The following is a 144,179-nucleotide window of genomic DNA, read 5'->3' as shown; positions in this document are numbered from 1 at the left end:
AACAGTATCAGGAGCAGCAGTAGTAACAGTAGCAGCAGTAGTAACAGTAACAGTAGCAGTAGTAACAGTAACAGTAGCAGTAGTAACAGTAGCAGCAGCAGCAGTAGTAACAATAGCAGCAGCAGTAGTACTAACAGCAGCAGCAGTAGTAACAGTAGCAGCATTAGTAACAGCAGCAGCAGCAGTAGTAGCAGTAGTAACAGTAGCAGCAGTAGTAACAGCAGCAGCAGTAGTAACAGTAGTAACAGTAGCAGCAGTAGTAACAGCAGCAGCAGTAGTAACAGTAGCAGCAGCAGCAGTAGTAACAGTAGCAGCAGCAGTAGTAACAGTAGCAGCAGTAGTAACAGTAGTAACAGTAGCAGCAGTAGTAACAGCAGTAGCAGTAGTAACAGTAGTAACATTAGCAGCAGTAGTAACAGCAGCAGCAGTAGTACCAGTAGTAACAGTAGCAGCAGTAGTAACAGCAGCAGCAGTAGTAACCGTAGCAGCAGCAGCAGCAGTAGTAACAGTAGCAGCAGTAGTAACAGTAGCAGTAGTAACAGCAGCAGCAGTAGTAACAGTAGCAGCAGTAGTAGTACCAGTAACAGTAGCAGTAGTAACAGTAGCAGCAGTAGTAACAGTAGCAGCAGCAGTAGTAACAGTAGTAACTGTAGTCACAGCAGCAGGAGCAGCAGTAGTAACAGTAGCAGCAGCAGCAGTAGTAACAGTAGCAGCAGCAGCAGTAGTAGCAGCAGCAGCAGTGGTAACAGTAGCAGCAGTAGTAACAGTAGCAGCAGCAGCAGTAGTAACAGTCAGCGGTAGCAGCAGCAGCAGCAGTGGTAGCAGTAGCAACAGCAGTGTGCTAGCAGCAGCAGCGTTGGTAACAGCAGCAGCAGTAGTAACGGTAGTAACAGCAGCAGCAGTAGTAACAGTAGTAACAGCAGTAAAGCAGCAGTAGTAACAGTAGTAGCAGCAGCAGTAGTAACAGCAGCAGCGGTAGTAACAGGCAGCAGCAGCAGTAACAGCAGCAGCAGTAGTAACAGTAGTAACAGTAGTAACAGTAGCAGCAGTAGTAACAGCTGCGGCGGCAGCAGTAGTAACAGTAGCAGCGGCGCGGTAGTAACAGTAGTAACAGCAGCAGCAGTAGTAACAGTAGCAACGGAGCAGCAGCAGCGTAGCAGTAGCAGCAGCAGTGGTAGCAGTAGCAGCGGTAGTAACAGTAGTAACAGTAGTAACAGCAGCAGCAGTAACAGCAGCGAGCAGCAGTAGTAACAGTAGCAGCAGTAGTAACAGTAGCAGCAGTAGTAACAGTAGTAACAGTGTAACAGCAGCAGCAGTAGTAACAGTAGCAGCAGTAGTAGTAGCAGCAGTAGTAACAGTAGTAACTGTAGTAGCAGTAGTAACAGCAGCAGTAGTAACAGTAGTAACTGTAGTCACAGCAGCAGCAGTAGTAACAGTAGCAGCAGCAGTAGTACCAGTAACAGTAGCAGTAGTAACAGTAGCAGCAGTAGTAACAGTAGCAGCAGCAGTAGTAACAGTAGTAACTGTAGTCACAGCAGCAGGAGCAGCAGTAGTAACAGTAGCAGCAGCAGCGGTAGTAACAGCAGCAGCAGCAGTAGTAGCAGTAGCAGCAGTAGTAGCAGCAGTAGCAGCAGCAGCAACGCGTGTAGCAGTAGCAACAGCAGCGGTAGCTGTTGCAGCAGCAACAGCGCTAGCGTGTGCAGCAGCAACAGCAGCGAGTAGCAACAGCAGCAACGGTAGCGGTGGTAGCAGCAACAGCAGTAGTTGGCAGCAACGTTGGGTAACAGCAGCAGTGCGTAGCAGCGGTAGCAGCAGCAACAGCAGCGGTAGCAGTAACAGTGGCAGCAGTAGTAGCAGCGGTCGCTGTAGTAACAGCAGCAGCAGCAGTAACAGCAGCAGCAGTAGTAACAGCAGCAGTAGTAACAGTAGCAGCAGCAGTAACAGCAGCAGCAGTAGTAACAGTAGCAGCAGTAGTAGCAGCAGCAGTAGTAATAGTAGTAGCAGCAGTAGTAATAGTAGCAGCAGCAGTAGTAATAGTAGCAGCTGCAGTAGTAACAGCAGCAGCAGTAGTAACAGCAGCGGCAGTAGTAGCAGTAGTAACAGTAGCAGCAGTAGTAACAGCAGCAGCAGTAGTAGCAGTAGTAACAGTAGCAGCAGTAGTAACAGCAGCAGCAGTAGTAACAGTAGCAGCAGTAGTAACAGTAGCAGCAGCAGTAGTAACAGTAGCAGTAGTAACACTAGCAGCAGTAGTAACAGCAGTAGCAGTAGTAACAGCAGTAGCAGTAGTAACAGTAGTAACAGCAGCAGCAGTAGTGACAGCAGCAGCAGTAGTAACAGTAGCAGCAGTAGTAGTAGCAGCAGCAGTAGTAACAGTGGCAGCAGTAGTAACAGCAGCAGCAGCAGCAGTAACAGTAGCAGTAGTACAGTAGCAGTAGTAACAGTAACAGCAGCAGTAGTAGTAACAGCAGCAGCAGTAGCAGCAGCGGAGCAAGTTGCAGTAGCAACAGTCGTTGCGCGGCAGCAGCGGCAGCAGCAGTAGCAGCAGCAGTAACAGCAACGCAGCAGCGGTAACAGTAGCAGCAGCGGTAACAGCAGCGGCGGTAGCAACAGCAGCAGCAGTAGCAGCAGCAGCAGTAACAGTAGCAGCAGCAGCAGCAGTAGCAGCAGCAGTAGTAACAGCAGCAGCAGTAGTAACAGCAGTAGTAACAGCAGCAGTAGTAACAGTAGCAGCAGTAGTAACAGTAGCAGCAGCAGTAACAGCAGCAGCAGTAGTAACAGCAGTAGTAACAGCAGCAGTAGTAACAGTAGCAGCAGTAGTAACAGTAGCAGCAGCAGTAACAGCAGCAGCAGTAGTAACAGCAGCAGTAACAGCAGCAGTAGTAACAGTAGCAGCAGTAGTAACAGTAGCAGCAGCAGTAACAGCAGCAGCAGTAGTAACAGTAGCAGCAGCAGTAGTAACAGCAGCAGCAGTAACAGTAGCAGCAGTAACAGCAGCAGCAGTAGTAACAGCAGCAGCAGTAGTAACAGTAGCAGCAGCAGTAGTAACAGCAGCAGCAGTAACAGTAGCAGCAGTAGTAACAGCAGCAGCGGTAACAGTAGCAGCAGTAACAGTAGCAGTAGCAGTAACAGCAGCAGCGGTAGCAACAGCAGCAGTAACAGCAGCAACAGCAGCGTGAACAGTAGCGCTGGTAACAGCAGCAGCAGCAGTAACAGCTAGCAGCGGTAACAGCAGCAGTGGTAACAGCAGCGGTAGCAGTAACAGCTGTGCGCAGCAGCAGCAGCAGTGTAGCAGCAGCAACAGCGGCAGTAACAGCAGCAGTAGTAACAGCAGCAGCAGCAGCAACAGTTGCTGCGGTGTAACAGCAGCAGCAGCAACAGTAGCGCGGCAGCAGTAACAGCGCGGCAGCGGTAACGAGCAGCAACAGCAGTAGTTGCAGCAGCAAGTCGTTGCAGCGGCAGCAACAGCAGCAGTAGCAGCAGTAACAGCAGCAGCAGTAGCAGTAACAGCAGTAGCTGCTGCGGTAGCAGTAACAGCAGCGGCAGCAGCAGTAACAGTAGCAGCAGCAACGTAGCAGCAGTAACAGCAGCAGCAGCAACAGCAGTAGTAGCAGCGGCAGTGCAGCAGCAGCAGTGGTAACAGCAGCAGCGCTAGTAACAGCGTAGCAGCAGTAACAGTAGCAGCAGCAATAGTAGCAGCAGCAACAGTAGCAGTTGCAGCAGCGAGTAACAGCAGCAGCAGTGGTAGCAGCAACGTTGCAGCGGTAACAGCAGCAGTGGTAACAGTAGCAGTAGTAACAGTAACAGCAGCAGTAGTAACAGCAGCAGTAGTAGCAGTAACAGCAGCAGTAGTAACAGTAGCAGTAGTAACAGCAGCAGTAGTAACAGTAACAGCAGCAGTAGTAACAGTAGCAGTAGCAGCGGTAGTAACAGCAGCAGCAGTAGTAACAGTAACGTGTTGTAGCAGCAGCAGCAGTAGCAGTAACAGCAGCAGCAGTAGCAGCAGCAGCAGTAACAGCAACAGTAGCGGTAGCAACAGCAGCAGCAGTAACAGCAGCAGCAGCAGTAACAGCAGCAGCAGTAACAGCAAACAGTAGCAGCAGCAGCAGCAGCAGTAGTAGCAGCGGTGCAGCAGTAACAGCAGCAACAGTAGCAGCAGCAGTAGCAGCTGCTGCGTAGCAGCAGCAGTAGTAACAGCAGCAGCAGTGGTAACAGCAGCAGCAACAGTAGCAGCAGCAGCAGCAGTTGTAGCAGCAGTAACAGCAGCAGCAGTAGCAACAGCAGCAGCAGTAGTAACGAGCAGCAGTAGCAACAGCTGCTGCTAGCAGTAACAGCGTAGCAGCAGCAGTAACAGCGTTGCGCAGCAGTAGCAGCAGCGGTAGCAGCAGGCGGTAACAGCAGCAGTAGCAACAGCAGTGGTAACAGTAGCGCAGCAGTAGTAACAGCAGCAGCGGTAGTAACAGCAGCGGTGCAGCAACGTAGCAGCAGTAGTAACAGCAGCAGTAGTAACAGCAGCAGCAGTAACAGCAGCAGCAGTAGTAACAGCAGCAGTAGCAGCAGCAGTAGTAGCAGTAGCAGCAGCAGCAGTAACAGTAGCAGCAGTAGTAACAGCAGCAGTAGTAACAGCAGCGGCGGTAGTAACAGTGGCAGCAGTAGTAACGAGCAGCAGCGGTAGCAACGGGCAGCAGTAGTAACAGCAGCAGCAGCAGTAGTAACAGTAGCAGCAGCAGTAACAGCGTTGCGTAGCAGCAGCAGCAGTAGTAACAGCAGCAGTAGTAGCAGTAGCAGCAGCAGTAGCAGCAGCAGTTGCAGCGGCAGCAACAGCAGCAGCAGCAGTAGCAACAGCGTTGGCAGCGAGTAACAGTAGCAGCAGTAGCAGCAGCAGCAGTAGTAACAGCAGCAGCAGTGGTAGCAGCAGCAGCGGTAGCAGCAGTAGCAGTAGCAGCAGTAGCAGCAGCAGTAGCAGCGGTAGCAGCAGCAGCAGTAGTAACAGCAGCAGCAGTAGTAACAGCAGCAGCAGTAGTAACAGCAGCAGCAGTGGTAACAGCAGCAGCAGTAGCAGCAGTAGCAGCAGCAGCAGCAGTAACAGCAGCAGTAGTAACGGTAGCAGCAGCAGTAGTAACAGTGGCAGCAGTAACAGCAGCAGCAGCAGTGGTAACAGTAGCAGCAGCGGCAGCAGCAGTAGCAGCGCGCGTGGTAACAGCAGCAGCAGTACAGCAGCAGCAGTAACAGCAACAGTAGTAGCAGTAGCAACGCTGGTAGCAGTAGCAGCGCTGGTAGCAGCAGCAGCAGCAGTAACAGCAGCAGTGGCAGCAGCAGCGGTAGTAGCAACAGCAGTGTAGCGGCAGCAACGTTGCAGCAGCAGCAGTAGCAGCAGTAGTAACAGCAGCAGCAGCAGTAACAGCAGCAGCAGTAGTAACAGTAGCAGTAGCAGCAGCAGTAACAGCAGCAGCAGTAGTAACAGCAGTGAGCAGCAGCAGTAGTAACAGTGGCAGCAGCAGTAACAGCAGCAGCAGTAGTAACAGCAGCAGCAGTAGTAACAGCAGCAGCAGTAGTAACAGCAGCAGTAGTAACAGTAGCAGCAGTAGTAACAGCAGCAGCAGTAACAGTAGCAGCAGTAGTAACAGCAGCAGCAGTAACAGTAGCAGCAGTAACAGCAGCAGCAGTAGTAACAGCAGCAGCAGCAGCAGTAACAGCAGCAGTAGTAACAGCAGCAGCAGCAGTAACAGCAGCAGTAGTAACAGTAGCAGCAGTAGTAACAGCAGCAGCAGCAGTAACAGTAGCAGCAGTAACAGCAGCAGCAGTAGTAACAGCAGCAGCAGCAGCAGTAACAGCAGCAGTAGCAGCAGTAGCAGCAGCAGTAACAGCAGCAGCAGTAGTAACAGTAGCAGCAGCGGTAACAGCAGCAGCAGTAACAGCAGCAGCAGTAGTAACAGCAGCAGCAGCAGTTGCAGCAGCGGCAACAGTAGCAGCAGTAACAGCAGCAACAGTAGCAACAGCAGCAGCGGTAACAGCAGCAGCAGCAGTAACAGTTGCGGCGTAACAGCAGCAGCAGCAGTAACAGCAGTAGCAGCAGTAACGTAGCAGCAGTGGTAACAGCAGCAGCAACGGCAGTAACAGCAGCAGTAGTAACAGTAGCAGCAGCAGTAACAGCTGCGCAGCAGTAACAGCAGCAGCAGTAACAGCGGCTAGCAGTAGTAACGGTAGCGGCAGCAGCGTGGCGAACAGCAGCAGCAGTAACAGCAGCAGCAGTAGTAACAGTGGCAGCGAGCAGCAACAGCAGCAGCGGTAGTAACAGTAGCAGCAGTAGTAACAGTAGCAGCAGCAGCAGCAGTAGTAACAGTAGCAGCAGCAGTAGTAACAGCAGTAGTAACAGCAGTAGTAACAGCAGCAGTAGTAACAGTAGCAGCAGTAGTAACAGTAGCAGCAGCAGCAGCAGTAGAAGTAACAGCAGCAGCACTAGTAACAGCAGCAGTAGTAACAGCAGCAGCAGCAGTAGTAACAGCAGCAGTAGTAACAGTAGCAGTAGTAACAGCAGCAGCAGCAGTAGTAACAGCAGCAGTAGTAACAGTAGCAGTGGTAACAGTAGCAGTAGTAACAGTAACAGCAGCAGTAGTAACAGCAGCAGTAGTAACAGTAACAGCAGCAGTAGTAACAGTAGCAGTAGTAACAGTAGCAGTAGTAACAGTAACAGCAGCAGTAGTAACAGTAGCAGTAGTAGCAGTAGTAACAGTAGCAGTAGTAACAGTAACAGCAGCAGCAGCAGTAGTAACAGCAGCAGTAGTAACAGTAGCAGTAGTAACAGTAGCAGTAGTAACAGTAACAGCAGCAGTAGTAACAGTAGCAGTAGTAACAGTAGCAGTAGTAACAGTAGCAGTAGTAACAGTAACAGCAGCAGCAGTAGCAGCAGTAGTAGCAGCGGTAGCAGTAGCAGCGGCAGCAGCAACAGCAACGTAGTAGCAGCAGCGTTGCGCAGCAGCGCGCGTAGTAACAGCAGCAGTAGTAACAACAGCAGCAACGGCGGCGGTAATAACAGCAGCAGCAGCGGTAGTAACAGCAGCGTAGCTAGCAGCAACAGCAGTAACGGTAGCAGCAGCAACAGCAGTAGCGCAGCAGCAGCAGTAACAGTAGCAGCAGCAACGTAGCAGCAGTAGTAGTAACAGCGTTGCAGCAGCGGTAGTAACAGCAGCAGCAGCAGTAGTAGCAGCAGCAGCAGCAGTAGCAGCAGCAGCGGTTGCAGCAGCAGCAGCGGTAGCAGTAGCAGCGGTAGTAACAGCAGCAGCGGTAACGTAGCAGCAGTAGTAACGGCAGCAGTAGTAACAGCAGCAGCAGCGGTAACAGCTGCGTGCAGCAAACAGCAGTAGTAACAGCAGCAGCAGCGAGTAGCAGCAGTAGTAACAGCAGCAGCAGTAGCAACGGTAGCAGCAGCGGTAACAGCAGCAGCAACAGTAGCAGCAGTAACAGCAGCAGCAGTAGTAACAGCAGCAGCAGTAGCAACAGTAGCAGCGGCAGTAACAGCAGCAGCTGTAACAGCAGCGTAGTAGCAACAGCAGCAGTGCGGTAACAGTAGCAGCAGTAACAGCAGCAGCAGTAGTAACAGCAGCAGCAGTAGTTGCGGCAGCAACAGCAGTAGTTAGCAACAGCGGTAGCAGCAACGGTGGCAGCAGTAGCAACAGCAGCGAGTAACGGTAGCAACAGTTGCGGTAACAGCAGCAGCGGTAGCAACGTTGCTGCTGGCAACAGCAGCAGCAGTAACAGCAGCAGTAGTAACAGTAGCAGCAGCAGTAACAGCAGCGGCTGCGCGTAGCAACAGCGAGCAGCAACAGCAGTAACAGCAGCAACAGTGCGTAACAGCAGCAGCAGTAACGGTGGCAACAGTAGTAGCAGCAGCAACGTGCGTGTAACAGCAGCAGTAGTAGTAACAGCAGCAGCAGTAGTAACAGCAGCAGCAGTAGTAACAGTAGCAGCAGCAGTAGTAACAGTAGCAGCAGCAGCAGTAACAGTAGCAGCAGCAGCAGCAGTAGCAGCAGCAGCAGCAGTAGCAGCAGCAGTAGCAGCAGCAGTAGTAACAGTAGCAGCAGCAGTAGCAGTAGTAACAGTAGCAGCAGTAGTAACAGTAGCAGCAGTAGTAACAGTAGGAGCAGCAGAAGTAGAACCAGCAGTATCAATCAGTCAAATGTAATTATACTGAACACATATATAAACTCAACATGTAAAGTGTTGGTCCCATGTTTCATGAACTGAAATAAAAGATCCCAGAAATGTTCCATTCCCACAAAAAGCTCAAATGTTCTGCAAATGTGAGCATTCCTTTGCCAAGATAATCCATCCACCTGACAGGTGTGGCACATCAAGAATCTGATTAAACATAATGATCATTACACAGATGTACCTTGTGCTGGGGACAAAAGTTCACTCTGTTGCCAGAGAATTGAATGTCCATTTCTGTACCATAAGCCGCATCCACCGTCGTTCTAGAGAATTTGGCTGTACGTCCAACCGGCCTCACATTCGCAGACCATGTATTACCTGCGGTACTGCCCAGTACTTCCACATCCGGCTTCTTCACCTGCGGGATCGTCTGAGACCAGACACCAGACAGCCCTTTTGTGGGGAATTACTCGTTCTGATTGGCTGGGCCTAGCTGCCCAGTGGGTGGGCATGGCTCCCAAGTGGGTGGGCCTATGCCTTCCCAGGCCCACCCATGGCTGCGCCCCTGCCCAGTCATGTGAAATACATCGATTTTGGGCTCCCGAGTGGCCAGCAGTCTAAGGAACTGCATCTTAGTGCTAGAGCCGTCAACACAGACCCTGGTTTGATTCCAGGCTGTATTACAACCGGCAAGGGAAAGTGACAACCAGGCAGGATATAACCCCAACCACTTTGAAAAAGCACAGCCCCCACACCACTAAAGGGATATCAACAGACCTTTAACTTACTACCCTCAGGCAAGACCGAGTACAGCCCACGAAGATCACCCCACCAAACAAGGACAGGAAGGATGGAAGAGCGCGAGCAAGCCAGTGACTCAGCCCCCGTCAGAGGATCACAGTGGAGATATGGGAGCCGGCCAGGCAGAGACAGCAAGGGTGTTTGTCACACCAGTGCCTTGCCATTCGCCTTCGCACCCCTGGGCCAGACTACACTCAATCATAGGACCTACTGAAGAGATGAGTCTTCAGTAAAGACTTAAAGGTCGATAGGCAGATCATTCCATAAAAATTGAGCTCTGTAGGAGAAAGCCCTGCCTCCAGCTATTTGCTTAGAAATTCTAGGGACAATTAGGAGGCCTGCGTCTTGTGACCGTAGCGTACGTGTAGGTATGTACGGCAGGACCAAATCGGAGAGATAGGTATGAGCAAGCCCATGTAATGCTTTGTAGGTTATCAGTAAAACCTTGAAATCATCCCTATCCTTAAAACAGGAAGTCAGTGTAGAGAGGCTAGCACTGGAGTAGTATGATAAAAAATATTTTTTGTTTCTAGTCAAGATTCTAGCAACCGTGTTTAGCACTAACTGAAGTTTATTTAGTGCTTTATCCGGGTAGCCGGAGAGTAGATCATTGCAGTAGTCTAATCTAGAAGTGACAAAAGTTTCAGATTTTTGCAATGTTAAGAAGATGGAAAAAAGCTGCCCTTGAAATATTCTTGATGTCAAAAGAGAGACCAGGGGTCCTTCAGTTTTATTTGAGACGGCTGGCACATCCAACAGCAGATCTCTTTGTTTCTTGGGATCTAGAACTAGCATCTCTTTTTGTCCAAATTTAAATCTAAACATTTGCCGCCATTCACTTCCTTATGTCTGGAACACAGGCTTCCAGGGTAGGTACTTTTGTTTTCTCGAAATGTACAGCTGTGTGTCGTCCACATAGCAGTGAAAGTTGACATTGTGTTTCCCGAATGACATCACCAAGAGATCGGGATATATATATATGTTTGTCTATGGAGATTGCGTGTGCTCGATTTTATACACCTGTCAGCAACAGATGTGACTGAAATAGCCGAAACCATTGATATGACGGATTGTCCACGTACTGCTGTACATACAGTAACAGTGTATTCTATAAAACACATTCCTCTTTTTTAGTTGTGCTTTTAATCCTCTCTAATGACTTCTAAACACTTGTACTTGGGCTGTATTCAATCGGTAGTGTTGAATCTAAATTTAAAGCTAATTTCCAAATATGGCGACATATGCAGTGTTTACCGTGACTGCAGTGTCCGCTACTGCGGGAACATTGCCTTTAAATTTAAATCATGCTGTAACGCCAAACTTCAGCGCAATTGATTGAATCCAGCCCTTAGAAATGCTTGGGGGAAAAAATGCTGATTTTATAAAATTCTTAATGTCTAATATATAACCAATAGTCAATGACAAGGTTGACCCACAGCCCATCACATCAAACATCATTAAATCCTTATGGTTAAATCATTATAATGAAATCATTCTCATTAAATCATTATCATTCTCATTAAATCATTATCATTAAATTATTATCATTAAATCATTCTCATTAAATCATTCTCATTCTCATGAAATCATTATCATTAAATCGTTATCAATAAATCGTTATCATTAAATCATGATCATTCTCATTAAATCATTATCATTAAATCGTTATCATTAAATCGTTATCGTTAAATCATTATCATTAAAACAAATGTATCCAAAGAATTAAACACCAAACCTGATACAAGAGCTTGATTATTTATAAAGTTTATTGACACATTAGTGATACATTTAAATACTCTACACCATAAAGAGATTTACAACATGCTCATTTAAAATATAATATACATATAAACATTTACATTACTGCTTGAATGAAGTATATCGGTACTGAGAGGCAGTGCTTATTTAAAAAGAATAACAAAATAGACCAACTACAGCAATAAGTACAGTGACAGACATCGGCATCTAATGGAGTGTCTGTGTGTCTGTGTGTAATGGAAGACCAGTTAAAACAATTTCCTGATCAAATCCTTGGACAGTAGATGGTCTGAGAGAGCACTGCATAGTTCAGAGCAGACAGAAACGGATATGTCTTAGGGCAATTGGTCCAATGCCAGAATGGTTGGTCTATTTCAAGCCAGTGGGCCAGACTTAATTGAGGGGTTTGTGCAGAATCATCATTATTTAGCCGATAATGGAGGTCTCAAGGAAAAAATAAATACGAGGTTGATTTTTGGTCCCAGTCCGTTCCTGGTAAACATGACTGTTATTACTGTGATGCTCTGTTCGTAACGTTAGTGTGATGCTCTGTTCGTAACATTAGTGCTCTGTTCGTAACGTTACTGTGATGCTCTGTTCGTAACGTTACTGTGATGCTCTGTTCGTAACGTTAGTGTGATGTTCTGTTCGTAACGTTACTGTGATGCTCTGTTCGTAACGTTAGTGTGATGCTCTGTTCATAACGTTAGTGTGATGCTCTGTTCGTAACGTTACTGTGATGCTCTGTTCGTAACGTTACTGTGATGCTCTGTTCGTAACGTTAGTGTGATGTTCTGTTCATAACGTTAGTGTGATGCTCTGTTCATAACGTTACTGTGATGCTCTGTTCGTAAGGTTAGTGTGATGTTCTGTTCATAACGTTAGTGTGATGCTCTGTTCATAACGTTACTGTGATGCTCTGTTCGTAACGTTAGTGCTCTGTTCGTAACGTTAGTGTGATGCTCTGTTCGTAACGTTAGTGTGATGTTCTGTTCGTAACGTTAGTGTGATGCTCTGTTCGTAACGTTAGTGTGATGTTCTGTTCGTAACGTTAGTGTGATGCTCTGTTCATAACGTTAGTGTGATGCTCTGTTCGTAACGTTAGTGTGATGCTCTGTTCATAACGTTAGTGTGATGCTCTGTTCATAGCCGGTGATGGCCTATTCAAAATGGCCTCCACAGAGAAGGATAGAGACTGGCTGGACACGACCTTCGTCCCGGCTGACTTAGACAGGAACTCCTTGCTGTATCTATTAGAGCCTTTGAAACTGTAGAAGTCCTTAGAAGGTGCTTCACGGTATTTTCTAGCTGCTTCCTCCAGCAGTTCGTTACAGTAGGGGCCCCGGAGCTCGACCCCGGTCCCAGCTCTCTCCCCAGCCCCAGCTCCTACCTCTGCCCCGGCCCTCTCGCTTTCTCCAGCCCCGGCCCTAGCCTTCTCACTCAGTGTCTGCTGGATGAGTGAGTGAAAGGAGTTGAGCTTCATGGATAGCGTGTGTTTGGCGCTGTCCTTGCTCAGCTTGTTCAGGACATGTTCATGGCTGGGGTGGTGAGGGTGAGGCTGGGGGTGAGATGTACTTGGAGGGAAGGCCTGTCCGAAGCCTCTTTTCGGGGGAGAGAAGGCTGATCGTTTGCGGTGCCCCCCCTGGGACTGGGCGTGGCCGTCCTGCTGCTGGGGGTCAAAACCCTCGGGGAGGCCCACAGCGACCCTCGACCCCTCCAGCTTGGGGGCAGTGATGGCAGTGGTTGCCGTGGCGTCGTGGTCGGGCGGGAGGCTCTCTGCGGCAGCGGCCATCGTCCTGGGATCCCAGACTGCACCTGGCTTCATGTTCTGGATGGCCGTGGTATTGCGCAGGCACTGCTGGTACAGGAGGGAGGGCCCACGTGGCCACACCATGAACCCCCGCGAAGAGGTCAGCGGTGAGGTCAGAGGGTACTGGCGGTAGGTGGTCGCCACGGAGACATTGGAGGAGATGAGCTCCATGTTGCTGGGGCTGGTGGCATATTTCAGGGAGAGGTCCACACAGCTGGGTGACAGGAAGCGACAGAGTTCCTTGTTGTTGTGCTGAGGCTCCTCCGGGGCTGCCTTGTAGGACTTGTACTCTGCAGCATGCCGGACCAGACTGTTGGGGAAGAGCAGAGAGGCTGTAGCAGCCTGGGAGGTTCCTAGCAGCTCTCTCTCCTTGTACTCTCTCTCCAGCATGATCCTCTCCAGCTCTTTGTCAGCAAACGCTCTCCTCTTCCTCATCCTGTCGCTGAGAGGCGGCGGGAGGGACGGGCTGGCCCCCAGGTACGGGTCACCCTGCACTGGACGGTATCCTGAGAGGAGAGATGACATACAAATCAAATCAAATCGGTCACATACACATGGTTAGCAGCACATACACATGGTTAGCAGATGTTATTGTGAATGTAGAGAAGTGCTTGTGCTTCTAGTTCCGACAGTAGAGCAATTTTTTTTTTTTAATTTTACCTTTATTTAACCTTTATTTAACCAGGCAAGTCAGTTAAGAACAAATTCTTATTTACAATGACGGCCTAGGAACAGTGGGTTAACTGCCTTGTTCAGGGGCAGAACGACAGATTTGTACCTTGTCAGCTCGGGGATTCGATCTTTTGGTTACTAGCCCAACGCTCTAACCACGAGGCTACGCTGCCGCCCCAATGCAGCAATTGAACTATATAACAATATGATAGTACATGATAATAATATAGTACTATATTAATAATATTATACTATAATAATAATATAATACTATATGACACTATATGATATTAATTGATACTATATAATAACAATATAATACAATATGATACTATATTATAGTAATACTAAAAATAATAATAATACAATATTCGATTTCATTCTGGGTTAGACTTAATGTTATAGTAAACTGCTGTAAGTATACTTGATCTGTTTCGATATAACTGTTCATTTTATGGATGTTAAAACTGTTCAAAAGAAAGGTAACTGCTTGTAAATGATTGCAGGTTTACGGTGTGGAGTTAAACCTATTGGATATATTTATTATTTACTTTTATGGATGTATGAATCAGATTAGGTTAAATAAGCAGGTTAGATATCAGTCAGATTAGGTTAAATAAAGCAGGTTAGATATCAGACAGATTAGGTTAAATAAAGCAGGTTACATTTAAATCAAATTAGGATAAATGAAGCAGGTTAGATATCAATGAGATTATGTTAAAAAAAAAAGCAGGTTAGATATCAATGAGATTAGGTTAAATAAAGCAGGTTAGATATCAGCCAGATTAGGTTAAATAAAGCAGGTTAGATATCAGCCAGATTAGGTTAAATAAAGCAGGTTAGATATCAGACAGATTAGGTTAAATAAAGCATGATAAAACATAGAAAGTATTGAATATAAGACTAATTATGTATGTGTCTTTTCCACTTTAAAGCATTTTACAAAACATCTCAAGGAGATAAACAAATAATAACGAGAGAGAGAGAGAGAGAGAGAGAATAAACAGGAAGGGTAGGGGAGAGGAGAGGAGAGGATAGGATGAACAGAATAGGAAAGGATAGGAGAGGAGAGGATAAAACAGAATAGGATAGGAGAGGATAACATAGAATATAATAAAATAGAATAGGATATAATAGTATAGGACAAAATAGAATAGGATAGAATAGAATAGAAGATTATAGGATAGAATAGTATAGTATAGGACAAAATAGAGTAGTATAGGACTAGTATAGAATAGGATAGGACAAAATAGAATAGGAGTGAATAGAATAGAATAGGATAGAATAGAATAGGTTTGAATAGAACAGAATAGTATAGGATAGAATAGAATAGGATTGAATAGAATAGAAGAGTATAGGATAGAAGAGAATAGGTTTGAATAGAACAGAATAGTATAGGATAGAATAGAATAGGATTGAATAGAATAGAAGAGTATAGGATAGAATAGAATAGGATACAATAGTATAGGATAGAATAGTATAGGATACAATAGTATAGGATAGAATAGTATAGAATAGTATAGGATATAATAGTATAGGATAGAATAGTATAGGATACAATAGTATAGGATAGAATAGAATAGAATAGTATAGAATAGAATATTATAGGATAGAATAGAATATAAAATAATAGTATAGAATAGAATAGTATAGAATAGAATAGAATATTATAGGATAGAATAGAATAGGATAGAATAGAATAGTATAGAATATAATATTATAGGATAGAATAGAATAGAATATAATAGTATAGAATAGGATAGGATAGAATAGAATATTATAGAATAGAATAGAATAGGATAGAATAGAATAGTATAGAATAGAATATTATAGGATAGAATAGAATAGAATATGATAGTATAGAATAGGATAGAATAGAATAGAATATTATAGGATAGAATAGAATATAAAATAATAGTATAGAATAGAATAGTATAGAATATAATATAATATTATAGGATAGAATAGAATAGAATATAATAGTATAGAATAGGATAGAATAGAATAGAATATTATAGGATAGAATAGAATATAAAATAATAGTATAGAATAGAATAGTATAGAATATAATATAATATTATAGGATAGAATAGTATAGGATAGAATATTATAGGATAGAATAGGATAGAATAGTATATTATAGGATAGAATATAATAGAATAGTATAGAATATAATAGGATATAATAGAATAGGATATAATAGTATATGATAGAATAGAATAGGATATAATAGTATATGATAGAATAGGATAGGACAAAACAGAATAGTATACAATAGTTTAGTATAGGATAGACTAGACAAGACTAGAATAGACTGTTACCTTCCAGAATGCTCTTAGCCAGCATCGTTGATGGCCTGATGTGTCTCTGGTAAATTGCTCTTCTCTCTGCTGGAATTTGCTTCCCACAAATTCCCTTTTTATCCTGATAAAATTACAGAAATAAAAACATTTGAATCGTGATTTCGGAGACCTTATTCGTTTGATACCAGTCCCAAGGTTTTGAAAATATTCGATAATTTATACCAAGAGGCTACTTATAATATAAATACTGTTATTAATGTATTATTCATATCATCCTAGCATGTTACTGTGTTTGGTGAGGAAATAAATAAAATAACTCTACTAAACTAAAACTAAACATTTAAAAATATATTCTGTGTTAGACTTTGCTGCTTCTCTCTTTGTCCTGATAATTCCAATGCTTAAGACCGAAACGGGACATGATTTCAATGTAGGCCCTTTTTACAATGTTTTTTACAATGTAAAAATGACATATGTTTCTAGTCAATGAAGACAGTTGGAATCGATTTTAAATTAAAATGATTTTAAGATACAGTTTTGGCAACATTGCTTCCAAAAAGTTGCATGTGAAACCAACGAGTTTTACACCCTCTCGAATGACTGGGAAAAAACACACACACACACACACACACACACCTTAATTTAATAACATTATAATTTAGTAGAATCCAAACACACACCTCTGTAGCTTGTTGTCTCCGTAGCGCCACCTGAGCCGCCATGACCCGCTGTCTCTCCACTACCAGAAGACAGTTGGCACACTGGCAGTCCCTCCAGCGACAGAACCGCTTATGCCCCTTCAGACACGACACCACGCCGTGGTTTCTGCAGCGGGCACACTTCGGCGTCCGGCTTAGCTTCCGCTGTTCACCGGACCCCTGGCTGGTGGCGCCCGGCTTGTCATCTCCCTTGGCCCGCGGCTCGTTGTCTCCTGCGCAGGGCAGAGAAGAGCTGTAGTCCGGCTGGTCCTGGTCGTCACTTTCGGTCTCCAGACTCTCCACGTCGATCTCAAACTCTGCACCGGTGATATCCGTCATCATGTCTGTTGCCTGTCTCCCGGTGCCTCGTGCCTACCGTCTTATCTCACGCGACGGTTAGTTCACTACAGTCAATACAGTCTGAAATAAAATAATAAATCTGTCATTAAAAGCACTATGGAATGATGTTCCATATTGCGCGCCCTATGGATGACACTTTAATAAATGTCCAATAAAAATACAAATGAGTAATAAACAGAGAAATAATAACAGCATATATTCCCTCCAATCTATGAAGTGTGAAAAACGAGTAAGATAAATGGGTAAACCAGTTAGACTTTACCTCAATGCAGCCAGGTTCCTCCAGAAAAGTTCCTTGACAACATCTAATACTTATTGCAGTTTGTCTCTAGTCAGTGCGCTGTGAACTGATGAACTTGTCTGTAAAACAGCACTGACAGACACCGCTGACAATCTGTTTAATTGTTGCTCAATGTACCGCGGAACAAAGATATCCCAACGACGTGGTCTGTCACTCTGGTCCGCTCCACGGTTTTCTTCCAGGCTTGAAGCCAGAGCACCATCCCAATGAAGAATTTGGGTGCGAGTGGATTCCATCGTGATTGGCTCGTTTTTAACCCCTCGACCCTATTGGCTGTTCACGACGTTCTCTTCCTTGATGGAATTGTTGTAATGGCGTGGAGTTACAATCTAAACAAAACGAGGAAATGACTCGTCAACATATTGGAGCGCAGAAAGAGAGAGAGAGAGAGAGAGAGAGAGAGAGAGAGAGAGAGAGAGAGAGATGGAGAGAGAGAGAGCAGAGAGAGAGAGAGAGAGAGAGAGACAGAGAGAGAGAGAGAGAGAGAGAGAGAGAGAGAGAGAGAGATGGAGAGAGAGAGAGCAGAGAGAGAGAGAGAGAGAGAGAGGGAGAGAGAGAGAGCAGAGAGAGATGGAGAGATGGAGAGAGAGAGAGCAGAGAGAGAGAGAGAGAGAGAGAGACAGAGAGAGAGAGAGAGATGGAGAGAGAGAGAGCAGAGAGAGAGAGAGAGAGAGAGAGACAGAGAGAGAGAGAGAGAGAGAGAGAGAGAGAGAGAGAGATGGAGAGAGAGAGAGCAGAGAGAGAGAGAGAGAGAGACAGAGAGAGAGAGAGAGAGAGAGAGAGAGAGAGAGAGAGAGAGAGAGATGGAGAGAGAGAGAGCAGAGAGAGAGAGAGAGAGAGAGAGAGAGAGAGAGACAGAGAGAGAGAGAGAGAGAGAGAGACAGAGAGAGAGAGAGAGAGAGAGAGAGATGGAGAGAGAGAGAGCAGAGAGAGAGAGAGAGAGAGACAGAGAGAGAGAGAGAGAGAGAGAGAGAGAGAGAGAGAGAGATGGAGAGAGAGAGAGCAGAGAGAGAGAGAGAGAGAGAGACAGAGAGAGAGAGAGAGAGAGAGAGAGAGAGAGAGAGAGAGAGAGAGATGGAGAGAGAGAGAGCAGAGAGAGAGAGAGAGAGAGACAGAGAGAGAGAGAGAGAGAGAGAGAGGAGAGAGAGAGAGGGCTTGATGGTGGCGTCATGCGTAACGACAGCCTGTAGCATAGGCCTCATATTCAATGGTAAGAACTTGAAGCTCTTATCAGTTCATGAAGTGTAACAAAGTTGTCTGAGATAAGATAGGTTTCCATCCAATTGGCGCCAGATTTTCATGCGAATATTCAAAAATTCGCATAAAAATATCCATCAAATTTACTTGCTGCTGAAAGAAATGATGTGCGTGATGAGGTAGTGCACATACAAATTACTTTTGTGGATTAAATTCCCATGTACCGAATAAAGAAATACACGTTAAATGTGTTTCCATCGTATTTTCAACTCTACTGATGGTTTTGTCACCAAAAATGTTGCGTTAAATAGTGAATGTGTGTGTAGCCAACTGCTCGCAGGTAAAGTGCGGGTACATCATTACATTATTATGGACAAAAGAGCTAAATTATTTTAATTTGTCAACCTCATCACCGTGCCTTTTCACCACCCTGTGAAGTTTATCATAATGTATGTAATATGTAACCTATTATCTTAAACCGCGTGCTTTCCCGAGTCGTAGTGGGAGGACGACACGATATACTACCACCGCGTGACTCCAAGTTTATTTCAAAATCAAGGTTATTATATCAATGTTTGTCCATAAAAGCGTTTACACGCCGTTTCTCGCATAGTTCATTTTACTGACACAATAAGAGCCCACCGTGTTTAGCATATTTCGTTTTGTCTACATTTGGTCCATTTACCGAGAGATTTGCTGTTTTCATCAGGCCTGTTGTGTCATGTACTTTACTTTCATAAAACGGTGGTTATTTCAAATACAACTTTTTAGAGATGTTCTTTGCATTTTATTATGTTTTTTTAAATGGTCCTACTGTCGGTTTGGAATGATCCCAATTAGGCCCTATTAAATTGTAAATTATTCAACAGCATTTACGCTTTGTTACAATGACCGTTAGACGGTTCAGCAGACACTCTTATACAGAGCGATGCGTAATTAAGAGGAAGTCCATTGCTCAAGGGCACATCGACATCAGCGCCGGGATACAGCGCCGGGATACAGTGTGTTCAGGTGTAAATTGGTTTTCATTTGTAATATGTAACATTCCTTCCTACTTGTTTTATTTTGGATGTTTCGGCCTCTAATAATCTTATTCACACTCGCTCGTAAACACCAAAACGGAGTTTCATTTATATTGACATTTCGAGTACAACATAGGCTATGAAGAATTTACAGGTGTTTATAAAAAAAAAAAAAATACATTTGTTTTAAAATAATACTCTGAATAATTCTAAATAATAGTCCTATTACAATCAGATGCTAAATATTCCTAAAATAACTGTCGGTTACATGTTGTACGAGGAAACAACATTTAGGCAAGGCCTGTATGACAAATGTAGGCTACAAAATTAAATATATTGGTCAAAAATGATCAAAATACTTTCAGACTTTACCAATGCCTACATTGGCTTTGTTATTGCTGTTTTAATGTATAAATACATTACCACTGTGGAATAATAAGTGCTTACAAACTGGCATATTTTTACCTGATGTGGCACCATTTTATTTTATAGAATGTATTTCATCATAACACAGGGCTTTAGATATTATCCAGTTACATTACCTATCACCTCGCTACCGTTTCGACCCTGTCAATGTGAGCAGCTGGAATTAGTGAGACAAAGTGACAGAGTACATATTGGCCTGATTAGAAAGTTGACACAACAAACGAGTCTGTGAAAACACGGTGTCAGCATGCGGGACTAGAGAACACTCTCACTGCCCGCCCGCTCCGCCCGCTCCGCCCGCTCGCCCGCACCGCCCCGCCCGCACCGCCCGCCCCGCCAGACAGACCTTGAAGTTATAGTATGATACACACGCGACGACGTGAGAAGAAATCTTTACAATGTCACCCTACAGATTCATGCCTGGTGTTTCAATATAAATTGCAACTTAAATGTGACATCCTATAGGAATATATATATAAATCCATTCAAATCAAATCAAATGTTATTGGTCACATAGACATGGTTAGCAGATGTGAATGCGAGTGTAGCGAAATGCTTGTTTTTCTAGTTCCGACTATGCAGTAATATCGAACAAGTAATCTAACAAATTCACAACTACCTTAAACACACAAATACACACAAATGTAAAGGGATGAATAGAATATGTACATATAAATATATGGATGAGTGATGACCGAGCAGCATAGTCAAGATGCAGTAGATGGTATAAGATACAGTATATACATATGAGATGAGTAATGTAGGGTATGTAAACATTATTAAAGTGGTGTTATTTAAAGTGACTAGAGATACCTTTATTAAGTCAATTTATTTAAGTGGCCAGAGATTTGAGTCTGTATGTAGGCAGCAGCCTCTCTATGTAAGGGACGGCTGTTTACCAGTCTGATGGTCTAGCGGGTTAGTCCATGAGAAGGTTAGCGATCTGTTGAGGAATGGAATGTGACACCGAACAATAGGAACAGAGTTGACCGCGGGAGATACCAGGGGAGAGGGGAGATACCAGGGGAGAGGGAGATACCAGGGGAGAGGGGGGAGAGAGGGAGATACCAGGGGAGAGAGGGGAGAGAGGGAGATACCAGGGGAGAGAGGGAGATACCAGGGGAGAGGGGGAGATACCAGGGGAGAGGGGGAGATACCAGGGGAGAGAGGGAGATACCAGGGAGAGGGGGAGATACCAGGGGAGAGGGGGGAGATACCAGGGGAGAGAGGGAGATACCAGGGGAGAGGGGAGATACCAGGGGAGAGGGGGGATACCAGGGGAGAGAGGGAGATACCAGGGGAGAGGGGGAGATACCAGGGGAGAGAGGGAGATACCAGGGGAGAGAGGGAGATACCAGGGGAGAGAGGGAGATACCAGGGGAGAGAGGGAGATACCAGGGAGAGGGGGGAGAGAGGGAGATACCAGGGGAGAGAGGGGAGAGAGGGAGATACCAGGGGAGAGAGGGAGATACCAGGGGAGAGGGGGAGATACCAGGGGAGAGAGGGAGATACCAGGGGAGAGAGGGAGATACCAGGGGAGAGAGGGAGATACCAGGGGAGAGGGGGAGATACCAGGGGAGAGGGAGATACCAGGGGAGAGGGGGAGATACCAGGGGAGAGGGGGAGATACCAGGGGAGAGGGAGATACCAGGGGAGAGAGGGGAGAGAGGGAGATACCAGGGGAGAGGGGGAGATACCAGGGGAGAGGGGGAGATACCAGGGAGAGGGGGAGATACCAGGGGAGAGGGGGAGATACCAGGGGAGAGAGGGAGATACCAGGGGAGAGGGGGAGATACCAGGGGAGAGAGGGAGATACCAGGGGAGAGGGAGATACCAGGGGAGAGGGGAGATACCAGGGGAGAGGGAGATACCAGGGGAGAGGGGGATATACCAGGGGAGAGGGGGAGATACCAGGGGAGAGGGAGATAGCAGGGGAGAGGGGGAGATACCAGGGGAGAGAGGGAGATACCAGGGGAGAGAGGGGAGAGAGGGAGATACCAGGGGAGAGGGAGATACCAGGGGAGAGAGGGGAGATACCAGGGGAGAGAGGGAGATACCAGGGGAGAGAGGGGAGAGAGGGAGATACCAGGGGAGAGGGGGAGATACCAGGGAGAGGGGGAGATACCAGGGGAGAGGGAGATACCAGGGGAGAGAGGGAGATACCAGGGGAGAGGGGAGATACCAGGGGAGAGGGAGATACCAGGGGAGAGGGGGATATACCAGGGGAGAGAGGGGAGAGAGGGAGATACCAGGGGAGAGAGGGAGATACCAGGGGAGAGGGGGAGATACCAGGGGAGAGGGAGATACCAGGGGAGAGGGGAGATACCAGGGGAGAGAGGGATACCAGGGGAGAGGGGAGATACCAGGGGAGAGGTAGATACCAGGGGAGAGGGGAGATACCAGGGGAGAGAGGGAGATACCAGGGGAGAGGGAGATACCAGGGGAGAGGGGGAGATACCAGGGGAGAGGGGAGATACCAGGGGAGAGAGGGAGATACCAGGGGAGAGGGGGAGATACCAGGGGAGAGGGGGAGATACCAGGGGAGAGGGGGAGATACCAGGGGAGAGGGGGAGATACCAGGGGAGAGGGGGATACCAGGGGAGAGGGGGAGATACCAGGGGAGAGGGAGATCGATTAGACGGTGTTTCAGACGCTTCTGTTGTAGATCAGTACATCTGAGGGATTTTATTTTTAGGGACATATAAAAACTTGTTGAAGCTGTTTCCTTCAATATGGCGCCTCCAAGAAAAGAACAATTCAAGGAAACAAACGTGTTGAATTGGTCATTAAAATAGGTTGGACAAAGCTTTAGCCTTTTACTGCAGCGGGCTAAATCAGGGTCACGCGGTGTTTCTGGGTAGTCTTTAACAATTCTACTTTTAAACTAAAGTATCCACCTCACACACACACACGGTTATTGGCTTTAATAAAGAAGACACCTGGACCATGTCAGATAGAGAGTTGAAATTTATTACATTTTGAGTTTACATCCCAATATTACACTTCATAAGACTGAAATTGAACAAAACCGTTTGACATAGAAACCAGATTAAAATATGAACATTCCACCCATGAGGCCAGAGAGGGCAATTTGGTAATTTGACTGCAGGAAGGCGTTACATACTGTAGGCCTAGGCCTGTTTAGGGGTCCCCAGTAGCCTATACAGCCATATGTGAGACACTTTTTATCAATCATCCCCGCAATGAGGGCCCTTTGAAAAAGATTAGGCTGCATAAAGGTCTACATCAGAACCTGTAAGGATTTGCATTTCAAAAGGATGATCCTTTTGTGCGTTGCAAAATAATGAAACAACATAAAGATGATGATGAAAAAAATCTGTGGCAGCTTGAAGATAAAGTTCATTTTTTTCTTGTAGATGAACATTTTCTTTAGTTTTAGCAGTTTTCATTGGCTAGTCCTATAGGTTATAGGCTGCACATAAGACCTATGTATAATACGTGATCTGATTAATACAAAATGGGAAGCTTAGGCTTAAATCATTTATCTGAAAGTGCAGATGGGAAATATTGGTTAGACTTTTTTTTTTTATGAGAAAAAAACACAAAATACGAAATGTATTTTGATATATTCAAAATTAAGAGTGTGTTTTTGGGAAATGGGTAACATTTGGCCTAGACCTACATGAAAACAGAGAAGAAGAATTGGATATGAAAAGACTATTGGCCTAGCCTACTCATTTCAGTAGAACCGTTTAGCTGCCTGTTTTGACTGCAGTTGGTAACTTAACTTGTTGTCCAGTTGTTGCATTGTTGAGACCTGCCGTACCCCGAGCAGGCACACAGACCTCTCTCCCAACATGTGGTGAAGCCGTCAGCGGGCTATGCAGGTGCAGCTCGCCACTCTCTCCTCTTCTCTAATTTATTATCGGGGTTATGACCGCCTCTACCGTAGCACTACCCAGGGTGCCGTTTCCCCCGGCAGGAATGCTTTGATGTCACCGGTCACAGTGTCTTCCAAACAGATTAGATGACCCAATATGAGGTCCGATCTATGTAACCTCTTCGCTCCCAAAAAGGAAATATACTGTCTTTGGGTTTTCTCTATTAGACCAAATAAGACATATTGTATTCATGGCTTTGGTTCCGACTGTTGAAGTGGCGAGTTTATTTTTCATATCAGAGATCTTCATTGGGAAATCAAGCCGGTTATTTAACTTCATGTGTGTTGTTAGGCCTCGTAAAATTCAAAATGTTTCATATAATTCTATTAATGATATTTCTATGGTATGAATGAAATCAGGGTTCCAGTAAGAGCCTGACTATATCCCAGTTTATACATGGTTCTAACTTGCATCTTTGTCCAGATTCTGATTGTGTCCACATTTTCAGACAGGTGTAGACGATTAAAAAGACACATTGTGATCTGATTGTGATCTGATCTTCCTGCCCTCCTCCATAGGTAGTCAGACACACATTGTGTCTGGATATCTTACAAGTGTTTACAGATCTGGACAGATCTTTTATTTTTGTAAACAAAGTTTACAATTTTAATTCAGAAAATGAAAACAAATGGCATGGACAAAATGATCGTCACCCAAGAGCTAGTACTTGGTTGCAGAACCTTTGGCCAAGATAACTACTGACAAATGCTTCTTGTAGCCATCAATAGAGTACCACAGTATGAGTCATAATGCACATAAAACCTAGCGGACAAACAGGGAAATGGTTCCAATAGTTTTTCCACCACTCATTTTTCCCATAGGGGACTTTAGAAACACATAAAATAAGGGCTGTGTTTTGTGTCGGGCTTACCCTGGAATTACGTTTTGATAATGGTGTAAATCTCTGTAGGACAAAGTGACTTGTATCAATGTTTGCCTGTATTTACGCCCCTAAAGTGAAATGTTGATTAGCTGCTAATGTGGCTATCATAAAGAACTACAAATACCATGATGATCTGGACGAGACTACAGAATCAAGGTAAGAATCTCTGGATTAACTATCTAATGTTAGCTAAATGTAGTAATGAATAAACTGGCTACATTTCTTTAAATTTACAATTCTGTGAACTGTCTTGTGCAAGTTTTAAATTGACACAATACCTGTTAGAAAAGGGGTCAGTTAGAGATGACCTGTAGGATCAATACCTGTTAGAGATGACCTGTAGGATCAATACCTGTTAGAGATGACCTGTAGGATCAGTACCTGTTAGAGATGACCTGTAGGATCAATACCTGTTAGAGATGACCTGTAGGATCAATACCTGTTAGAGATGACCTGTAGGATCAATACCTGTTAGAGATGACCTGTAGGATCAATACCTGTTAGAGATGACCTGCAGGATCAATACCTGTTAGAGATGACCTGTAGGATCAATACCTGTTAGAGATGACCTGTAGGATCAATACCTGTTAGAGATGACCTGTAGGATCAGTACCTGTTAGAGATGACCTGTAGGATCAATACCTGTTAGAGATGACCTGTAGGATCAATACCTGTTAGAGATGACCTGTAGGATCAATACCTGTTAGAGATGACCTGCAGGATCAATACCTGTTAGAGATGACCTGTAGGATCAATACCTGTTAGAGATGACCTGCAGGATAAATACCTGTTAGAGATGACCTGTAGGATCAATACCTGTTAGAGATGACCTGTAGGATAAATACCTGTTAGAGATGACCTGTAGGATCAATACCTGTTAGAGATGACCTGTAGGATCAATACCTGTTAGAGATGACCTGTAGGATCAATACCTGTTAGAGATGACCTGTAGGATCAATACCTGTTAGAGATGACCTGCAGGATCAATACCTGTTAGAGATGACCTGTAGGATCAATACCTGTTAGAGATGACCTGCAGGATCAATACCTGTTAGAGATGACCTGTAGGATCAATACCTGTTAGAGATGACCTGTAGGATCAATACCTGTTAGAGATGACCTGTAGGATCAATACCTGTTAGAGATGACCTGTAGGATCAATACCTGTTAGAGATGACCTGTAGGATCAATACCTGTTAGAGATGACCTGTAGGATCAATACCTGTTAGAGATGACCTGTAGGATCAATACCTGTTAGAGATGACCTGTAGGATCAATACCTGTTAGAGATGACCTGTAGGATCAATACCTGTTAGAGATGACCTGCAGGATCAATACCTGTTAGAGATGACCTGCAGGATCAATACCTGTTAGAGATGACCTGTAGGATCAGTACCTGTTAGAGATGACCTGTAGGATCAATACCTGTTAGAGATGACCTGTAGGATCAATACCTGTTAGAGATGACCTGTAGGATCAATACCTGTTAGAGATGACCTGTAGGATCAATACCTGTTAGTAAAGGTGATGACCTGTAGGATCAATACCTGTTAGAGATGACCTGTAGGATAAATACCTGTTATAGATGACCTGTAGGATCAATACCTGTTAGAGATGACCTGCAGGATCAATACCTGTTAGAGATGACCTGTAGGATCAATACCTGTTAGAGATGACCTGTAGGATCAATACCTGTTAGTAAAGGTGATGACCTGTAGGATCAATACCTGTTAGAGATGACCTGTAGGATCAATACCTGTTAGAGATGACCTGTAGGATCAATACCTGTTAGAGATGACCTGTAGGATCAATACCTGTTAGAGATGACCTGTAGGATCAATACCTGTTAGAGATGACCTGTTGGATCAATACCTGTTAGAGATGACCTGTAGGATCAATACCTGTTAGAGATGACCTGTAGGATCAATACCTGTTAGAGATGACCTGTAGGATCAATACCTGTTAGAGATGACCTGTAGGATCAATACCTGTTAGAGATGACCTGTAGGATCAATACCTGTTAGAGATGACCTGTAGGATCAATACCTGTTAGTAAAGGTGATGACCTGTAGGATCAATACCTGTTAGAGATGACCTGTAGGATCAATACCTGTTAGAGATGACCTGTAGGATCAATACCTGTTAGAGATGACCTGTAGGATCAATACCTGTTAGAGATGACCTGTAGGATCAATACCTGTTAGAGATGACCTGTAGGATCAATACCTGTTAGAGATGACCTGTAGGATCAATACCTGTTAGAGATGACCTGTAGGATCAATACCTGTTAGAGATGACCTGTAGGATCAATACCTGTTAGAGATGACCTGTAGGATCAATACCTGTTAGAGATGACCTGTAGGATCAATACCTGTTAGAGATGACCTGTAGGATCAATACCTGTTAGAGATGACCTGTAGGATCAATACCTGTTAGAGATGACCTGTAGGATCAATACCTGTTAGCTACAGATTACTTGCAGGAGCTTGCAGGGATTTGATGGTAATAAGCATTTTCGAATCTGAGAGTAAATTGAAAGAGTAAACGAAAGGAGGGATAGATAGTCAGTTGTAATGGTATTAACACAGCTGTAAAGCTATTACCACAGCTGTAACATAATTACTACAGCTGTAAAGCTATTACCACAGCTGTAACATAATTACTACAGCTGTAAAGCTATTACCACAGCTGTAACATAATTACTACAGCTGTAAAGCTATTACCACAGCTATTTATTTTATTTATTTATTTATTTCACCTTTATTTAACCAGGTAGGCAAGTTGAGAACAAGTTCTCATTTACAACTGTGACCTGGCCAAGATAAAGCAAAGCAGTTCGACACAAACAACAACACAGAGTTATACATGGAATAAAACAACATACAATAAATGATACAGTAGAAAAATAAGACTATATACAATGTGAGCAAATGAGGTGAGATAAGGGAGGTAAAGGCAAAAAATGCCATGGTGGCAAAGTAAATAAAGTATAGCAAGTAAAACACTGGAATGGTAGATTTGTAATTTGAAGAAAGTTCAAAGTTAAAATATAAATAATATGGTGCAAAGGAGCAAAATAATAAATAAAATAAATAAATACAGTAGGGGAAGAGGTAGTAGTTTGGGCTAAATTATAGATGGGCTATGTACAGGTGCAGTGATCTGTGAGCTGCTCTGACAGCTGGTGCTTAAAGCTAGTGAGGGAGATAAGTGTTTCCAGTTTCAGAGATTTTTGTAGTTCGTTCCAGTCATTGGCAGCAGAGAACTGGAAGGAGAGACGACCAAAGGAGGAGTTGGCTTTAGGGGTGACCAGAGAGATATACCTGCTGGAACGCGTGCTACAGGTGGGTGCTGCTATGGTGACCAGTGAGCGGAGATAAGGGGGGACTTTACCTAGCAGGGTCTTGTAGATGACCTGGTGCCAATGTGTTTGGCGACTATTATGAAGCGAAGGCCAGCCAACGAGAGCATACAGGTCGCAGTGGTGGGTAGTGTATGGGGCTTTGGTGACAAAACGGATGGCACTGTGATAGACTGCATCCAGCTTGTTGAGTAGGGTATTGGAGGCTATTTTGTAAATGACATCGCCGAAGTCGAGGATTGGTAGGATGGTCAGTTTTACGAGGGTATGTTTGGCAGCATGAGTGAAGGATGCTTTGTTGCGAAATAGGAAGCCAATTCTAGATTTAACTTTGGATTGGAGATGATTGATGTGAGTCTGGAAGGAGAGTTTACAGTCTAACCAGACACCTAGGTATTTGTAGTTGTCCACAAATTCTAAGTCAGAACCGTCCAGAGAAGTGATGCTGGACGGGCGGGCAGGTGCAGGCAGCGATCGGTTGAAGAGCATGCATTTAGTTATACTAGCGTTTAAGATCAGTTGGAGGCCACGGAAGGAGAGTTGTATGGCATTGCAGCTCGTCTGGAGGTTAGTTAACACAGTGTCCAAAGAAGGGCCAGAAGTATACAGAATGGTGTCGTCTGCGTAGAGGTGGATCAGAGACTCACCAGCAGCAAGAGCGACATCATTGATGTATACAGAGAAAAGAGTTGGCCCAAGAATTGAACCCTGTGGCACCCCCATAGAGACTGCCAGAGGTCCGGACAACAGGCCATCCGATTTGACACACTGAACTCTATCAGAGAAGTAGATGGTGAACCAGGCGAGGCAGTCATTTGAGCTAGCTATAATGATATTACTACAGATGTAACGATATTACCACAGCTATAATGATATTACTACAGATATAATTGTATAACTACAGCTGTAAAGCTATTACCACAGCTGTAACATAATTACTACAGCTGTAAAGCTATTACCACAGCTATAACATAATTACTACCGCTGTAAAGCTATTACCACAGCTGTAACATAATTACTACAGCTGTAAAGCTATTACCACAGCTGTAACATAATTACTACAGCTGTAAAGCTATTACCACAGCTGTAACATAATTACTACAGATATAATTGTATAACTTCCGCTGTAAAGCTATTATCACAGCTGTAACATAATTACTACAACTGTAAAGCTATTACCACAGCTGTAACATAAATACTACAACTGTAATGATATTACTACAGCTGTAACATAATTACTACAGCTGTAATGATATTACTACAGCTGTATAGCTATTACCACAGCTATAACACTATCAAAAGGGAAAGGGAAAGGGGGATACCAAGTCAGTTCTATCAGTAACATTGGGGCAACAGGTAGCCTAGTGGTTAGAGCGTTGGGCCAGTAACCAGCAGGTAGCCTAGTGGTTAGAGCGTTGGGCCAGTAACCAGCAGGTAGCCTAGTGGTTAGAGCGTTGGGCCAGTAACCAGCAGGTAGCCTAGTGGTTAGAGGAGGCAGGTAGCCTAGTGGTTTGAGCGTTGGACCAGTAACCAGCAGGTAGCCTAGTGGTTAGAGGAGGCAGGTAGCCTAGTGGTTTGAGCATTGGACGAGTAACCAGAAGGTTGCAAGATCAAATCCCCGAGCTGGCAAGGTAGTTAACCCACTGTTCCTAGGCCGTCATTGAAATTTGTTCTTTACTGACTTGCCTGGTTAAATAAAGGTAAAATAATTAAAAATATTACTACAGCTGAAAAGCTCTAACAATATTACTACAGCTATAATGGTATTATTACTACAGCTGTAATGGTATTACTACAGCTATAATGCTATTACTACAGCTATAATGGTATTATTACTACAGCTATAATGATATTACTACAGCTATAATGGTATTACTACAGCTATAATGGTATTATTACTACAGCTATAATGGTATTACTACAGCTGTAACGGTATTATTACTACAGCTATAATGGTATTACTACAGCTATAATGGTATTACTACAGCTATAATGGTATTATTACTACAGCTATAATGGTATTACTACTGCTATAATGGTATTACTACAGCTATAATGGTATTGCTACAGCTGAAATGGTATTACTACAGCTATAATGGTATTACTACAGCTATAATGGTATTACTATAGTTATAATGGTATTACTACTACAGCTATAATGGTATTACTACAGCTATAATGGTATTGCTGCAGCTGAAATGGTATTACTACAGCTATAATGGTATTACTACAGCTGAAATTGTATTACTACAGCTATAATGGTATTACTACAGCTGTAAAGTAATTACTACAGCTATAATGGTATTATCACAGATATATGTGATATATATATTACTACAGCTATAACACAATTACTACAGCTATAATGGTATTACTACAGCTATAACACAATTACTACAGCTATAATGGCATTACTACAGCTATAATGGTATTACTACAGCTATAACACAATTACTACAGCTATAATGGTATTACTACAGCTACAATGGCATTACTACAGCTATAATGGTATTACTACAGCTATAATGGCATTACCATAGCTGTCACAATATTACTACAGCTATAATGGTATTACTACAGCTATAATGGTATTACTACAGCTATAATGGTATTACTACAGCTATAATGGTATTACTACAGCTTTAATGGTAATACTACTGCTATAATGGTATTACTACTGCTATAATGGTATTACTACAGCTATAATGGTATTACCACAGCTGTAACAATGTTACTACAACTATAATGGTATTACTGCAGCTATAATGGTAATATCACAGATATAATGGTATTACTACAGCTATAACAATATTACTACAACTATAATGGTATTACTGCAGCTATAACAATATTACTACAACTATAATGGTATTACTGCAGCTATAATGGTATTATCACAGATATAATGGTAATACTCCAGCTTTAACAATATTACTACAGCTATAATGATGTTACTACAGCTATAATGGTATTATCAAATCAAATTTCAAGTCAAATGTATTTATATACCCCTTCTTACATCAGCTTATATCTCAAAGTGCTCTACAGAAACCCAGCCTAAAACCCCAAACAGCAAGTAATGCAGGTGTAGAAGCACGGTGGCTAGGAAAAACTCCCTAGAAAGGCCAAAACCTAGGAAGAAACCTAGAGAGGAACCAGGATATGAGGGGTGGCCAGTCCTCTTCTGGCTGTGCCGGTTGGAGATTATAACAGAACATGGCCAAGATGTTCAAATGTTCATAAATGACCAGCATGGTCAAATCATAATAATCACAGTAGTTGTCGAGGGTGCAACAAGTCAGTAACACAAGAGTAAATGTCAGTTGGCTTTTTCATAGCCGATCTTTGAGAGTATCTCTACCACTCCTACTGTCTCTAGAGAGTTGAAAACAGCAGGTCTGGGACAGGTAGCACGTCCGGTGAACAGGTCAGGGTTCCATAGCCGCAGGGAGAACAGTTGAAACTGGAACAGCAGCACGGCCAGGTGGACTGGGGACAGCAAGGAGTCATCATGCCAGGTAGTCCTGAGGCATGGTCCTAGGTCTCAGGTCCTCCGAGAGAGAGAAAGAAAGAAAGAATTAGAGAGAGCATACTTAAATTCACACAGGACACCGGATAAGACAAGAGAAATACTCCAGATATAACAGACTGACCCTAGCCCCCCGACACATAAACTACTGCAGCATAAATACTGGAGGCTGAGACAGGAGGAGCCAGGAGACACTGTGGCCCCATCCGATGATACTCCCGGACAGGGCCAAACAGGCAGGATATAACCCCACCCACTTTGCCAAAGCACAGCCCCCACACCACTAGATGGATATCTTCAACCACCAACTTACCATCCTGAGACAAGGCCGAGTATAGCCCACAGATATCTCCGCCACGGCACAACCCAAGGGGGGGCGCCAACCCAGACAGGAAAACCACGTCAGTGACTCAACCCACTCAAGTGACGCACCCCTCCTAGGGACGGCATGGAAGAACACCAAGTAAGCCAGTGACTCAGCCCCTGTAATAGGGTTAGAGGCAGAGAATCCCAGTGGAGAGAGGGGAACCGGCCAGGCAGAGACAGCAAGGGCGGTTCGTTGCTCCAGAGCCTTTCTGTTCACCTTCACACTCCTGGGCCAGACTACACTCAACATAGGACCTACTGAAGAGATGAGTCTTCATTACAGACTCAAGTCTGCGTCTCTCACATGGGTAGGCAGACCATTCCATAAAAATGGAGCTCTATAGAAGAAAACCCTGCCTCCAGCTGTTTGCTTAGAAATTCTAGGGACAATTAGGAGGCCCGCATCTTGTGACCGTAGCGTACGTGTAGGTATGTACGGCATGACCAAATCGGAAAGATAGGTAGGAGCAACCCCATGTAATGCTTTGTACGTTAGCAGTAAAACCTTGAAATCAGCCCTTGCCTTAACAGGAAGCCAGTGTAGGGAGGCTAGCACTGGAGTAATATGATCACATTTTTTCGTTCTAGTCAGGATTCTAGCAGCCGTATTTAGCACTAACTGAAGTTTATTTAGTGCTTTCTCCGGGTAGCCGGAAATTAGAGCATTGCAGTAGTCCAACCTAGAAGTAACAAAAGCATGGATTAGTTTTTCTGCATAATTTTTGGACAGAAAGTTTCTGATTTTTGCAATGTTACGTTGATGGATAAAAGCTGTCCTTGAAACAGTCTTGATATGTTCTTCAAAAGAGAGATCAGGGTCCAGAGTAACTCCGAGGTCCTTCACAGTTTTATTTGAGACGACTGTACAACCATCCAGATTAATTGTCAGATTCAACAGAAGATCTCTTTGTTTTTTGGGACCTAGGACAAGCATCTCTGTTTTGTCCGAGTTTAAAAGTAGAAAGTTTGCAGCCATCCACTTCTTTATGTCTGAAACACAGGCTTCTAGCGAGGGCAATTTTGGGGCTTCACCATGTTTCATTGAAATGTACAGCTGTGTGTCATCTGCATAGCAGTGAAAGTTAACATTATGTTTTCGATTGACATCCCCAAGAGGTAAAATATATAGTGAAAACAATAGTGGTCCTAAAACGGAACCTTGAGGAACACCGAAATTTACAGTTGATTTGGAGGACAAACCGTTCACAGAGACAAACTGATATCTTTCCGACAGATAAGATCTAAACCAGGCCAGAACTTGTCCATGTAGACCAATTTGGGTTTCCAATCTCTCCAAAAGAATGTGGTGATCGATGGTATCAAAAGCAGCACTAAGATCTAGGAGCACGAGGACAGATGCAGAGCCTCGGTCTGATGCCATTAAAAGGTCATTTACCACCTTCACAAGTGCAGTCTCAGTGCTATGATGGGGTCTAAAACCAGACTGAAGCGTTTCGTATACATTGTTTGTCTTCAGGAAGGCAGTGAGATGCTGCGCAACAGCTTTTACATTTTTTTTGAGAGGAATGGAAGATTCGATATAGGCCGATAGTTTTTGATATTTTCTGGGTCAAGATTTGGCTTTTTCAAGAGAGGCTTTATTACTGCCACTTTTAGTGAGTTTGGTACACATCCGGTGGATAGAGAGTCGTTTATTATGTTCAACATAGGAGGGCCAAGCACAGGAAGCAGCTCTTTCAGTAGTTTAGTTGGAATAGGGTCCAGTATGCAGCTTGAAGGTTTAGAGGCCATGATTATTTTCATCATTGTGTCAAGAGATACAGTACTAAAACACTTGAGTGTCTCCCTTGATCCTAGGTCCTGGCAGAGTTGTGCAGACTCAGGACAACGGAGCTTTGGAGGAATACGCAGATTTAAAGAGGAGTCCGTAATTTGCTTTCTAACAATGATGATCTTTTCCTCAAAGAAGTTCATGAATTTATTACCGCTAAAGTGAAAGCCATCCTCTCTTGGGGAATGCTGCATTTTAGTTAGCTTTGCGACAGTATCAAAAATACATTTCGGATTGTTCTTATTTTCCTCAATTAAGTTGGAAAAATAGGATGATCGAGCAGCAGTGAGGGCTCTTCGATACTGCACGGTACTGTCTTTCCAAGCTAGTCGGAAGACTTCCAGTTTGGTGTTATAATGGTATTATCACAGATATATTGGTAATACTACAGCTGTAACAATATTACTACAGCATTAACAATATTACTACAGCTATAATGGTATTGCTACAGCTATAATAGTATTTCTACAGCTGTCACAATATAACTACAGCTATAATGGTATTATTACAGCTATAATGATATTACTACAGCTATAATAGTATTTCTACAGCTGTCACAATATTACTACAGCTATAATGGTATTGCTACAGCTATAATGGTATTGCTATAGCTATAATGGTATTGCTACAGCTGTCACAATATTACTTCAGCTATAATGGTATTATTTTAGCTTTAACATTACTACAACAGCTGTATCAATATTACTAGGGCTGTAACAATATTACTACACCTATAATGTTATTACTACTGCTGTAATGGTATTACTAAAGCTATAATGGTATTACTACAACTGCAATTGTATTGGTCACAACTTGCAGACTTGTTTACGCTGCTGTGCGTTTTTGTTGCCGATCTTACTTTGATACCTGACGGTTTTTTACTTTTTCATTACCGTATATTTTTACTTTTTCCCTCACTCAACTTTTTTCATTCAACTTTTTCACCCCGGAGGTTTTATCTGGACATGGTTCGTCAGGACTTCAAACAGCCGAAGCTAAGTAACATTAACATGATGCCTTCTAATTGCAGTCGTTGTACTTATAATATACAGGAGAACGATCGCCTTACGGCAAGGATAGCTGTGCTGCAAGCCCAGCTTCAGACGCGATCGTTAGGCAAGGGTAATTTCAGTGTAGGAAAGGATGAAACAGCGTCTGTGCCACCAGTAAGTACAGATAGTAACGTTAGTATAAACCCCCTCGCACGGTCCCCGCAGCCGGACAACTTTCTCATGGCTTCTGGAGGGAAACGCTGTAGGAATGCTCAACCGGTGTCGCTTATTCAGCCGACAGAAACTTTCAACCGGTTCTCCCCATTAAGCGAGTCGGAGTCGGAGGCCGAGACTTCTCTGGTCTCTACTCCTCCCGCTGTGGGGTCTGAGACGCCGACGGCTCCCACCATTAGCTCTGACAAATTGAAAACCCTAGTCATTGGCGACTCCATTACCCGCAGTATTAGACTTAAAACTAATCATCCAGCGATCATACACTGTTTACCAGGGGGCAGGGCTACCGAAGTTAAGGCTAATCTAAAGACGGTGCTGGCTAAAGCTAAAACTGGCGAGTGTAGAGAGTATAGAGATATTGTTATCCACGTCGGCACCAACGATGTTAGGATGAAACAGTCAGAGGTCACCAAGCGCAACATAGCTTCAGCGTGTAAATCAGCTAGAAAGATGTGTCGGCATCGATTAATTGTCTCTGGCCCCCTCCTAGTTAGGGGGAGTGATGAGCTCTACAGCAGAGTCTCACAACTCAATCGCTGGTTGAAAACTGTTTTCTGCCCCTCCCAAAAGATAGAATTTGTAGATAATTGGCCCTCTTTCTGGGACTCACCCACAAACAGGACCAAGCCTGGCCTGTTGAGGAGTGACGGACTCCATCCTAGCTGGAGGGGTGCTCTCATCTTATCTACGAACATAGACAGGGCTCTAACTCCTCTAGCTCCACAATGAAATAGGGTGCAGGCCAGGCAGCAGGCTGTTAGCCAGCCTGCCAGCTTAGTGGAGTCTGCCACTAGCACAGTCAGCGTAGTCAGCTCAGCTTTCCCCATTGAGACCGTGTCTGTGCCTCGATCTAGGTTGGGCAAAATTAAAAATGGCGGTGTTCGCTTTAGCAATCTCACTAGTATAAAGACCTCCTCCATTCCTGCCATTATTGAAAGAGATTGTGATACCTCACATCTCAAAATTGGGTTACTTAATGTTAGATCCCTCACTTCCAAGGCAGTTATAGTCAATGAACTAATCACTGATAATAATCTTGATGTGATTGGCCTGACTGAAACATGGCTTAAGACTGATGAATTTACTGTGTTAAATGAGGCCTCACCCCCTGGTTACATTAGAGACCATACCCCCCGTGCATCCGGCAAAGGCGGAGGTGTTGCTAACATTTACGATAGCAAATTTCAATTTACAAAAAAAAAACAACAATGACGTTTTCGTCTTTTGAGCTTCTAGTCATGAAATCTATGCAGCCTACTCACTCACTTTTTATAGCTACTGTTTATAGGCCTCCTGGGCCATATGCAGTGTTCCTCACTGAGTTCCCTGAATTCCTATCGGATCTTGTAGTCATAGCAGATAATATTCTAATTTTTGGTGACTTTAACATTCACATGGAAAAGTCCACAGACCCACTCCAAAAGGCTTTCGGAGCCATCATCGACTCAGTGGGTTTTGTCCAACATGTCTCTGGACCTACTCACTGCCACAGTCATACTCTGGACCTAGTTTTGTCCCATGGAATAAATGTTGTGGATCTAAATGTTTTTCCTCATAATCCTGGACTATCGGACCACCATTTTATTACGTTTGCAATTGCAACAAATAATCTGCTCAGACCCCAACCAAGGAGCATTAAAAGTCGTGCTATAAATTCTCAGACAACCCAAAGATTCCTTGATGCCCTTCCAGACTGCCTCTGCCTACCCAAGGACGTCAGAGGACAAAAATCAGTTAACCACCTAACCGAGGAACTCAATTTAACCTTGCGCAATACCCTAGATGCAGTTGCACCCCTAAAAACTAAAAACATCTGTCATAAGAAACTAGCTCCCTGGTATACAGAAAATACACGAGCTCTGAAGCAAGCTTCCAGAAAATTGGAACGGAAATGGCGCCACACCAAACTGGAAGTCTTCCGACTAGCTTGGAAAGACAGTACCGTGCAGTATCGAAGAGCCCTTACTGCTGCTCGATCATCCTATTTTTCCAACTTAATTGAGGAAAATAAGAACAATCCGAAATTTCTTTTTGATACTGTCGCAAAGCTAACTAAAACCAGCCTTCGCAAATGGAGGATGGCTTTCACTTCAGCAGTAATAAATTTATGAACTTCTTTGAGGAAAAGATCATGATCATTAGAAAGCAAATTACAGACTCCTCTTTAAATCTGGGTATTCCTCCAAAGCTCCATTGTCCTGAGTCTGCACAACTCTGCCAGGACCTAGGATCAAGGGAGATACTAAAGTGTTTTAGTACTATATCCCTTGACGCAATGATGAAAATAATCATGGCCTCCAAACCCTCAAGCTGCATACTGGACCCTATTCCAACTAAACTACTGAAAGAGCTGCTTCCTGTGCTTGGCCCTCCTATGTTGAACATAATAAACGGCTCTCTATCCACCGGATGTGTACCAAGCTCACTAAAAGTGGCAGTAATAAAGCCTCTCTTGAAAAAGCCGAATCTTGATCCAGAAATTATAAAAAACTATCGGCCTATATCGAATCTTCCATTCCTCTCAAAAATTTTAGAAAAAGCTGTTGCACAGCAACTCACTGCCTTCCTGAAGACAAACAATGTATACGAAACGCTTCAGTCTGGTTTTAGACCCCATCATAGCACTGAGACTGCACTTGTGAAGGTGGTAAATGACCTTTTAATGACGTCAGACCGAGTCTCTGCATCTGTCCTCGTGCTCCTAGATCTTAGTGCCGCTTTTGATACCATCGATCACCACATTCTTTTGGAGAGATTGGAAACCCAAATTGGTCTACATGGACAAGTTCTGGCCTGGTTTAGATCTTATCTGTCGGAAAGATATCAGTTTGTCTCTGTGAATGGTTTGTCCTCTGACAAATCAATTGTAAATTTCGGTGTTCCTCAAGGTTCCGTTTTAGGACCACTATTGTTTTCACTATATATTTTACCTCTTGGGGATGTCATTCGAAAACATAATGTTAAATTTCACTGCTATGCGGACGACACACAGCTGTACATTTCAATGAAACATGGTGAAGCCCCAAAATTGCCCTCGCTAGAAGCCTGTGTTTCAGACATAAAGAAGTGGATGGCTGCAAACTTTCTACTTTTAAACTCGGACAAAACAGAGATGCTTGTTCTAGGTCCCAAGAAACAAAGAGATCTTCTGTTGAATCTGACAATTAATCTGGATGGTTGTACAGTCGTCTCAAATAAAACTGTGAAGGACCTCGGCGTTACTCTGGACCCTGATCTCTCTTTTGAAGAACATATCAAGACTGTTTCAAGGACAGCTTTTTTCCATCTACGTAACATTGCAAAAATCAGAAATGTTCTGTCCAAAAATGACGCAGAAAAATTAATCCATGCTTTTGTTACTTCTAGGCTGGACTACTGCAATGCTCTACTTTCCGGCTACCCGGATAAAGCACTAAATAAACTTCAGTTAGTGCTAAATACGGCTGCTAGAATCCTGACTAGAACCAAAAAATTTGATCATATTACTCCAGTGCTAGCCTCCCTACACTGGCTTCCTGTTAAGGCAAGGGCTGATTTCAAGGTTTTACTGCTAACCTACAAAGCATTACATGGGCTTGCTCCTACCTATCTTTCCGATTTGGTCCTGCCGTACATACCTACACGTACGCTACAGTCACAAGACGCAGGCCTCCTAATTGTCCCTAGAATTTCTAAGCAAACGGCTGGAGGTAGGGCTTTCTCCTATAGAGCTCCATTTTTATGGAATGGTCTGCCTACCAATGTGAGAGACGCAGACTCAGTCTCAACCTTTAAGTCTTTACTGAAGACTTATCTCTTCAGTAGGTCCTATGATTTAGTATAGTCTGGCCCAGGAGTGTGAAGAGGAACGGAAAGGCTGGAGCAACGAACCGCCCTTGCTGTCTCTGCCTTGCCGGTTCCCCTCTTTCCACTGGGATTCTCTGCCTCTAACCCTTTTACAGGGGCTGAGTCACTGGCCTACTGGTGTTCTTCCATGCCGTCCATGGGAGGGGTGCGTCACTTGAGTGGGTTGAGTCACTGACGTGGTCTTCCTGTCTGGGTTGGCGCCCCCCCCCCTTGGGTTGTGCCATGGCGGAGATCGTTGTGGGCTATACTCGGCCTTGTCTTAGGACGGTAAGTTGGTGGTTGGAGACATCCCTCTAGTGGTGTGGGGGCTGTGCTTTGGCAAAGTGGGTGGGGTTATATCCTGCCTGTTTGGCCCTGTCCGGGGTATCATCGGATGGGGCCACAGTGTCTTCTGATCCCTCCTGTCTCAGCCTCCAGTATTTATGCTGCAGTAGTTTATGTGTCGGGGGCTAGGGTCAGTCTGTTACATCTGGAGTATTTCTCTTGTCTTATCCGGTGTCCTGTGTGTATTTAAATATGCTCTCTCTAATTCTCTCTTTCTCTCTTTCTGTCTTTCTCTCGGAGGACCTGAGCCCTAGGACCATGCCTCAGGACTACCTGGTATGATGACTCCTTGCTGTCCCCAGTCCACCTGGCCGTGCTGCTGCTCCAGTTTCAACTGTTCTGCCTGCGGCTATGGAACCCTGACCTGTTCACCGGACGTGCTTGTTGCACCCTCGACAACTACTATGATTATTATTATTTGACCATGCTGGTCATTTATGAACATTTTAACATTTTAACATTTTGACCATGTTCTGTTATAATATCCACCCTGCACAGCCAGAAGAGGACTGGCCACCCCTCATAGCCTGGTTCCTCTCTAGGTTTCTTCCTAGGTCTTTGGCCTTTCTAGGGAGTTTTTCCTAGAGAGTTTTTCCTAGCCACCGTGCTTCTTTCACATGCTTTGCTTGCTGTTTGGGGTTTTAGGCTGGGTTTCTGTACAGCACTTTGAGAATATCAGTTGATGTACGAAGGGCTATATAAAAATACATTTGATTTGATTTGATTTGATGCAGCTATAATGGTATTATTACCGTTATGATGATATTATTACAGCTATAATGGTATTACTACAGCTGTAATGGTAATACTACAGCTATAATGGTTTTACTACAGCTATAATGGTATTACTACAGCTACAATGGTATTACTACAACTATAATGGTATTACTACAGCTATAATGGTATTACTACAGCTATAATGGTATTACTACAGCTATAATGGTATTACTACAGCTACAATGGTATTACTACAACTATAATGGTATTACTACAGCTATAATGGTATTACTACAGCTACAATGGTATTACTACAGCTATAATGGTTTTACTAAAGCTATAATGGTATTAGTACAGCTACAATGGTATTACTACAGCTACAATGGTATTACTACAGCTATAACACAATTACTACAGCTATAATGGTATTACTACAGCTATAATGGTATTACTACAGCTATAATGGTATTACTACAGCTACAATGGTATTACTACAACTATAATGGTATTACTACAGCTACAATGGTATTACTACAACTATAATGGTATTACTACAGCTATAATGGTATTACTACAGCTATAATGGTATTACTACAGCTACAATGGTATTACTACAACTATAATGGTATTACTACAGCTATAATGGTATTACTACAGCTATAATGGTATTACTACAGCTATAATGGTATTACTACAGCTACAATGGTATTACTACAACTATAATGGTATTACTACAGCTATAATGGTATTACTACAGCTATAATGGTATTACTACAGCTACAATGGTATTACTACAACTATAATGGTATTACTACAGCTACAATGGTATTACTACAGCTACAATGGTATTACTACAGCTATAATGGTATTATCCTCCTGCTGTAAAGCTGTTACAACAGCTGTAACACTATTAAAAGGGAAAGGGGGATACCTAGTCCTCTAGGGATAGCTAGGGGATAGCTAGTCCTCTAGGGATAGCTAGGGGATAGGTAGTCCTCTAGGGATAGCTAGGGGATACCTAGTCCTCTAGTCCTCTAGGGATAGCTAGGGGATAGCTAGTCCTCTAGTCCTCTAGGGATAGCTAGGGGATAGCTAGTCCTCTAGGAATAGCTAGGGGATACCTAGTCCTCTAGGGATAGCTAGGGGATAGCTAGTCCTCTAGGGATAGCTAAGGGATAGCTAGTCCTCTAGGGATAGCTAGGGGATACCTAGTCCTCTAGTCCTCTAGGGATAGCTAGGGGATACCTAGTCCTCTAGTCCTCTAGGGATAGCTAGGGGATACCTAGTCCTCTAGTCCTCTAGGGATAGCTAGGGGATAGCTAGTCCTCTAGTCCTCTAGGGATAGCTAGGGGATAGCTAGTCCTCTAGGGATAGCTAGGGGATACCTAGGGGATAGCTAGTCCTCTAGTCCTCTAGTCCTCTAGGGATAGCTAGGGGATAGCTAGTCCTCTAGGGATAGCTAGGGGATACCTAGTCCTCTAGTCATCTAGGGATAGCTAGGGGATAGCTAGGGGATACCTAGTCCTCTAGGGATAGCTAGTCCTCTAGTCCTCTAGGGATAGCTAGGAGATAGCTAGTCCTCTAGGGATAGCTAGGGGATACCTAGTCCACTAGTCCTCTAGGGATAGCTAGGGGATAGCTAGTCCTCTAGGGATACCTATTCCTCTAGGGATAGCTAGGGGATAGCTAGTCCTCTAGTCCTCTAGGGATAGCTAGGGGATAGCTAGTCCTCTAGGGATCGCTAGGGGATAGCTAGTCCTCTAGGGATAGCTAGGGGATACCTAACCGCATGTATTCATCATGTATTCATCTGAAATATGCCTTTCCCATGCAACCCCTCTGAATCAGAGAGGTGCGGAGGAGGGCTGCCTTAATCTACATCCTCGGTCCCCGGGGAACAGTGGATTAACTGCCTTGCACAGGGAGCCTAATGTATTGATAAAAGCCACCTTTTTCAGAGAGAGATTTACATTGTAGGGCTCACGCAGTAAACAGTAACATGATCATGGTATAGATATAGCCATGTTATGTTAATCAGCTCTGCTAAAGGTTCATCACTAACCAGACATCATTTATCTCCATATGACGTGGGCCCTAAACTCTCACGCACACATACACACACCGTGCACACAGACACACACACACACACACACCGTGCACACACCGTGCACACAGACACACATACACACACACCGTGCACACACACACACACACATCGTGCACACACTCACACCAAAGGCTTGTTGACTTAGTGGAGGGCAATCAAATGTTTTGCGGTCCAAGTCAGACCCAGAGTCCTATTTACAGGGTGGCCTATATGGCTCTGGTCCAAGTCAGACCCAGAGTCCTATTTACAGGGTGGCCTATATGGCTCTGGTCTAAGTCAGACCCAGAGTCCTATTTACAGGGTGGCCTATATGGCTCTGGTCCAAGTCAGACCCAGAGTCCTATTTACAGGGTGGCCTATATGGCTCTGGTCTAAGTCAGAGTCCTATTTACAGGGTGGCCTATATGGCTCTGGTCTAAGTCAGAGTCCTATTTACAGGGTGGCCTATATGGCTCTGGTCTAAGTCAGAGTCCTATTTACATGGTGGCCTATATGGCTCTGGTCTAAGTCAGAGTCCTATTTACAGGGTGGCCTATATGGCTCTGGTCTAAGTCAGAGTCCTATTTACAGGGTGGCCTATATGGCTCTGGTCTAAGTCAGAGTCCTATTTACAGGGTGGCCTATATGGCTCTGGTCTAAGTCAGAGTCCTATTTACAGGGTGGCCTATATGGCTCTGGTCTAAGTCAGAGTCCTATTTACAGGGTGGCCTATGTGGCTCTGGTCTAAGTCAGAGTCCTATTTACAGGGTGGCCTATGTGGCTCTGGTCTAAGTCAGAGTCCTATTTACAGGGTGGCCTATATGGCTCTGGTCTAAGTCAGAGTCCTATTTACAGGGTGGCCTATATGGCTCTGGTCTAAGTCAGAGTCCTATTTACATGGTGGCCTATATGGCTCTGGTCTAAGTCAGAGTCCTATTTACAGGGTGGCCTATGTAGCTCTGGTCTAAGTCAGAGTCCTATTTACAGGGTGGCCTATATGGCTCTGGTCTAAGTCAGAGTCCTATTTACAGGGTGGCCTATATGGCTCTGGTCTAAATCAGAGTCCTATTTACAGGGTGGCCTATATGGCTCTGGTCTAAGTCAGAGTCCTATTTACAGGGTGGCCTATATGGCTCTGGTCTAAGTCAGGGTCCTATTTACAGGGTGGCCTATATGGCTCTGGTCTAAGTCAGAGTCCTATTTACAGGGTGGCCTATATGGCTCTGGTCTAAGTCAGAGTCCTATTTACAGGGTGGCCTATATGGCTCTGGTCTAAGTCAGGGTCCTATTTACAGGGTGGCCTATGTAGCTCTGGTCTAAGTCAGAGTCCTATTTACAGGGTGGCCTATATGGCTCTGGTCTAAGTCAGAGTCCTATTTACAGGGTGGCCTATATGGCTCTGGTCTAAGTCAGAGTCCTATTTACAGGGTGGCCTATATGGCTCTGGTCTAAATCAGAGTCCTATTTACAGGGTGGCCTATGTAGCTCTGGTCTAAGTCAGAGTCCTATTTACAGGGTGGCCTATATGGCTCTGGTCTAAGTCAGAGTCCTATTTACAGGGTGGCCTATATGGCTCTGGTCTAAGTCAGAGTCCTATTTACAGGGTGGCCTATATGGCTCTGGTCTAAGTCAGAGTCCTATTTACAGGGTGGCCTATGTGGCTCTGGTCTAAGTCAGAGTCCTATTTACAGGGTGGCCTATGTAGCTCTGGTCTAAGTCAGAGTCCTATTTACAGGGTGGCCTATATGGCTCTGGTCTAAGTCAGAGTCCTATTTACAGGGTGGCCTATATGGCTCTGGTCTAAGTCAGAGTCCTATTTACAGGGTGGCCTATATGGCTCTGGTCTAAGTCAGAGTCCTATTTACAGGGTGGCCTATATGGCTCTGGTCTAAGTCAGAGTCCTATTTACAGGGTGGCCTATGTGGCTCTGGTCTAAGTCAGAGTCCTATTTACAGGGTGGCCTATGTAGCTCTGGTCTAAGTCAGAGTCCTATTTACAGGGTGGCCTATATGGCTCTGGTCTAAGTCAGAGTCCTATTTACAGGGTGGCCTATATGGCTCTGGTCTAAGTCAGAGTCCTATTTACAGGGTGGCCTATATGGCTCTGGTCTAAGTCAGAGTCCTATTTACAGGGTGGCCTATATGGCTCTGGTCTAAGTCAGAGTCCTATTTACAGGGTGGCCTATATGGCTCTGGTCTAAGTCAGAGTCCTATTTACAGGGTGGCCTATGTGGCTCTGGTCTAAGTCAGAGTCCTATTTACAGGGTGGCCTATATGGCTCTGGTCTAAGTCAGAGTCCTATTTACAGGGTGGCCTATATGGCTCTGGTCTAAGTCAGAGTCCTATTTACAGGGTGGCCTATATGGCTCTGGTCTAAGTCAGAGTCCTATTTACAGGGTGGCCTATATGGCTCTGGTCTAAGTCAGAGTCCTATTTACAGGGTGGCCTATATGGCTCTGGTCCAAGTCAGAGTCCTATTTACAGGGTGGCCTATATGGCTCTGGTCTAAGTCAGGGTCCTATTTACAGGGTGGCCTATATGGCTCTGGTCTAAGTCAGAGTTCTATTTTGCTCTGGTCTAAGTCAGAGTCCTACGTTGCTCTGGTCCAAGCAATCGGGGATGCAAATATAGACAATTAGGATACATTTTTTACATTTATTGTTAGGCCTTATTGGTCAACAATACAATATGACAATTAAATGAATGAGATTCAGTTAATCTTCTCCTTTACCCTACGCTAGAGCAGGCAGATTACATTTTATCCTCTTTGAACATCTCACCATCAATGTTGGAGAGGAGTAGAATGCGCTCAACCGCCTACTGGCACTGACTCAGCAGATAACTTCTGTACTGAGGGAAAATGATATTGCTACGACTGTGATGTGGTTGTCTCGCCGAGCTACTTTAAGATGAGTGGACTAACGGTAAGTCACTCTGGATAAGAGCATCTGATAAATTACTAAAATGTACTGTAAAATTGTCCGTGACCCAAAATCATAAAACCAGTTGAAGGGAATTGGCACAACTCTCTCTCTCTCTCTCATAGCCCAATTCAAATATTAATTTAGCAAGTATTCAGACCCTTTAGTATGAGACTCGAAATTGAGCTCAGGTGCATCCTTGTTTCCATAGATCATCCTTGAGATCTTTCTACAACTTGGAGTCCAGCGGTGGTAAATTCAAATGATTGGACATGATTTGGAAAGGCACACACCTGTCTATATAAGGTCCCACAGTTGACAGTGCATGTCAGAGCAAAAACCAAGCCATGAGGTTGAAGGAATTGTCCGTAGAGCTCTGAGACAGGACTGTGTAGACATTGTTAATGTTGTAAATGACTATTGTAGCTGGAAAAGGCGTATTTCTTTAATGGAATATCTACACAGGTGTACACAGGCCCATTATCAGCAACCATCACTCCTGTGTTCCAATGGCACGTTGTGTTAGCTAATCCAAGTTGATCATTTTAAAAGGCTAATTGATCATTAGAAAACCCTTTTGCAATTATGTTAGCACAGCTGAAAACTGTTGTCCTGGTTAAAGAAGCAATAAAACTGGCCTTCTTTATACTAGTTGAGTATCTGGAGCGTCAGCATTTGTGGGTTCAATTACAGGCTCAAAATGGCCAGAAACAAAGACCTTTCTTCTGAAACTCACCAGTCTATTCTTGTTCTGAGAAATGAAGGCTATTCCATGTGAGAAAATGAAAATGGATTAGCTAACACAACGTCCATTGGAACACAGGAGTGATGGTTGCTGATAATGGGCCTCTGTACACCTATGTAGATTTTCCATTAAAAAAAAGGCCTTTTCCAGCTACAATAGTCATTTACAACATTAACAATGTCTACACTGTATTTCTGATCAATTTAATGTTATTTTAATGGACAAAAAAATATGCTTTTCCTTCAAAAACAAGGACGTTTCTAAGTGACCCAACTTTTGAACGGTAGTGTAGGCGATTATAAATGTGGTGTTTTAGTAGCAGGGTTAAATACAGCCTGTTAGAAAAGTTGTCACGCCCTGATCTGTTTCACCTGTGCTTGTTTCCACCCCTTCCAGGTGTCACCCATCTTCCCCACTTACCCTCTGAGTATTCATACCTGTGTTTTCTGTCTGTCTGTGCCAGTTCTTCTTGTTTGTTCCAGCCTACCAGCGTTTTGTCTCAGCCTCCTGCTTTTTCCAGTTTCTCTTTTTTCGCCCTCCAGGTTTTGACCCTTGCCTGTCCTGACTCCGAGCCCGCCTGCCTTGACCACTCTGCCTGTCCTGACTCCGAGCCCGCCTGCCTTGACCACTCTGCCTGTCCTGACTCCGAGCCCGCCTGCCTTGACCACTCTGCCTGTCCTGACTCCGAGCCCGCCTGCCTTGACCACTCTGCCTGTCCTGACTCCGAGCCCGCCTGCCTTGACCACTCTGCCTGTCCTGACTCCGAGCCCGCCTGCCTTGACCACTCTGCCTGTCCTGACTCCGAGCCCGCCTGCCTTGACCACTCTGCCTGTCCTGACTCCGAGCCCGCCTGCCTTGACCACTCTGCCTGTCCTGACTCCGAGCCCGCCTGCCTTGACCACTCTGCCTGTCCTGACTCCGAGCCCGCCTGCCTTGACCACTCTGCCTGTCCTGACTCCGAGCCCGCCTGCCTTGACCACTCTGCCTGACCTGACTCCGAGCCCGCCTGCCTTGACCACTCTGCCTGTCCTGACTCCGAGCCCGCCTGCCTTGACCACTCTGCCTGTCCTGACTCCGAGCCCGCCTGCCTTGACCACTCTGCCTGACCTGACTCCGAGCCCGCCTGCCTTGACCACTCTGCCTGTCCTGACTCCGAGCCCGCCTGCCTTGACCACTCTGCCTGTCCTGACTCCGAGCCCGCCTGCCTTGACCACTCTGCCTGACCACTCTGCCTGGACCACTCTGCCTGGACCACTCTGCCTGGACCACTCTGCCCTGACCACTCTGCCTTGACCACTCTGCCTGACCACTCTGCCTGGACCACTCTGCCTGGACCACTCTGCCTGGACCACTCTGCCTGGACCACTCTGCCTGGACCACTCTGCCCTGACCACTCTGCCTGGACCACTCTGCCTGACCACTCTGCCTGGACCACTCTGCCTGACCACTCTGCCTGGACCACTCTGCCTGGACCACTCTGCCTGGACCACTCTGCCTGGACCACTCTGCCTGGACCACTCTGCCCTGACCACTCTGCCTGGACCACTCTGCCTGACCACTCTGCCTGGACCACTCTGCCCTGACCACTCTGCCCTGACCACTCTGCCTGGACCACTCTGCCCTGACCACTCTGCCTGGACCACTCTGCCCTGACCACTCTGCCCTGACCACTCTGCCCTGACCACTCTGCCTGGACCACTCTGCCTGGACCACTCTGCCCTGACCACTCTGCCCTGACCACTCTGCCTGACCACTCTGCCTGGACCACTCTGCCTGACCACTCTGCCTGACCACTCTGCCTGGACCACTCTGCCTGGACCACTCTGCCTGGACCACTCTGCCCTGACCACTCTGCCTGGACCACTCTGCCCTGACCACTCTGCCCTGACCACTCTGCCCTGACCACTCTGCCCTGACCACTCTGCCTGGACCACTCTGCCTGGACCACTCTGCCCTGACCACTCTGCCTGGACCACTCTGCCTGGACCACTCTGCCCTGACCACTCTGCCTGGACCACTCTACCTGGACCACTCTGCCTGACCCTGAACTCTGCCTGCCGTCCTGTACCATTGCTCCACCCCTGGATAACTGAACTCTGCCTGGACCACTCTGCCTGACCCTGAACTCTGCCTGCCGTCCTGTACCTTTGCTCCTACTCTGAATTATCGACCCCTGCCTGCCTTGACCTGTCGTTTGTCAACTCCCTGTTACAATAAACATTGTTACTTCACACAGTCGGCACTTGGGTCTTACCTTGATCCCTGAAGGTTTTAGGAGCATGGTTCAATATAGCTCATTATAAATGTGGTGTTTTAGTAGTAGGGCTAAATATAGGCTATTATAAATGTGTTTTAGTATAATGGCTAAATATAGCTTATTATAAATGTATTATTTTAGTAGCAGGCTTAAATATAGGCTATTATAAATGTGTTTAAGTACAATTGCTAAATATAGCATATTATAAATGTGGTGTTTTAGTACAAAAACAATTAAATACATTTTAGAATAAGGCTGTTTTAATAGCAGCGTTAAAAATAGGCTATTATAAATGTTTTTTAGTAGCAGGGTTAAAAATAGGCTATTATAAATGTGTTTCTTAGTAGCAGGGTTAAAAACAGGCTATTATAAATGTTATTTTTGTAGCAGGGTTAAAAATAGGCTATTATAAATGTTTTTTTTAGTAGCAGGGTTAAAAATAGGCTATTATAAATGTTTTTTAGTAGCAGGGTTAAAAATAGGCTATTATAAATGTTTTTTAGTAGCAGGGTTAAAAATAGGCTGTTATAAATGTTTTTTAGTAGCAGGGTTAAAAATAGGCTATTATAAATGTTTTTTAGTAGCAGGGTTAAAAATAGGCTATTATAAATGTTTTTTAGTAGCAGGGTTAAAAATAGGCTATTATAAATGTTTTTTAGTAGCAGGGTTAAAAATAGGCTATTATAAATGTTTTTTTAGTAGCAGGGTTAAAAATAGGCTATTATAAATGTTTTTTAGTAGCAGGGTTAAAAATAGGCTATTATAAATGTTTTTTAGTAGCAGGGTTAAAAATAGGCTATTATAAATGTTTTTTAGTAGCAGGGTTAAAAATAGGCTATTATAAATGTTTTTTAGTAGCAGGGTTAAATAACACTAGGGTAACTAAAATGTTACTAGATCATTTTTTGTTAAATTGTTATCGAATTGAATTATTGATTGCGCAATAATGATATTTTATTTTTTACATAGATGGGGCTTCTGAGGAAAATAACCTGGGTAGCTCAGTTGGTGGGGCTTGCAACGCCAGGGTTGTAAGTTCAATTCCCACGCGGGACCAGTATGATAAAACAAGTATGATAATGTATGAAGTCGCTGTGGATAAGAGCGTTTGCTAAATGACGTAAATGTAAAATACCCGAAGTCCTTATGCACTTGTATTACCCTGATATTATGGAAGTGTGTTTCCTCTCCTGACCACACGGTGGTAGAATAGAGTCCAATTTCATAAGCCCTTTATGGCACAACATCTCCTGCTGAAAGTTGGTCTGTGGTCATTTTCATCCAATTCTATTCTCATTGATTCTTGAAGAATAGAACTGAGGAATTAGCTTATCTAATTCCATAATAACCAGCAATAAGGTAGTTTTACTCAATGGTTTATCTTTTTGTTGTCATTAGTTGTAAAATCAACAGCGCAGGTTTTAGCATCAAAATATGTTACAAAACCTAATTCTGGTTTCTCATGGACTGTCATTCGTTCCATCCACAGCTCGGTCTAGGAATTTGAGAGGGGTGACATTTCTCCAGCCCCATCCCTTAACCAAGCCATGTGCCATTGGACTGAAAACTACTAGGCCTATTGGATAGGCTATGCTTGTTATTCTATACCTAAAATATAAACAACTTCAATCCACAGTCAGAGCTATGTTGGGAGATATGTGTAGATTAATGAATAGGCCATTAGGGTTCAATTATACAGCTAGGTGGTGCTATAAGGTTAGGGTTAGGGTTAGGGTTTAATTATACAGCAAGGTTAGGTTAGGGTTAAATTATACAGCTAGGTGGTGCTATAGGGTTGGGGTTAGGGTTAGGGTTAAATTATACAGCAAGGTTAGGTTAGGGTTAAATTATACAGCTAGGTGGTGCTATAGGGTTGGGGTTAGGGTTAGGGTTAAATTATACAGCTAGGTGGTGCTATAAGGTTAGGGTTAGGGTTAGGGTTAGGGTTCAATTATACAGCAAGGTTAGGTTAGGGTTAAATTATACAGCTAGGTGGTGCTATAGGGTTGGGGTTAGGGTTAGGGTTAAATTATACAGCAAGGTTAGGATTAGGGTTAAATTATACAGCAAGGTGGTGCTATAGGACAGAGATTGAATAATATCATAATAATGTCATTTGTAGACATTTTCATCCAAAGCAATTTACAGTCATGTGTGTCCATATTTTACGTATGGGTGGCCCCAACAAGAATTGAACTCATGACCCTTGGCATTGCAAGCACCATGCTTCACCAACAGATCTTGACAGGATCTGCCGATGGTCAACTAACCATCCATTGGTTTTTATTACCAGAGATCATTTACTCTGGTTTCTACAGACTATGTTATATTAAAGGTGTAAGAGCTTTAAAGAAAACATCAATCACCAATCAGGGCTGTGAATGGAAATATATTTACATTTGTATCAACACGCCCATACAATCAGAATGAGCATTTCAATGGCAAAAGGAGGCTAAATCAATGATATAAAATATAGTTAGAGTTTTTTCATGAAATAAACACCCCCAGAGATGAATTAGACATTCAGTGATGATTTAAAAAATAACATAAAAAATACTGAATGGGGCTTTAAGGCTTTACCTGAATTCAAACCCCACGGTTAATCGGAATCAGTACGTTCATTGTTGAGACATTTCTCCCTTCTGTGATGGAAAGGGTTGGACACATTATATATTATTATACATATATATTATTATACATATATATTATTATACATATATTATATATTATTATACATAATATGATATATTATTATACATATATTACATATAATTATACATATATTATATATTATTATACATATATTATGTATTATTATACATATATGACATATTATTATACATATATTAGACCTATCTGCTGCCTTTGATACTGTGAACCATCAGATCCTCCTCTCCACCCTCTCCGAGTTGGGCATCTCCGGCGCGGCCCACGCTTGGATTGCGTCCTACCTGACAGGTCGCTCCTACCAGGTGGCGTGGCGAGAATCTGTCTCTCTCCGCACCATGCGCTCTCACCACTGGTGTCCCCCAGGGCTCTGTTCTAGGCCCTCTCCTATTCTCGCTATACACCAAGTCACTTGGCTCTGTCATATCCTCACATGGTCTCTCCTATCATTGCTATGCAGACGACACACAATTAATCTTCTCCTTTCCCCCTTCTGATAACCAGGCGGCGAATCGCATCTCTGCATGTCTGTCAGACATATCAGTGTGGATGACGGATCACCACCTCAAGCTGAACCTCGGCAAGACGGAGCTGCTCTTCCTCCCGGGGAAGGACTGCCCGTTCCATGATCTCGCCATCACGGTTGACAACTCCCTTGTGTCCTCCTCCCAGAGTGCTAAGAACCTTGGCGTGATCCTGGACAACACCCTGTCGTTCTCCACTAACATCAAGGCGGTGACCCGATCCTGTAGGTTCATGCTCTACAACATTCGCAGAGTACGACCCTGCCTCACACAGGAAGCGGCGCAGGTCCTAATCCAGGCACTTGTCATCTCCCGTCTGGATTACTGCAACTCGCTGTTGGCTGGGCTCCCTGCCTGTGCCATTAAACCCCTACAACTCATCCAGAACGCAGCAGCCCGTCTGGTGTTCAACCTTCCCAAGTTCTCTCACGTCACCCCGCTCCTCCGCTCTCTCCACTGGCTTCCAGTTGAAGCTCGCATCCGCTACAAGACCATGGTAATTGCCTACGAAGCTGTGAAGGGAACGGCACCTCCATACCTTCAGGCTCTGATCAGGCCCTACACCCAAACAAGGGCACTGCGTTCATCCACCTCTGGCCTGCTGGTCCCCCTACCTCTGAGGAAGCACAGTTCCCGCTCAGCCCAGTCAAAACTGTTCGCTGCTCTGGCACCCCAATGGTGGAACAAGCTCCCTCACGACGCCAGGACAGCGGAGTCAATCACCACCTTCCGGAGACACCTGAAACCCCACCTCTCACCTCTTTAAGGAATACCTAGGATAGGATAAAGTAATCCTTCTAACCCCCCCCCCCCCTTAAAACATTTAGATGCGCTATTGTAAAGTGGTTGTTCCACTGGATATCATAAGGTGAATGCACCAATTTGTAAGTCGCTCTGGATAAGAGCGTCTGCTAAATGACTTAAATGTAAATGTAAATGTAATATATTATATATTATTATACATATATATTATTATACATATATTACATATTATTATACATATATTATATAGTATTATGCATATATTATATATAATTATACATATATTTCATATTATTATACATATACTATATTTTATTATACATATATTACATATTATTATACATATATTATATATTATTATAATTATATTATACATTATTATACATATATTGCATATTATTATACATATATTGCATATTATTATACATATATTATATTATTATACATATATTATATATTATTATACATATATTATATATTATTATACATATACTATATATTATTATACATATATTACATATTATTATACATATATTACATATTATTATACATATATTATATATTATTATACATATATTATACATTATCATACATATATTGCATATTATTATACATATATTATATATTATTATACATATATTGCATATTATTATACATACATTATATATTATTATACATATATTATACATTATTATACATATATTGCATATTATTATACATATATTATATTATTATACATATATTATATATTATTATACATATATTGCATATTATTATACATATATTATATATTATTATACATATATTATACATTATTATACATATATTGCATATTATTATACATATATTATATATTATTATACATATATTGCATATTATTATACATATATTATATTATTATACATATATTATATATTATTATACATATATTATATATTATTATACATATATTGCATATTATTATACATATATTATATTATTATACATATATTATACATTAGTATACATATATTACATAGTAGACAAAAAGCTTCATCTCTTACACCCCTTTGAAAACAGTTAAACACGTATATTATATACTTACTGTTTATCTGTTGTACTATATTGTAGTCCAAAAATATATAGCCTAATGGCAGTTATTTAAAAAATATATATATTTAAATAATTATCCTACTTTGATTTATTTCATCATTACACTTGTAATGTATATATAATGCATTATAATCTATGTACTTTGTGTAATGTATATATAATGCATTATAATGTATATACTTTGTGTAATGTATATATAATGCATTATAATGTATATATAATGCATTATAATGTATGTACTTTGTGTAATGTATATATAATGCATTATAATGTATACACTTTGTGTAATGTATATATAATGCATTATAATGTATGTACTTTGTAGATGTGGTTGAAGATAAACTACAGCTGTGTGTGTTTTGCTACCTGATATGGACAGAACAGAATTAGAATAACTTTAATAAATAAAAGCAAAAATAAATATACAGTATTGTTTATACATTTTTGAGTGCATAATTAGATATATTTTAATTTGAATAGATATATGTAGCATTTGTATATGTGTTTGCCAAAGGTTGGTTGCCTGGTTAATATAATGCAGAACGTTTGGACAGTAACATATTTAGGGTTTTTGATCTGGATAGTAATTTATAAAGCCACAGTCCAATTTTCCAGCAATGTTCAGTTATTTCAAATAATGAAATGTATTCGTTTATTTTAAAGAATATAACTTATAAATGCCTTGCTGGGATTAGTACAACTGTCTTACCTTATTCAGGAAACATATTTGTGTTGTCATGAGATGGTCAACATTTTACAAGCTCCAACCCAACTTCTTACAAAGATGATCGATATCTTACGTGCTCCAACCCAACATCTTACAAAGATGATCGATATCTTACGTGCTCCAACCCAACATCTTACAAAGATGATCGATATCTTACGTGCTCCAACCCAACATCTTACAAAGATGATCGATATCTTACGTGCTCCAACCCAACATCTTACAAAGATGATCGATATCTTACGTGCTCCAACCCAACTTCTTACAAAGATGATCGATATCTTACGTGCTCCAACCCAACATCTTACAAAGATGATCGATATCTTACGTGCTCCAACCCAACTTCTTACAAAGATGATCGATATCTTACGTGCTCCAACCCAACATCTTACAAAGATGATCGATATCTTACGTGCTCCAACCCAACATCTTACAAAGATGATCGATATCTTACGTGCTCCAACCCAACTTCTTACAAAGATGATCGATATCTTACGTGCTCCAACCCAACATCTTACAAAGATGATCGATATCTTACGTGCTCCAACCCAACATCTTACAAAGATGATCGATATCTTACGTGCTCCAACCCAACTTCTTACAAAGATGATCGATATCTTACGTGCTCCAACCCAACATCTTACAAAGATGATCGATATCTTACGTGCTCCAACCCAACATCTTACAAAGATGATCGATATCCTCTTGAGGATACCCTAGGATAGGGGGCGCCACAGCGCATTTTGAAAAAAAATCGTTCCCATTTTCAACGGCCTACTAATCAAACTCAGAAGATAGGGCATGCATATACTTATTATATATGGATAGAAAACACTCTAAAGTTTCTAAAACTGTTTGAATGGTGTCTGTGAGTATAACAGAACTCATTTGGCAGGCAAAACCCTGAGACATTTTCTGACAGGAAGTGGATACCTGATGTGTTGTATTGAGTTCTAACCTATCCCATTGAAAAACACAGGGGTTTAGGAATATTTTGGCACTTCCTATTGCTTCCACTAGATGTCGCCAGTCCTTTCACAGTGGTTTGAGCCTTATAGAGTCAAAACTCAGTGAATGACAGGAGTTTGAAATTGGTCACAGGGGATGGGCCATCACCATTATGACGCCGGCGGCCATGTCTGCCCCCACCTTTGGAAACGGTTTTAAAGGCAATGAAATCATCCCCCTCGAATCTTATTGGCTCTCTTGGTGTTAGTGGCCCTGAACATTTATTTTATACAACGTTTGACATGTTTGAACGAACCTACATGCGCGAGGATTGCTTTCAGTATGAAGTGCAGAGCTGCGTTTGGAGAGAGCCATAGGACGCGCTACCAACATCAGGCTAATGGAACGTGAAGTATGGACTTTTTGACCGAAAATACATCTGTTGTGGACCTGGGATGCTTTCTGATGAAGACAACTAAAGGTAGGCGATTATTGACAATATTATTGAAGATGAGATGGTTCATACTGTTGCATCCAAGATGGCGCCGAGCACTGTATATTAGCTGATTTTCTGAGTATCGCATCTCCTTTTATCGCAAAGTGTGATTACCCAGTAAAGTTAATTTAAAATCTGGTATGACGGGTGTTCTCAAGAGATATTCATCTATAAATGTTAGATTGACAATATACATTTAAAAAATCGTTATAGTATAGCAATTTATTGAAACGTAGCATTGTTTACCGGGACGCTTTTGAGGGGAAATTAGGTAGTCAACGTCAGACAGAGATGTAAAATGCTGTTTTTATATATAAATATGACCTTTATTGAACAAAAGAATGCATGCATTGTATAACATGATGTCCTAGGGGTGCCATCTGATGAAGTTTGTAAAAGGTTAGTGCTACATTTAGCTGTTTATTGATAATATGTGATGGAAGTGGTTGGTCGGAAAATGGCTATGAAGCTGCTTTTTACGATGGACTCATCTAATATAATCTAATGATTTGCTTTTCCTGTAAAACCTTTTTGAAATCGGACGACGTGGGTCGATTCAGGAGAGGTGTATCTATAAAAAAAAAAAAAAAATATTTTTTATTTTTGTAAAAAATTATGATAATTTTTTAATGCTAATTGGCGATATGATTTTTCGCTGGATTTTGATCCCGCTAACGGGATCAGATGCTCAAGAGGATATCTTACGTGCTCCAACCCAACTTCTTACAAAGATGATCGATATCTTACGTGCTCCAACCCAACATCTTACAAAGATGATCGATATCTTACGTGCTCCAACCCAACATCTTACAAAGATGATCGATATCTTACGTGCTCCAACCCAACATCTTACAAAGATGATCGATATCTTACGTGCTCCAACCCAACATCTTACAAAGATGATCGATATCTTACGTGCTCCAACCCAACTTCTTACAAAGATGATCGATATCTTACGTGCTCCAACCCAACATCTTACAAAGATGATCGATATCTTACGTGCTCCAACCCAACATCTTACAAAGATGATCGATATCTTACGTGCTCCAACCCAACTTCTTACAAAGATGATCGATATCTTACGTGCTCCAACCCAACATCTTACAAAGATGATCGATATCTTACGTGCTCCAACCCAACATCTTACAAAGATGATCGATATCTTACGTGCTCCAACCCAACATCTTACAAAGATGATCGATATCTTACGTGCTCCAACCCAACATCTTACAAAGATGATCGATATCTTACGTGCTCCAACCCAACATCTTACAAAGATGATCGATATCTTACGTGCTCCAACCCAACATCTTACAAAGATGATCGATATCTTACGTGCTCCAACCCAACTTCTTACAAAGATGATCGATATCTTACGTGCTCCAACCCAACATCTTACAAAGATGATCGATATCTTACGTGCTCCAACCCAACTTCTTACAAAGATGATCGATATCTTACGTGCTCCAACCCAACATCTTACAAAGATGATCGATATCTTACGTGCTCCAACCCAACATCTTACAAAGATGATCGATATCTTACGTGCTCCAACCCAACTTCTTACAAAGATGATCGATATCTTACGTGCTCCAACCCAACATCTTACAAAGATGATCGATATCTTACGTGCTCCAACCCAACATCTTACAAAGATGATCGATATCTTACGTGCTCCAACCCAACTTCTTACAAAGATGATCGATATCTTACGTGCTCCAACCCAACTTCTTACAAAGATGATCGATATCTTACGTGCTCCAACCCAACATCTTACAAAGATGATCGATATCTTACGTGCTCCAAGCCAACTTCTTACAAAGATGATCGATATCTTACGTGCTCCAACCCAACTTCTTACAAAGATGATCGATATCTTACGTGCTCCAACCCAACATCTTACAAAGATGATCGATATCTTACGTGCTCCAACCCAACATCTTACAAAGATGATCGATATCTTACGTGCTCCAACCCAACTTCTTACAAAGATGATCGATATCTTACGTGCTCCAACCCAACATCTTACAAAGATGATCGATATCTTACGTGCTCCAACCCAACATCTTACAAAGATGATCGATATCTTACGTGCTCCAACCCAACATCTTACAAAGATGATCGATATCTTACGTGCTCCAACCCAACATCTTACAAAGATGATCGATATCTTACGTGCTCCAACCCAACATCTTACAAAGATGATCGATATCTTACGTGCTCCAACCCAACATCTTACAAAGATGATCGATATCTTACGTGCTCCAACCCAACATCTTACAAAGATGATCGATATCTTACGTGCTCCAACCCAACATCTTACAAAGATGATCGATATCTTACGTGCTCCAACCCAACATCTTACAAAGATGATCGATATCTTACGTGCTCCAACCCAACATCTTACAAAGATGATCGATATCTTACGTGCTCCAACCCAACATCTTACAAAGATGATCGATATCTTACGTGCTCCAACCCAACTTCTTACAAAGATGATCGATATCTTACGTGCTCCAACCCAACATCTTACAAAGATGATCGATATCTTACGTGCTCCAACCCAACATCTTACAAAGATGATCGATATCTTACGTGCTCCAACCCAACTTCTTACAAAGATGATCGATATCTTACGTGCTCCAACCCAACATCTTACAAAGATGATCGATATCTTACGTGCTCCAACCCAACATCTTACAAAGATGATCGATATCTTACGTGCTCCAACCCAACTTCTTACAAAGATGATCGATATCTTACGTGCTCCAACCCAACATCTTACAAAGATGATCGATATCTTACGTGCTCCAACCCAACATCTTACAAAGATGATCGATATCTTACGTGCTCCAACCCAACATCTTACAAAGATGATCGATATCTTACGTGCTCCAACCCAACATCTTACAAAGATGATCGATATCTTACGTGCTCCAACCCAACATCTTACAAAGATGATCGATATCTTACGTGCTCCAACCCAACATCTTACAAAGATGATCGATATCTTACGTGCTCCAACCCAACATCTTACAAAGATGATCGATATCTTACGTGCTCCAACCCAACATCTTACAAAGATGATCGATATCTTACGTGCTCCAACCCAACATCTTACAAAGATGATCGATATCTTACGTGCTCCAACCCAACATCTTACAAAGATGATCGATATCTTACGTGCTCCAACCCAACATCTTACAAAGATGATCGATATCTTACGTGCTCCAACCCAACATCTTACAAAGATGATCGATATCTTACGTGCTCCAACCCAACATCTTACAAAGATGATCGATATCTTACGTGCTCCAACCCAACATCTTACAAAGATGATCGATATCTTACGTGCTCCAACCCAACATCTTACAAAGATGATCGATATCTTACGTGCTCCAACCCAACATCTTACAAAGATGATCGATATCTTACGTGCTCCAACCCAACATCTTACAAAGATGATCGATATCTTACGTGCTCCAACCCAACTTCTTACAAAGATGATCGATATCTTACGTGCTCCAACCCAACATCTTACAAAGATGATCGATATCTTACGTGCTCCAACCCAACATCTTACAAAGATGATCGATATCTTACGTGCTCCAACCCAACATCTTACAAAGATGATCGATATCTTACGTGCTCCAACCCAACATCTTACAAAGATGATCGATATCTTACGTGCTCCAACCCAACATCTTACAAAGATGATCGATATCTTACGTGCTCCAACCCAACATCTTACAAAGATGATCGATATCTTACGTGCTCCAACCCAACATCTTACAAAGATGATCGATATCTTACGTGCTCCAACCCAACATCTTACAAAGATGATCGATATCTTACGTGCTCCAACCCAACTTCTTACAAAGATGATCGATATCTTACGTGCTCCAACCCAACATCTTACAAAGATGATCGATATCTTACGTGCTCCAACCCAACATCTTACAAAGATGATCGATATCTTACGTGCTCCAACCCAACTTTGCTATTTTGTGACTTTTTTTTCATGTTTATCCTTATTATATTTTTCGTACGGAAAGCTCACACCATGACCTATGACCGCCAAGTATTTTTTGTGCTATGAATCGACAGCTACTAATCTCGACTTAGACCTCGATTTCGGCTCGTACTTCAACTCCGACTCAGCTGTTCCATTGTTAATGCCGAACCCTACTCCATTGTTTGGGCTACTCAAGAGAGAAGGGAGGAGGGGTGCCAGTCCTTTTTAGACTTGGACGGCACTCCCCACCGTTTTATTGGCAAATGTCCAGTCACTTGAGAACAAGATGGATGAGCACCGTTTGAGAGTTTCTTACCAACGGGACGTGAAAAGCTATTATATTCTATGCTTTTCAGAAACTTGGCTGACGGGCGATATGGACATAAAACTCAAAACTTTGGCAAAACCAAAGGGGGAGGGGTGTGCCTCTTTGTAAACAACAACTGGTGCGCCACTTGTAAGTGTGAAGGAAGTCTTGAGCTTTTGCACACCTGAACTAGAATACCTCATGGTAAATTGCAGACCTTTTTTATCTACCAAGAGAGTTTTTATCTGTAATCATCACTGCTGTCTACATCCCACCACAAAACGAGAATGACACTAAGTAGGCAGTCAACGAGCTGTATAGGGCCATAAACAAACAAGAAATGAGACTGAAATGCGCTTTACCCCACTTTTACCAACACTTCTCCTGTGCCACAAGAGACACTAAGACTCTGGACCACTTTTACTCTACCCACAGAAATGCATACAAGGCCCTCCCTCACCCTCCCGTTCTGCAAATCACACCATGACTTCATCCTCTTGCTTCCTGTTTAAAAGCAAAAACTCAAACAGGAAGTACCAGTGGTCCGACGAAGCGAAAGCTAAGCTACAAGACTGCTTCGCTAGCACAGACTGGAATATGTTCAGAGTTTCATCCGATAACATTGAGTTTACCACATCAACCCACAGTGACCATACCTACACAAAAGCCAGTATGCGCACCGGGCTATTGGCTAGAGCTACCACTTTCAAGGAACGGGACAAGGATGCTTACAAGAAAAAACACTGAGACCTCCAACGAGCCATCCAACATGGAAAAGGTCAATATAGGACTAAGATAGAATCTTACTACTGCGACTCTAAAGCTTGTCGGATGAGGCAGGGTTTGCAGATGATTTAAGGACTACAAAGAGAAACCCAGCCGTGAGTTGCCCAGGGACGCAAACCTCCCAGAGATGAATGCCTTCTATGCAAACAACACTGAGCCAGACATGACAGCCCCGTCTGTCCCGGATGACTATGTGATCTCGCTCTCCATGGCTGATGTGAGTAAGTCTTTTAAAGAGGTTAAGACTCGCAAGGGTGCTGGGCCAGACGGAATACCAGGGCGCATTCCCATTGCATGCACAGACCAGCTGGCAAGTGTCTTCACTGACATGTTCAACCTCTCCCTGACCCAGTCAACATTAGATTGTGGTCCCATTAGATTATGGTCCCATGTGGCTCAGTTGGTAGAGCATGGTGTTTGCAACGCCAGGGTTGTGGGTTCGATTCCCACGGGGGACCAGTACAAAAAAATTTACGAAATGTATGAATTAAGTCACTCTGGATAAGAGCATCTGCTAAATGACTAAAATGTAATACCTACATGTTTCATGCAGACCACCATTGTCCATGTTCCTAAGAACTCAAAGATAACCTGCCTAAATGACTGTTGTCCTGTATCACTCACATCTGTAACCATGAAATGCTTTGAACGGCTGGTCATGACACACATCAACACCATCACCCTGGACCCACTTCAAATCGCATACCGCCCCAATATATCCAATCTTTATTGCACTCCACACTGTTCTCTCCCACCTCGACAAGAGGAATACCTATGTGAGAATGCTCTTCATTGACTACAGCTCAGCAGCGTTCAACACCACAGTCCCCTCCAAGCTATTCACCAAGACTCAGGACAGGGGTGTGTGTTTAGTCCCCTGCTGTACTCCCTGTTCACCCATGACTGCACGGCCAAACACGGCTCCAACATCATCATTAAGTTTGCTGACGACACAACAGTGGTAGGCCTGATCACCGACAACAATGAGACAGCCTATAGGGAGGAGGTCAGAGACCTGACAGTGTGGTGCCAGGACAACAACCTCTCCCTCAACGTCAACAAGACAAAGGAGCTGATCGCGGACTACAGGAAACGGAGGGCTGCATTGCTAAGGATCTATCATGTTCCACACACACCGACATAGTCGTGAAGAGAGCACGACAGCGCCTCTTCCACCCTCAGGAGGTTGAAAAGATTTGGCGTGGTCCCTCAGATCCTTAAAGTTCTACAGCTGCACCATTGATAGCATCTTCATTGGCTGCATCACCGCTTGATATGGCAACTGCACCGCCCTCGATCACAAGGCACTTCAGAGGGTGGTGCACTGGGGCCGGGCTCCCTGCCACCCAGGACCTCTACACCAGGCGGTGCACTGCCACCCAGGACCTCTACACCAGGCGGTGCACTGCCACCCAGGACCTCTACACCAGGCGGTGCCCTGCCACCCTGGACCTCTACACCAGGCGGTGCACTGCCACCCAGGACCTCTACACCAGGCGGTGCACTGCCACCCAGGACCTCTACACCAGGCGGTGTCAGAGGAAGGCCCTAGCCATCCAAGCCATAGACGGTTCACTCTGCTATCGCATGGCAAGCAGTACCGGAGCGCCAAGTCTAGGACCTAAAGGCACCTGAACTGCTTCTACCCCCAAGCCATAAGACCGCTGAACAGTTCATCACATGACTACCCAGACTATTGCATTGGCCCTTTTCCCACTGACTCTCCTACACTACGCACACTCCCTAGACTTCACACTCACACTCTATCACACTGACTCTATCACACTGACTCTATCACACTGACTCTATCACCTCTATCACACTGACTCTATCACACTGACTCTATCACACTGACTCTACACTGACTCTACCCCGCTGACTCTCCCCACATACTCTGATGCTCCTCTGTTTGTTATCTGACCTGGGATTGTATTTAATCCACATCGCGTGAATTCAGTTTTTCAGAGGGATTGAATTTGAAAGGGAATTCACGGGTAAAAGCTGCATATGTCTGCTCAGTCGGAAATTGCCTTAACATTTCTATACAGGAATCTGTAAAGCTTTCTGATTGTCACCTAGTCACCTTTACCCCAACCAATATGTACATATTACTGTAATTACCTAGTCACCTTTACCCCAACCAATATGTACATATTACCGTAATTACCTAGTCCCCTTTACCCCAACCAATATGTACATATTACTGTAATTACCTAGTCCCCTTTACCCCAACCAATATGTACATATTACCGTAATTACCTAGTCACCTTTACCCCAACCAATATGTACATATTACCGTAATTACCTAGTCACCTTTACCCCAACCAATATGTACATATTACTGTAATTACCTAGTCCCCTTTACCCCAACCAATATGTACATATTACTGTAATTACCTAGTCACCTTTACCCCAACCAATATGTACATATTACCGTAATTACCTAGTCACCTTTACCCCAACCAATATGTACATATTACCGTAATTACCTAGTCCCCTTTACCCCAACCAATATGTACATATTACCGTGATTACCTAGTCCCCTTTACCCCAACCAATATGTACATATTACCGTAATTACCTAGTCCCCTTTACCCCAACCAATATGTACATATTACAGTAATTACCTAGTCCCCTTTACCCCAACCAATATGTACATATTACCGTAATTACCTAGTCCCCTTTACCCCAACCAATATGTACATATTACCGTAATTACCTAGTCCCCTTTACCCCAACCAATATGTACATATTACTGTAATTACCTAGTCCCCTTTACCCCAACCAATATGTACATATTACTGTAATTACCTAGTCCCCTTTACCCCAACCAATATGTACATATTACCGTAATTACCTAGTCCCCTTTACCCCAACCAATATGTACATATTACCGTAATTACCTAGTCACCTTTACCCCAACCAATATGTACATATTACCGTGATTACCTAGTCCCCTTTACCCCAACCAATATGTACATATTACCGTAATTACCTAGTCCCCTTTACCCCAACCAATATGTACATATTACCGTGATTACCTAGTCCCCTTTACCCCAACCAATATGTACATATTACCGTAATTACCTAGTCCCCTTTACCCCAACCAATATGTACATATTACCGTAATTACCTAGTCCCCTTTACCCCAACCAATATGTACATATTACCGTGATTACCTAGTCCCCTTTACCCCAACCAATATGTACATATTACCGTAATTACCTAGTCCCCTTTACCCCAACCAATATGTACATATTACCGTAATTAGCTAGTCACCTTTACCCCAACCAATATGTACATATTACCGTAATTACCTAGTCCCCTTTACCCCAACCAATATGTACATATTACCGTAATTACCTAGTCCCCTTTACCCCAACCAATATGTACATATTACCGTAATTACCTAGTCCCCTTTACCCCAACCAATATGTACATATTACCGTAATTACCTAGTCCCCTTTACCCCAACCAATATGTACATATTACCGTAATTACCTAGTCCCCTTTACCCCAACCAATATGTACATATTACCGTAATTACCTAGTCCCCTTTACCCCAACCAATATGTACATATTACCGTAATTACCTAGTCCCCTTTACCCCAACCAATATGTACATATTACTGTAATTACCTAGTCCCCTTTACCCCAACCAATATGTACATATTACCGTAATTACCTAGTCCCCTTTACCCCAACCAATATGTACATATTACCGTAATTACCTAGTCCCCTTTACCCCAACCAATATGTACATATTACCGTAATTACCTAGTCCCCTTTACCCCAACCAATATGTACATATTACCGTAATTACCTAGTCCCCTTTACCCCAACCAATATGTACATATTACCGTGATTACCTAGTCCCCTTTACCCCAACCAATATGTACATATTACCGTGATTACCTAGTCCCCTTTACCCCAACCAATATGTACATATTACCGTAATTACCTAGTCCCCTTTACCCCAACCAATATGTACATATTACCGTAATTACCTAGTCCCCTTTACCCCAACCAATATGTACATATTACCGTAATTACCTAGTCCCTTTTACCCCAACCAATATGTACATATTACCGTAATTACCTAGTCCCCCTGCACACTGACTCGGTACTGGTGCTCCTTGTATACACCCATGTTATTGCTATTTATTGTTTTATTATGTTCTATTTTTATTGGCCCACAGATGCATCATAGAAATTAAGTTCTGGGAAAATGTGACGGATTCATTTGAAGAGTTTATAACAGCAATAATGCAAGAGGGGGTGTGGCCAATATACCACGACTATGGGCTGTTCTTAGGCACGACGCATCGCGGAGTACCTGGACACGGCTCTTAGCCGTGGTATATTGGCCATATACCACAAACCCCCGAGGTGCCTTATTACTGTTATAAACTGGTTACCAACGTCATTAGAGCAGTAAAAATAAATGTTTTGTCAAACCCGCGGTATACTGTCTGATGTACCACGGCTGTCAGCCAATCAGCATTCAGGACTCAAACCACCCAGGTTATAATTCTTCAATAAAAATGTAGGATTTGTACATTTCATTATAAAAATGTAGGATTTGTACATTTCATTATAAAAATGTAGGATTTGTACATTTCATTATAAAAATGTAGGATTTGTACATTTCATTATAAAAATGTAGGATTTGTACATTTAATTATAAAAAATGTAGGATTTGTACATTTCATTATATAAATGTAGGATTTGTACATTTCATTATAAAAAGTGTAGTTATATTTACAGTTACATTTGACTGTGTAAAACGTAGCAGTACTACTCTCTCTGAAATGAAACCATCAAGTGACAGGTTTCAAACAAACACATGTTTGTCTCTTTCATTATTTTATTAAACAATAAAATCGAATTTACAAAAATGTTTGAAAATAGCGTTTTGGACTGAAACTCTTCATTTGCTTAATTTATTTTTGTGGTTTTAAGCACAAATTGAAGGAGTGTGGCTTAAAACATTTTCAGAACAACTTCATCAAAATAGCATGAGAGCCATTTTGTACCTGATACATTTGGAATGAATTTGTCTACATCTTGTCAATAAACATGAATCACACAATGTATTATTATCCCCTACGTTTATTTGGCATAATCCTGACATGCTGCAAGGTAACATCAACGACATCATATTCACAGTACATTACATGCATCTGTCTGGAAAGAGATGGATTTTCACAAACGTCTGATCTGTCCCATTCTTTTACATTGATTATTTCTGGTCATATCCATGTGATAATACCATGAGATAATGTTAGAGCCTAACATTCAGCTACATTACCTGTAGAGAGATAATGTTACAGCCTAGCATTCAGCTACATTACCTGGAGAGAGCTCATGTTACAGCCTAACATTCAGCTACATTACCTGGAGAGAGATAATGTTACAGCCTAACATTCAGCTACATTACCTGGAGAGAACTCATGTTACAGCCTAACATTCAGCTACATTACCTGGAGAGAGATAATGTTACAGCCTAACATTCAGCTACATTACCTGGAGAGAGCTCATGATACAGCCTAACATTCAGCTACATTACCTGGAGAGATAATGTTACAGCCTAACATTCAGCTACAATACCTGGAGAGAGCTCATGTTACAGCCTAACATTCAGCTACATTACCTGGAGAGAGATAATGTTACAGCCTAACATTCAGCTACATTACCTGGAGAGAGCTCATGATACAGCCTAACATTCAGCTACATTACCTGGAGAGATAATGTTACAGCCTAACATTCAGCTACATTACCTGGAGAGAGCTCATGTTACAGCCTAACATTCAGCTACATTACCTGGAGAGAGATAATGTTACAGCCTAACATTCAGCTACATTACCTGGAGAGAGCTCATGTTACAGCCTAACATTCAGCTACATTACCTGGAGAGAGCTCATGATACAGCCTAACATTCAGCTACATTACCTGGAGAGATAATGTTACAGCCTAACATTCAGCTACATTACCTGGAGAGAGCTCATGTTACAGCCTAACATTCAGCTACATTACCTGGAGAGAGATAATGTTACAGCCTAACATTCAGCTACATTACCTGGAGAGAGCTCATGTTACAGCCTAACATTCAGCTACATTACCTGGAGAGAGATAATGTTACAGCCTAACATTCAGCTACATTACCTGGAGAGAGCTCATGATACAGCCTAACATTCAGCTACATTACCTGGAGAGATAATGTTACAGCCTAACATTCAGCTACAATACCTGGAGAGAGATAATGTTACAGCCTAACATTCAGCTACATTACCTGTAGAGGCCCGATGGCCCAACAACTTTCAGTTCAAACCAGACAACAATACCTCTTGATACCCGTTCCTGCATTACGTTCATCCTTAGAACTTTTGTAGGAGCATAGTTAGATCTCTGAGCTGTTTCCCGAAACGATCGTTACTAAAGTTGCTCTTGAAAACGCTTTTTATTTAACAACTGCCTCAGACCACTCGTAGAATAGCTCGTAGAATAGATCGTAGAATAGCTCGTAGAATAGATCGTAGAATAGCTCGTAGAATAGCTAAGTACGTTGTTAGATGCTTTTTTTGCCCTTTATACACAGAAGATCTCCGCTAAACACAAATTGAAAATGTTTATTTGTCTTTCTGTGACCACCAAAACGAACGTGAGTGACTAAAGCTGCCCATGTCTTTACATAACAAGAGAAGGATATAGTGCATTCGGAAAGTATTCAGACCCCATGACTTTTTCCACATTATGTTAGGTTACAGCCTTATTATAAAATGTATAAAAAAATATATACTCGTCAATCTACACACAATACTCCATAACAACAAAGCAAAAAGAGGTTTAATTTATTTTATTTTTTTAATGAAAAAATAAATTTACACAAGTATTCAGAGCCTTTGGCAGCGATTACAGCCTGGAGTCTTCTTGGGTATGACGCTACAAGCTTGGCACAGCTGTATTTGGGGAGTTTCTCCCATTCCTCTCTGCAGATCCTCTCAAGCTCTGTCAGGTTGGATGGGGGGTGTCGCTGCACAGCTATTTTCAGGTCTCTCCAGAGATGTTTGATCAGGTTCAAGTCCGGGCTCTGGCTGGGCCACTCAAGGACATTCAGAGACTTGTCCCGAAGCCACTCCTGCGTTGTCTTGCCTGTGTTTTTAGGGTCGGTGTCCTGTTGGAAGGTGAACCTTCACCCCAGTCTGAGGTCCTGAGCGCTCTGGAGCAGGTTTTCATCAAGGATCTCTCTGTACTTTGCTCTGTTCATCTTTGCCTCGATCCTGACTAGTCTCCCAATACCTGCCACTGAAAAACATCCCCACAGCATGAATCATGTTTCCAATGGTTTGAGAGTCATTTATATGACTTTTGGCAAACTACAAGCTGGATGTCATGTGCCTTTTACTGAGGAGTGGCTTCTGTCTGGCCACTCTACCATAAAGGCCTGATTGGTGGAGTGCTGAAGAGATGGTTGTCCTTCTAGAAGGTTCTCCCATCTCCACAGCTCTGTCAGTGACCATTGGATTCTTGGTCACCTCCCTGACCAAGGCCCTTCCCCCCCGATTGCTCAGTTTGGCCGGGCGGCCAGCTCTAGGAAGAGTCTTGGTGGTTCCAAACTTCTTCCATTTAAGAATGATGGAGGCCACTGTGTTCTTGGGGTCAATGCTGCATAAATGTTTTGGTACCCTTCTCCAGATCTGTGCCTCGACACAATCCTGTCTCAGAGCTCTACGGTCAATTCCTTCGACCTCATGGCTTGGTTTTCTTTCTGACATGCACTGTCAACTGTGGGACCTTAAATAAACAGGTGTGTGCCTTTCCAAATCATGTCCAATCAATTGAATTTACAACAGTTGGACTCCAATAAAATTGTAGAAACATCTCAAGGATGATCAATGGAAACAGGATGCACCTGAGCTACATGTTGAGTCTCATTGCAAAGGGTCTGAATACTGATGTAAATAACGTATTTCTGTTTTCTATTTTTTTTGTTTTTAATGTGCAAACATTTCTACATAACCCATTTTTGCTTTGTCATTATGGGGTATTGTGTGTAGAATGCTGAGAAAAAAAATCATATTTAATCCATTTCAGAATAAGGCTGTAACGTAGCAAAATGTATAAAAAGTTAAGGGGTGTGAATCCCTTCCGAAGGCACTGTATAAAGACTCTTCAGATGAAAACCCAGATGACTGTATTAATGATCCATACAGCATAGACTACATAGATCTATGTCTTGGAATGATACTAAAATCAATTTCATGTTAATTCAATAGTTTTATTTAGCTATTTGTACGCTACTGTCTGTCCCTCGTGTTTTGCCTCGATATATTTCATGATGTGTAACATCACAATGATGTGCCAAGTCTTGACTTAGTGCGTTATTGTAGGGTAAGCGTTAGAATGAGCCGCCTCGATATTTGCAGGTGTAGGTAATAATATCTCTCCAGCAGCTGACTCCTCATCAGTATTGTAGAATAACTCTAATGTTAAGGTAAGATTGGAAAGGGAGAATGCTGATCTGAGAGCAGTGCTTTGTTTCTTTTCCATCTTATCAGTATTGACCCATACCTCAATGATGTACTAAGCGAACGTTCTCTCCGCGTGGTGTTTTGGGAAACACAAGTTACATCTTCGGCCATTGTAGCAAAGATACATCATTAATTAAAACACTTTTAAGCCTAAATTCCATCGCTATCTGGAAACTGGGCCCTGATCTGATCACAAGACATTTCTGGTGCTTCATTTCAGTAAACCGGTGGTTCATTGGTGTTTCAGTAGCCAGTGGTTCATTGGTGTTTCAGTAGCCAGTGGTTCATTGGTGTTTCAGTAGCCAGTGGTTCATTGGTGTTTCAGTAGCCAGTGGTTCATTGGTGTTTCAGTAGCCAGTGGTTCATTGGTGTTTCAGTAGCCAGTGGTTCATTGGTGTTTCAGTAGCCAGTGGTTCATTGGTGTTTCAGTAGCCAGTGGTTCATTGGTGTTTCAGTAGCCAGTGGTTCATTGGTGTTTCAGTAGCCAGTGGTTCATTGGTGTTTCAGTAACCAGTGGTTCATTGGTGTTTCAGTAGCCAGTGGTTCATTGGTGTTTCAGTAGCCAGTGGTTCATTGGTGTTTCAGTAGCCAGTGGTTCAGTAGCCAGTGGTTCAGTAGCCAGTGGTTCATTGGTGTTTCAGTAGCCAGTGGTTCATTGGTGTTTCAGTAACGAGTGGTTCATTGGTGTTTCAGTAACCAGTGGTTCATTGGTGTTTCAGTAGCCAGTGGTTCATTGGTGTTTCAGTAACCAGTGGTTCATTGGTGTTTCAGTAACGAGTGGTTCATTGGTGTTCAGTAGCCAGTGGTTCATTGGTGTTTCAGTAACCAGTGGTTCATTGGTGTTTCAGTAGCCAGTGGTTCATTGGTGTTTCAGTAGCCAGTGGTTCATTGGTGTTTCAGTAGCCAGTGGTTCATTGGTGTTTCAGTAGCCAGTGGTTCATTGGTGTTTCAGTAGCCAGTGGTTCATTGGTGTTTCAGTAACCAGTGGTTCATTGGTGTTTCAGTAGCCAGTGGTTCATTGGTGTTTCAGTAGCCAGTGGTTCAGTAGCCAGTGGTTCAGTAGCCAGTGGTTCATTGGTGTTTCAGTAGCCAGTGGTTCATTGGTGTTTCAGTAACCAGTGGTTCATTGGTGTTTCAGTAGCCAGTGGTTCATTGGTGTTTCAGTAGCCAGTGGTTCAGTAGCCAGTGGTTCAGTAGCCAGTGGTTCATTGGTGTTTCAGTAGCCAGTGGTTCATTGGTGTTTCAGTAGCCAGTGGTTCATTGGTGTTTCAGTAACCAGTGGTTCATTGGTGTTTCAGTAGCCAGTGGTTCATTGGTGTTTCAGTAACCAGTGGTTCATTGGTGTTTCAGTAGCCAGTGGTTCATTGGTGTTTCAGTAGCCAGTGGTTCAGTAGCCAGTGGTTCAGTAGCCAGTGGTTCATTGGTGTTTCAGTAACCAGTGGTTCATTGGTGTTTCAGTAGCCAGTGGTTCATTGGTGTTTCAGTAGCCAGTGGTTCATTGGTGTTTCAGTAACCAGTGGTTCATTGGTGTTTCAGTAGCCAGTGGTTCATTGGTGTTTCAGTAACCAGTGGGGCATCATAGTTGGGGTTGGGGTGCCAGTGTAGCCTACTGGTTAGAGCATTGAACTAGTAACCGAAAGGTTGCAAGTTCAAATCCCATGAACTGACAAGGTACAAATCTGTTGTTCTGCCCCTAAACAAGGCAGTTGTTCCTAGGCCGTCATTGAAAATATGAATTTGTTCTTCACTGACTTGTCTAGTTAAATAAAGGTAAAATAAAAATAGTTCATATGTTTCATTGGTTAATATGTTCATATTGGTTCTTATAAAACGGGTTGGTTGGATCCTGGATGCTAATTGGTTGATAGAAGGGAGTTATAACAACACAATCCCCACATTCCAGGGGTAATGCCTGTTAACAGTTCCATTAGATGTATCAATGCATCCCATAGAATTACAATTATAACACTAATTCTAATTAGGCTATATTCGTAATTTAATAGAATCTCTATGGTGCATCCACTGTCCCACAGCTCGGCAAGTTAATTTATCAACTTAATCTCCCTTGGAAAAAAGCATCTAGACAATATTTCCCTATGCTACTAGGCTAGCATTTAGCATTTAGTTAGCTAGCTAGCATTTAGTTTCCAACAGTTGGGGTTTGCCTGCCTCTCCGACCTTTGGTGTTGCAGTATCTCCACCATGCTATGCATATGAACACGACGAGACTGACAGCTTCTCTGAGCCAGGCAAATGTATTTATCAGGATCATTATAATTTATATATTAGCATTATAAAGGATAAATCCAATGAAATGGCAATAGAAATACAGGTCAAATCAACATAGTTTGCTGTCAGTGCTTGATGTGATTGTTTGTTAGCTTTAGTTGGCTATGTAGCAAAGGACAAGTAGCTAGCCTGCATAGCTACATGGGTTCTGACTGGGTGGAATACAGATACGACCGGAACTGAGTTTGTCGTTTGGGGAACGAACTTACGCTGCAGGTTAGGAGAATTACAGTGGCAGGTTAAGAGAATTAGGTTATTAAGGTTAGGCAAAGGGTTAGGGTTAGCTATAATGCCCTCCTAACCTGCTATGAAAAGTAACTTCTGGTCGTAGCTGTGCTCCATCTAGTTACCACCAGCTACACGCCAATGATTTGTTTAGCATAGCAACCATTAAAAATAAAATGGACAGAATGAATGGCCTGCTCATTTGGCTAGCAACTTCACATCCTCAGAATGAATGACCCGCTCGTTTGGCTAGCAACTTCACAACTTCAGAATGAATGACCCGCTCGTTTGGCTAGCAACTTCACAACCTCAGAATGAATGACCCGCTCATTTGGCTAGCAACTTCACAACCTCAGAATGAATGACCCGCTCATTTGGCTAGCAACTTCACAACCTCAGAATGAATGACCCGCTCATTTGGCTAGCAACTTCACAACCTCAGAACTAAGGACTGGCTTTTACCCTGACTATTTTGTATGGCGGAAGGATGACATAAAACGAATTTAGTCAATATAATAACGTTTTTTAAAACATGCAGATAATCTTTTTTAATATGTTGGGAATGATCTAGAGTAACATCCTCATAAGGGCAGTCTCCCCAGCCCTTGGCTTCGCCTCTGTTCTAAAAACAGCCCGTAGCCAGGAGTTATTCACACATTCATTCTGCTTAAAATATTGGTTCATTTGTTCATATTGGTTCAGGTGGAGGAGTTGAGGATTCGTGAGTCGAAGGAGTCTGAGCGGTCCTCGTAGTCCTACTCTGGGATGTAGAGGGTCTGTTTAGCGCTGGGGTTGGGGGAGATGGGTGCAGGGGGACAGTCCTCTAGCTGGGAGAGACGATGCACCTTCTGGGGGCGGGAGGAGGAGAGGAGTGGGGAGGAGGAGGAGGAGAGGAGAGGGGAGGAGGAGGAGAGGAGAGGAGAGGAGGAGGAGGACGAGAGGAGTGGGGAGGAGGAGGAGGAGAGGAGGGTGGAGGAGGAGGAGGAGAGGAGGGTGGAGGAGGAGGAGGAGAGGAGGGTGGAGGAGGAGGAGAGGAGTGGGGAGGAGGAGGAGGAGAGGAGTGGGGAGGAGGAGAGGAGTGGGGAGGAGGAGGAGGAGAGGAGTGGGGAGGAGGAGAGGAGTGGGGAGGAGGAGGAGGAGAGGAGTGGGGAGGAGGAGGAGGAGAGGAGGGTGGAGGAGGAGGAGGAGAGGAGAGGGGAGGAGGAGGAGAGGAGTGGGGAGGAGGAGGAGGAGAGGAGAGGGGAGGAGGAGGAGAGGAGAGGAGAGGAGGAGGAGGAGGAGAGGAGTGGGGAGGAGGAGGAGAGGAGAGGAGAGGAGAGAAGCGGAGAGCGTTGGAAGACCCCAGCGGAGGAAAAAGGAGAGACGTACTGAGCTGACGGTAGCTGGTAATGCTGCTGCAGCATCATAGTGTTCCATAGGGTCAAGTCATTGCAGAAGGGTCCGGTCCGGCCACCACGTGTCAGAGAGTTCCTCAGCCTCAGAGGGTAGTGGGGTGGATGGGGGAATGACCCTGGCTGCAGGGTCAGGGGGCTGGACGACGAGTCAGACGAGAAGCACAGGGACTCAGGCACCCTGAAAGCAGAGTCCACAGACCACTTGGCAGAGGTGGCCAGAGGGTGGTAAGACCCCAGGGAGTGGTCCAGGAGATGGCTGATGGAGGGCAGGACCAGGGTGTTGGGGTGGAGGCCCTGACTGTGTGGGTGACCCCCCCTGGCCTCCTGGGCCTGGCTGGACAGCAGCACCTCGATGGCCCCCACCAGGTCCCCTCCACACCCCTGCAGTATCAATTCCAGCACCGGGGGCTTATGGGAAGGGAAGATCTTCTTCAGCACCTCCAGGGGTGGCCGGTTGGCTCGCAGGTTGAAGGGAAGGGAGACAGACCCAGACAGGCCCTCAATCACTAGGCTGTGGTCCCCTGGCAGCCCCCCTGCCCCAACCCCGGGGTAGCCCTTAGTGGGGCTGTCTGCCTTGGGCTCTGGAGAGGTGCTGCAGGTCTTAGGGAGGGCCAGGGGAAGAGGGAAGCTGTAGCGGCCCTCATTGGTCTGGGATGGAGTGCTAGGGTCCTGGTCCTTCTCACTGCCGCTACCATTACCGTTCTGGTCCCCCGACGCATCCTCACTCAGCACTACAGAGAACACAGAAACACATCCTCACTCAGCACTACAGAGAACACAGAAACACATCCTCACTCAGCACTACAGAGAACACAGAAACACATCCTCACTCAGCACTACAGAGAACACAGAAACACATCCTCACTCAGGACTACAGAGAACACAGAAACACATCCTCACTCAGGACTACAGAGAACACAGAAACACATCCTCAGCACTACAGAGAACACAGAAACACATCCTCAGCACTACAGAGAACACAGAAACACATCCTCAGCACTACAGCGAACACAGAAACACATCCTCAGGACTACAGAGAACACAGAAACACATCCTCAGCACTACAGAGAACACAGAAACAAACACATTCTCAGATCTACACAGAAACATCCTCACTCAGACAGCTACTCAGACAACACAGAAAGAACACTGCATAGGACATCCTATAAAAAAATAATTTGACTTGCTACATAGTCATATTAACTTGGGACCAGCGACATACAACAACCGGGAGTTCTGATTGGTTCAATGGGAAAACAGGCATCTATATTATCCAGAGCTGGAGAAAAGCTAATTTTACATTTTAGTCATTTTAGCAGACGCTCTTATCCAGAGCGACTTACAGTAGTGAATGCATACATTTCATACATTTTTCTTTTTTTTTGTACTGGCCCCCCGTGGGAATCGAACTCACAACCCTGGCGTTGCAAACACCATGCTCTACCAACTGAGCCACACAGAAGACCACAGTTTAGTAGAGAATACACAGAGGTCTAGAAGAGACTACACAGAGGCCTAGTAGAGACTACACAGAGGTCTAGTAGAGACTACACAGCAAGATAGAGGTCTAGTAGAGACTACACAGCAACATAGAGGTCTAGTAGAGGCCTAGTAGAGGCTACACAGCAACATAGAGGTCTAGTAGAGGCTACATATTAGCATCGAGATCTAGTAGAGGCTACACAGCAACATAGAGGTCTAGTAGAGAACTACACAGCAACATAGAGGTCTAGTAGAGGCCTAGTAGAGGCTACACAGCAACATAGAGGTCTAGTAGAGGCTACATATTAGCATCGAGATCTAGTAGAGGCTACACAGCAACATAGAGGTCTATTAGAGGCTACACAGCAACATAGAGGTCTAGTAGAGGCTACACAGCAACATAGAGGTCTAGTAGAGGCGACACAGCAACATAGAGATCTAGTAGAGACTACACAGCAAAATAGAGATCTAGTAGAGACTACACAGCAACATAGAGGTCTAGTAGAGGCTACACAGCAACATAGAGGTCTAGTAGAGGCTACACAGCAACATAGAGATCTAGTAGAGACTACACAGCAACATAGAGATCTAGTAGAGACTACACAGCAACATAGAGGTCTAGTAGAGCCTACACAGCAACATAGAGGTCTAGTAGAGACTACACAGCAACATAGAGGTCTAGTAGAGGCTACACAGCAACATAGAGGTCTAGTAGAGGCTACACAGAAACATAGAGATCTAGTAGAGACTACACAGCAACATAGAGATCTAGTAGAGACTACACAGCAACATAGAGGTCTAGTAGAGACTACACAGCAACATAGAGCTCTAGTAGAGACTACACAGTAACATAGAGGTCTAGTAGAGACTACACAGAAACATAGAGGTCTAGTAGAGGCTACACAGCAACATAGAGGTCTAGTAGAGGCAACACAGCAACATAGAGGTCTAGTAGAGGTCTAGTAGAGTCTACACAGCAACATAGAGGTCTAGTAGAGGTCTAGTAGAGGCTACACAGCAACATAGAGGTCTAGTAGAGACTACACAGCAACATAGAGGTCTAGTAGAGACTACACAGCAACATAGAGGTCTAGTAGAGGCTACACAGCAACATATAGGTCTAGTAGAGGCTACACAGCAACATAGAGGTCTAGGAGAAGCTACACAGCAACATAGAGGTGTAGTAGAGACTACACAGCAACATAGAGGTCTAGTAGAGGTCTAGTAGAGACTACACAGCAAGATAGAGGTCTAGTAGAGCCTACACAGCAACATAGAGGTCTAGTAGAGGCTACACAGCAACATAGAGATCTAGTAGAGGCTACACAGCAACATAGAGATCTAGTAGAGACTACATAGCAACATAGAGATCTAGTAGAGACTACACTGCAACATAGAGGTCTAGTAGAGACTACACAGCAACATAGAGGTCTAGTAGAGGCTACACAGCAACATAGAGGTCTAGTAGAGGCTACACAGCAACATAGAGGTCTAGTAGAGACTACACAGCAACATAGAGGTCTAGTTGAGGTCTAGTAGAGTCTACAGAGCAACATAGAGGTCGAGTAGAGGTCTAGTAGAGGCTACACAGCAACATAGAGGTCTAGTAGAGACTACACAGCAACATAGAGGTCTAGTAGAGACTACACAGCAACATAGAGGTCTAGTAGAGGCTACACAGCAACATATAGGTCTAGTAGAGGCTACACAGCATCATAGAGGTCTAGTAGAAGCTACACAGCAACATAGAGGTGTAGTAGAGACTACACAGCAACATAGAGGTCTAGTAGAGTTCTAGTAGAGGCTACACAGCAACATAGAGGTCTAGTAGAGGCTACACAGCAACATAGAGGTCTAATAGAGACTAAACAGCAACATAGAGGTCTAGTAGAGGCTACACAGCAACATAGAGGTCTAGTAGAGTCTACACAGCAACATAGAGATCTAGTAGAGACTACACAGCAAAATAGAGATCTAGTAGAGACTACACAGCAACATAGAGGTCTAGTAGAGCCTACACAGCAACATAGAGGTCTAGCAGAGGCTACACAGCAACATAGAGGTCTAGTAGAGGCTACACAGCAACATAGAGGTCTAGTAGAGGCTACACAGCAACATAGAGGTCTAGTAGAGACTAAACAGCAACATAGAGGTCTAGTAGAGACTACACAGCAACATAGAGGTCTAGTAGAGGCCTAGTAGAGGCTACACAGCAACATAGAGGTCTAGTAGACGCTACATATTAGCATCGAGTTCTAGTAGAGGCTACACAGCAACATAGAGGTCTAGTAGAGGCTACACAGCAACATAGAGGTCTAGTAGAGACTACACAGCAACATAGAGGTCTAGTAGAGGCTACACAGCAACATAGAGGTCTAGTAGAGCCTACACAGCAACATAGAGATCTAGTAGAGGCTACACAGCAACATAGAGGTCTAGTAGAGGCTACACAGCAACATATAGGTCTAGTAGAGGCTATACAGCATCATAGAGGTCTAGTAGAAGCTACACAGCAACATAGAGGTGTAGTAGAGACTACACAGCAACATAGAGGTCTAGTAGAGTTCTAGTAGAGGCTACACAGCAACATAGAGGTCTAGTAGAGGCTACACAGCAACATAGAGGTCTAGTAGAGACTAAACAGCAACATAGAGGTCTAGTAGAGGCTACACAGCAACATAGACGTCTAGTAGAGACTACACAGCAACATAGAGGTCTAGTAGAGCCTACACAGCAACATAGAGGTCTAGCAGAGGCTACACAGCAACATAGAGGTCTAGTAGATACTACACAGCAACATAGAGGTCTAGTAGAGGCTACACAGCAACATAGAGGTCTAGTAGAAACTACACAGCAACATAGAGGCCTAGTAGAGACTACACAGCAACATAGAGGTCTAGTAGAGGCCTAGTAGAGGCTACACAGCAACATAGAGGTCTAGTAGAGGCTACATATTAGCATTGAGTTCTAGTAGAGGCTACACAGCAACATAGAGGTCTAGTAGAGACTACACAGCAACATTGAGGTCTAGTAGAGGTCTAGTAGAGTCTACACAGCAACATAGAGGTCTAGTAGAGGTCTAGTAGAGGCTACACAGCAACATAGAGGTCTAGTAGAGCCTACATATTAGCATCGAGTTCTAGTAGAGGCTACACAGCAACATAGAGGTCTAGTAGAGGCTACACAGCAACATAGAGGTCTAGTAGAGGCTACACAGCAACATAGAGATCTAGTAGAGACTACACAGCAACATAGAGATCTAGTAGAGACTACACAGCAACATAGAGGTCTAGTAGAGACTACACAGCAACATAGAGCTCTAGTAGAGACTACACAGTAACATAGAGGTCTAGTAGAGACTACACAGCAACATAGAGGTCTAGTAGAGGCTACACAGCAACATAGAGGTCTAGTAGAGACTACACAGCAACATAGAGGTCTAGTAGAGGTCTAGTAGAGTCTACACAGCAACATAGAGGTCTAGTAGAGGTCTAGTAGAGGCTACACAGCAACATAGAGGTCTAGTAGAGACTACACAGCAACATAGAGGTCTAGTAGAGACTACACAGCAACATAGAGGTCTAGTAGAGGCTACACAGCAACATATAGGTCTAGTAGAGGCTACACAGCAACATAGAGGTCTAGGAGAAGCTACACAGCAACATAGAGGTGTAGTAGAGACTACACATCAACATAGAGGTCTAGTAGAGGTCTAGTAGAGACTACACAGCAACATAGAGGTCTAGTAGAGCCTACACAGCAACATAGAGGTCTAGTAGAGGCTACACAGCAACATAGAGATCTAGTAGAGGCTACACAGCAACATAGAGATCTAGTAGAGTCTACATAGCAACATAGAGATCTAGTAGAGACTACACTGCAACATAGAGGTCTAGTAGAGACTACACAGCAACATAGAGGTCTAGTAGAGGCTACACAGAAACATAGAGGTCTAGTAGAGGCTACACAGCAACATAGAGGTCTAGTAGAGACTACACAGCAACATAGAGGTCTAGTAGAGGTCTGGTAGAGTCTACACAGCAACATAGAGGTCGAGTAGAGGTCTAGTAGAGGCTACACAGCAACATAGAGATCTAGTAGAGACTACACAGCAACATAGAGGTCTAGTAGAGACTACACAGCAACATAGAGGTCTAGTAGAGGCTACACAGCAACATATAGGTCTAGTAGAGGCTACACAGCATCATAGAGGTCTAGTAGAAGCTACACAGCAAAATAGAGGTGTAGTAGAGACTACACAGCAACATAGAGGTCTAGTAGAGTTCTAGTAGAGGCTACACAGCAACATAGAGGTCTAGTAGAGGCTACACAGCAACATAGAGGTCTAATAGAGACTAAACAGCAACATAGAGGTCTAGTAGAGGCTACACAGCAACATAGAGGTCTAGTAGAGTCTACACAGCAACATAGAGATCTAGTAGAGACTACACAGCAAAATAGAGATCTAGTAGAGACTACACAGCAACATAGAGGTCTAGTAGAGCCCACACAGCAACATAGAGGTCTAGCAGAGGCTACACAGCAACATAGAGGTCTAGTAGAGACTACACAGCAACATAGAGGTCTAGTAGAGGCTACACAGCAACATAGAGGTCTAGTAGAGACTACACAGCAACATAGAGGTCTAGTAGAGACTACAGAGCAACATAGAGGTCTAGTAGAGGCCTAGTAGAGGCTACACAGCAACATAGAGGTCTAGTAGAGGCTACATATTAGCATCGAGTTCTAGTAGAGGCTACACAGCAACATAGAGGTCTAGTAGAGGCTACACAGCAACATTGAGGTCTAGTAGAGGTCTAGTAGAGTCTACACAGCAACATAGAGGTCTAGTAGAGGTCTAGTAGAGGCTACACAGCAACATAGAGGTCTAGTAGAGACTACATATTAGCATCGAGTTCTAGTAGAGGCTACACAGCAACATAGAGGTCTAGTAGAGGCTGCACAGCAACATAGAGGTCTAGTAGAGGCTACACAGCAACATAGAGGTCTAGTAGAGTCTACACAGCAACATAGAGATCTAGTAGAGACTACACAGCAAAATAGAGATCTAGTAGAGACTACACAGCAGAATAGAGGTCTAGTAGAGACTACACAGCAACATAGAGGTCTAGTAGAGGCTACACAGCAACATAGAGGTCTAGTAGAGACTACACAGCAACATAGAGGTCTAGTAGAGACTACACAGCAACATAGAGGTCTAGTAGAGGCTACACAGCAACATAGAAGTCTAGTAGAGACTACACAGCAACATAGAGGTCTAGTAGAGGCTACACAGCAACATAGAGGTCTAGTAGAGTTCTAGTAGAGGCTACACAGCAACATAGAGGTCTAGTAGAGGCTAAACAGCAACATAGAGGTCTAGTAGAGACTAAACAGCAACATAGAGGTCTAGTAGAGGCTACACAGCAACATAGACGTCTAGTAGAGACTACACAGCAACATAGAGGTCTAGTAGAGCCTACACAGCAACATAGAGGTCTAGCAGAGGCTACACAGCAACATAGAGGTCTAGTAGGTACTACACAGCAACATAGAGGTCTAGTAGAGGCTACACAGCAACATAGAGGTCTAGTAGAAACTACACAGCAACATAGAGGTCTAGTAGAGACTACACAGCAACATAGAGGTCTAGTAGAGGCCTAGTAGAGGCTACACAGCAACATAGAGGTCTAGTAGAGGCTTCATATTAGCATTGAGTTCTAGTAGAGGCTACACAGCAACATAGAGGTCTAGTAGAGACTACACAACAACATTGAGGTCTAGTAGAGGTCTAGTAGAGTCTACACAGCAACATAGAGGTCTAGTAGAGGTCTAGTAGAGGCTACACAGCAACATAGAGGTCTAGTAGAGGCTACACAGCAACATAGAGGTCTAGTAGAGGCTACACAGCAACATAGAGGTCTAGTAGAGTCTACACAGCAACATAGAGATCTAGTAGAGACTACACAGCAAAATAGAGATCTAGTAGAGACTACACAGCAACATAGAGGTCTAGTAGAGACTACACAGCAACATAGAGGTCTAGTAGAGACTAAACAGCAACATAGACGTCTAGTAGAGGCTACACAGCAACATAGAGGTCTAGTAGAGACTACACAGCAACATAGAGGTCTAGTAGAGACTACACAGCAACATAGAGGTCTAGTAGAGGCTACACAGCAACATAGAGGTCTAGTAGAGCCTACACAGCAACATAGAGGTCTAGTAGAGGCTACACAGCAACATAGAGGTCTAGTAGAGGCTACACAGCAACATAGAGGTCTAGTAGAGACTACACTGCAACATAGAGGTCTAGTAGAGGACTAGTAGGGGCTACAGAGCAACATAGAGGTCTAGTAGAGGCTACATATTAGCATCGAGATCTAGTAGAGTCTACACAGCAACATAGAGGTCAATTAGAGCCTACACAGCAACATAGAGGTCTAGTAGAGGCTACACAGCAACATAGAGGTCTAGTAGAGGCTACACAGCAACATAGAGATCTAGTAGAGACTACACAGCAAAATAGAGATCTAGTAGAGACTATACAGCAACATAGAGGTCTAGTAGAGGCTACATTGCAACATAGAGGTCTACTAGAGGCTACACAGCAACATAGAGATCTAGTAAAGACTACACAGCAACATAGAGATCTAGTAGAGACTACACAGCAACATAGAGGTCTAGTAGAGACTACACAGCAACATAGAGGTCTAGTAGAGCCTACACAGCAACATAGAGGTCTAGTAGAGACTACACAGCAACATAGAGGTCTAGTAGAGACTACACAGCAACATAGAGGTCTAGTAGAGGCTACACAGCAACATAGAGGTCTAGTAGAGGTCAAGTAGAGTCTACACAGCAACATAGAGGTCTAGTAGAGGTCTAGTAGAGGCTACACAGCAACATAGAGGTCTAGTAGAGACTACACAGCAACATAGAGGTCTAGTAGAGACTACACAGCAACATAGAGGTCTAGTAGAGGCTACACAGCAACATATAGGTCTAGTAGAGGCTACACAGCATCATAGAGGTCTAGTAGAAGCTACACAGCAACATAGAGGTGTAGTAGAGGCTACACAGCAACATAGAGGTCTAGTAGAGGTCTAGTAGAGACTACACAGCAACATAGAGCTCTAGTAGATACTACACAGTAACATAGAGGTCTAGTAGAGACTAGACAGCAACATAGAGGTCTAGTAGAGGCTACACAGCAACATAGAGGTCTAGTAGAGACTACACAGCAACATAGAGGTCTAGTAGAGGTCTAGTAGAGTCTACACAGCAACATAGAGGTCTAGTAGAGGTCTAGTAGAGGCTACACAGCAACATAGAGGTCTAGTAGAGACTACACAGCAACATAGAGGTCTAGTAGAGACTACACAGCAACATAGAGGTCTAGTAGAGGCTACACAGCAACATATAGGTCTAGTAGAGGCTACACAGCAACATAGAGGTCTAGGAGAAGCTACACAGCAACATAGAGGTGTAGTAGAGACTACACAGCAACATAGAGGTCTAGTAGAGGTCTAGTAGAGACTACACAGCAACATAGAGGTCTAGTAGAGCCTACACAGCAACATAGAGGTCTAGTAGAGGCTACACAGCAACATAGAGATCTAGTAGAGGCTACACAGCAACATAGAGATCTAGTAGAGACTACATAACAACATAGAGATCTAGTAGAGACTACACTGCAACATAGAGGTCTAGTAGAGCCTACACAGCAACATAGAGGTCTAGTAGAGGCTACACAGCAACATAGAGGTCTAGTAGAGGCTACACAGCAACATAGAGGTCTAGTAGAGACTACACAGCAACATAGAGGTCTAGTAGAGGTCAATTAGAGTCTACACAGCAACATAAAGGTCTAGTAGAGGCTACACAGCAACATAGAGGTCTAGTAGAGACTACACAGCAACATAGAGGTCTAGTAGAGACTACACAGCAACATAGAGGTCTAGTAGAGGCCTAGTAGAGGCTACACAGCAACATAGAGGTCTAGTAGAGGCTACATATTAGCATCGAGTTCTAGTAGAGGCTACACAGCAACATAGAGGTCTAGTAGAGACTACACAGCAACATTGAGGTCTAGTAGAGGTCTAGTAGAGTCTACACAGCAACATAGAGGTCTAGTAGAGGTCTAGTAGAGACTACATATTAGCATCGAGTTCTAGTAGAGGCTACACAGCAACATAGAGGTCTAGTAGAGGCTACACAGCAACATAGAGGTCTAGTAGAGGCTACACAGCAACATAGAGGTCTAGTAGCGTCTACACAGCAACATAGAGATCTAGTAGAGACTACACTCTGCAAAATAGAGATCTAGTAGAGACTACACAGCAAAATAGAGGTCTAGTAGAGACTACACAGCAACATAGAGGTCTAGTAGAGGCTACACAGCAACATAGAGGTCTAGTAGAGACTACACAGCAACATAGAGGTCTAGTAGAGACTACACAGCAACATAGAGGTCTAGTAGAGGCTACACAGCAACATAGAGGTCTAGTAGAGCCTACACAGCAACATAGAGGTCTAGTAGAGGCTACACAGCAACATAGAGGTCTAGTAGAGGCTACACAGCAACATATAGGTCTAGTAGAGGCTATACAGCATCATAGAGGTCTAGTAGAAGCTACACAGCAACATAGAGGTGTAGTAGAGACTACACAGCAACATAGAGGTCTAGTAGAGTTCTAGTAGAGGCTACACAGCAACATAGAGGTCTAGTAGAGGCTACACAGCAACATAGAGGTCTAGTAGAGACTAAACAGCAACATAGAGATCTAGTAGAGGCTAGACAGCAACATAGACGTCTAGTAGAGACTACACAGCAACATAGAGGTCTAGTAGAGCCTACACAGCAACATAGAGGTCTAGCAGAGGCTACACAGCAACATAGAGGTCTAGTAGATACTACACAGCAACATAGAGGTCTAGTGGAGGCTACACAGCAACATAGAGGTCTAGTAGAGACTACACAGCAACATAGAGGTCTAGTAGAGACTACACAGCAACATAGAGGTCTAGTAGAGGCCTAGTAGAGGCTACACAGCAACATAGAGGTCTAGTAGAGGCTACATATTAGCATTGAGTTCTAGTAGAGGCTACACAGCAACATAGAGGTCTAGTAGAGACTACACAGCAACATTGAGGTCTAGTAGAGGTCTAGTAGAGTCTACACAGCAACATAGAGGTCTAGTAGAGGTCTAGTAGAGGCTACACAGCAACATAGAGGTCTAGTAGAGCCTACATATTAGCATCAAGTTCTAGTAGAGGCTACACAGCAACATAGAGGTCTAGTAGAGGCTACACAGCAACATAGAGGTCTCGTAGAGGCTACACAGCAACATAGAGGTCTAATAGAGTCTACACAGCAACATAGAGATCTAGTAGAGACTACACAGCAAAATAGAGATCTAGTAGAGACTACACAGCAACATAGAGGTCTAGTAGAGACTACACAGCAACATAGAGGTCTAGTAGAGACTAAACAGCAACATAGACGTCTAGTAGAGGCTACACAGCAACATAGAGGTCTAGTAGAGACTACACAGCAACATAGAGGTCTAGTAGAGTCTACACAGCAACATAGAGGTCTAGTAGAGGCTACACAGCAACATAGAGGTCTAGTAGAGCCTACACAGCAACATAGAGGTCTAGTAGAGGCTACACAGCAACATAGAGGTCTAGTAGAGACTACACAGCAACATAGAGGTCTAGTAGAGGCCTAGTAGGGGCTACAGAGCAACATAGAGGTCTAGTAGAGGCTACATATTAGCATCGAGATCTAGTAGAGTCTACACAGCAACATAGAGGTCAATTAGAGACTACACAGCAACATAGAGGTCTAGTAGAGGCTACACAGCAACATAGAGGTCTAGTAGAGGCTACACAGCAACATAGAGGTCTAGTAGAGTCTACACAGCAACATAGAGATCTAGTAGAGACTACACAGCAAAATAGAGATCTAGTAGAGACTACACAGCAACATAGAGGTCTAGTAGAGACTACACAGCAACATAGAGGTCTAGTAGAGACTAAACAGCAACATAGACGTCTAGTAGAGGCTACACAGCAACATAGAGGTCTAGTAGAGACTACACAGCAACATAGAGGTCTAGTAGAGACTACACAGCAACATAGAGGTCTAGTAGAGGCTACACAGCAACATAGAGGTCTAGTAGAGCCTACACAGCAACATAGAGGTCTAGTAGAGGCTACACAGCAACATAGAGGTCTAGTAGAGGCTACACAGCAACATAGAGGTCTAGTAGAGACTACACAGCAACATAGAGGTCTAGTAGAGGCCTAGTAGGGGCTACAGAGCAACATAGAGGTCTAGTAGAGGCTACATATTAGCATCGAGATCTAGTAGAGTCTACACAGCAACATAGAGGTCAATTAGAGACTACACAGCAACATAGAGGTCTAGTAGAGGCTACACAGCAACATAGAGGTCTAGTAGAGGCTACACAGCAACATAGAGATCTAGTAGAGACTACACAGCAAAATAGAGATCTAGTAGAGAATACACAGCAACATAGAGGTCTAGTAGAGGCTACATTGCAACATAGAGGTCTAGTAGAGGCTACACAGCAACATAGAGATCTAGTAAAGACTACACAGCAACATAGACATCTAGTAGAGACTACACAGCAACATAGAGGTCTAGTAGAGACTACACAGCAACATAGAGGTCTAGTAGAGCCTACACAGCAACATAGAGGTCTAGTAGAGGCTACACAGCAACATAGAGGTCTAGTAGAGGCTACACAGCAACATAGAGGTCTAGTAGAGGTCAAGTAGAGTCTACACAGCAACATAGAGGTCTAGTAGAGGTCTAGTAGAGGCTACACAGCAACATAGAGGTCTAGTAGAGACTACACAGCAACATAGAGGTCTAGTAGAGACTACACAGCAACATAGAGGTCTAGTAGAGGCTACACAGCAACATATAGGTCTAGTAGAGGCTACACAGCATCATAGAGGTCTAGTAGAAGCTACACAGCAACATAGAGGTGTAGTAGAGGCTACACAGCAACATAGAGGTCTAGTAGAGGTCTAGTAGAGGCTACACAGCAACATAGAGGTCTAGTAGAGACTACATATTAGCATCGAGTTCTAGTAGAGGCTACACAGCAACATAGAGTTCTAGTAGAGGCTACACAGCAACATAGAGTTCTAGTAGAGGCTACACAGCAACATAGAGGTCTAGTAGAGTCTACACAGCAACATAGAGATCTAGTAGAGACTACACAGCAAAATAGAGATCTAGTAGAGACTACACAGCAAAATAGAGGTCTAGTAGAGCCTACACAGCAACATAGAGGTCTAGTAGAGGCTACACAGCAACATAGAGGTCTAGTAGAGACTACACAGCAACATAGAGGTCTAGTAGAGACTACACAGCAACATAGAGGTCTAGTAGAGGCTACACAGCAACATAGAGGTCTAGTAGAGCCTACACAGCAACATAGAGGTCTAGTAGAGACTACACAGCAACATAGAGGTCTAGTAGAGGCTACACAGCAACATATAGGTCTAGTAGAGGCTACACAGCATCATAGAGGTCTAGTAGAAGCTACACAGCAACATAGAGGTGTAGTAGAGGCTACACAGCAACATAGAGGTCTAGTAGAGTTCTAGTAGAGGCTACACAGCAACATAGAGGTCTAGTAGAGGCTACACAGCAACATAGAGGTCTAGTAGAGACTAAACAGCAACATAGAGGTCTAGTAGAGGCTACACAGCAACATAGAGGTCTAGTAGAGACTACACAGCAACATAGAGGTCTAGTAGAGCCTACACAGCAACATAGAGGTCTAGCAGAGGCTACACAGCAACATAGAGGTCTAGTAGAGGCTACACAGCAACATAGAGGTCTAGTAGAGCCTACACAGCAACATAGAGGTCTAGTAGAGGCCTAGTAGGGGCTACAGAGCAACATAGAGGTCTAGTAGAGGCTACATATTAGCATCGAGTTCTAGTAGAGACTACACAGCAACATAGAGGTCTAGTAGAGGCTACACAGCAACATAGAGATCTAGTAGAGACTACACAGCAAAATAGAGATCTAGTAGAGACTACACAGCAACATAGAGGTCTAGTAGAGGCTACATTGCAACATAGAGGTCTAGTAGAGGCTACACAGCAACATAGAGATCTAGTAGAGACTACACAGCAACATAGAGATCTAGTAGAGACTACACAGCAACATAGAGGTCTAGTAGAGACTACACAGCAACATAGAGGTCTAGTAGAGCCTACACAGCAACATAGAGGTCTAGTAGAGGCTACACAGCAACATAGAGGTCTAGTAGAGGCTACACAGCAACATAGAGGTCTAGTAGAGGTCAAGTAGAGTCTACACAGCAACATAGAGGTCTAGTAGAGGCTACACACCATCATAGAGGTCTAGTAGAAGCTACACAGCAACATAGAGGTGTAGTAGAGACTACACAGCAACATAGAGGTCTAGTAGAGTTCTAGTAGAGGCTACACAGCAACATAGAGGTCTAGTAGAGGCTACACAGCAACATAGAGGTCTAGTAGAGACTAAACAGCAACATAGAGGTCTAGTAGAGGCTACACAGCAACATAGAGGTCTAGTAGAGACTACACAGCAACATAGAGGTCTAGTAGAGCCTACACAGCAACATAGAGGTCTAGCAGAGGCTACACAGCAACATAGAGGTCTAGTAGAGGCTACACAGCAACATAGAGGTCTAGTAGAGGCTACACAGCAACATAGAGGTCTAGTAGAGGCCTAGTAGGGGCTACAGAGCAACATAGAGGTCTAGTAGAGGCTACATATTAGCATCGAGGTCTAGTAGAGGCTACACAGCAACATAGAGGTCTAGTAGAGGCTACACAGCAACATAGAAATCTAGTAGAGACTACACAGCAAAATAGAGCTGTAGTAGAGACTACACAGCAACATAGAGGTCTAGTAGAGGCTACATTGCAACATAGAGGTCTAGTAGAGGCTACACAGCAACATAGAGATCTAGTAGAGACTACACAGCAACATAGAGATCTAGTAGAGACTACACAGCAACATAGAGGTCTAGTAGAGACTACACAGCAACATAGAGGTCTAGTAGAGCCTACACAGCAACATAGAGGTCTAGTAGAGGCTACACAGCAACATAGAGGTCTAGTAGAGGCTACACAGCAACATAGAGGTCTAGTAGAGGTCAAGTAGAGTCTACACAGCAACATAGAGGTCTAGTAGAGGCTACACAGCAACATAGAGGTCTAGTAGAGACTAAACAGCAACATAGAGATCTAGTAGAGGCTAGACAGCAACATAGACGTCTAGTAGAGCCTACACAGCAACATAGAGGTCTAGTAGAGCCTACACAGCAACATAGAGGTCTAGCAGAGGCTACACAGCAACATAGAGGTCTAGTAGATACTACACAGCAACATAGAGGTCTAGTGGAGGCTACACAGCAACATAGAGGTCTAGTAGAGACTACACAGCAACATAGAGGTCTAGTAGAGACTACACAGCAACATAGAGGTCTAGTAGAGGCCTAGTAGAGGCTACACAGCAACATAGAGGTCTAGTAGAGGCTACATATTAGCATTGAGTTCTAGTAGAGGCTACACAGCAACATAGAGGTCTAGTAGAGACTACACAGCAACATTGAGGTCTAGTAGAGGTCTAGTAGAGTCTACACAGCAACATAGAGGTCTAGTAGAGGTCTAGTAGAGGCTACACAGCAACATAGAGGTCTAGTAGAGCCTACATATTAGCATCAAGTTCTAGTAGAGGCTACACAGCAACATAGAGGTCTAGTAGAGGCTACACAGCAACATAGAGGTCTCGTAGAGGCTACACAGCAACATAGAGGTCTAATAGAGTCTACACAGCAACATAGAGATCTAGTAGAGACTACACAGCAAAATAGAGATCTAGTAGAGACTACACAGCAACATAGAGGTCTAGTAGAGACTACACAGCAACATAGAGGTCTAGTAGAGACTAAACAGCAACATAGACGTCTAGTAGAGGCTACACAGCAACATAGAGGTCTAGTAGAGACTACACAGCAACATAGAGGTCTAGTAGAGTCTACACAGCAACATAGAGGTCTAGTAGAGGCTACACAGCAACATAGAGGTCTAGTAGAGCCTACACAGCAACATAGAGGTCTAGTAGAGGCTACACAGCAACATAGAGGTCTAGTAGAGACTACACAGCAACATAGAGGTCTAGTAGAGGCCTAGTAGGGGCTACAGAGCAACATAGAGGTCTAGTAGAGGCTACATATTAGCATCGAGATCTAGTAGAGTCTACACAGCAACATAGAGGTCAATTAGAGGCTACACAGCAACATAGAGGTCTAGTAGAGGCTACACAGCAACATAGAGGTCTAGTAGAGGCTACACAGCAACATAGAGGTCTAGTAGAGTCTACACAGCAACATAGAGATCTAGTAGAGACTACACAGCAAAATAGAGATCTAGTAGAGACTACACAGCAACATAGAGGTCTAGTAGAGACTACACAGCAACATAGAGGTCTAGTAGAGACTAAACAGCAACATAGACGTCTAGTAGAGGCTACACAGCAACATAGAGGTCTAGTAGAGACTACACAGCAACATAGAGGTCTAGTAGAGACTACACAGCAACATAGAGGTCTAGTAGAGGCTACACAGCAACATAGAGGTCTAGTAGAGCCTACACAGCAACATAGAGGTCTAGTAGAGGCTACACAGCAACATAGAGGTCTAGTAGAGGCTACACAGCAACATAGAGGTCTAGTAGAGACTACACAGCAACATAGAGGTCTAGTAGAGGCCTAGTAGGGGCTACAGAGCAACATAGAGGTCTAGTAGAGGCTACATATTAGCATCGAGATCTAGTAGAGTCTACACAGCAACATAGAGGTCAATTAGAGACTACACAGCAACATAGAGGTCTAGTAGAGGCTACACAGCAACATAGAGGTCTAGTAGAGGCTACACAGCAACATAGAGATCTAGTAGAGACTACACAGCAAAATAGAGATCTAGTAGAGAATACACAGCAACATAGAGGTCTAGTAGAGGCTACATTGCAACATAGAGGTCTAGTAGAGGCTACACAGCAACATAGAGATCTAGTAAAGACTACACAGCAACATAGACATCTAGTAGAGACTACACAGCAACATAGAGGTCTAGTAGAGACTACACAGCAACATAGAGGTCTAGTAGAGCCTACACAGCAACATAGAGGTCTAGTAGAGGCTACACAGCAACATAGAGGTCTAGTAGAGGCTACACAGCAACATAGAGGTCTAGTAGAGGTCAAGTAGAGTCTACACAGCAACATAGAGGTCTAGTAGAGGTCTAGTAGAGGCTACACAGCAACATAGAGGTCTAGTAGAGACTACACAGCAACATAGAGGTCTAGTAGAGACTACACAGCAACATAGAGGTCTAGTAGAGGCTACACAGCAACATATAGGTCTAGTAGAGGCTACACAGCATCATAGAGGTCTAGTAGAAGCTACACAGCAACATAGAGGTGTAGTAGAGGCTACACAGCAACATAGAGGTCTAGTAGAGGTCTAGTAGAGGCTACACAGCAACATAGAGGTCTAGTAGAGACTACATATTAGCATCGAGTTCTAGTAGAGGCTACACAGCAACATAGAGATCTAGTAGAGGCTACACAGCAACATAGAGTTCTAGTAGAGGCTACACAGCAACATAGAGGTCTAGTAGAGTCTACACAGCAACATAGAGATCTCGTAGAGACTACACAGCAAAATAGAGATCTAGTAGAGACTACACAGCAAAATAGAGGTCTAGTAGAGCCTACACAGCAACATAGAGGTCTAGTAGAGGCTACACAGCAACATAGAGGTCTAGTAGAGACTACACAGCAACATAGAGGTCTAGTAGAGACTACACAGCAACATAGAGGTCTAGTAGAGGCTACACAGCAACATAGAGGTCTAGTAGAGCCTACACAGCAACATAGAGGTCTAGTAGAGACTACACAGCAACATAGAGGTCTAGTAGAGGCTACACAGCAACATATAGGTCTAGTAGAGGCTACACAGCATCATAGAGGTCTAGTAGAAGCTACACAGCAACATAGAGGTGTATTAGAGACTACACAGCAACATAGAGGTCTAGTAGAGTTCTAGTAGAGGCTACACAGCAACATAGAGGTCTAGTAGAGGCTACACAGCAACATAGAGGTCTAGTAGAGACTAAACAGCAACATAGAGGTCTAGTAGAGGCTACACAGCAACATAGAGGTCTAGTAGAGACTACACAGCAACATAGAGGTCTAGTAGAGCCTACACAGCAACATAGAGGTCTAGCAGAGGCTACACAGCAACATAGAGGTCTAGTAGAGGCTACACAGCAACATAGAGGTCTAGTAGAGGCTACACAGCAACATAGAGGTCTAGTAGAGGCCTAGTAGGGGCTACAGAGCAACATAGAGGTCTAGTAGAGGCTACATATTAGCATCGAGTTCTAGTAGAGACTACACAGCAACATAGAGGTCTAGTAGAGGCTACACAGCAAAATAGAGATCTAGTAGAGACTACACAGCAACATAGAGGTCTAGTAGAGGCTACATTGCAACATAGAGGTCTAGTAGAGGCTACACAGCAACATAGAGATCTAGTAGAGACTACACAGCAACATAGAGATCTAGTAGAGACTACACAGCAACATAGAGGTCTAGTAGAGACTACACAGCAACATAGAGGTCTAGTAGAGCCTACACAGCAACATAGAGGTCTAGTAGAGGCTACACAGCAACATAGAGGTCTAGTAGAGGCTACACAGCAACATAGAGGTCTAGTAGAGGTCAAGTAGAGTCTACACAGCAACATAGAGGTCTAGTAGAGGCTACACACCATCATAGAGGTCTAGTAGAAGCTACACAGCAACATAGAGGTGTAGTAGAGACTACACAGCAACATAGAGGTCTAGTAGAGTTCTAGTAGAGGCTACACAGCAACATAGAGGTCTAGTAGAGGCTACACAGCAACATAGAGGTCTAGTAGAGACTAAACAGCAACATAGAGGTCTAGTAGAGGCTACACAGCAACATAGAGGTCTAGTAGAGACTACACAGCAACATAGAGGTCTAGTAGAGCCTACACAGCAACATAGAGGTCTAGCAGAGGTTACACAGCAACATAGAGGTCTAGTAGAGGCTACACAGCAACATAGAGGTCTAGTAGAGGCTACACAGCAACATAGAGGTCTAGTAGAGGCCTAGTAGGGGCTACAGAGCAACATAGAGGTCTAGTAGAGGCTACATATTAGCATCGAGGTCTAGTAGAGGCTACACAGCAACATAGAGGTCTAGTAGAGGCTACACAGCAACATAGAGATCTAGTAGAGACTACACAGCAAAATAGAGCTGTAGTAGAGACTACACAGCAACATAGAGGTCTAGTAGAGGCTACATTGCAACATAGAGGTCTAGTAGAGGCTACACAGCAACATAGAGATCTAGTAGAGACTACACAGCAACATAGAGATCTAGTAGAGACTACACAGCAACATAGAGGTCTAGTAGAGACTACACAGCAACATAGAGGTCTAGTAGAGCCTACACAGCAACATAGAGGTTTAGTAGAGGCTACACAGCAACATAGAGGTCTAGTAGAGGCTACACAGCAACATAGAGGTCTAGTAGAGGTCAAGTAGAGTCTACACAGCAACATAGAGGTCTAGTAGAGGTCTAGTAGAGGCTACACAGCAACATAGAGGTCTAGTAGAGACTACACAGCAACATAGAGGTCTAGTAGAGACTACACAGCAACATAGAGGTCTAGTAGAGGCTACACAGCAACATATAGGTCTAGTAGAGGCTACACAGCATCATAGAGGTCTAGTAGAAGCTACACAGCAACATAGAGGTGTAGTAGAGGCTACACAGCAACATAGAGGTCTAGTAGAGGCTACACAGCAACATAGAGGTCTAGTAGAGACTACACCGCAACATAGAGGTCTAGTAGAGCCTACACAGAAACATAGAGGTCTAGTAGAGGCTACACAGCAACATAGAGGTCTAGTAGAGACTACACAGCAACATAGAGGTCTAGTAGAGGCTAAACAGCAACATAGAGGTCTAGTAGAGACATCACAGCAAGATAGAGGTCTAGTAGAGACTACACAGCAACATAGAGGTCTAGTAGAGACCTAGTAGAGGCTACACAGCAACATAGAGGTCTAGTAGAGGCTACATATTAGCATCGAGATCTAGTAGAGACTACACAGCAAAATAGAGTTCTAGTAGAGCCTACACAGCAACATAGAGGTCTAGTAGAGGCTACACAGCAACATAGAGGTCTAGTAGAGGCTACACAGCAACATAGAGATCTAGTAGAGACTACACAGCAACATAGAGATCTAGTAGAGACTACACAGCAACATAGAGGTCTAGTAGAGACTACACAGCAACATAGAGCTCTAGTAGAGACTACACAGTAACATAGAGGACTAGTAGAGACTACACAGCAACATAGAGGTCTAGTAGAGACTACACAGCAACATAGAGGTCTAGATAGAGGTCTAGTAGAGTCTACACAGCAACATATAGGTCTAGTAGAGGTCTAGTAGAGGCTACACAGCAACATAGAGGTCTAGTAGAGACTACACAGCAACATAGAGGTCTAGTAGAGACTACACAGCAACATAGAGGTCTAGTAGAGGCTACACAGCAACATATAGGTCTAGTAGAGGCTACACAGCAACATAGAGGTCTAGTAGAAGCTACACAGCAACATAGAGGTGTAGTAGAGACTACACAGCAACATAGAGGTCTAGTAGAGGTCTAGTAGAGACTACACAGCAACATAGAGGTCTAGTAGAGCCTACACAGCAACATAGAGGTCTAGTAGAGGCTACACAGCAACATAGAGGTCTAGTAGAGGTCTAGTAGAGACTACACAGCAACATAGAGGTCTTGTAGAGCCTACACAGCAACATAGAGGTCTAGTAGAGACTAAACAGCAACATAGACGTCTAGTAGAGGCTACACAGCAACATAGAGGTCTAGTAGAGCCTACACAGCAACATAGAGGTCTAGTAGAGGCTACACAGCAACATAGAGGTCTAGTAGAGTCTAGACAGCAACATAGAGGTCTAGTAGAGGCCTAGTAGGGGCTACAGAGCAACATAGAGGTCTAGTAGAGGCTACATATTAGCATCGAGATCTAGTAGAGGCTACACAGCAACATAGAGGTCTATTAGTGACTACACAGCAACATAGAGGTCTAGTAGAGCCTACACAGCAACATAGAGGTCTAGTAGAGGCTACACAGCAACATAGAGGTCTAGTAGAGGTCAAGTAGAGTCTACACAGCAACATAGAGGTCTAGTAGAGCCTACACAGCAACATAGAGGTCTAGTAGAGGCTACACAGCAACATAGAGGTCTAGTAGAGGTCAAGTAGAGTCTACACAGCAACATAGAGGTCTAGTAGAGGTCTAGTAGAGGCTACACAGCAACATAGAGGTCTAGTAGAGTCTACACAGCAACATAGAGGTCTAGTAGAGACTACACAGCAACATAGAGGTCTAGTAGAGGCTACACAGCAACATATAGGTCTAGTAGAAGCTACACAGCAACATAGAGGTGTAGTAGAGGCTACACAGCAACATAGAGGTCTAGTAGAGGTCTAGTAGAGGCTACACAGCAACATAGAGGTCTAGTAGAGGCTACATATTAGCATCGAGATCTAGTAGAGACTACAAAGCAAAATAGAGGTCTAGTAGAGGCTACACAGCAACATAGAGGTCTAGTAGAGGCTACACAGCAACATAGAGGTCTAGTAGAGGCTACACAGCAACATAGAGATCTAGTAGAGACTACACAGCAACATAGAGATCTAGTAGAGACTACACAGCAACATAGAGGTCTAGTAGAGACTACACAGCAACATAGAGCTCTAGTAGAGACTACACAGTAACATAGAGGACTAGTAGAGGCTACACAGCAACATAGAGGTCTAGTAGAGGCTACACAGCAACATAGAGGTCTAGTAGAGACTACACAGCAACATAGAGGTCTAGTGGAGGTCTAGTAGAGTCTACACAGCAACATAGAGGTCTAGTAGAGGTCTAGTAGAGGCTACACAGCAACATAGAAGTCTAGTAGAGCCTACACAGCAACATAGAGGTCTAGTAGAGACTACACAGCAACATAGAGGTCTAGTAGAGGCTACACAGCAACATATAGGTCTAGTAGAGGCTACACAGCATCATAGAGGTCTAGTAGAAGCTACACAGCAACATAGAGGTGTAGTAGAGACTACACAGCAACATAGAGGTCTAGTAGAGTTCTAGTAGAGGCTACACAGCAACATAGAGGTCTAGTAGAGGCTACACAGCAACATAGAGGTCTAGTAGAGACTAAACAGCAACATAGAGGTCTAGTAGAGGCTACACAGCAACATAGAGGTCTAGTAGAGACTACACAGCAACATAGAGGTCTAGTAGAGGCTACACAGCAACATAGAGGTCTAGCAGAGGCTACACAGCAACATAGAGGTCTAGTAGAGGCTAAACAGCAACATAGAGGTCTAGTAGAGACTACACAGCAAGATAGAGGTCTAGTAGAGACTACACAGCAACATAGAGGTCTAGTAGAGCCTACACAGAAACATAGAGGTCTAGTAGAGGCTACACAGCAACATAGAGGTCTAGTAGAGACTACACAGCAACATAGAGGTCTAGTAGAGGCTAAACAGCAACATAGAGGTCTAGTAGAGACTACACAGCAAGATAGAGGTCTAGTAGAGACTACACAGCAACATAGAGGTCTAGTAGAGGCCTAGTAGAGGCTACACAGCAACATAGAGGTCTAGTAGAGGCTACATATTAGCATCGAGATCTAGTAGAGACTACACAGCAAAATAGAGTTCTAGTAGAGGCTACACAGCAACATAGAGGTCTAGTAGAGGCTACACAGCAACATAGAGGTCTAGTAGAGGCTACACAGCAACATAGAGATCTAGTAGAGACGACACAGCAACATAGAGATCTAGTAGAGACTACACAGCAACATAGAGGTCTAGTAGAGACTACACAGCAACATAGAGCTCTAGTAGAGACTACACAGTAACATAGAGGACTAGTAGAGTCTACACAGCAACATAGAGGTCTAGTAGAGGCTACACAGCAACATAGAGGTCTAGTAGAGACTACACAGCAACATAGAGGTCTAGTAGAGGTCTAGTAGAGTCTACACAGCAACATATAGGTCTAGTAGAGGTCTAGTAGAGGCTACACAGCAACATAGAGGTCTAGTAGAGACTACACAGCAACATAGAGGTCTAGTAGAGACTACACAGCAACATAGAGGTCTAGTAGAGGCTACACAGCAACATATAGGTCTAGTAGAGGCTACACAGCAACATAGAGGTCTAGTAGAAGCTACACAGCAACATAGAGGTGTAGTAGAGACTACACAGCAACATAGAGGTCTAGTAGAGGTCTAGTAGAGACTACACAGCAACATAGAGGTCTAGTAGAGCCTACACAGCAACATAGAGGTCTAGTAGAGGCTACACAGCAACATAGAGGTCTAGTAGAGGTCTAGTAGAGACTACACAGCAACATAGAGGTCTTGTAGAGCCTACACAGCAACATAGAGGTCTAGTAGAGACTAAACAGCAACATAGACGTCTAGTAGAGGCTACACAGCAACATAGAGGTCTAGTAGAGCCTACACAGCAACATAGAGGTCTAGTAGAGGCTACACAGCAACATAGAGGTCTAGTAGAGTCTAGACAGCAACATAGAGGTCTAGTAGAGGCCTAGTAGGGGCTACAGAGCAACATAGAGGTCTAGTAGAGGCTACATATTAGCATCGAGATCTAGTAGAGGCTACACAGCAACATAGAGGTCTATTAGTGACTACACAGCAACATAGAGGTCTAGTAGAGCCTACACAGCAACATAGAGGTCTAGTAGAGGCTACACAGCAACATAGAGGTCTAGTAGAGGTCAAGTAGAGTCTACACAGCAACATAGAGGTCTAGTAGAGCCTACACAGCAACATAGAGGTCTAGTAGAGGCTACACAGCAACATAGAGGTCTAGTAGAGGTCAAGTAGAGTCTACACAGCAACATAGAGGTCTAGTAGAGGTCTAGTAGAGGCTACACAGCAACATAGAGGTCTAGTAGAGTCTACACAGCAACATAGAGGTCTAGTAGAGACTACACAGCAACATAGAGGTCTAGTAGAGGCTACACAGCAACATATAGGTCTAGTAGAAGCTACACAGCAACATAGAGGTGTAGTAGAGGCTACACAGCAACATAGAGGTCTAGTAGAGGTCTAGTAGAGGCTACACAGCAACATAGAGGTCTAGTAGAGGCTACATATTAGCATCGAGATCTAGTAGAGACTACACAGCAAAATAGAGGTCTAGTAGAGGCTACACAGCAACATAGAGGTCTAGTAGAGGCTACACAGCAACATAGAGGTCTAGTAGAGGCTACACAGCAACATAGAGATCTAGTAGAGACTACACAGCAACATAGAGATCTAGTAGAGACTACACAGCAACATAGAGGTCTAGTAGAGACTACACAGCAACATAGAGCTCTAGTAGAGACTACACAGTAACATAGAGGACTAGTAGAGGCTACACAGCAACATAGAGGTCTAGTAGAGGCTACACAGCAACATAGAGGTCTAGTAGAGACTACACAGCAACATAGAGGTCTAGTGGAGGTCTAGTAGAGTCTACACAGCAACATAGAGGTCTAGTAGAGGTCTAGTAGAGGCTACACAGCAACATAGAAGTCTAGTAGAGCCTACACAGCAACATAGAGGTCTAGTAGAGACTACACAGCAACATAGAGGTCTAGTAGAGGCTACACAGCAACATATAGGTCTAGTAGAGGCTACACAGCATCATAGAGGTCTAGTAGAAGCTACACAGCAACATAGAGGTGTAGTAGAGACTACACAGCAACATAGAGGTCTAGTAGAGTTCTAGTAGAGGCTACACAGCAACATAGAGGTCTAGTAGAGGCTACACAGCAACATAGAGGTCTAGTAGAGACTAAACAGCAACATAGAGGTCTAGTAGAGGCTACACAGCAACATAGAGGTCTAGTAGAGACTACACAGCAACATAGAGGTCTAGTAGAGGCTACACAGCAACATAGAGGTCTAGCAGAGGCTACACAGCAACATAGAGGTCTAGTAGAGGCTAAACAGCAACATAGAGGTCTAGTAGAGACTACACAGCAAGATAGAGGTCTAGTAGAGACTACACAGCAACATAGAGGTCTAGTAGAGCCTACACAGAAACATAGAGGTCTAGTAGAGGCTACACAGCAACATAGAGGTCTAGTAGAGACTACACAGCAACATAGAGGTCTAGTAGAGGCTAAACAGCAACATAGAGGTCTAGTAGAGACTACACAGCAAGATAGAGGTCTAGTAGAGACTACACAGCAACATAGAGGTCTAGTAGAGGCCTAGTAGAGGCTACACAGCAACATAGAGGTCTAGTAGAGGCTACATATTAGCATCGAGATCTAGTAGAGACTACACAGCAAAATAGAGTTCTAGTAGAGGCTACACAGCAACATAGAGGTCTAGTAGAGGCTACACAGCAACATAGAGGTCTAGTAGAGGCTACACAGCAACATAGAGATCTAGTAGAGACGACACAGCAACATAGAGATCTAGTAGAGACTACACAGCAACATAGAGGTCTAGTAGAGACTACACAGCAACATAGAGCTCTAGTAGAGACTACACAGTAACATAGAGGACTAGTAGAGACTACACAGCAACATAGAGGTCTAGTAGAGGCTACACAGCAACATAGAGGTCTAGTAGAGACTACACAGCAACATAGAGGTCTAGTAGAGGTCTAGTAGAGTCTACACAGCAACATATAGGTCTAGTAGAGGTCTAGTAGAGGCTACACAGCAACATAGAGGTCTAGTAGAGACTACACAGCAACATAGAGGTCTAGTAGAGACTACACAGCAACATAGAGGTCTAGTAGAGGCTACACAGCAACATATAGGTCTAGTAGAGGCTACACAGCAACATAGAGGTCTAGTAGAAGCTACACAGCAACATAGAGGTGTAGTAGAGACTACACAGCAACATAGAGGTCTAGTAGAGGTCTAGTAGAGACTACACAGCAACATAGAGGTCTAGTAGAGCCTACACAGCAACATAGAGGTCTAGTAGAGGCTACACAGCAACATAGAGGTCTAGTAGAGGTCTAGTAGAGACTACACAGCAACATAGAGGTCTTGTAGAGCCTACACAGCAACATAGAGGTCTAGTAGAGACTAAACAGCAACATAGACGTCTAGTAGAGGCTACACAGCAACATAGAGGTCTAGTAGAGCCTACACAGCAACATAGAGGTCTAGTAGAGGCTACACAGCAACATAGAGGTCTAGTAGAGTCTAGACAGCAACATAGAGGTCTAGTAGAGGCCTAGTAGGGGCTACAGAGCAACATAGAGGTCTAGTAGAGGCTACATATTAGCATCGAGATCTAGTAGAGGCTACACAGCAACATAGAGGTCTATTAGAGACTACACAGCAACATAGAGGTCTAGTAGAGGCTACACAGCAACATAGAGGTCTAGTAGAGGATACACAGCAACATAGAGATCTAGTAGAGACTACACGGCAAAATAGAGATCTAGTAGAGGCTACACAGCAACATAGAGGTCTAGTAGAGGCTACACAGCAACATAGAGATCTAGTAGAGAGTACACAGCAACATAGAGATCTAGTAGAGACTACACAGCAACATAGAGGTCTAGTAGAGACTACACAGCAACATAGAGGTCTAGTAGAGCCTACACAGCAACATAGAGGTCTAGTAGAGGCTACACAGCAACATAGAGGTCTAGTAGAGGCTACACAGCAACATAGAGGTCTAGTAGAGGCTACACAGCAACATAGAGGTCTAGTAGAGGTCAAGTAGAGTCTACACAGCAACATAGAGGTCTAGTAGAGGTCTAGTAGAGGCTACACAGCAACATAGAGGTCTAGTAGAGTCTACACAGCAACATAGAGGTCTAGTAGAGACTACACAGCAACATAGAGGTCTAGTAGAGGCTACACAGCAACATATAGGTCTAGTAGAAGCTACACAGCAACATAGAGGTGTAGTACAGGCTACACAGCAACATAGAGGTCTAGTAGAGGTCTAGTAGAGGCTACACAGCAACATAGAGGTCTAGTAGAGGCTACATATTAGCATCGAGATCTAGTAGAGACTACACAGCAAAATAGAGATCTAGTAGAGGCTACACAGCAACATAGAGGTCTAGTAGAGGCTACACAGCAACATAGAGGTCTAGTAGAGGCTACACAGCAACATAGAGATCTAGTAGAGACTACACAGCAACATAGAGATCTAGTAGAGACTACACAGCAACATAGAGGTCTAGTAGAGACTACACAGCAACATAGAGCTCTAGTAGAGACTACACAGTAACATAGAGGACTAGTAGAGGCTACACAGCAACATAGAGGTCTAGTAGAGGCTACACAGCAACATAGAGGTCTAGTAGAGACTACACAGCAACATAGAGGTCTAGTGGAGGTCTAGTAGAGTCTACACAGCAACATAGAGGTCTAGTAGAGGTCTAGTAGAGGCTACACAGCAACATAGAAGTCTAGTAGAGCCTACACAGCAACATAGAGGTCTAGTAGAGACTACACAGCAACATAGAGGTCTAGTAGAGGCTACACAGCAACATATAGGTCTAGTAGAGGCTACACAGCATCATAGAGGTCTAGTAGAAGCTACACAGCAACATAGAGGTGTAGTAGAGACTACACAGCAACATAGAGGTCTAGTAGAGTTCTAGTAGAGGCTACACAGCAACATAGAGGTCTAGTAGAGGCTACACAGCAACATAGAGGTCTAGTAGAGACTAAACAGCAACATAGAGGTCTAGTAGAGGCTACACAGCAACATAGAGGTCTAGTAGAGCCTACACAGCAACATAGAGGTCTAGTAGAGACTACACAGCAACATAGAGCTCTAGTAGAGACTACACAGTAACATAGAGGACTAGTAGAGACTACACAGCAACATAGAGGTCTAGTAGAGGCTACACAGCAACATAGAGGTCTAGTAGAGACTACACAGCAACATAGAGGTCTAGTAGAGGTCTAGTAGAGTCTACACAGCAACATATAGGTCTAGTAGAGGTCTAGTAGAGGCTACACAGCAACATAGAGGTCTAGTAGAGACTACACAGCAACATAGAGGTCTAGTAGAGACTACACAGCAACATAGAGGTCTAGTAGAGGCTACACAGCAACATATAGGTCTAGTAGAGGCTACACAGCAACATAGAGGTCTAGTAGAAGCTACACAGCAACATAGAGGTGTAGTAGAGACTACACAGCAACATAGAGGTCTAGTAGAGGTCTAGTAGAGACTACACAGCAACATAGAGGTCTAGTAGAGCCTACACAGCAACATAGAGGTCTAGTAGAGGCTACACAGCAACATAGAGGTCTAGTAGAGGTCTAGTAGAGACTACACAGCAACATAGAGGTCTTGTAGAGCCTACACAGCAACATAGAGGTCTAGTAGAGACTAAACAGCAACATAGACGTCTAGTAGAGGCTACACAGCAACATAGAGGTCTAGTAGAGCCTACACAGCAACATAGAGGTCTAGTAGAGGCTACACAGCAACATAGAGGTCTAGTAGAGTCTAGACAGCAACATAGAGGTCTAGTAGAGGCCTAGTAGGGGCTACAGAGCAACATAGAGGTCTAGTAGAGGCTACATATTAGCATCGAGATCTAGTAGAGGCTACACAGCAACATAGAGGTCTATTAGAGACTACACAGCAACATAGAGGTCTAGTAGAGGCTACACAGCAACATAGAGGTCTAGTAGAGGATACTCAGCAACATAGAGATCTAGTAGAGACTACACGGCAAAATAGAGATCTAGTAGAGGCTACACAGCAACATAGAGGTCTAGTAGAGGCTACACAGCAACATAGAGATCTAGTAGAGAGTACACAGCAACATAGAGATCTAGTAGAGACTACACAGCAACATAGAGGTCTAGTAGAGACTACACAGCAACATAGAGGTCTAGTAGAGGCTACACAGCAACATATAGGTCTAGTAGAGGCTACACAGCAACATAGAGGTCTAGTAGAAGCTACACAGCAACATAGAGGTGTAGTAGAGACTACACAGCAACATAGAGGTCTAGTAGAGGTCTAGTAGAGACTACACAGCAACATAGAGGTCTAGTAGAGCCTACACAGCAACATAGAGGTCTAGTAGAGGCTACACAGCAACATAGAGGTCTAGTAGAGGTCTAGTAGAGGCTACACAGCAACATAGAGGTCTTGTAGAGCCTACACAGCAACATAGAGGTCTAGTAGAGACTAAACAGCAACATAGACGTCTAGTAGAGGCTACACAGCAACATAGAGGTCTAGTAGAGCCTACACAGCAACATAGAGGTCTAGTAGAGGCTACACAGCAACATAGAGGTCTAGTAGAGTCTAGACAGCAACATAGAGGTCTAGTAGAGGCCTAGTAGGGGCTACAGAGCAACATAGAGGTCTAGTAGAGGCTACATATTAGCATCGAGATCTAGTAGAGGCTACACAGCAACATAGAGGTCTATTAGAGACTACACAGCAACATAGAGGTCTAGTAGAGGCTACACAGCAACATAGAGGTCTAGTAGAGGATACACAGCAACATAGAGATCTAGTAGAGACTACACGGCAAAATAGAGATCTAGTAGAGGCTACACAGCAACATAGAGGTCTAGTAGAGGCTACACAGCAACATAGAGATCTAGTAGAGAGTACACAGCAACATAGAGATCTAGTAGAGACTACACAGCAACATAGAGGTCTAGTAGAGACTACACAGCAACATAGAGGTCTAGTAGAGCCTACACAGCAACATAGAGGTCTAGTAGAGGCTACACAGCAACATAGAGGTCTAGTAGAGGCTACACAGCAACATAGAGGTCTAGTAGAGGCTACACAGCAACATAGAGGTCTAGTAGAGGTCAAGTAGAGTCTACACAGCAACATAGAGGTCTAGTAGAGGTCTAGTAGAGGCTACACAGCAACATAGAGGTCTAGTAGAGTCTACACAGCAACATAGAGGTCTAGTAGAGACTACACAGCAACATAGAGGTCTAGTAGAGGCTACACAGCAACATATAGGTCTAGTAGAAGCTACACAGCAACATAGAGGTGTAGTACAGGCTACACAGCAACATAGAGATCTAGTAGAGGTCTAGTAGAGGCTACACAGCAACATAGAGGTCTAGTAGAGGCTACATATTAGCATCGAGATCTAGTAGAGACTACACAGCAAAATAGAGATCTAGTAGAGGCTACACAGCAACATAGAGGTCTAGTAGAGGCTACACAGCAACATAGAGGTCTAGTAGAGGCTACACAGCAACATAGAGATCTAGTAGAGACTACACAGCAACATAGAGATCTAGTAGAGACTACACAGCAACATAGAGGTCTAGTAGAGACTACACAGCAACATAGAGCTCTAGTAGAGACTACACAGTAACATAGAGGACTAGTAGAGGCTACACAGCAACATAGAGGTCTAGTAGAGACTAAACAGCAACATAGACGTCTAGTAGAGGCTACACAGCAACATAGAGGTCTAGTAGAGCCTACACAGCAACATAGAGGTCTAGTAGAGACTACACAGCAACATAGAGGTCTAGTAGAGGCCTAGTAGAGGCTACACAGCAACATAGAGGTCTAGTAGAGGCTACATATTAGCATCGAGATCTAGTAGAGACTACACAGCAAAATAGAGTTCTAGTAGAGGCTACACAGCAACATAGAGGTCTAGTAGAGGCTACACAGCAACATAGAGGTCTAGTAGAGGCTACACAGCAACATAGAGATCTAGTAGAGACGACACAGCAACATAGAGATCTAGTAGAGACTACACAGCAACATAGAGGTCTAGTAGAGACTACACAGCAACATAGAGCTCTAGTAGAGACTACACAGTAACATAGAGGACTAGTAGAGACTACACAGCAACATAGAGGTCTAGTAGAGGCTACACAGCAACATAGAGGTCTAGTAGAGACTACACAGCAACATAGAGGTCTAGTAGAGGTCTAGTAGAGTCTACACAGCAACATATAGGTCTAGTAGAGGTCTAGTAGAGGCTACACAGCAACATAGAGGTCTAGTAGAGACTACACAGCAACATAGAGGTCTAGTAGAGACTACACAGCAACATAGAGGTCTAGTAGAGGCTACACAGCAACATATAGGTCTAGTAGAGGCTACACAGCAACATAGAGGTCTAGTAGAAGCTACACAGCAACATAGAGGTGTAGTAGAGACTACACAGCAACATAGAGGTCTAGTAGAGGTCTAGTAGAGACTACACAGCAACATAGAGGTCTAGTAGAGCCTACACAGCAACATAGAGGTCTAGTAGAGGCTACACAGCAACATAGAGGTCTAGTAGAGGTCTAGTAGAGACTACACAGCAACATAGAGGTCTTGTAGAGCCTACACAGCAACATAGAGGTCTAGTAGAGACTAAACAGCAACATAGACGTCTAGTAGAGGCTACACAGCAACATAGAGGTCTAGTAGAGCCTACACAGCAACATAGAGGTCTAGTAGAGGCTACACAGCAACATAGAGGTCTAGTAGAGTCTAGACAGCAACATAGAGGTCTAGTAGAGGCCTAGTAGGGGCTACAGAGCAACATAGAGGTCTAGTAGAGGCTACATATTAGCATCGAGATCTAGTAGAGGCTACACAGCAACATAGAGGTCTATTAGAGACTACACAGCAACATAGAGGTCTAGTAGAGGCTACACAGCAACATAGAGGTCTAGTAGAGGATACACAGCAACATAGAGATCTAGTAGAGACTACACGGCAAAATAGAGATCTAGTAGAGGCTACACAGCAACATAGAGGTCTAGTAGAGGCTACACAGCAACATAGAGATCTAGTAGAGAGTACACAGCAACATAGAGATCTAGTAGAGACTACACAGCAACATAGAGGTCTAGTAGAGACTACACAGCAACATAGAGGTCTAGTAGAGCCTACACAGCAACATAGAGGTCTAGTAGAGGCTACACAGCAACATAGAGGTCTAGTAGAGGCTACACAGCAACATAGAGGTCTAGTAGAGGCTACACAGCAACATAGAGGTCTAGTAGAGGTCAAGTAGAGTCTACACAGCAACATAGAGGTCTAGTAGAGGTCTAGTAGAGGCTACACAGCAACATAGAGGTCTAGTAGAGTCTACACAGCAACATAGAGGTCTAGTAGAGACTACACAGCAACATAGAGGTCTAGTAGAGGCTACACAGCAACATATAGGTCTAGTAGAAGCTACACAGCAACATAGAGGTGTAGTACAGGCTACACAGCAACATAGAGGTCTAGTAGAGGTCTAGTAGAGGCTACACATTAACATAGAGGTCTAGTAGAGGCTACATATTAGCATCGAGATCTAGTAGAGACTACACAGCAAAATAGAGATCTAGTAGAGGCTACACAGCAACATAGAGGTCTAGTAGAGGCTACACAGCAACATAGAGGTCTAGTAGAGGCTACACAGCAACATAGAGATCTAGTAGAGACTACACAGCAACATAGAGATCTAGTAGAGACTACACAGCAACATAGAGGTCTAGTAGAGACTACACAGCAACATAGAGCTCTAGTAGAGACTACACAGTAACATAGAGGACTAGTAGAGGCTACACAGCAACATAGAGGTCTAGTAGAGGCTACACAGCAACATAGAGGTCTAGTAGAGACTACACAGCAACATAGAGGTCTAGTGGAGGTCTAGTAGAGTCTACACAGCAACATAGAGGTCTAGTAGAGGTCTAGTAGAGGCTACACAGCAACATAGAAGTCTAGTAGAGCCTACACAGCAACATAGAGGTCTAGTAGAGACTACACAGCAACATAGAGGTCTAGTAGAGGCTACACAGCAACATATAGGTCTAGTAGAGGCTACACAGCATCATAGAGGTCTAGTAGAAGCTACACAGCAACATAGAGGTGTAGTAGAGACTACACAGCAACATAGAGGTCTAGTAGAGTTCTAGTAGAGGCTACACAGCAACATAGAGGTCTAGTAGAGGCTACACAGCAACATAGAGGTCTAGTAGAGACTAAACAGCAACATAGAGGTCTAGTAGAGGCTACACAGCAACATAGAGGTCTAGTAGAGACTACACAGCAACATAGAGGTCTAGTAGAGACTACACAGCAACATAGAGCTCTAGTAGAGACTACACAGTAACATAGAGGACTAGTAGAGACTACACAGCAACATAGAGGTCTAGTAGAGGCTACACAGCAACATAGAGGTCTAGTAGAGACTACACAGCAACATAGAGGTCTAGTAGAGGTCTAGTAGAGTCTACACAGCAACATATAGGTCTAGTAGAGGTCTAGTAGAGGCTACACAGCAACATAGAGGTCTAGTAGAGACTACACAGCAACATAGAGGTCTAGTAGAGACTACACAGCAACATAGAGGTCTAGTAGAGGCTACACAGCAACATATAGGTCTAGTAGAGGCTACACAGCAACATAGAGGTCTAGTAGAAGCTACACAGCAACATAGAGGTGTAGTAGAGACTACACAGCAACATAGAGGTCTAGTAGAGGTCTAGTAGAGACTACACAGCAACATAGAGGTCTAGTAGAGCCTACACAGCAACATAGAGGTCTAGTAGAGGCTACACAGCAACATAGAGGTCTAGTAGAGGTCTAGTAGAGACTACACAGCAACATAGAGGTCTTGTAGAGCCTACACAGCAACATAGAGGTCTAGTAGAGACTAAACAGCAACATAGACGTCTAGTAGAGGCTACACAGCAACATAGAGGTCTAGTAGAGCCTACACAGCAACATAGAGGTCTAGTAGAGGCTACACAGCAACATAGAGGTCTAGTAGAGTCTAGACAGCAACATAGAGGTCTAGTAGAGGCCTAGTAGGGGCTACAGAGCAACATAGAGGTCTAGTAGAGGCTACATATTAGCATCGAGATCTAGTAGAGGCTACACAGCAACATAGAGGTCTAGTAGAGGCTACACAGCAACATAGAGGTCTAGTAGAGGCTACACAGCAACATAGAGGTCTAGTAGAGGTCAAGTAGAGTCTACACAGCAACATAGAGGTCTAGTAGAGGTCTAGTAGAGGCTACACAGCAACATAGAGGTCTAGTAGAGTCTACACAGCAACATAGAGGTCTAGTAGAGACTACACAGCAACATAGAGGTCTAGTAGAGGCTACACAGCAACATATAGGTCTAGTAGAAGCTACACAGCAACATAGAGGTGTAGTACAGGCTACACAGCAACATAGAGGTCTAGTAGAGGTCTAGTAGAGGCTACACAGCAACATAGAGGTCTAGTAGAGGCTACATATTAGCATCGAGATCTAGTAGAGACTACACAGCAAAATAGAGATCTAGTAGAGGCTACACAGCAACATAGAGGTCTAGTAGAGGCTACACAGCAACATAGAGGTCTAGTAGAGGCTACACAGCAACATAGAGGTCTAGTAGAGACTACACAGCAACATAGAGATCTAGTAGAGACTACACAGCAACATAGAGGTCTAGTAGAGACTACACAGCAACATAGAGCTCTAGTAGAGACTACACAGTAACATAGAGGACTAGTAGAGGCTACACAGCAACATAGAGGTCTAGTAGAGGCTACACAGCAACATAGAGGTCTAGTAGAGACTACACAGCAACATAGAGGTCTAGTGGAGGTCTAGTAGAGTCTACACAGCAACATAGAGGTCTAGTAGAGGTCTAGTAGAGGCTACACAGCAACATAGAAGTCTAGTAGAGCCTACACAGCAACATAGAGGTCTAGTAGAGACTACACAGCAACATAGAGGTCTAGTAGAGGCTACACAGCAACATATAGGTCTAGTAGAAGCTACACAGCAACATAGAGGTGTAGTACAGGCTACACAGCAACATAGAGGTCTAGTAGAGGTCTAGTAGAGGCTACACAGCAACATAGAGGTCTAGTAGAGGCTACATATTAGCATCGAGATCTAGTAGAGACTACACAGCAAAATAGAGATCTAGTAGAGGCTACACAGCAACATAGAGGTCTAGTAGAGGCTACACAGCAACATAGAGGTCTAGTAGAGGCTACACAGCAACATAGAGATCTAGTAGAGACTACACAGCAACATAGAGATCTAGTAGAGACTACACAGCAACATAGAGGTCTAGTAGAGACTACACAGCAACATAGAGCTCTAGTAGAGACTACACAGTAACATAGAGGACTAGTAGAGGCTACACAGCAACATAGAGGTCTAGTAGAGGCTACACAGCAACATAGAGGTCTAGTAGAGACTACACAGCAACATAGAGGTCTAGTGGAGGTCTAGTAGAGTCTACACAGCAACATAGAGGTCTAGTAGAGGTCTAGTAGAGGCTACACAGCAACATAGAAGTCTAGTAGAGCCTACACAGCAACATAGAGGTCTAGTAGAGACTACACAGCAACATAGAGGTCTAGTAGAGGCTACACAGCAACATATAGGTCTAGTAGAGGCTACACAGCATCATAGAGGTCTAGTAGAAGCTACACAGCAACATAGAGGTGTAGTAGAGACTACACAGCAACATAGAGGTCTAGTAGAGTTCTAGTAGAGACTACACAGCAACATAGAGGTCTAGTAGAGGCTACACAGCAACATAGAGGTCTAGTAGAGACTAAACAGCAACATAGAGGTCTAGTAGAGGCTACACAGCAACATAGAGGTCTAGTAGAGACTACACAGCAACATAGAGGTCTAGTAGAGCCTACACAGCAACATAGAGGTCTAGCAGAGGCTACACAGCAACATAGAGGTCTAGTAGAGCCTACACAGCAACATAGAGGTCTAGTAGAGGCTACACAGCAACATAGAGGTCTAGTAGAGGCTACACAGCAACATAGAGGTCTAGTAGAGGCTACACAGCAACATAGAGGTCTAGTAGAGGCTACACAGCAACATATAGGTCTAGTAGAGGCTACACAGCATCATAGAGGTCTAGTAGAAGCTACACATCAACATAGAGGTGTAGTAGAGACTACACAGCAACATAGAGGTCTAGTAGAGACTACACAGCAACCTTGAGGTCTAGTAGAGGCTACATAGCAACATAGAGGTCTAGTAGAGGCTACACAGCAACATAGAGGTCTAATAGAGGTTACACAGCAACATAGAGGTCTAGTAGAGGCTACATAGCAACATAGAGGTCTAGTAGAGGCTACACAGCAACATAGAGGTCTTGTAGAGACTACACAGCAACATAGAGGTCTAGTAGGGGCTACACAGCAACATAGAGATCTAGTAGAGGCTACACAGCAGCATAGAGGTCTAGTAGAGGCTACACAGCAACATAGAGGTCTAGTAGAGGATACACAGCAACATAGAGATCTAGTAGAGACTACACGGCAAAATAGAGATCTAGTAGAGGCTACACAGCAACATAGAGGTCTAGTAGAGGCTACACAGCAACATAGAGATCTAGTAGAGAGTACACAGCAACATAGAGATCTAGTAGAGACTACACAGCAACATAGAGGTCTAGTAGAGACTACACAGCAACATAGAGGTCTAGTAGAGCCTACACAGCAACATAGAGGTCTAGTAGAGGCTACACAGCAACATAGAGGTCTAGTAGAGGCTACACAGCAACATAGAGGTCTAGTAGAGGCTACACAGCAACATAGAGGTCTAGTAGAGGTCAAGTAGAGTCTACACAGCAACATAGAGGTCTAGTAGAGGTCTAGTAGAGGCTACACAGCAACATAGAGGTCTAGTAGAGTCTACACAGCAACATAGAGGTCTAGTAGAGACTACACAGCAACATAGAGGTCTAGTAGAGGCTACACAGCAACATATAGGTCTAGTAGAAGCTACACAGCAACATAGAGGTGTAGTACAGGCTACACAGCAACATAGAGGTCTAGTAGAGGTCTAGTAGAGGCTACACAGCAACATAGAGGTCTAGTAGAGGCTACATATTAGCATCGAGATCTAGTAGAGACTACACAGCAAAATAGAGATCTAGTAGAGGCTACACAGCAACATAGAGGTCTAGTAGAGGCTACACAGCAACATAGAGGTCTAGTAGAGGCTACACAGCAACATAGAGGTCTAGTAGAGACTACACAGCAACATAGAGATCTAGTAGAGACTACACAGCAACATAGAGGTCTAGTAGAGACTACACAGCAACATAGAGCTCTAGTAGAGACTACACAGTAACATAGAGGACTAGTAGAGGCTACACAGCAACATAGAGGTCTAGTAGAGGCTACACAGCAACATAGAGGTCTAGTAGAGACTACACAGCAACATAGAGGTCTAGTGGAGGTCTAGTAGAGTCTACACAGCAACATAGAGGTCTAGTAGAGGTCTAGTAGAGGCTACACAGCAACATAGAAGTCTAGTAGAGCCTACACAGCAACATAGAGGTCTAGTAGAGACTACACAGCAACATAGAGGTCTAGTAGAGGCTACACAGCAACATATAGGTCTAGTAGAGGCTACACAGCATCATAGAGGTCTAGTAGAAGCTACACAGCAACATAGAGGTGTAGTAGAGACTACACAGCAACATAGAGGTCTAGTAGAGTTCTAGTAGAGGCTACACAGCAACATAGAGGTCTAGTAGAGGCTACACAGCAACATAGAGGTCTAGTAGAGACTAAACAGCAACATAGAGGTCTAGTAGAGGCTACACAGCAACATAGAGGTCTAGTAGAGACTACACAGCAACATAGAGGTCTAGTAGAGCCTACACAGCAACATAGAGGTCTAGCAGAGGCTACACAGCAACATAGAGGTCTAGTAGAGCCTACACAGCAACATAGAGGTCTAGTAGAGGCTACACAGCAACATAGAGGTCTAGTAGAGGCTACACAGCAACATAGAGGTCTAGTAGAAGCTACACATCAACATAGAGGTGTAGTAGAGGCTACACAGCAACATAGAGGTCTAGTAGAGACTACACAGCAACCTTGAGGTCTAGTAGAGGCTACATAGCAACATAGAGGTCTAGTAGAGGCTACACAGCAACATAGAGGTCTAATAGAGGTTACACAGCAACATAGAGGTCTAGTAGAGGCTACATAGCAACATAGAGGTCTAGTAGAGGCTACACAGCAACATAGAGGTCTTGTAGAGACTACACAGCAACATAGAGGTCTAGTAGGGGCTACACAGCAACATAGAGATCTAGTAGAGGCTACACAGCAGCATAGAGGTCTAGTAGAGCCTACACAGCAACATATAGGTCTAGTAGAGGTTACACAGCAACATAGAGGTCTAGTAGAGACTACACAGCAACATAGAGGTCTAGTAGAGGTCTAGTACAGGCTACACAGCAACATAGAGGTCTAGTAGAGGATACACAGCAACATAGAGGTCTAGTAGAGACTACACAGCAACATAGAGGTCTAGTAGAGACTACACAGCAACATAGAGGTCTAGTCGAGGTCTAGTAGAGGCTACACAGCAACATAGAGGTCTAGTAGATGATACACAGCAACATAGAGGTTTAGTAGAGGCTACACAGCAACATAGAGGTCTAGTAGAGCCTACACAGCAACATAGAGGTCTAGTAGGGGCTACACAGCAACATAGAGGTCTAGTAGAGGCTACACAGCAACATAGAGGTCTAGTAGAGACTACACAGCAACATAGAGGTCTAGTTGGCGATATACAGCAACATAGAGGTCTAGTAGAGACTACACAGCAACATAGAGGTCTAGTAGAGACTACACAGCAAAATAGAGGTCTAGTTGGCGATATACAGCAACATAGAGGTCTAGTTTAGACTACACAGCAACATAGATGTCTAGTAGAGACTACACAGCAACATAGAGGTCTAGTAGAGGTCTAGTAGAGCCTACACAGCAACATAGAGGTCTAGTAGGGGCTACACAGCAACATAGAGGTCTAGTAGAGGCTACACAGCAACATAGAGGTCTAGTAGAGACTACACAGCAACATAGAGGTCTAGTTGGCGATATACAGCAACATAGAGGTCTAGTAGAGACTACACAGCAACATAGAGGTCTAGTAGAGACTACACAGCAAAATAGAGGTCTAGTTGGCGATATACAGCAACATAGAGGTCTAGTTTAGACTACACAGCAACATAGATGTCTAGTAGAGACTACACAGCAACATAGAGGTCTAGTAGAGGTCTAGTAGAGCCTACACAGCAACATAGAGGTCTAGTGGAGGCTACACAGCAACATAGAGGTCTAGTAGGGGCTACACAGCAACATAGAGGTCTAGTAGAGACTACACAGCAACATAGAGGTCTAGTAGAGACTACACAGCAACATAGAGGTCTAGTTGGCGATATACAGCAACATAGAGGTCTAGTAGAGACTACACAGCAACATAGAGGTCTAGTAGAGACTACACAGCAACATAGAGGTCTGGTAGAGACTACACAGCAACATAGAGGTCTAGTAGAGGCTACACAGCAACATAGAGGTCTAGTAGACGTCTAGTAGAGTCTACACAGCAACATAGAGGTCTAGTAGAGGTCTAGTAGAGGCTACACAGCAACATAGAGGTCTAGTAGAGACTACACAGCAACATAGAGGTCTAGTAGAGACTACACAGAAACATAGAGGTCTAGTAGAGGCTACACAGCATCATAGAGGTCTAGTAGAAGCTACACAGCAACATAGAGGTGTAGTAGAGACTACACAGCAACATAGAGGTCTAGTAGAGTTCTAGTAGAGGCTACACAGCAATATAGAGGTCTAGTAGAGGCTACACAGCAACATAGAGGTCTAGTAGAGACTAAACAGCAACATAGAGGTCTAGTAGAGGCTACACAGCAACATAGAGGTCTAGTAGAGACTACACAGCAACATAGAGGTCTAGTAGAGCCTACACAGCAACATAGAGGTCTAGCAGAGGCTACACAGCAACATAGAGGTCTAGTAGAGCCTACACAGCAACATAGAGGTCTAGTAGAGGCTACACAGCAACATAGAGGTCTAGTAGAAACTACACAGCAACATAGAGGTCTAGTAGAGTCTACACAGCAACATAGAGGTCTAGTAGAGGCCTAGTAGAGGCTACACAGCAACATAGAGGTCTAGTAGAGGCTACATATTAGCATCGAGTTCTAGTAGAGGCTACACAGCAACATAGAGGTCTAGTAGAGACTACACAGCAACATTGAGGTCTAGTAGAGGTCTAGTAGAGTCTACACAGCAACATAGAGGTCTAGTAGAGGTCTAGTAGAGGCTACACAGCAACATAGAGGTCTAGTAGAGACTACACAGCAACATAGAGGTCTAGTAGAGACTACACAGCAACATAGAGGTCTAGTAGAGGCTACACAGCAACATATAGGTCTAGTAGAGGCTACACAGCATCATAGAGGTCTAGTAGAAGCTACACAGCAACATAGAGGTGTAGTAGAGACTACACAGCAACATAGAGGTCTAGTAGAGCCTACACAGCAATCTTGAGGTCTAGTAGAGGCTACATAGCAACATAGAGGTCTAGTAGAGACTACACAGCAACATAGCGGTCTAGTAGAGGCTACACAGCAACATATAGGTCTAGTAGAGGCTACACAGCATCATAGAGGTCTAGTAGAAGCTACACAGCAACATAGAGGTCTAGTAGATGATACACAGCAACATAGAGGTTTAGTAGAGGCTACACAGCAACATAGAGGTCTAGTAGAGCCTACACAGCAACATAGAGGTCTAGTAGGGGCTACACAGCAACATAGAGGTCTAGTAGAGGCTACACAGCAACATAGAGGTCTAGTAGAGACTACACAGCAACATAGAGGTCTAGTTGGCGATATACAGCAACATAGAGGTCTAGTAGAGACTACACAGCAACATAGAGGTCTAGTAGAGACTACACAGCAAAATAGAGGTCTAGTTGGCGATATACAGCAACATAGAGGTCTAGTTTAGACTACACAGCAACATAGATGTCTAGTAGAGACTACACAGCAACATAGAGGTCTAGTAGAGGTCTAGTAGAGGCTACACAGCAACATAGAGGTCTAGTAGATGATACACAGCAACATAGAGGTTTAGTAGAGGCTACACAGCAACATAGAGGTCTAGTGGAGGCTACACAGCAACATAGAGGTCTAGTAGGGGCTACACAGCAACATAGAGGTCTAGTAGAGACTACACAGCAACATAGAGGTCTAGTAGAGACTACACAGCAACATAGAGGTCTAGTTGGCGATATACAGCAACATAGAGGTCTAGTAGAGACTACACAGCAACATAGAGGTCTAGTAGAGACTACACAGCAACATAGAGGTCTGGTAGAGACTACACAGCAACATAGAGGTCTAGTAGAGGCTACACAGCAACATAGAGGTCTAGTAGAGGTCTAGTAGAGTCTACACAGCAACATAGAGGTCTAGTAGAGGTCTAGTAGAGGCTACACAGCAACATAGAGGTCGAGTAGAGGTCTAGTAGAGAATACACAGCAACATAGAGGTCTAGTAGAGACTACACAGCAACATAGAGGTCTAGTAGAGACTACACAGCAACATAGAGGTCTAGTAGAGCCTACACAGCAACATAGAGGTCTAGTAGAGGCTACACAGCAACATAGAGGTCTAGTAGAAACTACACAGCAACATAGAGGTCTAGTAGAGACTACACAGCAACATAGAGGTCTAGTAGAGGCCTAGTAGAGGCTACACAGCAACATAGAGGTCTAGTAGAGGCTACATATTAGCATCGAGTTCTAGTAGAGGCTACACAGCAACATAGAGGTCTAGTAGAGCCTACACAGCAACATTGAGGTCTAGTAGAGGTCTAGTAGAGTCTACACAGCAACATAGAGGTCTAGTAGAGGTCTAGTAGAGGCTACACAGCAACATAGAGGTCTAGTAGAGACTACACAGCAATATAGAGGTCTAGTAGAGACTACACAGCAACATAGAGGTCTAGTAGAGGCTACACAGCAACATATAGGTCTAGTAGAGGCTACACAGCATCATAGAGGTCTAGTAGAAGCTACACAGCAACATAGAGGTGTAGTAGAGACTACACAGCAACATAGAGGTCTAGTAGAGACTACACAGCAATCTTGAGGTCTAGTAGAGGCTACATAGCAACATAGAGGTCTAGTAGAGACTACACAGCAACATAGAGGTCTAGTAGAGGCTACACAGCAACATATAGGTCTAGTAGAGGCTACACAGCATCATAGAGGTCTAGTAGAAGCTACACAGCAACATAGAGGTGTAGTAGAGACTACACAGCAACATAGAGGTCTAGTAGAGTTCTAGTAGAGGCTACACAGCAACATAGAGGTCTAGTAGAGGCTACACAGCAACATAGAGGTCTAGTAGAGACTACACAGCAACATAGAGGTCTAGTAGAGACTACACAGCAACATAGAGGTCTAGTCGAGGTCTAGTAGAGGCTACACAGCAACATAGAGGTCTAGTAGATGATACACAGCAACATAGAGGTTTAGTAGAGGCTACACAGCAACATAGAGGTCTAGTAGAGCCTACACAGCAACATAGAGGTCTAGTAGGGGCTACACAGCAACATAGAGGTCTAGTAGAGGCTACACAGCAACATAGAGGTCTAGTAGAGACTACACAGCAACATAGAGGTCTAGTTGGCGATATACAGCAACATAGAGGTCTAGTAGAGACTACACAGCAACATAGAGGTCTAGTAGAGACTACACAGCAAAATAGAGGTCTAGTTGGCGATATACAGCAACATAGAGGTCTAGTTTAGACTACACAGCAACATAGATGTCTAGTAGAGACTACACAGCAACATAGAGGTCTAGTAGAGGTCTAGTAGAGGCTACACAGCAACATAGAGGTCTAGTAGATGATACACAGCAACATAGAGGTTTAGTAGAGGCTACACAGCAACATAGAGGTCTAGTGGAGGCTACACAGCAACATAGAGGTCTAGTAGGGGCTACACAGCAACATAGAGGTCTAGTAGAGACTACACAGCAACATAGAGGTCTAGTAGAGACTACACAGCAACATAGAGGTCTAGTTGGCGATATACAGCAACATAGAGGTCTAGTAGAGACTACACAGCAACATAGAGGTCTAGTAGAGACTACACAGCAACATAGAGGTCTGGTAGAGACTACACAGCAACATAGAGGTCTAGTAGAGGCTACACAGCAACATAGAGGTCTAGTAGAGGTCTAGTAGAGTCTACACAGCAACATAGAGGTCTAGTAGAGGTCTAGTAGAGGCTACACAGCAACATAGAGGTCGAGTAGAGGTCTAGTAGAGACTACACAGCAACATAGAGGTCTAGTAGAGACTACACAGCAACATAGAGGTCTAGTAGAGACTACACAGCAACATAGAGGTCTAGTAGAGGCTACACAGCAACATATAGGTCTAGTAGAGGCTACACAGCATCATAGAGGTCTAGTAGAAGCTACACAGCAACATAGAGGTGTAGTAGAGACTACACAGCAACATAGAGGTCTAGTAGAGTTCTAGTAGAGGCTACACAGCAACATAGAGGTCTAGTAGAGGCTACACAGCAATATAGAGGTCTAGTAGAGACTAAACAGCAACATAGAGGTCTAGTAGAGGCTACACAGCAACATAGAGGTCTAGTAGAGACTACACAGCAACATAGAGGTCTAGTAGAGCCTACACAGCAACCTAGAGGTCTAGCAGAGGCTACACAGCAACATAGAGGTCTAGTACAGCCTACACAGCAACATAGAGGTCTAGTAGAGGCTACACAGCAACATAGAGGTCTAGTAGAAACTACACAGCAACATAGAGGTCTAGTAGAGACTACACAGCAACATAGAGGTCTAGTAGAGGCCTAGTAGAGGCTACACAGCAACATAGAGGTCTAGTAGAGGCTACATATTAGCATCGAGTTCTAGTAGAGACTACACAGCAACATAGAGGTCTAGTAGAGGCTACACAGCAACATAGAGGTCTAGTAGAGGTCTAGTAGAGTCTACACAGCAACATAGAGGTCTAGTAGAGGTCTAGTAGAGGCTACACAGCAACATAGAGGTCGAGTAGAGGTCTAGTAGAGACTACACAGCAACATAGAGGTCTAGTAGAGACTACACAGCAACATAGAGGTCTAGTAGAGACTACACAGCAACATAGAGGTCTAGTAGAGCCTACACAGCAACATAGAGGTCTAGTAGAGGCTACACAGCAACATAGAGGTCTAGTAGAAACTACACAGCAACATAGAGGTCTAGTAGAGACTACACAGCAACATAGAGGTCTAGTAGAGGCCTAGTAGAGGCTACACAGCAACATAGAGGTCTAGTAGAGGCTACATATTAGCATCGAGTTCTAGTAGAGGCTACACAGCAACATAGAGGTCTAGTAGAGACTACACAGCAACATTGAGGTCTAGTAGAGGTCTAGTAGAATCTACACAGCAACATAGAGGTCTAGTAGAGGTCTAGTAGAGGCTACACAGCAACATAGAGGTCTAGTAGAGACTACACAGCAATATAGAGGTCTAGTAGAGTCTACACAGCAACATAGAGGTCTAGTAGAGGCTACACAGCAACATATAGGTCTAGTAGAGGCTACACAGCATCATAGAGGTCTAGTAGAAGCTACACAGCAACATAGAGGTGTAGTAGAGACTACACAGCAACATAGAGGTCTAGTAGAGACTACACAGCAATCTTGAGGTCTAGTAGAGGCTACATAGCAACATAGAGGTCTAGTAGAGACTACACAGCAACATAGAGGTCTAGTAGAGGCTACACAGCAACATATAGGTCTAGTAGAGGCTACACAGCATCATAGAGGTCTAGTAGAAGCTACACAGCAACATAGAGGTGTAGTAGAGACTACACAGCAACATAGAGGTCTAGTAGAGTTCTAGTAGAGGCTACACAGCAACATAGAGGTCTAGTAGAGGCTACACAGCAACATAGAGGTCTAGTAGAGACTACACAGCAACATAGAGGTCTAGTAGAGACTACACAGCAACATAGAGGTCTAGTCGAGGTCTAGTAGAGGCTACACAGCAACATAGAGGTCTAGTAGATGATACACATTAACATAGAGGTTTAGTAGAGGCTAAACAGCAACATAGAGGTCTAGTAGAGCCTACACAGCAACATAGAGGTCTAGTAGGGGCTACACAGCAACATAGAGGTCTAGTAGAGGCTACACAGCAACATAGAGGTCTAGTAGAGACTACACAGCAACATAGAGGTCTAGTTGGCGATATACAGCAACATAGAGGTCTAGTAGAGACTACACAGCAACATAGAGGTCTGGTAGAGACTACACAGCAAAATAGAGGTCTAGTTGGCGATATACAGCAACATAGAGGTCTAGTTTAGACTACACAGCAACATAGATGTCTAGTAGAGACTACACAGCAACATAGAGGTCTAGCAGAGGTCTAGTAGAGGCTACACAGCAACATAGAGGTCTAGTAGATGATACACAGCAACATAGAGGTTTAGTAGAGGCTACACAGCAACATAGAGGTCTAGTGGAGGCTACACAGCAACATAGAGGTCTAGTAGGGGCTACACAGCAACATAGAGGTCTAGTAGAGACTACACAGCAACATAGAGGTCTAGTAGAGACTACACAGCAACATAGAGGTCTAGTTGGCGATATACAGCAACATAGAGGTCTAGTAGAGACTACACAGCAACATAGAGGTCTAGTAGAGACTACACAGCAACATAGAGGTCTGGTAGAGACTACACAGCAACATAGAGGTCTAGTAGAGGCTACACAGCAACATAGAGGTCTAGTAGAGGTCTAGTAGAGTCTACACAGCAACATAGAGGTCTAGTAGAGGTCTAGTAGAGGCTACACAGCAACATAGAGGTCGAGTAGAGGTCTAGTAGAGACTACACAGCAACATAGAGGTCTAGTAGAGACTACACAGCAACATAGAGGTCTAGTAGAGACTACACAGCAACATAGAGGTCTAGTAGAGGCTACACAGCAACATATAGGTCTAGTAGAGGCTACACAGCATCATAGAGGTCTAGTAGAAGCTACACAGCAACATAGAGGTGTAGTAGAGACTACACAGCAACATAGAGGTCTAGTAGAGTTCTAGTAGAGGCTACACAGCAACATAGAGGTCTAGTAGAGGCTACACAGCAATATAGAGGTCTAGTAGAGACTAAACAGCAACATAGAGGTCTAGTAGAGGCTACACAGCAACATAGAGGTCTAGTAGAGACTACACAGCAACATAGAGGTCTAGTAGAGCCTACACAGCAACCTAGAGGTCTAGCAGAGGCTACACAGCAACATAGAGGTCTAGTAGAGCCTACACAGCAACATAGAGGTCTAGTAGAGGCTACACAGCAACATAGAGGTCTAGTAGAAACTACACAGCAACATAGAGGTCTAGTAGAGACTACACAGCAACATAGAGGTCTAGTAGAGGCCTAGTAGAGGCTACACAGCAACATAGAGGTCTAGTAGAGGCTACATATTAGCATCGAGTTCTAGTAGAGACTACACAGCAATATAGAGGTCTAGTAGAGACTACACAGCAACATTGAGGTCTAGTAGAGTTCTAGTAGAGTCTACACAGCAACATAGAGGTCTAGTAGAGGTCTAGTAGAGGCTACACAGCAACATAGAGGTCTAGTAGAGACTACACAGCAACATAGAGGTCTAGTAGAGACTACACAGCAACATAGAGGTCTAGTAGAGGCTACACAGCAACATATAGGTCTAGTAGAGGCTACACAGCATCATAGAGGTCAAGTAGAAGCTACACAGCAACATAGAGGTGTAGTAGAGACTACACAGCAACATAGAGGTCTAGTAGAGACTACACAGCAATCTTGAGGTCTAGTAGAGGCTACATAGCAACATAGAGGTCTAGTAGAGGCTACACAGCAACATAGAGGTCTAATAGAGGTTACACAGCAACATAGAGGTCTAGTAGAGGCTACACAGCAACATAGAGGTCTTGTAGAGACTACACAGCAACATAGAGGTCTAGTAGGGGCTACACAGCAACATAGAGATCTAGTAGAGGCTACACAGCAGCATAGAGGTCTAGTAGAGCCTACACAGCAACATATAGGTCTAGTAGAGGTTACACAGCAACATAGAGGTCTAGTAGAGACTACACAGCAACATAGAGGTCTAGTAGAGGTCTAGTACAGGCTACACAGCAACATAGAGGTCTAGTAGAGGCTACACAGCAACATAGAGGTCTAGTAGAGACTACACAGCAACATAGAGGTCTAGTAGAGACTACACAGCAACATAGAGGTCTAGTCGAGGTCTAGTAGAGGCTACACAGCAACATAGAGGTCTAGTAGATGATACACAGCAACATAGAGGTCTAGTAGGGGCTACACAGCAACATAGAGGTCTAGTAGAGGCTACACAGCAACATAGAGGTCTAGTAGAGCCTACACAGCAACATAGAGGTCTAGTAGGGGCTACACAGCAACATAGAGGTCTAGTAGAGGCTACACAGCAACATAGAGGTCTAGTAGAGACTACACAGCAACATAGAGGTCTAGTTGGCGATATACAGCAACATAGAGGTCTAGTAAAGACTACACAACAACATAGAGGTCTAGTAGAGACTACACAGCAAAATAGAGGTCTAGTTGGCGATATACAGCAACATAGAGGTCTAGTTTAGACTACACAGCAACATAGATGTCTAGTAGAGACTACACAGCAACATAGAGGTCTAGTAGAGGTCTAGTAGAGGCTACACAGCAACATAGAGGTCTAGTAGATGATACACAGCAACATAGAGGTTTAGTAGAGGCTACACAGCAACATAGAGGTCTAGTAGAGGCTACACAGCAACATAGAGGTCTAGTAGGGGCTACACAGCAACATAGAGGTCTAGTAGAGACTACACAGCAACATAGAGGTCTAGTAGGGGCTACACAGCAACATAGAGGTCTAGTAGAGACTACACAGCAACATAGAGGTCTAGTAGAGACTACACAGCAACATAGAGGTCTAGTTGGCGATATACAGCAACATAGAGGTCTAGTAGAGACTACACAGCAACATAGAGGTCTAGTAGAGACTACACAGCAACATAGAGGTCTGGTAGAGACTACACAGCAACATAGAGGTCTAGTAGAGGCTACACAGCAACATAGAGGTCTAGTAGAGACTACACAGCAACATAGAGGTCTAGTAGAGACTACACAGCAACATAGAGGTCTAGTAGAGGCTAAACAGCAACATATAGGTCTAGTAGAGGCTACACAGCATCATAGAGGTCTAGTAGAAGCTACACAGCAACATAGAGGTGTAGTAGAGACTACACAGCAACATAGAGGTCTAGTAGAGTTCTAGTAGAGGCTACACAGCAACATAGAGGTCTAGTAGAGGCTACACAGCAACATAGAGGTCTAGTAGAGACTAAACAGCAACATAGAGGTCTAGTAGAGGCTACACAGCAACATAGAGGTCTAGTAGAGGCTACACAGCAACATAGAGGTCTAGTAGAGCCTACACAGCAACATAGAGGTCTAGTAGAGGCTACACAGCAACATAGAGGTCTAGTAGAGGCTACATATTAGCATCGAGTTCTAGTAGAGGCTACACAGCAACATAGAGGTCTAGTAGAGACTACACAGCAACATTGAGGTCTAGTAGAGGTCTAGTAGAGGCTACACAGCAACATAGAGGTCTAGTAGAGGCTACATATTAGCATCGAGTTCTAGTAGAGGCTACACAGCAACATAGAGGTCTAGTAGAGACTACACAGCAACATTGAGGTCTAGTAGAGGTCTAGTAGAGTCTACACAGCAACATAGAGGTCTAGTAGAGGTCTAGTAGAGGCTACACAGCAACATAGAGGTCTAGTAGAGACTACACAGCAACATAGAGGTCTAGTAGAGACTACACAGCAACATAGAGGTCTAGTAGAGGCTACACAGCAACATATAGGTCTAGTAGAGGCTACACAGCATCATAGAGGTCTAGTAGAAGCTACACAGCAACATAGAGGTGTAGTAGAGACTACACAGCAACATAGAGGTCTAGTAGAGCCTACACAGCAATCTTGAGGTCTAGTAGAGGCTACATAGCAACATAGAGGTCTAGTAGAGACTACACAGCAACATAGCGGTCTAGTAGAGGCTACACAGCAACATATAGGTCTAGTAGAGGCTACACAGCATCATAGAGGTCTAGTAGAAGCTACACAGCAACATAGAGGTCTAGTAGATGATACACAGCAACATAGAGGTTTAGTAGAGGCTACACAGCAACATAGAGGTCTAGTAGAGCCTACACAGCAACATAGAGGTCTAGTAGGGGCTACACAGCAACATAGAGGTCTAGTAGAGGCTACACAGCAACATAGAGGTCTAGTAGAGACTACACAGCAACATAGAGGTCTAGTTGGCGATATACAGCAACATAGAGGTCTAGTAGAGACTACACAGCAACATAGAGGTCTAGTAGAGACTACACAGCAAAATAGAGGTCTAGTTGGCGATATACAGCAACATAGAGGTCTAGTTTAGACTACACAGCAACATAGATGTCTAGTAGAGACTACACAGCAACATAGAGGTCTAGTAGAGGTCTAGTAGAGGCTACACAGCAACATAGAGGTCTAGTAGATGATACACAGCAACATAGAGGTTTAGTAGAGGCTACACAGCAACATAGAGGTCTAGTGGAGGCTACACAGCAACATAGAGGTCTAGTAGGGGCTACACAGCAACATAGAGGTCTAGTAGAGACTACACAGCAACATAGAGGTCTAGTAGAGACTACACAGCAACATAGAGGTCTAGTTGGCGATATACAGCAACATAGAGGTCTAGTAGAGACTACACAGCAACATAGAGGTCTAGTAGAGACTACACAGCAACATAGAGGTCTGGTAGAGACTACACAGCAACATAGAGGTCTAGTAGAGGCTACACAGCAACATAGAGGTCTAGTAGAGGTCTAGTAGAGTCTACACAGCAACATAGAGGTCTAGTAGAGGTCTAGTAGAGGCTACACAGCAACATAGAGGTCGAGTAGAGGTCTAGTAGAGAATACACAGCAACATAGAGGTCTAGTAGAGACTACACAGCAACATAGAGGTCTAGTAGAGACTACACAGCAACATAGAGGTCTAGTAGAGCCTACACAGCAACATAGAGGTCTAGTAGAGGCTACACAGCAACATAGAGGTCTAGTAGAAACTACACAGCAACATAGAGGTCTAGTAGAGACTACACAGCAACATAGAGGTCTAGTAGAGGCCTAGTAGAGGCTACACAGCAACATAGAGGTCTAGTAGAGGCTACATATTAGCATCGAGTTCTAGTAGAGGCTACACAGCAACATAGAGGTCTAGTAGAGCCTACACAGCAACATTGAGGTCTAGTAGAGGTCTAGTAGAGTCTACACAGCAACATAGAGGTCTAGTAGAGGTCTAGTAGAGGCTACACAGCAACATAGAGGTCTAGTAGAGACTACACAGCAATATAGAGGTCTAGTAGAGACTACACAGCAACATAGAGGTCTAGTAGAGGCTACACAGCAACATATAGGTCTAGTAGAGGCTACACAGCATCATAGAGGTCTAGTAGAAGCTACACAGCAACATAGAGGTGTAGTAGAGACTACACAGCAACATAGAGGTCTAGTAGAGACTACACAGCAATCTTGAGGTCTAGTAGAGGCTACATAGCAACATAGAGGTCTAGTAGAGACTACACAGCAACATAGAGGTCTAGTAGAGGCTACACAGCAACATATAGGTCTAGTAGAGGCTACACAGCATCATAGAGGTCTAGTAGAAGCTACACAGCAACATAGAGGTGTAGTAGAGACTACACAGCAACATAGAGGTCTAGTAGAGTTCTAGTAGAGGCTACACAGCAACATAGAGGTCTAGTAGAGGCTACACAGCAACATAGAGGTCTAGTAGAGACTACACAGCAACATAGAGGTCTAGTAGAGACTACACAGCAACATAGAGGTCTAGTCGAGGTCTAGTAGAGGCTACACAGCAACATAGAGGTCTAGTAGATGATACACAGCAACATAGAGGTTTAGTAGAGGCTACACAGCAACATAGAGGTCTAGTAGAGCCTACACAGCAACATAGAGGTCTAGTAGGGGCTACACAGCAACATAGAGGTCTAGTAGAGGCTACACAGCAACATAGAGGTCTAGTAGAGACTACACAGCAACATAGAGGTCTAGTTGGCGATATACAGCAACATAGAGGTCTAGTAGAGACTACACAGCAACATAGAGGTCTAGTAGAGACTACACAGCAAAATAGAGGTCTAGTTGGCGATATACAGCAACATAGAGGTCTAGTTTAGACTACACAGCAACATAGATGTCTAGTAGAGACTACACAGCAACATAGAGGTCTAGTAGAGGTCTAGTAGAGGCTACACAGCAACATAGAGGTCTAGTAGATGATACACAGCAACATAGAGGTTTAGTAGAGGCTACACAGCAACATAGAGGTCTAGTGGAGGCTACACAGCAACATAGAGGTCTAGTAGGGGCTACACAGCAACATAGAGGTCTAGTAGAGACTACACAGCAACATAGAGGTCTAGTAGAGACTACACAGCAACATAGAGGTCTAGTTGGCGATATACAGCAACATAGAGGTCTAGTAGAGACTACACAGCAACATAGAGGTCTAGTAGAGACTACACAGCAACATAGAGGTCTGGTAGAGACTACACAGCAACATAGAGGTCTAGTAGAGGCTACACAGCAACATAGAGGTCTAGTAGAGGTCTAGTAGAGTCTACACAGCAACATAGAGGTCTAGTAGAGGTCTAGTAGAGGCTACACAGCAACATAGAGGTCGAGTAGAGGTCTAGTAGAGACTACACAGCAACATAGAGGTCTAGTAGAGACTACACAGCAACATAGAGGTCTAGTAGAGACTACACAGCAACATAGAGGTCTAGTAGAGGCTACACAGCAACATAGAGGTCTAGTAGAGGCTACACAGCATCATAGAGGTCTAGTAGAAGCTACACAGCAACATAGAGGTGTAGTAGAGACTACACAGCAACATAGAGGTCTAGTAGAGTTCTAGTAGAGGCTACACAGCAACATAGAGGTCTAGTAGAGGCTACACAGCAATATAGAGGTCTAGTAGAGACTAAACAGCAACATAGAGGTCTAGTAGAGGCTACACAGCAACATAGAGGTCTAGTAGAGACTACACAGCAACATAGAGGTCTAGTAGAGCCTACACAGCAACCTAGAGGTCTAGCAGAGGCTACACAGCAACATAGAGGTCTAGTAGAGCCTACACAGCAACATAGAGGTCTAGTAGAGGCTACACAGCAACATAGAGGTCTAGTAGAAACTACACAGCAACATAGAGGTCTAGTAGAGACTACACAGCAACATAGAGGTCTAGTAGAGGCCTAGTAGAGGCTACACAGCAACATAGAGGTCTAGTAGAGGCTACATATTAGCATCGAGTTCTAGTAGAGACTACACAGCAACATAGAGGTCTAGTAGAGGCTACACAGCAACATAGAGGTCTAGTAGAGGTCTAGTAGAGTCTACACAGCAACATAGAGGTCTAGTAGAGGTCTAGTAGAGGCTACACAGCAACATAGAGGTCGAGTAGAGGTCTAGTAGAGACTACACAGCAACATAGAGGTCTAGTAGAGACTACACAGCAACATAGAGGTCTAGTAGAGACTACACAGCAACATAGAGGTCTAGTAGAGCCTACACAGCAACATAGAGGTCTAGTAGAGGCTACACAGCAACATAGAGGTCTAGTAGAAACTACACAGCAACATAGAGGTCTAGTAGAGACTACACAGCAACATAGAGGTCTAGTAGAGGCCTAGTAGAGGCTACACAGCAACATAGAGGTCTAGTAGAGGCTACATATTAGCATCGAGTTCTAGTAGAGGCTACACAGCAACATAGAGGTCTAGTAGAGACTACACAGCAACATTGAGGTCTAGTAGAGGTCTAGTAGAGTCTACACAGCAACATAGAGGTCTAGTAGAGGTCTAGTAGAGGCTACACAGCAACATAGAGGTCTAGTAGAGACTACACAGCAATATAGAGGTCTAGTAGAGACTACACAGCAACATAGAGGTCTAGTAGAGGCTACACAGCAACATATAGGTCTAGTAGAGGCTACACAGCATCATAGAGGTCTAGTAGAAGCTACACAGCAACATAGAGGTGTAGTAGAGACTACACAGCAACATAGAGGTCTAGTAGAGACTACACAGCAATCTTGAGGTCTAGTAGAGGCTACATAGCAACATAGAGGTCTAGTAGAGACTACACAGCAACATAGAGGTCTAGTAGAGGCTACACAGCAACATATAGGTCTAGTAGAGGCTACACAGCATCATAGAGGTCTAGTAGAAGCTACACAGCAACATAGAGGTGTAGTAGAGACTACACAGCAACATAGAGGTCTAGTAGAGTTCTAGTAGAGGCTACACAGCAACATAGAGGTCTAGTAGAGGCTACACAGCAACATAGAGGTCTAGTAGAGACTACACAGCAACATAGAGGTCTAGTAGAGACTACACAGCAACATAGAGGTCTAGTCGAGGTCTAGTAGAGGCTACACAGCAACATAGAGGTCTAGTAGATGATACACATTAACATAGAGGTTTAGTAGAGGCTACACAGCAACATAGAGGTCTAGTAGAGCCTACACAGCAACATAGAGGTCTAGTAGGGGCTACACAGCAACATAGAGGTCTAGTAGAGGCTACACAGCAACATAGAGGTCTAGTAGAGACTACACAGCAACATAGAGGTCTAGTTGGCGATATACAGCAACATAGAGGTCTAGTAGAGACTACACAGCAACATAGAGGTCTAGTAGAGACTACACAGCAAAATAGAGGTCTAGTTGGCGATATACAGCAACATAGAGGTCTAGTTTAGACTACACAGCAACATAGATGTCTAGTAGAGACTACACAGCAACATAGAGGTCTAGCAGAGGTCTAGTAGAGGCTACACAGCAACATAGAGGTCTAGTAGATGATACACAGCAACATAGAGGTTTAGTAGAGGCTACACAGCAACATAGAGGTCTAGTGGAGGCTACACAGCAACATAGAGGTCTAGTAGGGGCTACACAGCAACATAGAGGTCTAGTAGAGACTACACAGCAACATAGAGGTCTAGTAGAGACTACACAGCAACATAGAGGTCTAGTTGGCGATATACAGCAACATAGAGGTCTAGTAGAGACTACACAGCAACATAGAGGTCTAGTAGAGACTACACAGCAACATAGAGGTCTGGTAGAGACTACACAGCAACATAGAGGTCTAGTAGAGGCTACACAGCAACATAGATGTCTAGTAGAGACTACACAGCAACATAGAGGTCTAGCAGAGGTCTAGTAGAGGCTACACAGCAACATAGAGGTCTAGTAGATGATACACAGCAACATAGAGGTTTAGTAGAGGCTACACAGCAACATAGAGGTCTAGTGGAGGCTACACAGCAACATAGAGGTCTAGTAGGGGCTACACAGCAACATAGAGGTCTAGTAGAGACTACACAGCAACATAGAGGTCTAGTAGAGACTACACAGCAACATAGAGGTCTAGTTGGCGATATACAGCAACATAGAGGTCTAGTAGAGACTACACAGCAACATAGAGGTCTAGTAGAGACTACACAGCAACATAGATGTCTGGTAGAGACTACACAGCAACATAGAGGTCTAGTAGAGGCTACACAGCAACATAGAGGTCTAGTAGAGGTCTAGTAGAGTCTACACAGCAACATAGAGGTCTAGTAGAGGTCTAGTAGAGGCTACACAGCAACATAGAGGTCGAGTAGAGGTCTAGTAGAGACTACACAGCAACATAGAGGTCTAGTAGAGACTACACAGCAACATAGAGGTCTAGTAGAGACTACACAGCAACATAGAGGTCTAGTAGAGGCTACACAGCAACATATAGGTCTAGTAGAGGCTACACAGCATCATAGAGGTCTAGTAGAAGCTACACAGCAACATAGAGGTGTAGTAGAGACTACACAGCAACATAGAGGTCTAGTAGAGTTCTAGTAGAGGCTACACAGCAACATAGAGGTCTAGTAGAGGCTACACAGCAATATAGAGGTCTAGTAGAGACTAAACAGCAACATAGAGGTCTAGTAGAGGCTACACAGCAACATAGAGGTCTAGTAGAGACTACACAGCAACATAGAGGTCTAGTAGAGCCTACACAGCAACCTAGAGGTCTAGCAGAGGCTACACAGCAACATAGAGGTCTAGTAGAGCCTACACAGCAACATAGAGGTCTAGTAGAGGCTACACAGCAACATAGAGGTCTAGTAGAAACTACACAGCAACATAGAGGTCTAGTAGAGACTACACAGCAACATAGAGGTCTAGTAGAGGCCTAGTAGAGGCTACACAGCAACATAGAGGTCTAGTAGAGGCTACATATTAGCATCGAGTTCTAGTAGAGACTACACAGCAATATAGAGGTCTAGTAGAGACTACACAGCAACATTGAGGTCTAGTAGAGTTCTAGTAGAGTCTACACAGCAACATAGAGGTCCAGTAGAGGTCTAGTAGAGGCTACACAGCAACATAGAGGTCTAGTAGAGACTACACAGCAACATAGAGGTCTAGTAGAGACTACACAGCAACATAGAGGTCTAGTAGAGGCTACACAGCAACATATAGGTCTAGTAGAGGCTACACAGCATCATAGAGGTCAAGTAGAAGCTACACAGCAACATAGAGGTGTAGTAGAGACTACACAGCAACATAGAGGTCTAGTAGAGACTACACAGCAATCTTGAGGTCTAGTAGAGGCTACATAGCAACATAGAGGTCTAGTAGAGGCTACACAGCAACATAGAGGTCTAATAGAGGTTACACAGCAACATAGAGGTCTAGTAGAGGCTACATAGCAACATAGAGGTCTAGTAGAGGCTACACAGCAACATAGAGGTCTTGTAGAGACTACACAGCAACATAGAGGTCTAGTAGGGGCTACACAGCAACATAGAGATCTAGTAGAGGCTACACAGCAGCATAGAGGTCTAGTAGAGCCTACACAGCAACATATAGGTCTAGTAGAGGTTACACAGCAACATAGAGGTCTAGTAGAGACTACACAGCAACATAGAGGTCTAGTAGAGGTCTAGTACAGGCTACACAGCAACATAGAGGTCTAGTAGAGGCTACACAGCAACATAGAGGTCTAGTAGAGACTACACAGCAACATAGAGGTCTAGTAGAGACTACACAGCAACATAGAGGTCTAGTCGAGGTCTAGTAGAGGCTACACAGCAACATAGAGGTCTAGTAGATGATACACAGCAACATAGAGGTCTAGTAGGGGCTACACAGCAACATAGAGGTCTAGTAGAGGCTACACAGCAACATAGAGGTCTCGTAGAGCCTACACAGCAACATAGAGGTCTAGTAGGGGCTACACAGCAACATAGAGGTCTAGTAGAGGCTACACAGCAACATAGAGGTCTAGTAGAGACTACACAGCAACATAGAGGTCTAGTTGGCGATATACAGCAACATAGAGGTCTAGTAAAGACTACACAACAACATAGAGGTCTAGTAGAGACTACACAGCAAAATAGAGGTCTAGTTGGCGATATACAGCAACATAGAGGTCTAGTTTAGACTACACAGCAACATAGATGTCTAGTAGAGACTACACAGCAACATAGAGGTCTAGTAGAGGTCTAGTAGAGGCTACACAGCAACATAGAGGTCTAGTAGATGATACACAGCAACATAGAGGTTTAGTAGAGGCTACACAGCAACATAGAGGTCTAGTAGAGGCTACACAGCAACATAGAGGTCTAGTAGGGGCTACACAGCAACATAGAGGTCTAGTAGAGACTACACAGCAACATAGAGGTCTAGTAGGGGCTACACAGCAACATAGAGGTCTAGTAGAGACTACACAGCAACATAGAGGTCTAGTAGAGACTACACAGCAACATAGAGGTCTAGTTGGCGATATACAGCAACATAGAGGTCTAGTAGAGACTACACAGCAACATAGAGGTCTAGTAGAGACTACACAGCAACATAGAGGTCTGGTAGAGACTACACAGCAACATAGAGGTCTAGTAGAGGCTACACAGCAACATAGAGGTCTAGTAGAGACTACACAGCAACATAGAGGTCTAGTAGAGACTACACAGCAACATAGAGATCTAGTAGAGGCTACACAGCAACATATAGGTCTAGTAGAGGCTACACAGCATCATAGAGGTCTAGTAGAAGCTACACAGCAACATAGAGGTGTAGTAGAGACTACACAGCAACATAGAGGTCTAGTAGAGTTCTAGTAGAGGCTACACAGCAACATAGAGGTCTAGTAGAGGCTACACAGCAACATAGAGGTCTAGTAGAGACTAAACAGCAACATAGAGGTCTAGTAGAGGCTACACAGCAACATAGAGGTCTAGTAGAGGCTACACAGCAACATAGAGGTCTAGTAGAGCCTACACAGCAACATAGAGGTCTAGTAGAGGCTACACAGCAACATAGAGATCTAGTAGAGACTACACAGCAACATAGAGGTCTAGTAGAGGCTACACAGCAACATAGAGGTCTAGTAGAGACTACACAGCAACATAGAGGTCTAGTAGAGCCTACACAGCAACATAGAGGTCTAGTAGAGACTACACAGCAACATAGAGGTCTAGTAGAGGCTACACAGCAACATAGAGGTCTAGTAGAGGCTACACAGCAACATAGAGGTCTAGTAGAGGTCAAGTAGAGTCTACACAGCAACATAGAGGTCTAGTAGAGGTCTAGTAGAGGCTACACAGCAACATAGAGGTCTAGTAGAGACTACACAGCAACATAGAGGTCTAGTAGAGACTACACAGCAACATAGAGGTCTAGTAGAGGCTACACAGCAACATATAGGTCTAGTAGAGGCTACACAGCATCATAGAGGTCTAGTAGAAGCTACACAGCAACATAGAGGTGTAGTAGAGGCTACACAGCAACATAGAGGTCTAGTAGAGGTCTAGTAGAGGCTACACAGCAACATAGAGGTCTAGTAGAGGCTACACAGCAACATAGAGGTCTAGTAGAGGCTACACAGCAACATAGAGGTCTAGTAGAGACTAAACAGCAACATGGAGGTCTAGTAGAGGCTAAACAGCAACATAGAGGTCTAGTAGAGGCTAAACAGCAACATAGAGGTCTAGTAGAGAAACACAGCAAGATAGAGGTCTAGTAGAGACTACACAGCAACATAGAGGTCTAGTAGAGGCCTAGTAGAGGCTACACAGCAACATAGAGGTCTAGTAGAGGATACATATTAGCATCGAGATCTAGTAGAGACTACACAGCAAAATAGAGATCTAGTAGAGGCTACACAGCAACATCGAGGTCTAGTAGAGGCTACACAGCAACATAGAGGTCTAGTAGAGGCTACACAGCAACATAGAGATCTAGTAGAGACTACACAGCAACATAGAGATCTAGTAGAGACTACACAGCAACATAGAGGTCTAGTAGAGACTACACAGCAACATAGAGCTCTAGTAGAGACTACACAGTAACATAGAGGACTAGTAGAGACTACACAGCAACATAGAGGTCTAGTAGAGGCTACACAGCAACATAGAGGTCTAGCAGAGACTACACAGCAACATAGAGGTCTAGTGGAGGTCTAGTAGAGTCTACACAGCAACATAGAGGTCTAGTAGAGGTCTAGTAGAGGCTACACAGCAACATAGAGGTCTAGTAGAGACTACACAGCAACATAGAGTTCTAGTAGAGGCTACACAGCAACATATAGGTCTAGTAGAGGCTACACAGCATCATAGAGGTCTAGTAGAAGCTACACAGCAACATAGAGGTGTAGTAGAGTCTACACAGCAACATAGAGGTCTAGTAGAGTTCTAGTAGAGGCTACACAGCAACATAGAGGTCTAGTAGAGGCTACACAGCAACATAGAGGTCTAGTAGAGACTAAACAGCAACATAGAGGTCTAGTAGAGTTCTAGTAGAGGCTACACAGCAACATAGAGGTCTAGTAGAGACTACACAGCAACATAGAGGTCTAGTAGAGCCTACACAGCAACATAGAAGTCTAGTAGAGACTACACAGCAACATAGAGGTCTAGTAGAGCCTACACAGCAACATAGAGGTCTAGTAGAGACTACACAGCAACATAGAGGTCTAGTAGAGGCTACACAGCAACATAGAGGTCTAGTAGAGGCTACACAGCAACATAGAGGTCTAGTAGAGGTCAAGTAGAGTCTACACAGCAACATAGAGGTCTAGTAGAGGTCTAGTAGAGGCTACACAGCAACATAGAGGTCTAGTAGAGACTACACAGCAACATAGAGGTCTAGTAGAGACTACACAGCAACATAGAGGTCTAGTAGAGGCTACACAGGAACATATAGGTCTAGTAGAGGCTACACAGCATCATAGAGGTCTAGTAGAAGCTACACAGCAACATAGAGGTGTAGTAGAGGCTACACAGCAACATAGAGGTCTAGTAGAGGCTACACAGCAACATAGAGGTCTAGTAGAGGCTACACAGCAACATAGAGGTCTAGTAGAGACTAAACAGCAACATGGAGGTCTAGTAGAGGCTAAACAGCAACATAGAGGTCTAGTAGAGGCTAAACAGCAACATAGAGGTCTAGTAGAGACTACACAGCAAGATAGAGGTCTAGTAGAGACTACACAGCAACATAGAGGTCTAGTAGAGGCCTAGTAGAGGCTACACAGCAACATAGAGGTCTAGTAGAGGATACATATTAGCATCGAGATCTAGTAGAGACTACACAGCAAAATAGAGATCTAGTAGAGGCTACACAGCAACATAGAGGTCTAGTAGAGGCTACACAGCAACATAGAGGTCTAGTAGAGGCTACACAGCAACATAGAGATCTAGTAGAGACTACACAGCAACATAGAGATCTAGTAGAGACTACACAGCAACATAGAGGTCTAGTAGAGACTACACAGCAACATAGAGCTCTAGTAGAGACTACACAGTAACATAGAGGACTAGTAGAGACTACACAGCAACATAGAGGTCTAGTAGAGGCTACACAGCAACATAGAGGTCTAGCAGAGACTACACAGCAACATAGAGGTCTAGTGGAGGTCTAGTAGAGTCTACACAGCAACATAGAGGTCTAGTAGAGGTCTAGTAGAGGCTACACAGCAACATAGAGGTCTAGTAGAGTCTACACAGCAACATAGAGGTCTAGTAGAGACTACACAGCAACATAGAGGTCTAGTAGAGGCTACACAGCAACATATAGGTCTAGTAGAGGCTACACAGCATCATAGAGGTCTAGTAGAAGCTACACAGCAACATAGAGGTGTAGTAGAGTCTACACAGCAACATAGAGGTCTAGTAGAGTTCTAGTAGAGGCTACACAGCAACATAGAGGTCTAGTAGAGGCTACACAGCAACATAGAGGTCTAGTAGAGACTAAACAGCAACATAGAGGTCTAGTAGAGTTCTAGTAGAGGCTACACAGCAACATAGAGGTCTAGTAGAGACTACACAGCAACATAGAGGTCTAGTAGAGCCTACACAGCAACATAGAGGTCTAGCAGAGGCTATACAGCAACATAGAGGTCTAGTAGAGCCTACACAGCAATATAGAGGTCTAGTAGAGGCTACACAGCAACATAGAGGTCTAGTAGAGACTACACAGCAACATAGAGGTCTAGTAGAGACTACACAGCAACATTGAGGTCTAGTAGAGGTCTAGTAGAGTCTACACAGCAACATAGAGGTCTAGTAGAGGTCTAGTAGAGGCTACACAGCAACATAGAGGTCTAGTAGAGACTACACAGCAACATAGAGGTCTAGTAGAGACTACACAGCAACATAGAGGTCTAGTAGAGGCTACACAGCAACATATAGGTCTAGTAGAGGCTACACAGCATCATAGAGGTCTAGTAGAAGCTACACAGCAACATAGAGGTGTAGTAGAGACTACACAGCAACATAGAGGTCTAGTAGAGACTACACAGCAACCTTGAGGTCTAGTAGAGGCTACATAGCAACATAGAGGTCTAGTAGAGGCTACACAGCAACATAGAGGTCTTGTAGAGACTACACAGCAACATAGAGGTCTAGTAGGGGCTACACAGCAACATAGAGATCTAGTAGAGGCTACACAGCAGCATAGAGGTCTAGTAGAGCCTACACAGCAACATAGAGGTCTAGTAGAGGTTACACAGCAACATAGAGGTCTAGTAGAGACTACACAGCAACATAGAGGTCTAGTAGAGGTCTAGTAGAGGCTATACAGCAACATAGAGGTCTAGTAGAGGCTACACAGCAACATAGAGGTCTAGTAGAGACTACACAGCAACATAGAGGTCTAGTAGAGACTACACAGCAACATAGAGGTCTAGTCGAGGTCTAGTAGAGGCTACACAGCAACATAGAGGTCTAGTAGATGATACACAGCAACATAGAGGTTTAGTAGAGGCTACACAGCAACATAGAGGTCTAGTAGAGCCTACACAGCAACATAGAGGTCTAGTAGGGGCTACACAGCAACATAGAGGTCTAGTAGAGGCTACACAGCAACATAGAGGTCTAGTAGAGACTACACAGCAACATAGAGGTCTAGTTGGCGATATACAGCAACATAGAGGTCTAGTAGAGACTACACAGCAACATAGAGGTCTAGTAGAGACTACACAGCAAAATAGAGGTCTAGTTGGCGATATACAGCAACATAGAGGTCTAGTTTAGACTACACAGCAACATAGATGTCTAGTAGAGAGTACACAGCAACATAGAGGTCTAGTAGAGGTCTAGTAGAGGCTACACAGCAACATAGAGGTCTAGTAGATGATACACAGCAACATAGAGGTTTAGTAGAGGCTACACAGCAACATAGAGGTCTAGTAGAGGCTACACAGCAACATAGAGGTCTAGTAGGGGCTAGACAGCAACATAGAGGTCTAGTAGAGACTACACAGCAACATAGAGGTCTAGTAGAGACTACACAGCAACATAGAGGTCTAGTTGGCGATATACAGCAACATAGAGGTCCAGTAGAGACTACACAGCAACATAGAGGTCTAGTAGAGACTACACAGCAACATAGAGGTCTGGTAGAGACTACACAGCATCATAGAGGTCTAGTAGAGGCTACACAGCAACATAGAGGTCTAGTAGAGGTCTAGTAGAGTCTACACAGCAACATAGAGGTCTAGTAGAGGTCTAGTAGAGGCTACACAGCAACATAGAGGTCTAGTAGAGACTACACAGCAACATAGAGGTCTAGTAGAGACTACACAGCAACATAGAGGTCTAGTAGAGGCTACACAGCAACATATAGGTCTAGTAGAGGCTACACAGCATCATAGAGGTCTAGTAGAAGCTACACAGCAACATAGAGGTGTAGTAGAGACTACACAGCAACATAGAGGTCTAGTAGAGTTCTAGTAGAGGCTACACAGCAACATAGAGGTCTAGTAGAGGCTACACAGCAACATAGAGGTCTAGTAGAGACTAAACAGCAACATAGAGGTCTAGTAGAGGCTACACAGCAACATAGAGGTCTAGTAGAGACTACACAGCAACATAGAGGTCTAGTAGAGCCTACACAGCAACATAGAGGTCTAGCAGAGGCTACACAGCAACATAGAGGTCTAGTAGAGCCTACACAGCAACATAGAGGTCTAGTAGAGGCTACACAGCAACATAGAGGTCTAGTAGAGACTACACAGCAACATAGAGGTCTAGTAGAGACTACACAGCAACATAGAGGTCTAGTAGAGGCCTAGTAGAGGCTACACAGCAACATAGAGGTCTAGTAGAGGCTACATATTAGCATCGAGTTCTAGTAGAGGCTACACAGCAACATAGAGGTCTAGTAGAGACTACACAGCAACATTGAGGTCTAGTAGAGGTCTAGTAGAGTCTACACAGCAACATTGAGGTCTAGTAGAGGTCTAGTAGAGACTACACAGCAACATAGAGGTCTAGTAGAGACTACACAGCAACATAGAGGTCTAGTAGAGTCTACACAGCAACATAGAGGTCTAGTAGAGGCTACACAGCAACATATAGGTCTAGTAGAAGCTACACAGCATCATAGAGGTCTAGTAGAAGCTACACAGCAACATAGAGGTGTAGTAGAGACTACACAGCAACATAGAGGTCTAGTAGAGACTACACAGCAACCTTGAGGTCTAGTAGAGGCTACATAGCAACATAGAGGTCTAGTAGAGGCTACACAGCAACATAGAGGTCTAATAGAGGTTACACAGCAACATAGAGGTCTAGTAGAGGCTACATAGCAACATAGAGGTCTAGTAGAGGCAACACAGCAACATAGAGGTCTTGTAGAGACTACACAGCAACATAGAGGTCTAGTAGGGGCTACACAGCAACATAGAGATCTAGTAGAGGCTACACAGCAGCATAGAGGTCTAGTAGAGCCTACACAGCAACATAGAGGTCTAGTAGAGGTTACACAGCAACATAGAGGTCTAGTAGAGACTACACAGCAACATAGAGGTCTAGTAGAGGTCTAGTAGAGGCTACACAGCAACATAGAGGTCTAGTAGAGGCTACACAGCAATATAGAGGTCTAGTAGAGGCTACACAGCAACATAGAGGTCTAGTAGAGACTACACAGCAACATAGAGGTCTAGTAGAGACTACACAGCAACATTGAGGTCTAGTAGAGGTCTAGTAGAGTCTACACAGCAACATAGAGGTCTAGTAGAGGTCTAGTAGAGGCTACACAGCAACATAGAGGTCTAGTAGAGACTACACAGCAACATAGAGGTCTAGTAGAGACTACACAGCAACATAGAGGTCTAGTAGAGGCTACACAGCAACATATAGGTCTAGTAGAGGCTACACAGCATCATAGAGGTCTAGTAGAAGCTACACAGCAACATAGAGGTGTAGTAGAGACTACACAGCAACATAGAGGTCTAGTAGAGACTACACAGCAACCTTGAGGTCTAGTAGAGGCTACATAGCAACATAGAGGTCTAGTAGAGGCTACACAGCAACATAGAGGTCTTGTAGAGACTACACAGCAACATAGAGGTCTAGTAGGGGCTACACAGCAACATAGAGATCTAGTAGAGGCTACACAGCAGCATAGAGGTCTAGTAGAGCCTACACAGCAACATAGAGGTCTAGTAGAGGTTACACAGCAACATAGAGGTCTAGTAGAGACTACACAGCAACATAGAGGTCTAGTAGAGGTCTAGTAGAGGCTATACAGCAACATAGAGGTCTAGTAGAGGCTACACAGCAACATAGAGGTCTAGTAGAGACTACACAGCAACATAGAGGTCTAGTAGAGACTACACAGCAACATAGAGGTCTAGTCGAGGTCTAGTAGAGGCTACACAGCAACATAGAGGTCTAGTAGATGATACACAGCAACATAGAGGTTTAGTAGAGGCTACACAGCAACATAGAGGTCTAGTAGAGCCTACACAGCAACATAGAGGTCTAGTAGGGGCTACACAGCAACATAGAGGTCTAGTAGAGGCTACACAGCAACATAGAGGTCTAGTAGAGACTACACAGCAACATAGAGGTCTAGTTGGCGATATACAGCAACATAGAGGTCTAGTAGAGACTACACAGCAACATAGAGGTCTAGTAGAGACTACACAGCAAAATAGAGGTCTAGTTGGCGATATACAGCAACATAGAGGTCTAGTTTAGACTACACAGCAACATAGATGTCTAGTAGAGAGTACACAGCAACATAGAGGTCTAGTAGAGGTCTAGTAGAGGCTACACAGCAACATAGAGGTCTAGTAGATGATACACAGCAACATAGAGGTTTAGTAGAGGCTACACAGCAACATAGAGGTCTAGTAGAGGCTACACAGCAACATAGAGGTCTAGTAGGGGCTAGACAGCAACATAGAGGTCTAGTAGAGACTACACAGCAACATAGAGGTCTAGTAGAGACTACACAGCAACATAGAGGTCTAGTTGGCGATATACAGCAACATAGAGGTCCAGTAGAGACTACACAGCAACATAGAGGTCTAGTAGAGACTACACAGCAACATAGAGGTCTGGTAGAGACTACACAGCATCATAGAGGTCTAGTAGAGGCTACACATCAACATAGAGGTCTAGTAGAGGTCTAGTAGAGTCTACACAGCAACATAGAGGTCTAGTAGAGGTCTAGTAGAGGCTACACAGCAACATAGAGGTCTAGTAGAGACTACACAGCAACATAGAGGTCTAGTAGAGACTACACAGCAACATAGAGGTCTAGTAGAGGCTACACAGCAACATATAGGTCTAGTAGAGGCTACACAGCATCATAGAGGTCTAGTAGAAGCTACACAGCAACATAGAGGTGTAGTAGAGACTACACAGCAACATAGAGGTCTAGTAGAGTTCTAGTAGAGGCTACACAGCAACATAGAGTTCTAGTAGAGGCTACACAGCAACATAGAGGTCTAGTAGAGACTAAACAGCAACATAGAGGTCTAGTAGAGGCTACACAGCAACATAGAGGTCTAGTAGAGACTACACAGCAACATAGAGGTCTAGTAGAGCCTACACAGCAACATAGAGGTCTAGCAGAGGCTACACAGCAACATAGAGGTCTAGTAGAGCCTACACAGCAACATAGAGGTCTAGTAGAGGCTACACAGCAACATAGAGGTCTAGTAGAGACTACACAGCAACATAGAGGTCTAGTAGAGACTACACAGCAACATAGAGGTCTAGTAGAGGCCTAGTAGAGGCTACACAGCAACATAGAGGTCTAGTAGAGGCTACATATTAGCATCGAGTTCTAGTAGAGGCTACACAGCAACATAGAGGTCTAGTAGAGACTACACAGCAACATTGAGGTCTAGTAGAGGTCTAGTAGAGTCTACACAGCAACATTGAGGTCTAGTAGAGGTCTAGTAGAGACTACACAGCAACATAGAGGTCTAGTAGAGACTACACAGCAACATAGAGGTCTAGTAGAGTCTACACAGCAACATAGAGGTCTAGTAGAGGCTACACAGCAACATATAGGTCTAGTAGAAGCTACACAGCATCATAGAGGTCTAGTAGAAGCTACACAGCAACATAGAGGTGTAGTAGAGACTACACAGCAACATAGAGGTCTAGTAGAGACTACACAGCAACCTTGAGGTCTAGTAGAGGCTACATAGCAACATAGAGGTCTAGTAGAGGCTACACAGCAACATAGAGGTCTAATAGAGGTTACACAGCAACATAGAGGTCTAGTAGAGGCTACATAGCAACATAGAGGTCTAGTAGAGGCTACACAGCAACATAGAGGTCTTGTAGAGACTACACAGCAACATAGAGGTCTAGTAGGGGCTACACAGCAACATAGAGATCTAGTAGAGGCTACACAGCAGCATAGAGGTCTAGTAGAGCCTACACAGCAACATAGAGGTCTAGTAGAGCCTACACAGCAACATAGAGGTCTAGTAGAGGCTACACAGCAACATAGAGGTCTAGTAGAGGCTACACAGCAACATAGAGGTCTAGTAGAGGCTACACAGCAACATATAGGTCTAGTAGAGGCTACACAGCAACATAGAGGTCTAGTAGAGGCTACACAGCAACATAGAGGTCTAGTAGAGGCTACACAGCAACATAGAGGTCTAGTAGAGACTACACAGCAACATAGAGGTCTAGTAGAGGTCTAGTAGAGGCTACACAGCAACATAGAGGTCTAGTAGAGGCTACACAGCAACATAGAGTTCTAGTAGAGACTACACAGCAACATAGAGGTCTAGTAGAGACTACACAGCAACATAGAGGTCTAGTCGAGGTCTAGTAGAGGCTACACAGCAACATAGAGGTCTAGTAGATGATACACAGCAACATAGAGGTTTAGTAGAGGCTACACAGCAACATAGAGTTCTAGTAGAGCCTACACAGCAACATAGAGGTCTAGTAGGGGCTACACAGCAACATAGAGGTCTAGTAGAGGCTACACAGCAACATAGAGGTCTAGTAGAGACTACACAGCAACATAGAGGTCTAGTTGGCGATATACAGCAACATAGAGGTCTAGTAGAGACTACACAGCAACATAGAGGTCTAGTAGAGACTACACAGCAAAATAGAGGTCTAGTTGGCGATATACAGCAACATAGAGGTCTAGTTTAGACTACACAGCAACATAGATGTCTAGTAGAGACTACACAGCAACATAGAGGTCTAGTAGAGGTCTAGTAGAGGCTACACAGCAACATAGAGGTCTAGTAGATGATACACAGCAACATAGAGGTTTAGTAGAGGCTACACAGCAACATAGAGGTCTAGTAGAGGCTACACAGCAACATAGAGGTCTAGTAGGGGCTACACAGCAACATAAAGGTCTAGTAGAGACTACACAGCAACATAGAGGTCTAGTAGAGACTACACAGCAACATAGAGGTCTAGTTGGCGATATACAGCAACATAGAGGTCTAGTAGAGACTACACAGCAACATAGAGGTCTAGTAGAGACTACACAGCAACATAGAGGTCTAGTAGAGACTACACAGCAACATAGAGGTCTAGTAGAGGCTACACAGCAACATAGAGGTCTAGTAGAGGCTACACAGCAACATAGAGGTCTAGTAGAGGCTACACAGCAACATAGAGATCTAGTAGAGACTACACAGCAAAATAGAGATCTAGTAGAGACTACACAGCAACATAGAGATCTAGTAGAGGCTACACAGCAACATAGAGATCTAGTAGAGACTACACAGCAACATAGAGGTCTGGTAGAGACTACACAGCAACATAGAGTTCTAGTTGAGCCTACACAGCAACATAGAGGTCTAGTAGAGGCTACACAGCAACATAGAGGTCTAGTAGAGACTACACAGCAACATAGAGGTCTAGTCGAGGTCTAGTAGAGGCTACACAGCAACATAGAGGTCTAGTAGATGATACACAGCAACATAGAGGTTTAGTAGAGGCTACACAGCAACATAGAGTTCTAGTAGAGCCTACACAGCAACATAGAGGTCTAGTAGGGGCTACACAGCAACATAGAGGTCTAGTAGAGGCTACACAGCAACATAGAGGTCTAGTAGAGACTACACAGCAACATAGAGGTCTAGTTGGCGATATACAGCAACATAGAGGTCTAGTAGAGACTACACAGCAACATAGAGGTCTAGTAGAGACTACACAGCAAAATAGAGGTCTAGTTGGCGATATACAGCAACATAGAGGTCTAGTAGAGACTACACAGCAACATAGAGGTCTAGTAGAGACTACACAGCAACATAGAGGTCTAGTAGAGACTACACAGCAACATAGAGGTCTAGTAGAGGCTACACAGCAACATAGAGGTCTAGTAGAGACTACACAGCAACATAGAGGTCTAGTAGAGGCTACACAGCAACATAGAGGTCTAGTAGAGACTACACAGCAACATAGAGGTCTAGTAGAGGCTACACAGCAACATAGAGGTCTAGTAGAGGCTACACAGCAACATAGAGATCTAGTAGAGACTACACAGCAAAATAGAGATCTAGTAGAGACTACACAGCAACATAGAGATCTAGTAGAGGCTACACAGCAACATAGAGATCTAGTAGAGACTACACAGCAACATAGAGGTCTGGTAGAGACTACACAGCAACATAGAGTTCTAGTTGAGCCTACACAGCAACATAGAGGTCTAGTAGAGGCTACACAGCAACATAGAGGTCTAGTAGAGACTACACAGCAACATAGAGGTCTAGTAGAGGTCTAGTAGAGGCTACACAGCAACATAGAGGTCTAGTAGAGACTACACAGCAACATAGAGGTCTAGTAGAGGCTACACAGCAACATAGAGGTCTAGTAGAGGCTACACAGCAACATAGAGATCTAGTAGAGACTACACAGCAACATAGAGATCTAGTAGAGACTACACAGCAACATAGAGGTCTAGTAGAGGCTACACAGCAACATAGAGGTCTAGTAGAGGCTACACAGCAACATAGAGGTCTAGTAGAGACTACACAGCAACATAGAGGTCTAGTATTGTGATGACTCCTTGCTGTCCCCAGTCCACCTGGCCGTGCTGCTGCTCCAGTTTCAACTGTTCTGCCTGCGGCTATGGAACCCTGACCTGTTCACCGGACGTGCTTGTTGCACCCTCGACAACTACTATGATTATTATTATTTGACCATGCTGGTCATTTATGAACATTTTAACATTTTGACCATGTTCTGTTATAATATCCACCCTGCACAGCCAGAAGAGGACTGGCCACCCCTCATAGCCTGGTTCCTCTCTAGGTTTCTTCCTAGGTTTTTGGCCTTTCTAGGGAGTTTTTCCTAGGGAGTTTTTCCTAGCCACCGTGCTTCTTTCACATGCTTTGCTTGCTGTTTGGGGTTTTAGGCTGGGTTTCTGTACAGCACTTTGAGAATATCAGCTGATGTACGAAGGGCTATATAAAAATAAATTTGATTTGATTTGATTTGATTAGTAGAGCCTACACAGCAACATAGAGGTTTTGCAGATTCTGCAGCTACAGAGACGATCAACTTGTCTACAACTCTGCAATTTATGTACATTAACTCTTTTCTCTGTGAAAAGCTGTTGTCAGGAAGTGCTGAGTGTGTCAGCGAGGGATTGGTCTTCCACGTTCATTGACCACAGTTTGTAAACAGATCAGGCTCTTGCTCGGTAACATTTCACTGAGAGTTGACCTCACGAAGAAATGATGCCGATTATATTGGATTAGAACCTGTCCAGTCTGGAGTACTGTAATGTTTCCAATGACATGCTTTCATCCCTCACACTGAAATGGATCTGATGTGAAGTCAATACCAATTTCACCTGCATGCCCTGCATTCTGTCCTTGTGTTCTATCCTATCTCTGGACAACGCTTTTCTCAAAACATCTTATTGTGGTATATTTTTGAAACCACATGACTAAAACTATACTGTATCTGATCCACACAGGGATAATGCATTCACTTGAAACTTGTCTTTTTGATTTTCTCAAACAAATAGCCAATGATCAATATGATAATGTAGGCATTATGTTTAAAATCCTCTCTAGATGGAGTCCTCTAGATTGTTGATTAGGCCAATTCATGAAAATAAAAACTTTATTTACAAAGTGCTTTAAACAGTGATTTTAAAAACATTATCATATCGATAATTGGCTATCACTGAATAATAGAAAAGAAATACAAGACAAGTGCACGATCTCTTCCTGGCTGAAATAATGTAGACTAAAAAGAGAAATAAAAAATGTTTTTGATCATATGATGGGATATGTTGTTTTGATTTCAGTAGCCCGACAAACAACGGCTTGGCGGTTTATGCAAATTAACCAACACATAAATGAAGCCTGTGACTGTATGGCTATAAATAGTAAAACCATTTTTATACATGATAAAAAAAAAATATGTAGACACATTTACAATAATAAAACTATTAGGCCTATACATGAACATAAATAGCAAGTAATGCTGAAACAAAATAAAAGTTGGTTAGAATACTGCCATTAATATCAATTAATGTTGCAGTGTTTGATCAAATGTTGAGAATACTCTTTCTGCTCCCAAATCATTTCTGAAAATACCAGTCCATGTTTATCAATGTATAGGCCTCCTTATAACGCACGAGAAAACCCTGGAATTTACAATGTACATTTACTGTTTATTAATTTAGTTTTTTGTAACTTATTTAAATGATTTCTATTTGTTCCCTGACACAAATGTGAACCTATTATATGTAGTAGTCTATACATATAATGTGTCTGTAAAGTCAGGCCACCGCTGGCGTAACTCGGGTAATAATGACTGCATTAATGCAGTGACGCTTGCAGCTTTTAATCTCGGCAATATTTGGGATAAAGACAGTAATGATTTGGATTTGAAGTCTAGTGCAATGTTGATATTAGCATACATTTTTTTCAACCAATAAATGCAGCCACTTCGAAGTGTCCAAACGACCTTGTTGCTAAGTGTTCTAATACCCATATGCAAACAGCACATTTAAGATCTCTTTTTGTAATGAAATGTGTTTTATAAATAAAAGTAAATACATAATGTTGTATTATTATTATTACTATTATTATTATTATTATTAGCTTACCCTGTGTGTTGGCAGTCTGTTCCGATGTCCATTGGAGGTCCATGTCTCCAGAGTGGGGCGGCAGGCCCTGGTAACCCGCCCCCTGTCCAGGCACCGTGATGCCGGGCAGGGCTCTCAGAGACTCAGGGATAATGCTCTCCAAACTCTCGTTGGCCTGCTGTTTGCGGAGCGCCACCTGCGCTGCCATGACCCGCTGCCTCTCGATGATCAGGATGCATTTCTCACAGGTGCAGTCCTTGAAGCAGCAGTATCGCTTGTGGCCCTTCAGCCAGGACAGGACGCCGTGGTTACGGCACCGCGCGCACTTAGGGGTCCTCTGGAGCGGCGCTCGGACCTGGGTCACCAGACCCCCTATGTACAGGTAGGGAGATCTGTAACCATTCATTTCTCACACCGTCAGTCAGCCAGTCAGCCAGTCAGTCAGCCAGTCAGTCAGCCAGTCAGTCAGTTAGTCACACACACACACACACAGTCTCGCCACTTTTCCTCCCCAAAGCGCTGGAGGCGCGAGGTGCATCTGATAAGGGCGCGTGCGCACGGCCCGGGCCAGACAGAGTAGAGAGCAGTGAAAGTCAGGAGATTATAGGAGGTGCTGGTTGGACCCACCTCTACCTCTCCTGCTCCCCTGGCCATAAAGACGTGCATCGGCCACCATCTGACACGTGGTCATGGAGGCAAGTAACTAAATACTGTTTTTGTGCATCACACGGCACCCGATCAGCCAATCCCCGGGGAGAGAGAGAGAGACGTTCCATCCAGGGTGCCGTAACTCTACCGGGACGATGAAAGTCCTAATTAAATGTTTACATTGAACAGTTACTGGGATGGGATCATTACTACTGGAGTTCAGAAAACGGACAGCAACATGCTGAAGTCTATAGAATAAGGCTTATTTAACCACAGTGCAATAAAACAGTGCTGCAGTTTGTTTGTATATTACTGGCTACAGTGCTTTGACAAAAAAAATCTAATGTTATTTGTAACATGTGCCTAAATAGTAACACAATAAAATAACAATAAGGATGCTATCGAGGGTTACCAGGTAGTAATGAGGCTATATACAAGGAGTACCAGTATCGAGTCAATGTTTTTGTATTTGTATTTATTACATTGGGGATCCATAATAAACCCCAGGAAGAGTAGCTGCTGCCTTGGCAGGAACTAATGGGGATCCATAATAAACCCCAGGAAGAGTAGCTGCTGCCTTGGCAGGAACTAATGGGGATCCATAATAAACCCCAGGAAGAGTAGCTGCTGCCTTGGCAGGAACTAATGGGGATCCATAATAAACCCCAGGAAGAGTAGCTGCTGTCTTGGCAGGAACTAATGGGGATCCATAATAAACCCCAGGAAGAGTAGCTGCTGCCTTGGCAGGAACTAATGGGGATCCATAATAA

At 43.8% G+C, this 144,179-nt stretch overlaps 2 protein-coding genes across 2 annotated transcripts; both read right to left on the bottom strand.

Annotated features, from left to right (window-relative positions):
- Window positions 1-10,697: 10,697 nt before the first annotated feature.
- On the bottom strand, window positions 10,698-17,070 carry LOC106585999 (doublesex- and mab-3-related transcription factor 2). Its single transcript, XM_014172769.2, has 4 exons — window positions 16,813-17,070; window positions 16,173-16,610; window positions 15,511-15,613; window positions 10,698-13,023 (listed from the first exon to the last, which is right to left on the bottom strand). Exons 2-4 carry the CDS (start codon window positions 16,530-16,532, stop codon window positions 11,834-11,836), a joined length of 1,653 nt encoding a protein of 550 aa, XP_014028244.1. The 5' UTR covers window positions 16,533-16,610; window positions 16,813-17,070; the 3' UTR covers window positions 10,698-11,833.
- Window positions 17,071-71,571: 54,501 nt separating this feature from the next.
- On the bottom strand, window positions 71,572-143,167 carry LOC106586000 (doublesex- and mab-3-related transcription factor 3). Its single transcript, XM_045706836.1, has 5 exons — window positions 142,783-143,167; window positions 73,214-73,240; window positions 73,111-73,116; window positions 72,157-72,941; window positions 71,572-71,664 (listed from the first exon to the last, which is right to left on the bottom strand). Exons 1-5 carry the CDS (start codon window positions 143,165-143,167, stop codon window positions 71,572-71,574), a joined length of 1,296 nt encoding a protein of 431 aa, XP_045562792.1.
- Between the last annotated feature and the right edge of the window lie 1,012 nt (window positions 143,168-144,179).

This window comes from Salmo salar, chromosome ssa24, assembly GCF_905237065.1.
Source record: "Salmo salar chromosome ssa24, Ssal_v3.1, whole genome shotgun sequence".
In the NCBI taxonomy this organism is placed as follows: domain Eukaryota; kingdom Metazoa; phylum Chordata; class Actinopteri; order Salmoniformes; family Salmonidae; genus Salmo; species Salmo salar.
The sequence above is the reverse complement of the archived record's forward strand: the minus strand, read 5'-3'. Positions and strand labels throughout refer to the sequence as shown.

Coding starts and splice junctions, on each gene's coding strand:
- LOC106585999 (XM_014172769.2), bottom strand. CDS start 16,532: ATGATGACGGATATCACCGGTGCAGAGTTTGAGATCGACGTGGAGAGT. Junction 15,614..16,172: donor GGAGACAACAAGCTACAGAG/GTGTGTGTTTGG, acceptor TAATTTTATCAG/GATAAAAAGGGAATTTGTGG. Junction 13,024..15,510: donor GGCTAAGAGCATTCTGGAAG/GTAACAGTCTAT, acceptor CTCTCCTCTCAG/GATACCGTCCAGTGCAGGGT.
- LOC106586000 (XM_045706836.1), bottom strand. CDS start 143,167: ATGAATGGTTACAGATCTCCCTACCTGTACATAGGGGGTCTGGTGACC. Junction 73,241..142,782: donor ACAGACTGCCAACACACAGG/GTAAGCTAATAA, acceptor TGTTCTCTGTAG/TCCTGAGGATGTGTTTCTGT. Junction 71,665..72,156: donor CTCCTTTTTCCTCCGCTGGG/GTCTTCCAACGC, acceptor TCCCGCCCCCAG/AAGGTGCATCGTCTCTCCCA.